The 144179-nt window shown below is 38.2% G+C and overlaps 4 protein-coding genes, 1 long non-coding RNA gene and 1 other non-coding gene across 10 annotated transcripts; 3 read left to right on the top strand and 3 right to left on the bottom strand.

Moving 5' to 3' along the window:
- Positions 1–87739: 87739 nt before the first annotated feature.
- On the bottom strand, positions 87740–93903 carry LOC122002282 (vacuolar protein sorting-associated protein 26C-like). The gene is made up of 12 exons (XM_042557403.1): positions 93861–93903; positions 93511–93710; positions 93341–93433; positions 93190–93254; positions 92864–92921; positions 91097–91186; positions 89827–89911; positions 89633–89728; positions 88592–88776; positions 88432–88520; positions 88075–88174; positions 87740–88001 (listed from the first exon to the last, which is right to left on the bottom strand). Exons 1-12 carry the CDS (start codon positions 93901–93903, stop codon positions 87960–87962), a joined length of 1146 nt encoding a protein of 381 aa, XP_042413337.1. The 3' UTR covers positions 87740–87959.
- A 2423-nt stretch (positions 93904–96326) lies between these two features.
- LOC122009591 (probable calcium-binding protein CML18) lies at positions 96327–98412 on the top strand. Its single transcript, XM_042565803.1, has 2 exons — positions 96327–96904; positions 98278–98412. Exon 1 carries the CDS (start codon positions 96356–96358, stop codon positions 96896–96898), a length of 543 nt encoding a protein of 180 aa, XP_042421737.1. The 5' UTR covers positions 96327–96355; the 3' UTR covers positions 96899–96904; positions 98278–98412.
- Positions 98413–114356: 15944 nt separating this feature from the next.
- LOC122002272 (probable NOT transcription complex subunit VIP2) lies at positions 114357–115945 on the bottom strand. Its single transcript, XM_042557392.1, has 4 exons — positions 115738–115945; positions 115470–115648; positions 115094–115375; positions 114357–114368 (listed from the first exon to the last, which is right to left on the bottom strand). The coding sequence occupies exons 2-4, from the start codon at positions 115563–115565 to the stop codon at positions 114357–114359; spliced, it is 390 nt and encodes a 129-aa protein (XP_042413326.1). The 5' UTR covers positions 115566–115648; positions 115738–115945.
- Positions 115738–115815, top strand: LOC122039386. Its single transcript, XR_006128215.1, has one exon. It is a non-coding gene; the product is annotated as a small nucleolar RNA snoR35 (small nucleolar RNA).
- A 498-nt stretch (positions 115946–116443) lies between the features above and the next one.
- On the top strand, positions 116444–119840 carry LOC122029568. Of its 5 annotated transcripts, XM_042588623.1 has the most exons (6): positions 116444–116612; positions 116699–116780; positions 116910–117145; positions 117589–117799; positions 118673–118736; positions 118901–119162. In XM_042588623.1, the coding sequence occupies exons 3-6, from the start codon at positions 117049–117051 to the stop codon at positions 119054–119056; spliced, it is 528 nt and encodes a 175-aa protein (XP_042444557.1). In that variant the 5' UTR covers positions 116444–116612; positions 116699–116780; positions 116910–117048; the 3' UTR covers positions 119057–119162. The 5 variants fall into 5 exon arrangements, 4 of the variants coding, with proteins under 4 accessions (XP_042444557.1, XP_042444548.1, XP_042444565.1 ...); XR_006125105.1 differs by adding exons at positions 118507–118550; positions 119463–119840 and having other exon boundaries at positions 116444–117799; positions 118901–119360; XM_042588614.1 differs by having other exon boundaries at positions 116444–116780.
- A 1033-nt stretch (positions 119841–120873) lies between these two features.
- LOC122009588 lies at positions 120874–127902 on the bottom strand. Its single transcript, XR_006119593.1, has 3 exons — positions 127676–127902; positions 126442–126443; positions 120874–120895 (listed from the first exon to the last, which is right to left on the bottom strand). It is a non-coding gene; the product is annotated as an uncharacterized LOC122009588 (long non-coding RNA).
- Between the last annotated feature and the right edge of the window lie 16277 nt (positions 127903–144179).

Here is a 144179-nt window from a genome sequence, read left to right as displayed (position 1 = left end):
TAAAGTATACCGAAAAAGAGTATAGATGAAGATCGTCGGTGCCTTGTCGGAGTAATAGCTTGCTTGAAGATGTATTGTAGAGCAGTAGAACGAACAAAGCCTTTGCACAGAGATGAATAGAAAACTTGATTCCTGCCTCGGACCTCAAGCTCCCCTTTTATAAGCATGATTCAATTGATTGAAAAGACGTTCGATCAATTGATCCTTTCGGTCAACTGATCCCTTTATCGATCGACTGAACCATAAGCTTTCCTTCTTTGTCCATATCTGATCACGACCTTATTAATAGCATTTATTGTTCGATGGACTGATCACCTTGTTCGGTCGACCGAATAGTGCAGTTTCCCTGTTCACTGAGATATGCCATTAAGTCTTCATTAATGCAGTAATCGTTCAATTGACCGATCCTTGGGTTTGGTCTACCGATCAACCAGACTTCCATCTTTGCTTTGGCTCGATCTGATCTCTACCATGTCATCTAGGTTCGGTCGACCGGTCTACCGGTTTGGTCGACCGATCAATCCAATTCTTGCAAAACAATGTTAAACAGAATATCCCTGCAAAACAAAGTTAACATAGTATAATATATAAGTAGTAATAGAGCTATTAGATGGGCCAACCCTCGGTGGGGCGGGTCGGTCTGTAGAGGGCTAACCATTTGGCAGGGCGGGGTGGGCCGACCCGTCAATTTGGCGGGTTGGGATTTTTCCAACCCAACCCAATCCAAGGTGGGTTGCGGGTTTGGCGAGTCAACTCGCGGACCCATTAAATTTTTTTAAAAAATTTAAAAAATATTTCATATTTTCAATATTTTACTTCGGAAAGGTTTCATTAATCAAATGTATGCATAAATATGTATTTTAAATATAAATGGACACAAACGAGTACTTATGTTGGATGAAAAGTATTATTTTTATTTTAAAATTAAAATTATAATAAAGAAAGATAATAAATTGACATAAAATTTAGTTTACATATATTTCTCAACTCGCTGACCAACCCAAGCCCGTCGCGGGTCGACCCATGCGTAGGCCTAGGTGGGTCGACCCGCTGCGAGCTTGGGTTGATAAAATTCTAACCCAACTCGCTTAAATTGTTTGGTGAGGTTGGCCAATCCGACGAGTCCAACCCAAATTGACGGCTTTAAGTAGTAAGATGCATGAGTAGTATTTGACAGCAAAACTGTCTTGATCTTAATTTAAAAACTTTCCCGATTTCTTCAGTTGCATTAGCGACCTAAAGTTTGTTCCTTTCTGGAACACGACCTCATTGTCGCTCTTCTCCAGTTGCTTACCTCAACTTACCTACCAAACATGGTCCTCCAGACCTGTTTGAACTTTTTCTGCTTAGTATCTGATCCCTGATCCACTAAGGTTTTTTCTGCAATACTACATTAGCCAACAACAATAATAGTAATACAAAACATTATGTAAAACTAAATTTAGATTTACCAAAATCTGCTGACATCCGAACAATCTTGCTTGGAGTTCACTCCTCCAAGACTTTCTGTTACCTAATGTTATCTTCCCCTAGGGTTTTCTCCACTCGGCTTCACTCACCAAGACTCGACATTGGATCAGTCCACTAGGGATTCGATATCGGGTCTTCCAGACCTATCAAATCCTTCTACCCTGCTTCCACGATCTACTGAGATTTTCCTTGCCTAGTCGCAACTAGAACTCCCTTGCCTAACTGCAGTTAAGATTAGTCACTCAGTTGACTTCTCACTCGGTTAACTTCTCACCCTTGCCTAGCCGTGACTAGGACTTCCCTTGGTCAAGCTCCATTAAACATATTTATCGGACATTAAAACCTTGGAGTTCGATTGCACCAACAAGTACTTAGTTGAAAAGATTTCAGACAAACTTAGCTAAATATAAAAAATATTTAAACTTACTTTTTTCAAAAATATTTAAGCTTGTCTTACAAAAATAGTTTAAACTTTTTTTTTTCAAAAATAGTTAAACCTTTATAAAAACTTAACTTCTTTTTTCAAAAACACTTTGACCTTTTTAAAGAACTTATTTTTTTTTAAAAATAACTTTAAAATTTTGAAAAAATACTTTAACTTAAAAGGATATTTAATTTTGAGATTTTGAAAAAATACTTTAATTTTGAGAAAATATTTAACTTAACTTAACTCCTTTCACTCCCCCTTGATTAATACCTTAACAATTTTTTACCTAAATTATTTATGTTTAAGGGTCCTAGAGTCCAAGCATGAGAAAACATAGAAAAAAAAATATAAAAGTTATTATCTATTTTTTTTTTATCTTCCATCTCACCCTTTCTAAGTTATCAAACATGCTCATCTTATGAGTTTGTGTGAGATGTAGTTAAGTTAATTTTGAAGTTGATTTTGAATTTTGAAAACTTGAAAATAATTAAGATTTTTAAATTAATTAACATTTGAAAATAATTAAGATTTTAAAAATAATTAACATTTGAAAGTCATTAAGATTTGAAAATTAATTTCTGATTTAAAAATTAATGAACATTTGAAAATAATTAAGTTTGAATAACTAAATTTAAAGAATAATTGAGTTTTGAAGATTAATTAAATTTTAAAATTAATTGAAATTAATTAAAGTTTTTAATTTAGTTATAATTTTAAAATTAATTTTGAATTTGATTGGTTTGAATTAGGTTAGACTAATTCTCAATTTAAACCTAAATCCATCTCACCCTTTCTAGATTTCCAATCAGGGAACCTTATGAGTTTTGTGAGATGGTTAATTTAATCTTCAATTTAAATTCAAATATAAGGATTGCTTAAATTTTAGTTAGACTAAGGTTTAATAGTTAGTCAATTAAACATTTTTTTTAAAAATTAGCTTCCAAGCTGTGGCGAGGCACTAGACCTTCTTAGATATTGGAACAACAATCACTTCTAGACAAAGACTTTTATAGAAATTAAATATTTAATTTTTTTTCTGAGAATCCTTGGTCTAACTAAAAAAGTGTCGATCAAGCCTAAGTCCTTATCTATCCTAATCTAAGCATACATAAGAAAAAAAAATAGTAAATCAAGCATCAATAAGGTTTATCTAATGAAAATGGTCTTTCTATTGTCTCCCCTTGGATCATAGCCTCGATAAGATCTATCAAGGTAGTGATTTGATCCTTGGGGATCCAATATTGATCAAGTCTAACTTGATTAGTCAGGTTAGACTTGGGGACCCATGCTTGGACTAGGTTCTTAGTTGATCGATTCACTAATGACAAGTAAAATTTGAATCGATGTCTAGCCTTGTACCCAAGTCTGGTTCAGTTGTATACGCCCCTTTGTTTTCCAAGAATCAAATCAAGATTCTTGGATCCTAAGGTGAATTGTCCCAACGTGTCCTTGCATTCTTTGACTTGAGTTTTTAAATCGGAATTCTCTTCCTCAAGTTGTTGGACTTGAGTTGAGGTTCCATATTAAGCTTGCTTAGGCAAAGAACTCGAGGTAATCACTTCCTTAAGGGTTGTTACCTCCTTTTGGAGTGACTTGACCTGGATATTGAATTTGATCAACTTTTTTTTAATAAAATGAAACTAAATTTTGTAGATCATCTACTTGATCACTAGCTGTCACACCCCAGAGGAGTCCTTGTCCGACAAACGGACAACATCTCCCCTGTAATAGTGACAAATGAATCGTATATATAATGCCACCATAAAACTACTCACAAGCTATAATCAACAACTCACATGGTTGAAACATACATAACCACGCAGTTGTATAATGAACAACCCACACGACTGTACTAACAACACAGCGAAAAATAAAAGGGAAACCCATAAACCAAAAATAAAAGACTGCTAGCCAGCTAGGCTTTACACAACCACAACACAACAAATACAAGACACCACATAGCAAAACTCAAACAAATTCGAGTTATACAATGCCAAGTCCATAAATCGTAATGGAAGAAAAATAGGAAACAAAACCAGAAACCATCCTCGGATGTGATGTGGGATTGGTAGACAGGATACTCCAAGCGACTCCACAATCATCTACCTACTTCCTAAGGAAAAAGATAATACACAAATGCGGTGGTGAGTGTGGGTCACTCAATGGGTAATAGACAAGATAGTGCATGGTCTAAATAAAATATAGAGATTAAAACATACAGTCTCAGTAGGGAAATAAGAACATGATCATACTGATATAATCAATGCATCTAAATATAATCGACATAATTAATATGCATACCCAATCTAGATCTAACACATAAGATCATGATCACTCATGACATAATAAACATACAATCCCAATCTGGACCTAACACATAAGGTCAAGATAAAAAATGACATAATAAATGCACATACCCATTCTAGAATCGACACATATGGTATAATGATCAGTAAACTCACCGAGGATCAACAATAGATCTACTTGTAACACTTGAGCAATATAACTAACAACATATGCATGTAAATGATCATGTATGAAGCATGGCAAATATATGCAACAATCATAACTTAAACAAGTGCAACATATCACAATCACATGTATCTAGTATCTACTAGACATGTATACAAATATATATATCTATAGATGCACTGCGCATCATATGCAAATGTGCATGCATGCCACATGGTCACCCCCGCCACCTCTCAAGACACTACGACCCCCTGTATGACCGAGAGGCTTGGATCCATGACAACTGTATTGCCCTCCAGATACCACAATAGAGTGGTCGAGGTGGATAATTCGCTAAGTAGCTATCTAGCTACATAGCATCAGAGTCCCTGACTACTCACATCTCTAGCCCCTTGACTACTGTACCATCCAGACCTACTACTCACGAGTGGCCGAGGCAGACAGAGTATAACACCGAGCGACCAAGTGAGCACAATAGGACTAGCTCCACTCCTAGCTACCACTCTCTTACAGTGGTCGAATGGGCATCTAACATGATTGACAACTTTCTCATATCGAAAGGGAGCAATGGTCGATGAACCAACTCATACCACATGAGAGCAATGATCGTCAGCATGCATATGTATATATGACTGTCAACTAGCTCATACCACAAGTGAGCAATGATCGTCAGCGTGCAGTGCAATGATGAACATGATGTAGTAATCATGATACCGACACAATCATCATCAAAGCAACCTCCCAATCACCATAAATACCTCTAGTACATTGATCCATCTAATGCTTATATCTATAGGTATGGGTAGATCCAATTGGTGTCTACTAAATAATAACATAATAAGTAGCAACACCAGATACGTATACAACATACATGTATGCACCCTACAACATAGGTATAATCAACATGATACCTCCAAATTACAACAGTCACACAAGATCGCCAACATAGGTACTATCAACATGATTCCCCAATAGTATACATCAGACACATGTACACACAATCACATAGGTATAATCAATAAGAAACCTCTAATAGTCATACCAGACATGTGACTCACCCAACATAAAAATGGATAGTCAACAAGGTAACTCCTATAACACATACTAAACATGTGTACACTCAATATATGTATAATCAGCATGTTAACTCAGTCAATAAGACATCCCTTACAATACATACTCTACATGTATATATACACAACAAAGTATAGATATCCAAAAGCTAAGACTATATATGAAATAAATAGATTATCTTAAAGGTCAAGCACAAGTATCAAGTAGGATAACAATACAGATAGAGTTTAGATAAAGCAACCTAATCCATCAAACAAAATAACCATGCACTAAGTTCAATAACTAAAGATGCCAAGGAAGAAATACCCGCCTTTATTTGTAGATCGTGTCAAAATAAACCCCACGTCTAAATGTTCATCTCAAAATCAGAGTCCTGCATCAATGTATTTTATTTAGCTAAATTCATATGAATAAGATAGCTAAATAAATTCCCTAAGATTAATTAGGAAAATCCCTAACCAAATGATCATTAATTAATCTGAATTAATGATTAACTTCAATTAATCTCCTTTTCCTTCACATAACATTTTTAACCATCTGTTAATTAATCTAATGATTCAATCGAATCCATCATGAATCAAATGGTACATCTTTTCTTAATCCACAAACAACTTCCTTTACATACTCTAAATATCCAATAAAGTTTAATTCTATCATCTACCAAGCATCATGAATTAAACATGTATAATTCATCCACATGATCAATTGCTTACCATCATATCTGATAACCAATCTCATACATTAATTAGACTAGATTTTACTAAATCATCCACCTTAATCACATATGCAAATCCAACCACTTACCCAAATTTGAAAACTTCTCTATCAAGTCATGGCTGGAGAAGTGCTTACTGCCGAAAATTATAACCGGAGCAAGGTGGAAGTTGCAAATGCCCGAACCAAACATCCTACATTACAATCATCACAGTAACATCTGAATATTAGACCCAATTCCACCATAAACACCCAATATCTGAAATCATCCCAATATGGAACAACAACATCCTTACTAAAGATCTTACCTTTGTTTGACCCTTGATCCAGATCTATAAATTACTCTTGGATGAATGCTAAATGCTGTTGTGATGATAAGCCGAGGTAGAGGGTAGGGTGACACCAGCCCTAGGGCACCGACCTGAAAGCGATCATAGAAATGGAGCATAGGGGCAATGCGACACCAACAACGATCAGGTGGCACCGATGAAATTAGGCATACGACGTTACACAAAAAATTCGACGCAAGTGGGTAGTGTCAGGAAGTGACGACCAAGGAAACAAGTATGGTCGAAAGATCCGTGTCGGTGATGAGAGGAGAAGAGACTCTCAGCCGACGGTGGAGTGAATGTCTCCAGCGTGATCAGGTGGCAGTGTGGCTGTGATATCTCCAATCAGGTCTTCGTGAAACAAGGAGGTGACAGAAGAATAGCTAGCACACCGGGCATCAATGATCAAGTGACAATGACCGATGATCGGGCGGTGCAGTGAGATTGAGAGATGGGAGAAGGCGGAGACGAGCGGAGATGGTAGGGGGAGAGGGGATCGGGAGAGAGCAAACATGCATAAGAAGAGGAATTAGGGCTTAATTAAATACTTAGGGTTAAATTATTAAATCCTAAATTAATTCCTCAATCAACTCTCACTAAATTGATATATCAAATAGGCTTTCTCTAAGTCTATTCGATTCATCCCCTTAAATGAGTCATACAGACTCCTTTTAAATCCTGAAAAAATTTATAAAAAATCTTTAAAAAATCCAATAAGGTTATTTCTCCAATAGCACTTATTATTTAGTATCTTAAACGAGTCATTTTAGAGTGACTTGACCCGGATATTGAATTTGACCAACTTTCTTAATAAATATGAAACTAAATTCTATAGGTCATCTACTTAAGCACTAGCAACTAGAGAACTTACAATATTATTTGGCCCTTTGAAAACAGATACAGATTCATGGCTTCTTTCGGACTCACTTTCTGATTCAACTTTAGTTTCAGACTTAGACTCGATTTTGGCAATGTAAGCTTGTACCGGGAGAGCAAGGAAGCTCGCTTGTTCATTTTCTTCGTCGGAGTCTTCCAAGGATTCAGACCATGTTGCTTTCAACGCCTTCCTTGTCCTTTGCTTCTTTAACAAATTTTGAACTGGTTGACTAGTTCGAAGGTGATCTCCTTGTTGTCTTCTAATTTGAATTTGGGTTCGAGTCAAAATTTGAGCTTTGATTTCTTAGTCTAGCTTGTGCCTGCAACCAAAGCAACACCTTTCTCGGCCGGGCATCCATTAGTCTGTTTGTGTAACTTAAAATCAAAAAATAATTCATCTAATCTAATAATTGAAAGATCCTTGGAAACCTTGTAGACATCTACCATGGATGCCCATAAGGTATTCCTAGGAAAGGCTTGTAGTGTATACCTTATAATATCACTATTCTCTACCTTCTGGCCTATCGCGTATAGTCTGTTAAGTAGGTCTTGGATCCGAGCATGTAGTTGACTTGCTGATTCTCCATTCTACAATTTGATGTTATATAATTTATTTAACAATGAATCTTTTTTACATATCTTAGCATCGGAGGTTCCTTCATGAAGTTTAATCAACTTTTGCTAGAGATCCTTTGCAATACTAAATGGTCCAACTCGATTCAGCTCATCTTTGGTTAAGCTGCACTGTAGGGTCTGAGTGGCCTTTACGTCCGCCTCGATCTTCCTTTTTGTTGGTTCATCCCATTTATGGTAGGCGAGTGGTTCTCCATTTTCGGTGGAGAGTGTGAATCCAATTTAGATTATGATCAACATCTTCACTTGTGTCTTGAGATAGTACTCCATCCTACCCTTCTAGTATCCGAAGTCCTCGCCGGAGAACAGTGGTGGGTGTGCGGTGTTGTAGCCTTCTTGATATGCCATTTGAAGGAATCTTGAATACAAAAATGAAAAAGCAAAGAGTATCAAGACTTGGTCTTAGATTAGTAGTGTGGTATGAAAAGAGATTGTACAACTCGAGTGGTGTTTGCATTGACTTCGAAAGACGAAAAACTCGATTGCGAAAAGAAATCTGATCGGAAAGGGTGGTGACACAAATTTCAAGGAAAAATAATAATAATAAATAATAAAAATTATAATGTCAAATTTTGTCAGACATGATAATTTTCCAATTCTGACTAATGGCGAAAAAAATAAGAATTTTTCAACAAAAAAATGGAGGGAAAAAATGATATATAATTTTCTTTTCCAAAAATGAACCTCTCACTCGATTGGTGGTTCCATCAATTCAAAGTGGTCTCACTCTGATATCAATTGTAAGATCGAGACGTGCTAGAGGGGGTGGGGGCGAATAACACTCATGGTTTTTTCACTCTTTTTAGAAAACATTCATTAAAAATAATTGAGTAAAACACAATGAAATATAAGTTAAGTAAAAACAATTGCTAACATAGTTTGTTTTTACTTGGTTTGAAGTCTGTGACGACTCCTACTTAGGGATGTAAACGAGCCGAATCGAGCCGAACAGTATTAGACTCGAGCTCGGCTCGTTTAAGTTATATTCGGGCTCGAGCTCGGCTCAAGTTCGAATCAAACTTTTATTACAAGGCTCGAGCTCGGCTTATTTTGAAATTATCAAGCTCGCGAACAGTTCGAGCTCGGCTTGTTATTAGCTCGATTGTCATAGTTAACGAGCCTAATTCGTTAAGCGAGCTCAGGCTCATTTTTGGGCTCATTTTTTTGGCTCGTTTTAAAGCTCATTTTAAGGTTCGTTTTAGAACTCGTTTTTAGCTCATTTTAGAGCTCATTTTTTGGCTCGATTTAAGGCTCATTTTAAGGCTCATTTTTTTGGCTCGTGAGCCTACAAACGAACATGTTCGTGAGCTCACGAGCCGAATATCCTTGAGCTCGAGCTCAACTCGATAAAACTGTCGAGCTCGAAATCGAGCTCGAGCTCGGCTCCACAAGATAAACGAACGAACTCAAACAAGCTTTTTATCGAATCGAGCTCCGAATAACTCGCGAACCTTTGGTTCATTTACATCCCTACTCCTACTCCAAGGCTCACACTAATTAAGTGTTTACTCTGAGTAATTCACTATCAATATGAAGAATTACAAGTGCAATAATTAATTACAATAATTGAATTATACCGACAACTTAGAATTCTGAAAGTAGAGATTTTGGTTATCGGAGCAGTGTTACAGTTTCGTTGAATCATCTTTGGAGCAGCGCACAAGAGAAGAATCTCAAATTCAAGTTGTGTCCTTACATCTGCTCAAGCCAACCTTTTATGGACTGCTAAAGGCACCTTCAACCCTATGGAAGGTGCCTCTAGCTGTGAAACTTATCCCCGCAGCTTTGCTCTCGATAACTTCCACTTTCTGCGAAGTTTGTCCCTTCTAAGGCACTTTCAAGCTCATGGAAGGTGTCTTCCATCGAGCATCCAAGGCGCCTTTAGGCGCATGGAAGGCACCTTCATGCCTCTCTACACGAGCCTTCGACCAAGACACCCGAGGTGCCTCCAACAACCCCAGAGGCACTTTGAACACTGTTCATCCGAGCTTATCTTGTGCTTTTCACTCCTTGTAAGATATATTAGTCCAAAATATCAAACATACCCTACAAAATAAAGTTAGCATAATAAAATATAATTAACAAAATTACTTGATAATTTCCAGATTGTCTGGTCATGACTTTCATATTTCTCAGAAACCCTAAGTCAGATCGATGCTTACTATTTCATCAGAGGGGAACACGTCCTCACTTACTCCTCTCAGGATAAATTACCTTTTGTCAGACCGGTTCTCCAGATCATCTAGACTTTTGCTCAGGGTCTGAAACTTCAAGACTTGACGCTGAACGCCCGATCCATGACCTGTCCAGTCTTCCAACTGGTGTCCGTGACCTCCAGGATTTTCACTTAGAGTATTCAACTCTAGGATTTCACCCAAGGTCCTCAACCCTCCAAATTCCTCAACCCTTGGACCAAAACTTCGTTACCTAACCGTAGCTAGGACTTTCTACTTGCCTAACTGCAGCTATGACTTTCCACTTATCTAGTATCAACTAAGATTTTCTTTTATCTAAGATCACCTAGGACTTTCCTGTAAACTTAGTCAACCTTGTTAGACAACAAGAAACCTTAACTTTGAACCCTTTTTCATAATCAAAACTTATATTCGATCTTCTGGTGCTCTCTGCACCATCACTTTAAAGATCAAGTCTTGTAAATGTTCAAGTCTTATAAATAAGAAGTTGAACTTATAAGTAACATCTCTATAAAAAGTCTAAGGACTGATAGAGGTGGGGAATATTATGATAAAGATTTCTTTGAGTCAACCGATTTCAAACATGAGTTGATTGCACCTTATACACCACAACAAAATGGTGTGACCGAAAGGAAAAAATAGGGTGTTAATGGAAATGCCCAATTCCATGATGACTAATGCAAGACTTAGTTAAGGATTTTGGGGTGAAGCTGTACTTACATCTTGTTATAGACTCAATAGAGTACCAAATAAAAGAAGCTCAATAACCTCTTATGAACTTTGACACAAAAGAAAGCTTAACCTCAAATACTTAAGAGTGTGGGGTTGTAGAGCCATTGTGAGTCTTCTTGAACCTAAAAAGAGAAAATTGGGAGAAAGAGGTGTAGAGTACTATAGGCTATGCACAAAATAGCAAAACCTATCGGTTCATAATAATTGAACACAATGATTCTATAGGAATCAACACAGTCATATAATCAAGAGATACAATCTTTGATGAACAAAGATTCAGTTCCATTTCCAAGAACATAAATAATGACTTAAGAAATGATGATGTTGCTAACTTAAATGACCAAAATGAGGTCATTGAACTAAGAAGAAGCAAAAGGGTAAAGAAGGACAAATCATTTGGTTCAGATTTTGTTACTTATCTTGTTGAAGGTATAAGAAATGAACTAAGTAACAAAATAGCCTTCTGTTTTAATATAGAAGATGATCTTAGAATATATGATGAAGCTGTGAAATCACAAGATGCATCATTTTGGAAAGAGGCAATCAATGATGAAATAGACTCAATATTGTCAAACAATATTTGGGTTCTAGTATATTTGACTCTGGGTTCCAAGCTAGTGGCTTGTAAATGGATTTTTAAAAAGAAACTGAAAATCGGTGAAACTATAGAAAAATACAAGACCAGATTGGTAGCTAAAGGCTATACCCAAAAATAGAGCCTTGATTATTTTGATATACCCAAATGGATGTTAAAATAATATTTTTGAATGGTGAGTTATGTGAAGAGGTGTATATGAAACAACCTGAAGGGTTTGTGGTACCTGGACAAGAGCACAAAGTGTGTAAACGTGTGAAGTCATTGTATGGACTTAAACAAGCTCCAAAGCAATGACATCAAAAATTTGATCAAGTAATACTTTCTAGCGGATTCAAAATCAATGAATCGGATAAATGCATATACAAGTATTCAAATGGCAAAGGTGTCACAATATGTTTGTATGTTGATGACATATTGATCTTCGGTTCAGACTTATAATAAGTCTTAGAAACCAAAAAGTTGTTATCAAGCAAGTTTGATATGAAAGATATGGGAGAAACCAATATCATCCTAGGTATAAAGATCAAAAGAGAATTGTTGGGAAATGCCCGATGCGGGTGCATGCTATAATACATTTTGTAAACATACGCAGTAGAAAATAAAATAATAATAATTATTAATTATTACATCACACACACCATATGCATACAAGGATATACCATGCCAAACATGATCGCATAATTAAAATTTATGAAAAGTAAATTTACGCTAGGTATACCTTACGGATGACCTGTAATGAGAAGAGCATCATCCGTAGCGATGCTGTCGAACCTCACCTCTATTCGTATTCATGTCGAGCTCCTCAAGACAACTCCTTGAGTATAAGTCTCTCCTTCGAAAGTTACTAGCCATGAGTGAAGAAGAGGGATCAAGAGGAAGAAGAAGAGAAGCACACAAGGGAGAGTTATTCTCCCTTGTGGTGGTCATGGCAACAAGAGGGAGCACCCTCTTGTTGGGGGAGGGAGAGAGAGGAGAGGGAGAGGAGGATTGAGTTTCCAAAAACTAATCAACCAAATAATGAAACTTGTATCTAATTCTCTCCCAATTACATCTATATATAATCCTCTTTAATGAGTTGGATTAGAAAGTCCAAATCTAATACATTATCCCTTAACCAAAAATTAGCCTATTAATCCCTTTATTTGGTTCACAACTAAACCAAGTTGGTTCATGACTAATTCATAATTAAGCCAATATGGTTCAACTCTACCATAAGAGATGTAGACTATCCGTGCTTCCATTATGACAAATATTTCTATATTTATCTTATGTATGATCCAACTAAATATTTATCTCTTGATCTAAGAATTCTATTCTTTAACTTGTTTTACGTCTTTTAGACGCTCGTTAGTACGTGTGGCCCAATAGGTTCTCAGTTTATCTTGGCCGCCCATAATTAACTACTTAATTATAGAACGATCATGAGTGACACCTAGTAGTACATCATGATCACCAATTAGTTGGAAAATCATAGTTGATGTTAGAACTAATTCTAAACCCTTCAGCGGCTACAGTGAGTCGTACCTTGTTCCTTTCACTCGTCCTATACCTACTTGGTTCAGGATATGGTTTATGTGTCTGCCCCCACTAGACTAACTACGTCACACCTAGTCCAAATAATATTGTCTCGTTCTATATATTTAAATTACTCATACATGTGTACAAGAGTCTCGTACTCTTAACATGTGAGGCTTTGGCCAAATACTTTGATTAATAATCCTAACAAGTGGCCATAGGATATACGTCTCCTCGCAAGGAGTGGTGAATCCTCTATGGACTATCTAAATATCTTTGAGCATTTTGACTTATATCCAATCATCCCGAGTCCACACCTCAATGAGGTGCTTGCTTAAGATGTCAAAGTATAAGTCTCCATGACTAAGATGACTTGTATACCTCAAGTCAAAGGAAATTTACACTTGAGCTACAGTAAGAGCTTCACAGATATATCCATATATATAGATAACCATATGAAATCTTACAACGAGTCACTCCAATAAACTAGTTACCATAACTAGCATCCATGTTTAACTCTTGACATCCTAATGTCTCCAGCCAGTGAGAAAATAGTTGCTTGGCAAATCAAGGAGTATAACCCGTGCTAGTCTTACAAAATTGATAATGTCCGAATACATTTATTTGACGACTAGGGGAATTCTAATACGTTCATAATTACAGACGTAGAGATAATCACTAGTTGTGATCCAATCACAATTTCTCTCATGCTATGAATTGTATTACGAACATTCAAAAAATAAGTTTAATACAACCAAATATATAATATACACTTAAATAGTGAATCTATATTTAGTAAAAATCATAAGGTGATTGCCTTAGGACATCCCTCAAAATCTAACACTCTTACTTGTCCTAATGCCAATCGCCATGGTGTTCTAAACCAGAAGCATGGGCGTGACTCTCAAACTTACTTTATGGTAGAGTCTTTGTCAAAGAATTCGCTAGATTCCTTTCAGTGGGATTTATCTCTAGTTGTATTTCTTTCCTACTAACAATCTCCCTTTAATATGAATACAAATCTAGATTGGGACTTAGAATCATCTTCGTTTGTCTGAAAACTGACATCTATATATCCGTGTATGATCATATCACCATCTTTATAAACCAAGAACATATCCTTAGTTCTTCTTAAATACTTAAGGATCATCTTGATAGCCGCCCAATGATCCAATCCTGGATCTAATTGGTATTTGCTAGTATCATTCAGAGCATACGATACATCGGGTCTTGTACATAATATAACATACATGATAGATCCTATTACGGACGCATAAGGTATCTTATCCATGAAACCCTCTAGTCTTTTGTGCGTGGGCACATAGACTTCGAAAGGTGAATTGCATGCCTCATAGGTATGAAACATTTCTTGGATTCAGATATACTAAATCATTTTAGCACTCTGTCTATATATGTCCACTGTGAAAAATCAAGCAACCTTTTTGATCTATCTCTATAGATTTTCATCCCGAGGATGTAAGTTGCTTCTCTCATATCTTTCATGGAGAATATTTTAGACAACCAAACTTTAACTGATTGTAGAACTGACATATCATTTTTTATAAGTAATATGTCATCAATATATAATATCAGGAATATGACCACACTTCCACTAACCTTTTGATACACACAAGAATCGTCTGAATTCTGTGAAAATTAAATTCTTTAATTGCCTCATCAAAATGGATATTCCAACTCCTAGATGCTTTCTTTAGTCTATAAATGGGCCGTTGAAGATTGATTACTTTACTTTTATCAACAGATGTAAAACCTTTAGGTTGTATCATATACATGTTCTCGAGCAGATTTCTATTAAGGAAAGCTATTTTCACATCCATTTACTATATCTCATAATCATGATGAGCTGATATGACCAGGAGTATCTGAATGGATTTAAGCATGACTACAGATGAGAAAGTTTCATCATAGTCAATGCCTTACCTTTGACGATAGTCTTTCGCTACCAACCTTGCCTTGTTGGTAATTACATTACCATCCATGTCGATTATTTTCTTGAAAACCCACTTGCACCCTATAGGTGTAATGCCCTTAGGCGGGTCCACTAAATTCCAAACTTGGTTTTCGTACATGAAAACCATTTCTGACTTCATGAATGTAAGTCACTTGTCTTTTTCTAAACTATTTAGAACCTCTTATAATCAACAGGTTTCTTATCCTCAATGAGTAACACATCATTCAATTTTCTTACAAAAGATCCATATCTCTTAGGAATATTACGTGTCCTACCTGATCTACGAGGAGATTGTGTCATAATTAATTGTGGTTCTTGACTAGACATCTGATTAGTATTTATTGGAGTCTCTTAAACTTCATCAAGTTTAACCATACTCCCACTTGCTTCCTATAAGAGAAATTCTTTCTCTAGGAAGGTAGCATACCTTGAAACAAACACCTTTTGTTCTAAGGGGTGATAGAATTGGTAGTACTTAGTTTTCTTAGGGTATCCAATAAACATTTATCAGAGTTATCATCAACTTGTCTGATATAATCCTCTTCACATAAGTAGGACATTCCCATATCTTTAAATAAGATATGAGGGGTTTCTTACTAGTCCATACCTCATATGGAGTAATTGAGATTGCTTTCGTTGGGACTCTGTTTAGCAAGTAAACAACTGTCATGAGTGCATAATCCCAAAAAATTTTGGGAATATTTATACGATCCATCATTGACCTAACCATGTCCAACAAGGTTCGGTTATACCTTTCCGATACACCATTATATTATGGCATATATGATGGAGTCCATTGAGACAATATACCATTGCTCCTTAGATAATCTTGAAACTCTTGGCTTAAATACTCACCACCTCGATCAGATCAAAGTATCTTGATATTTTTACCAAGTTATTTCTCTACTTCATTTCTGAATTCTCTAAACTTTTCAAAGGCTTCAAATTTGTGTTTCATTAGATACACATATCCATAACGAGAGTAATCATCAATGAAAGTAATGAAGTAGCTATAACCTCCTAGTGCATGAATTGGCATTGGTCCATAAACATCGGTATGTATGAGCCCAAGAAACTCATCAACTCATTCACCCTTTCTAGAAAAAAGGTAACTTTATCATCTTGCCTTTTAAACATGAATAGCATGTATCAAATGTATCTAATTTAAATGATTCGAGAACTATAATCTTTTATAATTCAGACATGCGTTTCTTACTTATATGACCAATTCAACAATATCATGAGTAAGAGGTTAATTGATTATCTAATTGGGAGCATTTATTGATTGAATCGATATTGAATGCGTTACTAAATGTATCTAACATGTAGATGTCATTGCATAAAGTTCCAATGCCATAAAAAATATCATTCAACGTTATATAACAATAATTGTTACTAAAAGTCAAATAAAAACCTTTTCTATTTAAGCAAGAAATAGAAACAATGTTCTTTATTAATGCGAGAATAAAATAAGAATTATCTAGTTCTAAGACAAGTCCACTAGGAAGTTGTAACAAGTATGTTCTGATGGTGACTACAACAACCTTTGCTCCATTCCCAACTCGCATGCTTGTTTCTCCCTTGACGAGTCTTCTGCTATTCCTTAGCCCCTGTATGTTATTACATATATGTGAGTCATACCTAGTATCCAATATCCAAGTGTCTGAGGAAATAGCATGACAATCAATAACAAAAATACCTAAAGAGGATGAGACATCGGATGCCTTATTCTTCTTCATAGACTTAAGATAGATCTTGCACTTTCTTCGCTAGTGCCCCATCCTGTAATAATGATAGCATGAGCCCTTTTGTGTTAGTTCTACTATCTTGGCCTTTTTGCTATTTCCTTTAGCCTAATGTTTTGGTTTCCTCTTAGAACCTTTCTTGGAGGAGTCTACTAACATCACAATTTTTTGTTTACCTTTAGCAGAAGGCTCTACAGTCTTAAACATATTAATCATCTATGTAATGGTCGATTCCAAATCGTTCATCCGATAGTTCATCACAAATTATGAATGACTTTTCGGTAAATTATGTAGAATTAAGTTAATACTTAACTCATGATCCATTGTAAAACCAAGTGATACTAAACGCTCTATGTAGCCATTCATCTTTAGTACATATTGTATTGCGGACGAACCCTCTTGCATCTTTGAGCAAAAGAGAAGCTTAGAGACGTTGAACCTTTCAGATCTAGCTTGCTCATCAAATAGCTCACGAAGATGATAGACAATATTATAAGCATCCAAATGCTCATATTGTTTCTATAGTTTAGGAGTTATAGTAGCTAGTATGATACAACTTGCAAGTGCAAAATCATCCTTATGTTTCTGAAGAGCCAACAATTGGTCTGCAGTTGCATCGGCATCAAGACTTGTGAGAAGAGGTTGATCAAGGACATACACTAGTTTCTCAGCTTTGAGAACAATTCTCAAATTTCGAAACCAATCCAAGAAGTTCAACCCAATCAGTTTATTCAAATCCAAAATTAAACGCAGATTAACATAAGTCATAATTAAATGATTAACCTAGAAATACAAAAATAAGAATGTATGAGAGACATGATATTATTTATTTAAATAATTTACATAAAACCCCACTTATTTATCAAATTCAAATACCCTTATTTTTGAATTTGGGAGATGGTAGGTTTTCTCCAAGTGGGTTAATATCTACTACAAATAAGAATAGCCTTGACTTTGGCTAACAAGTCATTCTTAGCTATAGCGATAGGTAACAAGTTTACCGATTGCATATCACCTATATACAACTATCACATTATGCTAGCAACTAACTGATCTTCGCATAAACATCATGTTGTTAACACATTGGCAAGTATACATCAAATGCATATCACCTAACTTCACCTTTATCCAGATTGATCATGACTTTGGTACAATAAATCAACGCTTCAAGTTTAAAACTGACCCGTTAATCATGAGATTGCATCTCTATGGTTTGAACATATTTAATTTCAAGTTTGAGCTTGACTTTGGCTAACAACTCAAACAAGAACTTAAACTCTGGTTCTTACCATATTAACGGAAGGTGTAAGTTTTAATATTGTGTAAGGGATTTGGTCTTATCTACATCATGCAAATATTCTATCTACATGACATTACACGCATGACATAAATGATGACATGACACATCGCACGTATAACATAAATGATGATATGACACATTGCACGCATGACATAACATGACACATTACACATATGGTAAGATCTAATCAGATCACACGCATGATAAAATCTAATCATGTCATAATTAATGCATCTATATGATATACAATATGGTATGAACATGGTATAAATTTATATATGTTATAATTCTATTTTGGAAATAAAAATATATTATAAATATGATTTTAATAAATCAAGATTTATCTAATCAAATTAGGAAACTAATTTCTAAATTTACTTAACATATTTTATCTAGAATCTTTCTATCAAGAATCTTTAATTATTTTGGAAACAAATTTTTAAATTAATTTCCTAACAATTTAGGAAATAAATAATTAATATTTCTTAATTTATTACAGAATAATTTAAATCTAGATTTTTTTTATGATTATCCAAATCTTTCTAAATTTGGCATTTCTTAACCATTTAGAAAACTTTTAAAAAATAGAATATTTTAATAAATCTAAAAATTCCAGAAAATATTAATTCTATAATTTAATTTAGAATATCTCAAATCTAGATTTTTAATAATTTTTTTAATCTTTCTAAATTTAGTATTTCCTAAAAATTTAGGAAATTTTATAAAAATAGAATATTTTAATAAATCTAAAAATTTCAGAAAAGATTAATTATATAATTTAATTTAGAGTATTTCAGATCTGGATTTTTTAAAATTTCAGAATCTTTCCATATTTGGTATTACCCAACAAATTAGGAAATTTTCTAAAAATAGAATATTTCTTAAAATTTCAAAAAATTCTAGAAATGATAATTTCTAAATTAATAAAATATTTATAAATGTAATTTTCTAAAATTATATCAAAAACTTTCCAAAAATAAAATTTTCTATCAATTTAGGAAACTTCCAAAAATAGAATAAGTCTTAATAATTTCAGAAAATTTTTAAAATTAATTACAACACTAATTATGAACCGTAAAATAATTTTACAATCATGTTGAAGCATGATTAGACTCTTATACCACTGTTAGGATATGCATGATGCGGGTGCGTGCTAGAATACATTTCATAAATATGCGTAGTGAAAAATAAAATAATAATAATTCTTAATTATTATATCACACATACTACACGCATACAAGGGTACAATATGCCAAACATGATCGCATAATTAAAATTTTATAGAAAGGAAATTTACGCTAGGTATACCTTATGGATGACCTATAACGAGAAGGGCATCAACCGTAGCGGCGTTGTTGAACCTCGCCTCTATTCGTATCCATGCCGAGCTCTTCAAGACAACTCCTTGAGTATAAGCCTCTCCTTCGGAAGTTACTAGCCACGAGCGAAGAAGAGAGATCAAGAGAAAGAAGAAGAGGATCACACAAGGGAGAGTGTTTCTCCCTTGTGGTAGTCACAGCAACAAGAGGGAGCACCCTCTTGTTGGCAGCGGGAGAGAGAGGAGTGGGAGAGGAGGATTGGGTTTCCAAAAGCCAATTAACCAAATAATGAAACTTATATCTAATTCACTTCCAATTGCATCTATATATAATCCTCTTTAATGAGTTGGATTAGAAAGTTCAAATCCAACTGATTTTTCCTTAACCAAAAATTAGCTCATTAACCCCTTGGTTTAGTTCACAACTAAATCAAGTTGGTTCATGACTAGTTCATGATTAAACCAAATATGTTTCAACTCTACCATAAAAGATGTAGTCCATCCGTGCTTCCATTATGACAAATATTTCTATATTTATTTTATGTATGGTCCAACCGAATATTTATCTTTTGATCTAAGAATCTTATTCTTTAACTTGTTTTGCATCTTTTAGAGATTCATTAATGCGTGTGACCCAATAGGTCTCGATTTATCTTGACCATCCATAATTAACTATTTAATTATAGAATGATCACGAGTGTCACCTAGTAGTACATCATGATCCCCAATTAGTCGAAAAATTATAGTTGATCTTAGAACTAATTCTAAATCCTTCAGCAGCTACAGTGAGTCGTGCCTTGTTCCTTTCACTCATCTTATATCTACTTGGTTTAGGACATGGTCTATGTATCTGCCCCCACTAGACTGTCTACGTCACACCAAGTCCAAGTAATAGTTCCTTGTTCTACGGATTCAAATTACTCGTACATGTGTACAAGAGTCTCGTACTCTTAATATGTGAGGCTTTGGCTAAAGACTTTGATTAATGATCCTAACGAGTGACAATAGCATTTACATTTCCTCGCAAGGAGTGATAAATCCTCTATGGGCTATCCAAACATCTTCGGACATTTTGACTTATACCCAATCATCCCGGGTCTACACCTCAATGAGGTGCTTGCTTAAGATGTCAAAGTATAAGTCTCCATGACCAAGATGACTTGTATACCTTAAGTCAAAGAATATTTGCACTCGAGCTGTAGTAAGAGGTTTACAGACATATCCATATATATAGATAACCGTATGAAGTCTTACAGCGAGTCACTCAAATGAACTAGTTATCATAACTAGCATCCACATTTAACTCTCAACATCTTGATGTCTCTAGCCAATTGGAAAACAACTGCTTGGAAAACTAAGAAGTATAACTCGTGCTAGTCTTATAGAATTGATGATGTCTGAATGCATTAATTCGACGACTAGGAAAATTTTAATATGTTCATAATTGCACAAGTAGAGATAATCACTAGTTGTTATCCAATCACAATTTCTATCATGTTATGAATTATATTATGGACATTGAGTAAATGAGTTTAAGACAATCAAATATATAATATGCACTCAAATAGTGAATGTATATTTAGTAAAAATTGTAAGGTGATTGTCTTAGGACGTCCCTCAAAATCTAACAAGAACAAGGATCAATACTACTCTCATAGTCTCATTATAGTGAGAAGGTTGTCAAAAGGTTCAATTACTATGATTGTAAGTTGGCTTTAACTCCCTTGGATCCTAAAATTATCCATGTTAAGAATGAGGGTTCGACAGTATCATAATTGGAATATTCACAAGTGATAGAAAGTTTGATGTATGCCATGATTTGTACATGTCCAAAAATTGCTTATGCGGTAGGGGTGTTAAGTAGGTATACAAGTAACCCTAGCAAACAACATTGGTTAGGTGTTACCAGAATTCTGAAATATCTCAAGAATACAATAAATTATAGTATAAGCTATAAGGGAGATCCTTCAATACTTGAAGAATACTCAGATGCTAGTTGGATAACGAATAAAGATGATCACTCTTCAACAAGTGGTTGGATTTTACTATAGGTAGTGAAGTTGTTTCTTGGGCATCCAAGAAACAAACATGCATAACTGACTCCACCATGACAGTTGAGTTTTTAGCTTGAGCTGCAGCTAGCAAGGAAGCCGAATGGATAAGAAACTTGTTGTATGAGATACCAATGTGGCCAAAGCCTATCTCTCCTATAACTATACATTATGATAGCACAAGTATAATTGTCAAGGCTTATAGTGAGATCTATAATGGCAAGCTAGTGAGATCCTTTCACTAAGGCCCTTCCAGCGAAAGCATTTGATCGGCATGTGGAGGGGATGGGAATTAGATGTATGGCAACAGATATGGCAGCTTAGTCTTTTAGTATAAGTGGGAGATTGTTAGAGTGTATACTAAAAGCCTAGCTTTTGTAAATATTTATTTGTTAAAATAAAAGAATCACATTGGTGAATATCTGCATTTATTTGTTAAATGTAATTGTTCAATTAATTTATATAGTAGACAACATGGAGTGTGGTGTCACACTCAGAAGATCATGTTATCGGTTCTCTATAAATTATAAACAAGTTGCTCACGACTAAGATGGAAATGAACAAACCATCAGAATAGTTGTAGTGTAATTAAGTATTAGTTTATCTTGACTAATAAATTACACTGATACACTTTAAGTGTATTGAGTAGGACCATTTAGGTAAGTTCTTTTTGTACTGACTTTATAAAAGAACTAGACATTAGTTATTATGGAAGTGTGTGCTCTTAATCCTAATATAATAACAAGCACATATATTTAGTATTTATTTCTTTAACTTATCAAAGGGTGAGATTTAGCTCGATAAATCAATAGGCCCGATAAGTTGGGAAATGATACTACTTATAGTGTGTGTTGTTGATTATAGAAGGAATCTGTGTCCTAGTTATCTAGGTTGAGAATGCCCCCAAGAGGAACTCATAAGGATTGTCATGTTAAACCCTGCAGGTGGATTTAGTTCGACATGACAATGAAGTTGAGTGGTACTACTCTCGGAGATAGATATTAATTAAGTGAGTTGTCAGTAACTTACTTAATTAGTGGACATTCGTAATCTTAAACACAGGGAGACTAACACACTCATGATAATAAGGAGCCCATAATGTAATTTGGGATTGGTGCGGTAGTGCGATAATAACTCTCTAGTGGAATGAGTTATTATCGATGAACTTGAGTTGTGTGTTCGGGGCGAGCACGGGATACTCAAGCTCATCGGAATGCCAAAACCAAGTTCTCCTCTAGGTCCCTGTCGTAGCCTCATTAAAAGCCTCAAGTCCATCCAAATGTAAGGCTCTTCTTGGTGTCCAAGAAGGGGGCCGGACCATTGCTTGGTGACCAAGCAATGACCGGCCTGTAACACACCACCCTCCTCACTGCTGGTCTGTGAGGGCGGAGCGCTACTGGATTACTAACTTTACTTAATTATTTTTGTTCACATGTAAAGATCAATACATAAACTCTCTAACATGCAATTAACTGGCAGCGGAAGACTAAATGACTCATCTATACATACTACTTAGACTTATGTTCACAACTAAAACTATACATCAATCTAATAATGCTGAAATATATGTATCAATCTAAACATGCATGCAACCATTATACAACTCAGATAATAGGTCTAATGTGCATAACAATAAAAAGAAAGAATTCTAAATACATGGCAATCTTAATAAAATCTTATGCTAAATCCCAAGGCTTATATAGTCCAGGCATCACACATCCATCCGCACTTCCTTGTCGCCTTCCTTTGCTATAGCTTTTCCTTTTCTTTATCTGCAGTAAGACGAAATGCAAACTATAAGCGAATGCTTAGTAAGCGCTGTCTAACTCACAAAAACTCGAATGTGCATATAAATACAGCAATGCTAAAAACTGAATATGTAAAAAGAAAACTACTCATGCTCATCTAATAGCAAAGCACTCAAATTTGCATACTCATGATATACAAGAATAAAACTGCCTACTGGAAGACAAGACTAATCATGCACAATAACTAATCAGGAAACAAATAAAACTAATACTGCATGCTTCGAATTAAAAGAAACTAACTTGCTGAATTTTAAACACTTTCTGAATCTTATTTCTTTTGTTTAAAAACTTATACTTTAATACTTCAAAATAATAATAAACTTTTTTCTTGGGCCCAGGCATAGTACCAAAGCGCGCTCCCTAATAGAAACTGGGGTAGCGCCCCACCATCCTACGAGGGTAAAGACCTCGGTCTTACCAGGGCCAAGACCTCGGAATTGGTCACCTGGATTTGTTTAACGACAACCTCGGAAGTCGGGTACTAGCCTCTTAAAAAGTAAAATACTTGTTATCTTTTATTACTTCTAATATATAATGTCTCGGCATTTTCTTCAAGCACCTTGTGTTCCAAAATCCCTAAAGTCTTGACTTTGGGATCTACTTAAGGCTTTGGCCTTTTTCTTTCTTTTCTTTATCTTTCTTATACTTTTCTTAAACTCAAAATACTGTAATACTTAACAAAATCTGCACTATGACACTTAACAAAATCTGCACTATTATACTTAACAAAAATCTGCACTGAAATGCTTAATAAAACTGCGCTGAGATGCTAAATGAAATTGCATGCTTATAAACAAACTGTTCATGCATATCGAGGTGGTGAGAAAACTTAAATCTGAATGCTTGAAATAAATAACATATATATAACTGCTCATGTTATTCTAATAGCAAAAGAAAAACTAGAAAGTATACCCGTGCATATCTAGTGGCAAAGGAAAATTACTCATGCTCAACTAATAGCGAGGAACTAGAAATAAAAATCCGTACTGCTCATGCTCAAATAACAACAATAGGGAAAGCTAGAAAAAATACTGCTTGTGCTCTACTAATAGCAACATGAAAAATCCGCTTATCTAATAGCAAGTGAAAACTAGAAAATCTGCTCATGTATGTCTAATAGCAAAGAAAACTACACATGCTTAACTAATAGCAAATGGGAAAGTCTAAACAACATGCTAGAATAAATCAAAAATCTGCAATGCTAAACTGCAATGCTAACAATTCAAAATCTGCTATGCTAAACAATCAAAAATCTGCAATGCAAGCTCTAAAGCTAGTATAGGATTAATGGGTTGTTCTTGTTCAACGTATAGCACAAGAGGAATGGGCTGTTCTAAGCTTCAAATAAGGCTGTGAAGTTTTACTACACAACTAAACTATAAGCTTACAAAATCTGCACTATGTTAAATTGCATGCTTTAAGAACTAAAACTAAAACTATTCGTTCATATCCAAATCTAATGAATTCTGAATTAAACTTCATGGCAGCAACTCCAAACAACCCGAAACCACAGTCTATTTCCCTGTTCAGTGCCACGGCAAAAGAAAACAAGAGTAACCAGATTGCCACACTTGAGTCTCCAACAACCCATTTTTGCATAGCATAATCTGAGAGCCCAAAATGCAACCATATTCCAAGCAAACCTCAATTCTTAACCGTAGGTTTTGAAACTAAGGATACCACAAATCTGAACCGAAAGGCCAAACATAAACCCATCTACAGCATGTCTAAATCTGATGTACTAAAGGTGAAAGGATTTAAATTACATGCCCAACTATACTAATCGTTCCTCTTTTTTTGTTCTTTCTTTGAATCTCACGGCAACAAGCCCTTAACCGAAATCTCCACAGCAAAACTCAAAAACAAGAATCCATAGCTACTCTACTGCAGGTGAGGAAGCACTTACCTTGCTTCTTGAACTCACAGCCGAACAAGAAAGCTCCTAGGGTTTCTGAGATGCTTGAGTTCCCGGCACTTCTTCATGCCCACGGGTCCTCTTCGGCAAGGAGGTCTCTTCTCCGCGAGGAACTCACAGGATTAGCCCTCCGCCGGTCGTGGGAGACGAAGCCTCAGCTTCGTTCTTTGTTTCCTCCCAACACCGTCGTCTCTCGCGAGGGGAAGAGGAGAGAAAGGGTTTTCGGTCACGGAAGAAATCAAGCCCTAATTTCCTCTCTTTATAACTCCCATATTCTGTTAACTTTTTAAATAAATTTCGCTACCTTTTCTAAACAGAACCGCCCGCTTGGGCACTTGGTCAGCCGGATTCGCTTAAGGCTGGGATCGGGTCGGAGGTCGCGGGTTCGAATCTCGGCCAAATCCCTTTTTATTCCTATTTATTTTCTGTTTATTAACCATTACTTAAATAAATTTCATTCTTCTTTTAATCAGCAACGCCCGCTTGGGCACTTGGTCAGCCGAGACAACTTAAGGCTCTGCTTAATCGGAGGTCTCCGGTTCGAACCTCGGCTTAATTTCTTTATTTTTTGCAACTTGTTTCTTTTGGTAAAAATACCAAACGAATTCTAAAAATTGCATAAAAATACTCTAAAAATTTCTAAAAATCTCTAGAATATTTCTATGGCATTTCTAAATATTTTTAAGTACTATTAGGACTCTTAATGAGGAATTTTAGGTCGTTACAATTCCCCATATCTTATAAAAAGTTCATCCTCGAACTTAGAATAATTCTGGACATTTCTGCCTCGTGCTGCCCTCACGCTTCCAAATAATATCCTCGTGCCTCTGGTTCTGTCATATGACCTTTACTAGTGGTACTTCTTTGTTCCTTAGTCTCTTAACTTCTCTGTCAACTATCACTCATAACGCATCGTACTCACTGGTGGCCCTTGGAAGACCTGTTATAAAGTCTTTGGAGACCGTAGGTGCATTAGTCGCACCAAATGGCATGACTACAAATTTGTAGTGTCCATATCTGGTCCTGGAAACTGTTCTGGGTATATCACTTTCTTTCACTTTCAGCTAATGGTACCCAGAGAGCAGGTCTATTTTAGAGAACACTATTGCCCTCTTTAGTTGATCAAATAGATCATCTATTCTGGGAAGAGGGTACTTGTCCTTAACTATTTCTCTGTTCAGCGTTTTAAAATCCATGTACATCCGCATAGATCTATCTTTCTCCTTAACGAACAACACTGGAGCTCCCCGGGGTGAATGACTAGGGCGGATGAAACCCTTGTCAAGCAGTTCCTGAAGTTGTTCTTGTAACTCTTTTAGCTTTGTTGGAGAAATTCGGTACGGAGCTTTTGAAATTGGACTGGTGCCAGGGACCAACTCAATTTCAAACTCTGCTTCTTTGTTGGGAGGTAGTCCAGGTAGCTCTTCTGGGAATACCTCTGGGTACTCATAACTACCCGAACATCCTCCTGCTTGAGTCCTTTTGTTCTCCTGTACTCGGTCCTCAGTACAAGCGGTACGGGGACACCCTCTTCTTGCCATCTAATCTTGTAGAGAGAGAAAACTTGAAATCCTCTATGTTCTTCCTAGACATATATATAAAAACATGGAGAAACTAAATAAGAACTTTTATCTCACCTTAGCACTTATAAACAAATATTTCTAAGGATCTCTCTATACTACAAATAATAAGGAAAAGCATACTAAATAAAAGAATTTTTAAATACTTTCTTACTTGAAGACGGCAAGGCTGGTGCTGATGTGTGATGCTGGAGAATAGGAATTGCTCTGATACCAACTTGTAACACCCCACCCTCCTCACTACTGGTCTGTGAGGGCGGAGCGCTACTGGACTACTAACTTTACTTAATTATTTTTGTTCACATGTAAAGATCAATACATAAACTCTCTAAACATGCAATTAACTGGCAACAGAAGACTAAATGACTCATCTATACATACTACTCAGACTTATGTTCACAACTAAAACTATACATCAATCTAATCATGCTGAAATATATGTATCAATTTGAACATGCATGCAACCATTATACAACTCAGATAATAGGTTTAATGTGCATAACAATAAAAAGAAAGAATTCTAAATACATGGCAATCTTAATAAAATCTTATGCTAAATCCCAAGGCTTCTATAGTCCAGGCATCACACATCCATCCGCACCTCCTTATCGCCTTCCTTTGTTATAGCTTTTCCTTTCCTTTATCTGCAGTAAGAGGAAATGCAAACTATAAGCGAATGCTTAGTAAGCGCTGTCTAACTCACAAAACTCGAATATGCATGTGAATAAAATAAATCTAAAACTGAATGCTTTAAAGGAAATATTAGACATGCTCATCTAATAGCAACAGAACAAGACATGCTGAAATGCTAAACATGTAAAGCTTATTTCATTTGTTCAAAACTTATACTTTTATACTTCAGAATAATAAGTGTAACTGAACTGATACATAAGCTGAGCTAAACTAATGCTAGGCTAATGCTGAATCTGAACTGTATTCACGTAACTGATTTGTGAAGTTTTGAAAACTATTTTCATAATAGATAAAAATAATAATCATGCTGCTGATGGGCCCGACAACTGTACTTGCTATGCGCGCATCCCTAACTAGACCCGAGGTAGCTAGTCCCGAATCTAGTAGGGTTTACTAAGTTATCTAAACCTAGGGACGACTATGGGAGCCTAACCCAAGGACTACTAAGAGTCCAGCACAGTGCCACTAATAAAAGTAAAATACTGATTCATAAGCTGATTTATCTTATCTCGCTCTTACTAGGTTATCTGAACCTAGAGCTAGGTTATCTGAACATAGGGGCGACTATGGGAGCTCACCCATTGGACCGTAGTCCCATATAAACTGAAGCAAGAATAAGCATGCTATTTATAAGAATTGTAGAATGAAATGCTAACTATAAGGACTGTTCTTTATGTTTAGTAACAAAGCATAATTCATTCTGCAGTAAGCTAAAAAAAAACAAATCTACAGGCTTTAGAAGAAAACTAAACTCTTTCTTGTTCCTTGCCCAGCAGTAGGAAATCCGAAATCCCCAAAGGTTGTTCATGCTTAGTTATTCAACACAAAACTGACTCTATTTGAGGTCACAAGCAATCTATGTAGGGTTCAGATTATAAATCTATGTGAAACCTATGCAAAGCTTATACCTTTAAAGAGCGATAGAGGTCTTTAAGCATGTTACAACATGATCTGAACTGGAATACTAAACCATAATCACAAACTGAAAACTAAATCTGCATACTATACTAATCAAGATTCTGCATTCTATGCTACACAATTTCTGTAATACTATGCAAACATAAATTCTGCACTATAATACTTAATCAAACTGCATTATAATCTTTTAAAAAAAACTGCACTATAAGTTCCACAAAAAATCTGCACTACAAATTCTACCAAAAATCTGCACTATAAATTCCACCAAAAATCTGCACTACAAGTTCCACCAAAAATCTGCACTATAAATTCCACCAAAAATCTTCACAGCAAACTTCACAAAAACTGTTCGTGCCCATATACATAGTATCAACCAGAATTGCACTACAAGCTCAAGAGGGTTGTTCATGTCCACTTCATAGCACAACCGAAACCAAGCAGTGGCAATGAACTAAACTACATGCTGAAAATTAATCTAACCCATTCTATGTTCATTGCCTTAGTAACAAAATCTGAGACTTTCCGTTCTCTGTATAAACCGAACATGCCAAATAAGGTAACAACCAGGAAATCCAAACCAAAAGTTGAATTACTAATTTTAAAGCTTGAAGGAAAACAACCGACATGCTTAACCTATACCAATCATTCTCTTCCTTTCTTTGAGGTTCATGGCAGCAAGCATAAAACAATCCTCCTTACAAACATGCTTCGAAAATCAAGAAGAAGAAGCTAAAATAAATCCGAAACTACTCTACTGTAGGTGAGGAAGCACTTACCTTGCTTCTTGAACTCATAGCCGAACAAGAAAGCTTCTAGGGTTTCTGAGATGCTTGAGTTCCCGGCTCTTCTTCATGCCCACGGGTCCTCTTCGGCAAGGAGGTCTCTTCTCCGCGAGGAACTCACAGGATTAGCCCTCCGCTGGCCACCGGAGACGAAGCCTCAACTTCGTTCTTTGTTTCCGCCCAACACCGCCGTCGCTCGCGAGGGGAAGAGGAGAGAAAGGGTTTTCAGTCACGGAAGAAATCAAGCCCTAATTTCCTCTCTTTATAACTCTCATATTCTGTTAACTTTTTAAATAAATTTTGCTACATTTTCTAAACAGAACCGCCCGCTTAGGCACTTGGTCAGCCGGATTCGCTTAAGGCTCGGGTCGGGTCAGAGGTCGCGAGTTCGAATCTCGGCCGAATCCCTTTTTATTCCTATTTATTTTCTGTTTATTAACCATTACTTAAATAAATTTCATTCTTCTTTAATCAGCAACGCCCGCTTGGGCACTTGGTCAGCCGAGACAACTTAAGGCTCTGCTTAACCGGAGGTCTCCGGTTTGAACCTCAGCTTAATTTCTTTATTTTTTGCAACTTGTTTCTTTTGGTAAAAATACCAAACGAAATCTAAAAATTGCATAAAAATACTCTAAAAATCTCTAGAATATTTCTATGGCATTTCTAAATATTTTTAAGTACTATTAGGACTCGAAATGAGGAATTTTGAGTGGTTACACGGCCACATCCTCTTATAGGGGCCGACCCTATTGCTTGGTGACCAAGCTTGTAGGGGCCGGCCAATATTAATTCAAATAGAAGGGTTGTTTTAAATTTTTAAAATCTTCTCTTTGTAGAAAACTATAAGTTTTAAAAGAGAGATTTTAATTTTTAAAACTTTCCTTATTTGAATTTAGGCCACATGTTTTAATAGAGAGTTTTAAAAGTTTTAAAACTTTCCTTTTTTAACCATCCTCCTGGTTTAAGAAAAAAAGGGAGATAAGTTTTAAAATTAAAATTTTCTATCATCATGTTTAAAAAGGAAATTTTATAAGAGAGTATTTTAAATTTTAAAACATGGTTTTAATTTTTAGAAACTTTCCTTTTTTAACTTCTACTTTAGGAAAGAGAGCTTGTAAAATTTTATAAGAGTTTTTCTTGTAAAATTTTATAAAAAGATAATTTCTTTTCCTCTTGATGAGGTGGCCGACCACCTTACTTGGTGCCCAAGCAAGGGGCCGACCATAATAAAAAATATAAAATCATCACAAAAATTAATTTTGGTGATTGATTCAATCAAGAGAAAAGAAAAGGAAAAATTAAAAGGGAAAAGGAAAAACTCTTGGATGATTTTATTTTTGTAAAAAGTTTTTCCTTATTTGCCTTGGGCAAGTAATATAAAAGAAGGGGTGAGGGGGCTTCATGAGATACAACTCTTATTCTCTTGCTTGGAGATCCCTTGGTGGCCGGCCCTCTCCCTTTCCCTTTGCTCTCTTCTCCTTGGTGGTGGTGGTGGCCGGATTTTAGAGGAAGAGGAGAAAGCTTTTGGGTGGTGTTCATCTTGGAGGATCGTCGCCCACACGACGTCCAAGGCGAGGCGAGGAATATGGCAGAAGATCTCGAGGTCATTAGCTTACAAAGAGAAGGTATAACTAGTAATTTCTTCCGCATCATACTAGTTATTTTCTTTGTAAAAATTCTAAATACAAGAGGCAATTAGATCTAGTTTTTCGAAATAGTTTTTCGAGTTTGTGTTTTCTTCTTTTTTGAATTTGTGATTCGATTGTTCCTTTTGGTTAACCTAGAGTTATTTAAGGAAATAAATATTAGCTTTCCTTAAAAGGCTTTGCCTAGGCGGTGGTGGTTGCTCCCATATCCAAGAAGGCCATGTGCCTCGCTATGCAGTCTTGGAAGCCAATTTTAGAAATTAATATTTATGGAATTAATAACTTAGGTAGATTTGAATCAATAGTGTTAAGTTCCGCTTGCGATTCAAATCTAAACCATTAAGAACAGATAAGTTAAATTTAGAATCAATGATGTTAAGTTCCGTCTGTGATTTCTAATTTAACTTCTAAAGAACACAATAGGTTATTTAAGGAAAGGTTCGACACTTATACAAAAATTTTTGTACAGTGAAACCGGTACGTTTTCCTAGGACTAACCAACATCAATTACTATGATTATAAGTTGGCTTTAACTCCCTTGGATCCTAAAATTATCCATGTTAAGAATGAGGGTTTGACAGTATCACAGTTGGAATATTCACAAGTGATAGAAAGTTTGATGTATGCCATGATTTGTACATGTCCAGAAATTGCTTATGCAGTAGGGGTGTTAAGTAGGTATACAAGTAACCCTAGCAAACAACATTGGTTAGGTGTTACCAGAATTCTGAAATATCTCAAGAATACAATAAATTATAGTATAAGCTATAAGGGAGATCCTTCAATACTTGAAGAATACTCAGATGCTAGTTGGATAACGAATAAAGATGATCACTCTTCAACAAGTGGTTGGATTTTACTATAGGTAGTGAAGTTGTTTCTTGGGCATCCAAGAAACAAACATGCATAACTGACTCCACCATGACAGTTGAGTTTTTAACTTGAGCTGCAGCTAGTAAGGAAGCCAAATGGATAAGAAACTTGTTGTATGAGATATCAATGTGGCCAAAGCCTATCTCTCCTATAACTATACATTATGATAGCACAAGTATAATTGTCAAGGCTTATAGTGAGATCTATAATGGCAAGTTAAGACATATTGGAGTGAGACATAGTATAGTTAAAGACTTGATAAAAAAGTGGAGGCATAACCATAGATTATGTTAAATCCAAAGAAAATTTATCTAATCCTTTAACAAAAGGATTAACTAGAGATATACTTGAAAGTATCTCCATTGAGATGGGGTTGAAGTCCATGATATAAACCTTCAACAATGGAAACCTCAATCCAACACTACCACATTGCGTAGTCTTAAATTCAATGTAGTGAAAAGTACGTTGGACAAAGGTTGAAACACTATATCAACGATAAGTGTTTAAATTCCCACTAGTAAAGTGAGGATGAACTTAATGATTCTTAATAAGTCTCAAAAAATGCCACAAATGGCGGAGGCATTTGAGAAGTTGCCTATATGAATGTAGGATTTAATTATCTATTAAAGTGTTGAACTTAAACTTTGACACATTCATAAAAGGATTGTAGCATTACATAAAATGTATGTTGTTTATAACAATTGGAAAGAAGTGAATCTGTGTGTGATGGTTCATGTGGTTTGTTACATAAACCTTTGGTTCAAAGCTTAACTACTAAAATGATTTATAAACTATAAGAAACCATCACTAAGATAGTTATTTAATCAAAAGAAACTATTATTAATGCACAAATTATCAAGATGTGTTTTGTAATCCATGAATAAAGTATTTTTCAATTATTGGAAATGACGGGGGATTGTTGGATATTTTAAATAAATGAAAAGACTTAAAGGAAAAGTCCCAACTTTTGGGAAAAGTCATAACTTTTGACCATTTCAATACCATGATGTACTTGATTAACTAAAGGACTAAGTTGGATGGAAAAGAAAACACATTCTTGCTCTCCTTTCCTTTATTTTCTGAATTGTCTTACTCAGTACAAAGTATAAGCAATTAGCTTTATCTAATCCTATAGGGTATTTGGTCTTTGTGGTGCACAATTTATAGACCAAATAAAGCCTTAAGGATAGTGTTTGAAACATGATTTGGAGTTTAATGTTGGTCTTATTTTTTTAGCACTAGCCTCGTAATACAACAACATGGAGTATGCATCTTCAATATTGTTTACTTGTTGGACGAATGGATTGTTAAATCCATCGGTGGATCAATTTTAGTGTCTTTTTCATCCGCCCAAATCTGACGAAAAGCCATAATCCGTCCTTACAAGTTAGCAACTGAGGGGCACTGCGCAAGAGGCCACACGTCGATCAACACCTTTCGAGGCCATCGGGCCTCGCACCGGTCAGCACCACATGAGTCTATGGGTCAGTGAGGTGGGTATCGAACCAATGAGGCCATTGGTAGAGGTGAACAAGTGAGAAAATCGACTGCGAGATTGAACTGTAGATCTTGTTGTCGGAGAGGAAGAGGAGTTTTAGGGCGGATAGCAAGGCGAGGTTGGGATGGGGAAGGCAAGACTGTTCAACTTCAAATTGAGGATGCAGAGCTGGTCGAGGTGAGAGACGTCAGTGAGGCATGCTAGGCCAATGAGAGAGAGGCCCTCATGAGTGAGGCGGGTGATGCAGCAAAAAGGTCATCACTATTAGGACACTTTGGCGAGCTAGAGGGTGGGGTTGATTAGCTCCAATCACTTTGTCAATGATTTGTTGCAGCGAAAAACTAGAAGCAAACATTAATACCCTTTGTTTTACTTGGTATTCACCTCTTTGAGGTGACTAATCCAAGGGTCCACTCTCCTCACTCATAGTACACTATGAAATCCTCCTTCCAGGAGCCAGAGAATCCTCATATAAATTCCAACATGAGAATATACGAGAAATATAATAAAAGATACAACAAGAATAAGGAAATGGATACTACAATGAGGAACCTTTGCTCTTGATCTCTTGTTGTCGTGGATTGCCTCTTGATGCTTGGTAATGCAGTAGTACTCTGCTCCATGAACCTTCAAGAACTGGCGGAAAGAATTAAAGAAGAAGTTTTGCATTTGAGTCTTCATCATCGCCTTTATATCCCACGGAGTAGGGCTCTCAATTGATTGACCTTACCCCTAATCGATTTTCATGTTAGATCTGAGCACATCCAGCCATCCAAACCTCGCAATGGCTCTTTTCTTTATCACTTAATCGATTAGACAATTGATTACAGGTCTTTTTAATCGATCACCCAATTGATTATGAATCCCACTGTTCGCTTGTAAGCTTCTCCCAATCTATTTCCCAATTGATCAAGTAGCTTCAATCAATCACTTGATCGATTCAGAAGTTCTCTGTTCGCTCGTGACTAAACTTAATCAATTAACCAATCAATTAAGCCTCTTGCGATATCCTCAATCGATTGGAATTCTTCCCAATTGATTTGGCATAGTACAATGCACTGTACTTCATAAAAAGCAGCTTCCAATCGATCACTTGATAGATTGGGTTCAAGGTGAATCGTGTTGGTTAGTCCTAAGAAAATAGTACCGGTTCCACTGTATAAAAATTTTTGTACAAGTGTCGAACCTTTCCTTAAATAACCTATTGTGTTCTTTAGAAGTTAAATTAGGAATTGCAGACGGAACTTAACATCATTGATTCCAAATTTAACTTATCTGTTCTTAATGGTTTAGATTTGAATCGCAAGCGGAACTTAACACTATTGATTTAAATCTACCTAAGTTATTAATTTCATAAATATTAATTTCCAAAATTAGCTTCTAGGACTGCATGGCGAGGCACATGGCCTTCTTGGATATGGGAGCAACCACCACCGCCTAGGCAAAGCCTTTTAAAAGCTAATATTTATTTCCTTAAATAACTCTAGGTTAACCAAAAAGAACAATCGAATCACAAATTTGAAAAAGAAGAGTGTTAGGATCGACGTACTCGGCTAGAGAGGGGGGGTGTGAATAGCCGACCCCAAATTGCTCGTTTCTTCCTACGATTAGGGTTAGCGCAGCGGAAATAACTAAATAGAAACGCAAAAAGGAAAGATCAAACCTCAAACTCGAATTAGACGATGTAACGAGGTTCGGAGATGAAACTCCTACTCCTCGGCATGTCCGTAAGGTGGACGAAGCCTATCAATCCGTCGGTGGATGAGTCCCCGGAAAACCGGCTAATAAGAACTCCTTCTGGGTGGAGAAACCTTGCCACAATAGCTTGCAACAGCAATATGGAAATACAAAGAAGAGCAAGAACAAAATCCACAATGAATGTACAAATACTCGCTTGCCTTCTCGTCGACTGAAGTCCCGGATGAAGCACCAACTTCACGGACGAATGCCAACAAGCAACTCAGTCGAAGAAGCTCACCCGAAGCTTCGGAGCTCAGCAAAGCTCAAGAGCACAGAACAGCAGCTCAGTGCAGAGGAGGAAGAAGAAGTCTCAGAGAGGTTCCGCCGTAGAAGCCCTCAGCCCTTTTATAGCCTTCATCCACCTGCGAAGAAGAAGCCAGAAGACAGAAGACCGTTGTGAGCCAACGGATAGTTCTGGACCGATCAGGCTAAAGCCTGATCGGTCCAGGCCACCTCTGATCGGTCCCCGGACCGATCCCACCTCTCTGCAAGAGAGGTGGCTGCGTCTCTGATCGATCGTGGAGACCGATCAGACTCCCTTCTGATCGGTCCCCAGACCGATCAGTTCACTCACAGAAAGTTGGCTTCAACTCCTCTGATCGGTCTCCAGACCGATCAGATGACTTACAGAACCCTTCTGTTTGTTATCTGATCGGTCACCAGACCGATCAGATACTCAGGCGTATCGCTGGATCGGTCACCAGACCGATCCAGGTTTAGAGCTCCAGCCCTAAACCCTAAATGGTCCTGAGAACGAGCTACCGAGCCCTCTCTTGACCTAGTCCGGAGAACGAGCTACCGAGCCCTCTCCGACTTTGTCCGGTTCAGAGAACGAGCTACCGAGCCCTCTCTGACCACAGTCCGAAGAGCAAGCTACCGAGTCCTCTCCGACTTTTCGTGCCAAGTCTCCAACTTGGTCTTCTCCGTGCCAAGTCTCCATACTTGGACTTTTCCCGTGCCAAGCTCCCTGCTTGGACTTTTCACCAGATGTCTGGTCAACCTTGACCCATCTGGATTTCCCTTGCCTGGCTTCACTCACCAGGACTTCCAAACTGCCTAGCTTCACTCACCAGGTCTTTCCCCTGCCTGGCTTCACTCACCAGGTCTTCCCAAACGCCTAGCTTCACTCACCAGGACTTTCTCCAACTGCCTGGCTTCACTCACCAGGACTTTCACTTTCACCTAACTTCACTCACTAGGATTTTCACCTGGCTTCACTCACCAGGAACTTTCACTTTCACCTAGCTTCACTCACTAGGATTTTCACCTGGCTTCACTCACCAGGATTTCCTGACTGCCTGGCTTCACTCACCAGGACTTTCCGAACTGCCTGGCTTCACTCACCAGGACTTTCCGAATTGTCTAGTTTCACTCACCAGGACTTTCCGAACTGCCTAACATCCCAGTTAGGACTTCCCAGTCAAGTATCCGGTCAACCTTGACCTACTTGACTCTTCTTCATCCAACCTGATCAGACCCTGATCAGTATCTCTCCGCATGGACAACTACACCTGCATTGTCCATGTCTACATGTCTTTCTGTATTGTCAAACATCGAAACCACGACCAAGGTTTACGCTTGGTCAACTAGGTCAACCTTGACCTACTGGAAATTGCACCAACAATCTCTCCCTTTTTGATGTTTGACAATACCTTTAACTTAGGCTAATCCAATAGCCTCAACTTTCTTCATGCCACTAGGTAATGAAACATAAGTTACAATTCCTTACATTCTCCTTCTAAGAAGGCAACCTCCTTCTTAGATAATGAAGGCCTAACTTAAACCCTTCATTCTCCCCCTATTGGCACACATCAACAAACTCTCCCCCTGAAGAGTAAGTTATCGTTGTTCACAACTTCACTCGTTGTGATCAACAAACTCTCCCACTAACTCCAATGTTCTTCCTTGAACATTCTCTAGACATTCTCCATTCTCCTCAAACTCCAATGAGACATTCTCCCCCTTTTTGACACACATCAAAAAGAGTGAATCAAGGTCAAGAGTTTCTTCCTAATGAAAGTCTCATACCTTTCATTGAAACCCTTAATTTCCCCCTTGACACTAGAGTCAACAATTAACTTAGTGATAATCCCATATCACTTAAGTCTTTTAGGAGTAAAAACTCCCCCTAAAATTCAACTCCCCTTGACTAATAGGTAAAATTCCCCCTAAAGGTCAACTCCCCCTTGACCATTGCACCAACAATGTCTTGGAGAGTTTCAAACCTTCAAAATACTAACTCCCGAGCTGAAATTTCAGACAACCAGTCGAATTTCAGCAATTTGGCACGCCCTGATCGGTCACCAGAACGATCAGGCTCCCTCTGGATCGGTCCAGTGACCGATCCACACAGACCTGGACCGATCAGGGAACCTCCTGATCGGTCCACGACCTCTGATTTCTGATTTCTGATTTCTTCTCTCCGAAATTCAGAAACCTCTAGAAAATCACAGAAAATTCTAAAAATTATAAAATTTTGAGGATATATTCCTCATAACATATATTATCACGGAAAAATAATTTTAGATGAAAATATCTTCCATTTTTCAATCTTGATACAAAGTTCAAAAGTCTTTGAAATAGCTCAAAGTTAACTCATCTTTATATCACGTTGCTCAATGATGAGAGCTATCACTAGAAAAGCTTCATCAAGGTTTTTCAAATCAATTTTAAAATGATTTTAAACCATTTAATTTAGGACCATAATCTCAGGACTATATGTACATGACTTGTACACAAGTTTTCCCTATGATCCCCAATTAGAATTAGGCTCATCTAGGTACAAGAACTATGCACCTTGATCCTAACTCACAATCCTAATATCTCACACACATCTAAGGTGTATCAAACACATCTAAGTCAATTTTGATGTGACATATGGGTTTAGGTTAGCTTAATCTAAGTTCTCATGCATTTTTCTAAATAACAATTTGATCTCCATATCAAATTGTGTTTTAGTCCTTAAATCAATTTCATTGATCATTAATGCACAAGATGATGACATGGCATATAATTGTATCATAAATGGAAACATGTGCCAATGTCATGATGTCATGGCATAAAGTATGAAACTTAAATAAAGCATGACATTTAACTAACCTAAGCATTATCATGACATTTTAAATGATCATAAAATAAATATGATGTCATGACATGGCATATGGCAAACAATATATGGCAAATAATACATAAAGGTATAGAAAATACCTAATTCTAGCCTTAGTTGCCATTTTTGATAATTTTGATCATTTTACCATAGGTTCTATATTCCTAAGTGTAATCGACCTAGCATCTTATACCAAAGATTTTTAGATCACTATGTGCCAATTAGATTGACTCTAGAAAACTCCTCAAATTTGATTGGCACATTCTAATCACCTTAGGAATAATTCTTAATTTTATTTTCAAGGCTTGATTATACCTTGAAAAATCCTAAAGTGCCACCTTTTGCCATGATTAGGTTAACTACCTATTCAAGTAAGGTTGGCACACCCTAACTCATCTAGCATGATGAAATCACGCTCCTAGGAACCCAATACATATTTGAGCTCATTGGGTTCACTAAATATTCACTAGGGATGACTTCCCTAGCAACCCTTCTAATGACCCTCCTAGGCTTTGAAGCCTTGGTCATTTGGGACTCATCAAGATCAACTCTAGAGGTGACTCCCCTTGTGACCTTGGTGATGGTCTTTCTAGTCCTAGGTTTTGTTCCATAATCGAATGGAACATCATGGTAAGTGGGCTTGACCACTTGGGACTTAGGTTTGTGACCCAAACCTTTCTTGTCCTTGGACTTGGGTTTTTGACCCCTAGACTCTAGAGTCAAATCCTCAAGAGCCTTTTCTAGAGAGTCTAGTCTTGACCTCAAGACTTGATTTTCTTTCTCTAATACCTCAAGCTTTAATTTATCATTTTTCTTTGAGGTATTCCTAGGCATATGTCTAGATGATTTTGGATTTCTACCTAGATTTTCCTTAGCCTTAGATGGGTTAATTCTAGGGTTGACATTTCTAGTATTATCCTTATCTAGGTTAACATGTTTGGCTCCTAAGCTCATGTATTGGTTTCTAAAGTTAACATGCTTATCATTCTTGACAATAGCAATAAGGCTACTAGCATGCATCCTACTAGAATTGCAAGAATGTGCCTTAGAGATTACCTTAGGGTTTGCCCTAGCTCCCCCTATACATGTGCTCGATCTCTTGTCCTTGTGAGGTTGCCTCCCCCTCGGACATTGGCTCCTATAGTGTCCCCTTCGCTTGCATTGGAAGCACACCACGTGCTCCTTGCTCTTGCGCGTCGGGACTCCGGCTTCCTTGACCTTTGGCGCCGGTGGAGTCTTCCTAACCCTCTTTGGACACTTACTCTTGTAATGCCCAAATTCCCTACACTCAAAGCACATTATGTGTAATTTATTTGAAATTAAATGGCTTGAGTTACCAAGGGTTGAGGATGGATGTGAGCTCTCTTCTTCATCCCTTCCGGAGATAGAAGCTTCTTCCTCTTGCTCCATTCTTGAAGAAGAACTCTCCTCCTCTTCTTCCTTAGATGTTGAGTAGCCCTCAACTTCTAATTCCTCTCCTCCATGATGTGAGCTACTTGGCTCACTTGACTCCTCTTCATGGCTTGAAGTGGAGTTCCCCTCATGGAACTTAGCCAAGTTGTTCCACAACTCCTTGGCATTGTTGTATCCACCTATCTTACATAGAATATCATTAGGTAATGAGAATTCAAATACTTTCATTACCTCATCGTTGATTGTGGAATGGTGGATTTGTTCCCTTGTCCACTTCTTCTTCTCGAGTGGTTTTCCTTCCTTATCCATTGGAGGCTTGAAACCTAATTGAACACAACTCCAATTTTCAAGGTTAGTCATAAGAAAGTACCTCATTCTTACCTTCCAATACGCGAAGTCGTCGTGGTCATAGACAGGTGGAATGGTGATGTCTTCTCCGAGTTGATCCATCTCTAGCTTATGCTCCCTCGGGTGTTAATCCGTCGAAGAGCAACCTTGCTCTGATACCACTTGTTAGGATCGACGTACTCGGCTAGAGAGGGGGGGTGTGAATAGCCGACCCCAAATTGCTCGTTTCTTCCTACGATTAGGGTTAGCGCAGTGGAAATAACTAAATAGAAACGCAAAAAGGAAAGATCAAACCTCAAACTCGAACTCGACGATGTAACGAGGTTCGGAGATGAAACTCCTACTCCTCGACGTGTCCGTAAGGTGGACGAAGCCTATCAATCCGTCGGTGGATGAGTCCCCGGAAAACCGGCTAATAAGAACTCCTTCTGGGTGGAGAAACCTCGCCACAATAGCTTGCAACAGCAATATGGAAATACAAAGAAGAGCAAGAACAAAATACACAATGAATGTACAAATACTCGCTTGCCTTCTCGTCGACTGAAGTCCCGGATGAAGCACCAACTTCATGGACGAATGCCAACAAGCAACTCAGTCGAAGAAGCTCACCCGAAGCTTTGGAGCTCAGCAAAGCTCAAGAGCACAGAACAGCAGCTCAGTGCAGAGGAGGAAGAAGAAGTCTCAGAGAGGCTCCACTGTAGAAGCCCTCAGCCCTTTTATAGCCTTCATCCACCTGCGAAGAAGAAGCCAGAAGACAGAAGACCGTTGTGAGCCAACGGATAGTTCTGGACCGATCAGGCTAAAGCCTGATCGGTCCAGGCCACCTCTGATCGGTCTTGGGGACCGATCAGGCCCCAGTCTGATCGGTCCCCGGACCGATCCCACCTCTCTGCAAGAGAGGTGGCTGCGTCTCTGATCGATCGTGGAGACCGATCAGACTCCCTTCTGATCGGTCCCCAGACCGATCAGTTCACTCACAGAAAGTTGGCTTCAACTCCTCTGATCGGTCTCCAGACCGATCAGATGACTTACAGAACCCTTCTGTTTGTTATCTGATCGGTCACCAGACCGATCAGATACTCAGGCGTATCGCTGGATCGGTCACCAGACCGATCCAGGTTTAGAGCTCCAGCCCTAAACCCTAAATGGTCCTGAGAACGAGCTACCGAGCCCTCTCTTGACCTAGTCCGGAGAACGAGCTACCGAGCCCTCTCCGACTTCGTCCGGTTCAGAGAACGAGCTACCGAGCCCTCTCTGACCACAGTCCGGAGAGCAAGCTACCGAGCCCTCTCCGACTTTCCGTGCCAAGTCTCCAACTTGGTCTTCTCCGTGCCAAGTCTCCATACTTGGACTTTTCCCGTGCCAAGCTCCCTGCTTGGACTTTTCACCAGATGTCTGGTCAACCTTGACCCATCTGGATTTCCCTTGCCTGGCTTCACTCACCAGGACTTCCAAACTGCCTAGCTTCACTCACCAGGTCTTTCCCCTGCCTGGCTTCACTCACCAGGTCTTCCCAAATGCCTAGCTTCACTCACCAGTACTTTCTCCAACTGCCTGGCTTCACTCACCAGGACTTTCACTTTCACCTAGCTTCACTCACTAGGATTTTCACCTGGCTTCACTCACCAGGAACTTTCACTTTCACCTAGCTTCACTCACTAGGATTTTCACCTGGCTTCACTCACCAGGATTTCCTGACTGCCTGGCTTCACTCACCAGGACTTTCCGAACTGCCTGGCTTCACTCACCAGGACTTTCCGAATTGTCTGGTTTCACTCACCAGGACTTTCCGAACTGTCTAACATCCCAGTTAGGACTTCCCAGTCAAGTATCCGGTCAACCTTGACCTACTTGACTCTTCTTCATCCAACCTGATCAGACCCTGATCAGTATCTCTCCGCATGGACAACTACACCTGCATTGTCCGTGTCTACATGTCTTTCTGTATTGTCAAACATCGAAACCACGACCAAGGTTTACGCTTGGTCAACTAGGTTAACCTTGACCTACTGGAAATTGCACCAACAAAGAGAACACAAACTCGAAAAAAAACTATTTCGAAAACTCTAGAATCATATGCCTCTTGTGTTTGGTATTTTCATAAATAACTATACAAAGAAAACTAGTATGATGCGGAAAACAATTACTAGTTATACCTTTCTTTGTAAGCAAAATAACCTCTTGATCTTCTACCGTATTCCTCTTTTAACCTCAGACGTTGTGTGGGCAACGATCTTCCGAGATGAGAACCACCAAGCACCTTCTTCTTCTTTGCAAGGTTCGGCCACCACAAGACTCCAAGAGAGGATGAGGTTCGGCCACCACCACCAAGCTCCAAGGGATGCGAGAACGAAGCCTCCTTTCTCTCCTTTTCTCCAAGCTAGATCCGGCCACCACAAGGACTCCAAGAGAACAAGATGGTTCGGCCACAAGAAGGAGAAGAGAGAAGAGGAAGAGGTCGGCCACCACACAAAGGTAGAGAGGGAGGAAAAGAATAATAGAGTTGTTCACCATGAAGGCACCTCTACCCTCTCTTTTATAATCCTTGGTCTTGGCAAATAAGGAAATTTAAATAAAAACTTCCTTAATTCTTTTTCCATGAAAAAGAAAATTTTAATTAATTAAAATTAAATTCCCTTTTCCAATTACAATGGTCGGCCACATTAAAATCTCCAAGCAAATAAAATTTTAAACACAAATTAAAACTTCCTTATTTGCTTCCGGAAATTTATAAAAATTTCTCCAATAATTTTTCCCTTCATGATGGATTATAAAAAGGAAATTTTATAAATTAAAATCTTTCTTTTAAACATGTGGATGATTTCCAAAAAGGAAAGTTATCTCTAAAAATTAAAATCTCCTTTCAATCTACAAATAAGGAAAGATATCAAATCTTTTCTTAATCTTTTGTAGAAACTTATAAAAGAGAATATATAATTTTTAAACTCTCTTTTAAATCATGAACATGGTTAAAAAAGGAAAGTTTTCTCAAAATTAAAATCTACCTTTCAATCTACAAATAAGGAAAGATTTCAAATCTTTTCTTAATCTTTTGTAAAAAACTATAAAAGGAAAGATTTAAATTTCAAACTCTCTTTTAAAACCATGATATCCACATAAGAAATAATTTTAATAAAAATCCCTTTTTAATATGATGTGGCCGACCACCTAAGCTTGGGCTCCAAGCTATTGGCCGGCCACCTTAAGGCTCAACCTTTAGGCTTGGTCGGCCCTAAGCTTGAGCTTCAAGCTTAGCTTGGCCAACCCCTATTGGTTGGGTAAGAAGGTGGGTATGTGGTGGGTATAAATCTCTATATACAAGAGACTACGATAGGGACCGAAAGGAGGAATTTGTTTTGGTCTCCCGATGAAATTAAGCTTCCCGTGTTCGCCCCGAACACACAACTTAATTCCATCAATAATAATTCATTCTACTAAAGAACTATTATTGAACTACCGCACCAATCCCAAATTATATTTTTGGGCTCCTTCTTATTATGAGTGTGTTAGTCTCCCTGTCTTTAAGATGTCGAATGTCCACTAATTAAGTGAGTTACTGACAACTCATTTAATTAATATCTTAGTCCAAGAGTAGTACCACTCAACCTTATCGTCATGTCGGACTAAGTCCACCTGCAGGGTTTAACATGACAATCCTTATGAGCTCCTCTTGGGGACATTATCAACCTAGATCACTAGGACACAGTTTCCTTCTATAATCAACAACACACACTATAAGTGATATCATTTCCTAACTTATCGGGCTTATTGATTTATCGAACTAAATCTCACCCATTGATAAATTAAAGAAATAAATATCAAATATATGTGCTTGTTATTATATTAGGATCAAGAGCACACACTTCTATAATAACTGAGGTCTTTGTTCCTTTATAAAGTCAGTATAAAAGAAACGACCCTTAAATGGTCCTGCTCAATACACTCTAAGTGTACTAGTGTAATTATATAGTTAAGATAAACTAATACCTAATTACACTACGACCTTCCAATGGTTTGTTCCTTTCCATCTTGGTCGTGAGCTACTGTTTTTAATTTATAAAGAACCGATAACACGATCTTCTGTGTGTGACACCACACACTATGTTATCTATAATATAAATTAATTAAACATCTACATTTGGTATATATAAATGTAGACACTTGACCAATGTGATTCTTATAAATGTTTATACAAAAGCTAGGCTTTTAGTGTACACTCCAACAATCTCCCACTTATACTAAAAGACTATGCTGCCATACATCTGATTCTCATCCATTCAATATGCCCATCAAAAGCTCTTGCCTTAAGGGCCTTAGTGAAAGGATCTATAGGTCATCATTTGATGCAATCTAGGCGGCAACAACTTCTCCTCGTTTATATAATTTCTCGTATTGGGTGGTACTTGCGCTCTATAGTGTTTACTTGCCTTATGGACTCATGGTTTCTTCGAGTTTGTTACTGCACCAATATTATTGTAATAATCTTTGGACAAACCAGAAATCATATCTAAGTCCATCTTGAGGTTATTGAGTCATTCAGCTTCTATGGCTGCCTCTAAGGCTGCCACATACTCAACTTCCATAGTGGAGTCTGAAAAGCACCTATGCTTAACACTCCTCCATAGTTATGGCTTTACCTCCTAAAGTAAACACAAAAACCCCGAGGTCGACTTACTATTGTCCCTATCTGATTGAATGTCAAAATCCGTGCAACCCACAGGGATCAAATTGTCTTCCTTGTAAGCTAGCATATAATCTTTAGTACCTCTAAGGTACTTTAATATATGTTTTACCGCAGTCCAATGTCCTCATCCAGGGTTACTTAGATATCTGCTAACCATGCCCACGGTAAAATAGATATCCAGTCTCGTACACAGCATTGCATATATTTAGGCTTCCCACAGCAGAAGCATAAGGAACTGCCTTCATGTCCTTTATCTCCTTTGATGTCTTCGGAGACATCTCTTTAGATAAAGTTACTCCATGCCTAAAAGGTAAGAAACCTTTCTTGGAGTTCTGCATGCTAAACGAGCAAGGATTCTATGAAGCTCGGGATAAACACAACATTCTTTTCTTGCGATCCCTTATGTCTTTGATCCCAAGAATGTGTGTACATTCTCCTAAGTTCTTCATATCGAATTGTTTGGACAATCATACCCTTACTTCTGACAACACTTTGATATTGTTTCCAACTACCAAAAATGTTATCTACGTATAGTACAAGAAATACTACCACGTTTCCATCACACTTCTTGTATACACAAGACTCATTCGGTTATTAAATAAATCCATAGGTCCGGATAACTTTATTAAACCGAATGTTCCAAGACCTAGAAGCTTTACTTCAGTCCATAGACTGATTGAGCTTACACACAAGATACCCTTTGCTCTTTGCAATGAACCCTTCTGGTTGCTATATATGAATGTTTTCTTCAAGACTTCCATTGAGGAAAGCTGTCTTGACATCCACTTGCCAAATAGATAAAAGAATCCAGATAGACTTAAGCATGGCTACCGGTGAAAATGTTTCCTTTTTCAACAAGCCTTGCTTTGAAAGTTTCCACCTTCCTGTCTATCCCTCTTTTCCTATTGTAGACCTATTTACACCAAATAGCTTTTACACCATTTGGTGGTTCTATAAACTCTCAGATTTTATTAGAATACATATATTCTAATTCTGTATTCATTGTTCTTTACAAAGATGTATCTTTATCTTGGAGCGCTTCGTCATATGTTCGGGAATTAGGTTCATGTTTACCAAGGATCTAGTCCAAGGCTTTCCTAAAACATGAATCTTTCAGGTTGCCTAACAACCCTCCCACTACGACGAGGCACTATCTTCAATTGTGTATCATTTGTGATACAAGTTGCAGTTTCTTGTGATATTTCATCTTGTACAATTGGTACTAGATTAGACGTGTCCTTTATTATTTTCTTAAGAACAAATTTACTTATGGGCTTGTGGTTCATTATATAGTCCTCTTCTAAAAATCGGTCATTGATGCTAATAATGACCTTCTGATTTTTAAGACTATAAACCTTCTTTCGTTTATCTAGGATAACCCACAAACAAGTGAACTCCTATCCAACTTATCATTGTCTCTCTTTAACATATGTGTTGGACTATCCGAATCCGAATATGCTTCAAAATAGGTTTACACCTATTCAGCAATTCTATATGAGTAGAGAGTTCTGACTTGGAAGGTACTATGTTCACTTTCATTTTCAGAGTATATCCTTAAAACGAATTTGGTAATTTTCTGAATAACTCATCATCTATCTAATTATTCTATAAGAGTCTTATACCTTCTTTCTACTACACCATTCTGTTGGGGTGTACCAGGTGCAGTTAGTTGGGATTGAATCCCTACTTTTGATAAGTGACTCCTAAATTGTCCCAAGAGGTACTTGCCACTACAATCTTACCATAGTGACTTGATACTTTTAATTTAACATTTTTCCGCATCAGCCTTGTACTCTTTGAACTAATCAAAGCACTTAGTCTTGCAGCACATCAAGTAAATGTATTTGTCTCTTGAATAGTTGTCTATAAAATAGACGAAATATTCAATACTACCTCTTGTTTGGATAGTCATAGGATCACACAAATCAGAATGAACCAATTCAAACATATTTTTGGCTCCATACCCCTTAGACTTAAAAGCTTCTTGGTTATTTTTCCTTCCAAGTAAGACTCGCAGGTTGGAAAGATTTCCACTACCAATGAACCCAAGAGTTCATTGGTTATTATCCTTTGAATCCTACTCAAGTTAATATAACCTAGCCTTAGATACCAAAAATATGATAGGTTCATTTCCGAAGGTTACTTTCTCTTAAAGTTAGAAGATGTGTTATTTATTGCATCGTGGGAGCTATTGGATTTATAAATTGTCAACCAATGTACCGGAACAGATAATTTTCCTATTTTTCTTGATAACAAGTTTGTTATCAAAATAGACAGAATATCTATTCTTTGAATAGTTTAGAAACTGAAATAAATTTCTTTCTAAACTTGGTACTTAAAAATAATTTCTTAAAATCCATGTTTTATTCCTATCAAAGGATAAACATCTCCCACTGCAACAGCTGCTACTTTTACAGCAATGCCCATGTGTCCGGTGATTTATATAGTTGTCGGATTTTCTGGAACCCCTGTAATGAATTGCAGACATAATCAGTGGTTCCTGTATCTACACACCAGATACCGGTAGATAACACCACTAAATATGTTTCAACAATACACCGTTATTGTTCTCAGTTTTGTGAGGATAGTCTACCTGAATGTCCAAGTTTTTCAATCATTATAATTGGGACTACTAAGTCTATTCTATAGTATAACAACTAGGGGATTGACTAACCTTTGAAATCCCAAGAATCACAAAAATATTTGGTCAAGACCAACATCTCAAAATCCCTGTGAATTTTGTATGCCACGTTAGTGTGGACGTATACAAATTCTAAAAGGAGATTTCATCCATTAATTTTATTATCTTGTCAACCTATGACAAATAAAATTAATAGTTGGTCTGTTTTTGATCAAATATTTGGTCAAGACTCTAGATTTAAAATAATATTGATTCCTCTAACAATACTATTTAAATTTACCAACACCTCAAAACACCGTGAATTTTGCATGCCACGTTAGTGTGGACGTATACAAAATCATCATTTGTAAGAGTAGGGTTTTACCCATTAACTATCTTGTCAACCTAACTATATGACAAATAAAATTATCTCAAACACCGTTAATTTTGTATGCCACGTTAGTGTGGACGTATACAAAATCAATCATTTGTAAGAGGGGTTTTAACCCATTAATTTTATTATCTTGTCGCCCTAGTTTTATGACAAATTAATAATTGGTTTCCCTTTGGTCACACAAGTGATAGTAGTGACTCCGTTGGGGAGGATACTATTAAATGTGTCTAAGTGTATACCATTACTTGATACTAAGTCCATTAAATAGAATTGTGCCCCTTCAGTTGGAGAAGATCACACACATCCTAAATAACTTCCTATAACCGTCCATTAAGGAAGTTTGATCTAGTGATCCGCAAACAAACTCATCCGTTGTGGAGGGAGGCACTCAGAGCCAACACGTAAGCTTGTTGCATCACTTACAAACCAGTAATGGAGACCGTGGGATTAATATACTAATCCCTCTCCCACTTAGTTATTTAAAGTGAGGAATTTTAAACTATCCTAGCATACATCACATGCATACACACACATCACAGTAAATAAAAGCAATAAATATGGAAATTATTTTCCAACTATTATGGCATTTTCATCACTGTCCTCTGTGTGCTCCAACCCTAGCTGCTGCCTTCTTTAGCCACCGCCATCGGGTCAAGTTGTCGCATCCATCTTGCTTCTTATTCCGCTGCGCCTCTGGTGCTCCATAAGTACCACGCCTCGCAAGAATCCGATTCGCGACAAATATAGAATTTTACATATATCGATCCTATATTCCATAAATGGAATGTACATGTATTCTAGATCGAACAAAAAATATAAAATCCTAATAACTAATACAGCTCCTGCTGTATTTAATTTTACAATCATGCACACACAATTAAATGCCCTTGACATGTCCAAGGGTCCAATCACACACAATAAAAATATGTCATAATAGTTGGAGCCTGCAACTACAAAGTTAGCACATCCTACTATTATCCTGCCTAAATTATGTATGACATGTGCATAACCTATTTGAAAACCAAACACACAGAGGCAAACCCTAGCTCTGATACCAATTGTTGGTTAGTCCTAAGAAAATCGTACCGGTTCCACTGTACAAAAATTTTTGTACAAGTGTCGAACCTTTCCTTAAATAACCTATTGTGTTCTTTAGAAGTTAAATTAGGAATCGCAGTCGGAACTTAACATCATTGATTCCAAATTTAACTTATCTGTTCTTAATGGTTTAGATTTGAATCGCAAGCGGAACTTAACACTATTGATTCAAATCTACCTAAGTTATTAATTCCATAAATATTAATTTCCAAAATTGGCTTCCAGGACTGCATGGCGAGGCACATGGCCTTCTTGGATATGGGAGCAACCACCACCGCCTAGGCAAAGCCTTTTAAGGAAAGCTAATATTTATTTCCTTAAATAACTCTAGGTTAACCAAAAAGAACAATCGAATCACAAATTTGAAAAAGAAGAAAGCACAAACTCGAAAAAAAACTATTTCGAAAACTCTAGAATCATATGCTTCTTGTGTTTGGTATTTCCATAAATAACTATACAAAGAAAACTAGTATGATGCGGAAAACAATTACTAGTTATACCTTTCTTTGTAAGCAAAATAACCTCTTGATTTTCTACCATATTCCTCTTTTAACCTCGGGCGTTGTTGTTGGATCGTGAAACGTCGATAGAGGGGGGGGTGAATATCAATTCGAAAAACAGCGTTAAAAAAAGTTAAGTGTAGCGGAATTTAAAAACAATAGACACAGTAATTTTTTACTTCGTTCGGAGCCTGTGACGACTCCTACTCGAAGGCCCATACTCCGTGAGTACTTTTGTTGGGCAATTCACTAGCAATTCGAAATAATGATTACAAAGACAGTACAAGAAATGCTAATAAAAATTAAAACAAAGCTATACCGACAGAAAGAAAATCACAAGGACAGGAGCACGTTGTCGGAGCTTCGTTAGCGTCGTTGGAGCACAGAGTAGCAGAGCAAGCAGTCTAAGAGTTCTGAGTTCTGAATTGATGTTGAAGCTCCACCCCTAGGGCTTCTTTTATATGCTGCTCCGGGCGCCTGGATCCCTTCCGGGCGCCCTGGTGCGACGTGGTAGGTCTAATCAGTGAACTCCATGTGACGATGACTTGGTTTGGATAAAATTCACCTCCAGGCGCCCGGATCCCTTCCGGGCGCCCGGACCTCCTATTTCCAGAAATTCCTTCTCCTGTAAAATAGAGTTAGTCCGAGGCAAATATATATCATGTAAAACAGATTGTTAGCACAATTAAAGTTCAACACAGTAATAGAAAAAGAGTATGACTTAGATTTCGTCTTTCCGACACCGGAATCTAGTCACGATCTCGACTTAGATATCCGAAATGGATCTAAGCCGGATCGACGCCTAATGTTCCCTTTCCGGGAACGCGTCCTCGCAGTCACTCCCCTCCAGTGAGTTACCTCACTTACCTGTCAGACGTCCGGTCAGCCCGTCGACTCGTCTGGACTTTGTGCTAGCTATCCGGTCAGCCCGTCGACCTAGCTGGACTTCGTGCCTAAGCGTCCGGTCATCCCGTCGACCCGCTTGGACTTCGTGCCAGCTATCCGGTCAACCCGTCGACCTAGCTGGGCTTCGTGCCAGACATCCGGTCAGCCCGTCGACCTGTCTGGACTTCTCCTGCACACTCGATCAAAGTGTCAGACAACAACAAACTAACTTAACCTGATTTGTCATTCATCAAAACCTGGGTTAAATCGTTAGTGCTAACCGCACCAACAATCTCCCCCTTTTTGATGGAATGACAACCTGGTTAAATTAGTGAAAACCTATGCAAGAAATAACATGCATTTATGTGGTTTTTAAGTTAGTTTGTATTTTCAGTTTGGTTTAGCTAACTTAACCACCTAACCCTCCCCCTTTGTCATTCATCAAAAGAACTAATGTTAAGTAATCATAGATACAGACAAGGTAAAAAAATGTCAAGTTAACCTAGGGGAGTTAAAAAGATAGTTTTACCGTTACTTCTTAAAAAAAACTAAGTCTTGAAAAATAGCTGATTATTAACTTAGTAACTTTGAAAAATAGCTAATTTTTCAAGTATAGTTTTAAGGTCAAAGTTAAAAATTCAAGTGTTTCAAACATAAGTTTTCAAGAAGAATTTCAAAACTAAGTTTGAAAAAAAATATATTTTTCAAAACTGATTGAAATTTATTTTTCAACACTAAGTTTGTAAGCTTAAGTAAAAAAAAAATTCACAATAACGCAATTTTAAACTAATTTTTGTAAAATTTAACTTTCAAATCAAATTGTTAAAATTAAGTAAAATCAAATTTTAAGAACTAGATTTTCAAAATCAATTTTCAATAAAAATTAACACCCAATTCTTAAAAACAACTTAGTTTTATAAGAATTAGTTTTCATAGACTAAGTAAAAAGGATAAAAAAGTTTGTGATTTTTTTTTATTTTTATTTTTTTTAAAAAAAATTTCACAATTTTAGACAAGTTGATTTTAAACTTTGATTTTCAAAATTAAGTTTAAAATTCAATTTGAAAAACTGAATTAGTTTTATTTCTCCCCCTGAACCTGACATTAAATCAAATGTCTAACCAGGTTGTTACTGACTGACTATCAAAAGATAGCAGCTTTCACTTGGTTAGTCAAGTTAAGTTCAACCTTAACTTGATTAATGTATATTTTGTATTTAACGCCCAGACTTTTATTGATGCACTGAAATAAGCATCTTAAGTCTTAGGCAAGTTGCCTATACATCTCACCCCTTTCTATGTTCGTCAAGCACAAGCAAGGTAAGCCTAGGGATTTGGTGAGATGCTCAAAAACTAGTCCTATGGGTACATGCTTTCTAAGGATTTTGAACTAGTCTAAGGCTAAAAAAATATTTTTTAAAAAAATCTAAAAATAGGAAAGTTTTGAAAATGATACATGTTTAACCTATAACTTGAGAATAATCATTTTGAAAACATTTTTGAAATTTGAAACTCCTAGTCTATTAAGATCGAACATAATCAATCCATATCAGAAAGAACACTAGATAGATCAAAAGTATTCTACAAGTGATGTAGATAACTGAAGTGTGTCATAACTAGAGCTACTGAGATGAGGAAGGGGGTGGTCCAGATCCCAAGGAGCGGAGTAGTGTCATCAGCTCAGTGTGTCGGGTCTGCCCGTCAGCTCGTAACTCGGAGACCTCTCGCCGCATGTCACGCTGAAAGTCAGAGTTCTCCTGCTGGAGACTTGCCATAGCTCTCTCTAGTCCGATCATACGGTCGGCTAGAGTGCGGGGAGCGTGACGTGGTGCTCGAGCTGGGGGTGGTGGTGGAGCTGGAGCGGCCTCCTCCGGAAACAGTGCAAGCATGAACTCATCCTGCTCGGCCTCCCCCTGTGCGTCTGGATCGTGTTGGTGTTGTGCCCCCCTCCGCCAAGACATAGTACCGTCGCCCTCATCTATGTGGATACTAGCTAGAGAGAAGTTCCTGTTGGTTGCTACTCGAAAAACCTAGAGGTTCCATTGTACAAAAATTTTATACAAAGGTCTGAACCTTTTCCTAGCTACCATGTGTTCTTTTAAATGAAATTTTGGATCGCCTGTGGAACTTAACACGTTTGATCCAAAACTTAATCTACTTGTTCTTTTAGGTTTTGACTTGGATCTCCTGCGGAACTTAACACGTTCGACCCAAGTCACCTTAAGTTATTAATTCCATTAAATATTAATTTCCATAATTGGTTCCCAGTACTAACGTGGCGAGGCACATGGCCTTCTTGGATATGGGAGCAACCACCACCGACTAGACAAAACCTTTTATAGAAATCTAATATTTAATTTCCTAAAATAACTTTAGGTTAACCAAAAAGAACAATCAAATCACAAGGGAAAAAAAACAAAAGAACACAACTTCGCAAAACATATTCGAAATACTAGAACGTAAGCCTCTTGTATTTGGTATTATTTCCATAAATAACTAGCATGATGCGGAAAAGAAAAATTACTAGTTATACCTTCTAGAAAGACCTCTTGATCTTCTACCATATTCCTCTTCTAACCTCGGACGTTGTGTGGGCAACGATCTTCCGAGATGAGAAACCACCAACCACCTTCTTCTCCTCCTAGCTAGGTTCGGCCAACAATAAGGAAGCTTCACCAAGGAAGAAGATCAAAACACCAACCAAGCTCCAAGAGATGCTAGCTTTCTCTCCTTATACTTCTTCTTCTCCAAGTAGTATCCGGCCACCACAAGAGCTCCAAGGGGAGAGAGAGGTTCGGCCACCACAAGAGGAAGAGAGGGAGAGGATGATGGCCGGCCACACCAAGGAACAAAAGAGGGAGAGAAATAATAGAGGTTGTGTCTCATGAAGGCACCCTCACCCCTTCTTTTATATTCCTTGGCCTAAGCAAATTAGGAAATTTAATTACAATAAAATTTCCTTAATTTCCTTGACATGATTTAATTGAGAAAAATAAAATAAAATTTCCTCAATTAAATTCTAATGGTCGGCCACATCATGAAATCAAATTAGACAAGTTTCAATCAACAATTAAAACTTCCTAATTTGTTTCCGGAAATTTTTAAAATTAAAATTTCTCTTCAAAATCTCTTCATGGTTGATAAAAAGAAATTTCCATAATTTTAATTTTACAACATGTGAATAGTTTTTAAAGAGAAAATAAAATATCTCACCAATCTACAAATAAGGAAAGAGATCTAATCTCTTTCTTTAATCTTTTGTATATCTTTTACAAGAGAGATAATTTAATTTTAATTCTCTTTAATAAATTATATCTTCCACATAATAAAAATTAAAATTAAAATTCTTTTTTAATTTAATTTGGCCGGCCCCTCTAGCTTGGATTCAAGCTAGGGCCGGCCACCCCAATTTATACCTAGGCCGGCCCTAGCTTGGTTCCCAAGCTAGCTTGGCCGGCCCCCTTTAGGTGGGTATAGAAGGTGGGTATAGGTGGGTATAGTACTCTATAAATAAGAGGCTACGATAGGGACCGAGAGGAGGAATTGGTTTTGGTCTCCCGATAAAATTAAGCATCCCGTGTTCGCCCCGAACACACAACTTAATTTTATCAATAATAATTCATTCCACTAGAGAACTATTATTGAACTACCGCACCAATCCCAAATTACATTTTTGGGCTCCTTCTTATTATGAGTGTGTTAGTCTCCCTGTGTTTAAGATATCGAATGCCCACTAATTAAGTGAGTTACTGACAACTCATTTAATTAATATCTTAGTCCAAGAGTAGTACCACTCAACCTTATCATCATGTCGGACTAGGTCCACCTGCAGGGTTTAACATGACAATCCTTATGAGCTCCTCTTGAGGACATTATCAACCTAGTATCTCTAGTACACAGTTTCCTTCTATAATCAACAACACACACTATAAGTGATGCCATTTCCCAACTTATCGGGCTTATTGATTCATCGAACTAAATCTCACCCATTGATAAATTAAAGAAATAAATATCAAATATATGTGCTTATTATTATATTAGGATTAAGAGCACACACTTCCATAATAACCGAGGTCTTTGTTTCTTTATAAAGTCAGTATAAAAGAAATGACCTCAAATGATCCTACTCAATACACTCTAAGTATACTAGTGTAATTATACAGTTAAGATAAACTGATACCTAATTACACTACGACCTTCTAATGGTTTGTTCCTTTCCATTTTGGTCGTGAGCTACTGTTTATAATTTATAAGGTACTGATAACATCATCTTCTGCATGTGGCACCACATACTATGTTATCTACAGTATAAATTAATTGAACAACTACATTTATCACAAATGTAGACATTTGACCAATGTGATTCTTATTTCTAGATAAATATTTTATACCAAAAGCTAGGCTTTTAGTATACATTCTAACAATCTCCCACTTATACTAAAAGACTAAGCTGTCATATCTGCGGCCATACATCTGATTCCCATGCCTTTCAAAAAGCTCTTGCCTTAAGGACCTTAGGTTATCATCTGATGCAATCTAGGCGGCAACAACTTCTCCTCGTTATACAATTTCTCATATTGGGTAGTACTTGCGCTCTATTATATTTACTTGCCTTATAGACTCATGGTTTCTTCGAGTTTGCTACTGCACCATTATTATTACAATAAATTGTAATAATCTTTGGACAAACTAGAAATCATATCTAAGTCTATCTTGAGGTTATTAAGTCATTCAACTTTTATGGCTACCTCAGAGGCTTGCCATATACTCAGCTTCTATGGTGGAGTCCAGAAAAACACCTATGCTTATCACTCTTCCATAGTTATGACTTTTCCTCCTAAAGTAAACACAAAACCCCGAGGTTGACTTATTATTGTTCCTATCCGATTGGAAGTCAAAATCCATGCAACCCACAAGAACCAAATTAACTGCCTTGTGAGCTAGCATATAATCTCTAGTACCTCTAAGGTACTTCAATATATGCTTTACTGCAGTCCACTGTCCTTGTCCAGGGTTACTTTGATATCTGCTAACTATGCCCTTGGCAAAACAGATTTCTGATCTCGTGCATAGCATACATTAGGCTTCCGACAGCCGAAGCATAAAGAACTGCCTTTATTTCCTTTATCTCCTTTGATGTCTACAGAGACATATCTTTAGATAAAGTTACTCCATCCTGAAAAGGTAAGAAACCTTTCTTGGAGTTTTGCATGCTTAAAACGAGCAAGGATTTTTCCGATGTATGAAACTTGGGATAAGTAAAATATTCTTTTCTTGCGATCCCTTATTACTTTGATCTCAAGAATATATACATTCTCCCAAGTCCTTTATATCGAATTATTTGGACAACCATACCCCTACTTCTGACAACATTTTGATATTGTTTCCAACTACCAAAAATGCTATCTACGTATAGTACAAGAAATACCACCACGTTTCCATCACACCTTTTGTATACACAAGACTTATCCGTTTACTCAATAAATCCATAGGTCTGGATTACTTTGATAAACCAGATATTCCAAGACCTTGAAGCTTTGCCTCAGTCCATAGACTAACTGAGCTTGCACACAAGATGCTCTTAGCCCTTTGCAATGAACCCTTCTGGTTGCTTTATATGGATGCTTTCATCAAGACTTCCATTAAGGAATGCTGTCTTAACATCCACTTGCCAAATAGATAAAAGAATCCGGATAGACTTAAGCATGGCTACCAGTGAAAAAGTTTCCTTTTTCATCAAGCCTTGCTTTGAAAGTTACTACCTTCCTTTCTATCCCTCTTTTCCTATTATAGACCTTTTAACACCCAAAGGCTTTTACACCATTTGGTGGTTCTACAAGCTTCCAGATTTTATTAGAATACATATATTCTAATTCTTTTATTCATTACTCTTTGCCAAGATGTTGCATCTTTATCTTGGAGTGTTTCGTCATATGTCCGGAGATCAGGTTCATGTCCTCCAGGGATCGAGTCCAAAAACTCTCCCAAAACATGAATCTTTTTAGGTTGCCTAACAACCCTCCCACTACGACAAGGCACTTTCTACAATTGTGTATCATTTGTGATATGTGTTGCAGTTTCCTTGTGGTATCTCATCTTGTACAGTTGGTACTAGATTAGACATGTCTTTTATTATTTCCTTAAGAACAAATTTTCTTATGGGCACATGGTTTAATACATAGTCCTTTTCTAAAAATCGGTCATTGATGCTAACAATGACCTTCTGATTTTTAAGACTATAAACCTACTTTCATTTCTCTAGGATAACCCACAAACAAGTGAATTCCTGTCCAACTTATCATTGTCTCTCTTCTACATATGTGCTGGACTACCCGAATCCGAATATGCTTCGAAATAGGCTTACGCCTATTCAGCAATTCTATATGAGTAGAGAGTTCTGTCTTTGGAAGATACTATATTCATTTCCGTTTCCAGAGTATATCCTTAAAATGATTTTGGTAATATTCTAAATAACTCATCAATCTACTTATTTCCATAAGAGTCCTATACCTTCCTTTTTCTACACCATTCTGTTGGGGTATACCAGGTGCAGTTAGTTGGGATTGAATCCCTACTTCTGATAAGTGACTCCTAAATTCTCCCAAGAGGTACTTGCCACTACGATCTTACCATAGTGACTTTTACTTTAACATTTCTCTGCATCAGCCTTGTACTCTTTGAACTAATCAAAGTACTTAGTCTTGCGGTACATTAAGTAAATTTATTTATATCTTGAATAGTTGTCTATAAAATAGACGAAATATTCAATACTACCTCTTGTCTGGATAGTCATAGGATCACACAAATCAGAATGAACCAATTTCAACATATCTTTGACTCCATACCCCTTAGACTTAAAAGCTTCTTGATTATTTTTCCTTCCAAGTAAGACTCGTAGGTTGGAAAGATTTCCACTACTAATGAACCCAAAAGTTCATCAGCTACCAATGAATCCTACTCAAGTTAATATAACCTAGCCTTAGAAGCCAAAGATATAATTGGTTCATTTTCAAAGGTTACTTTCTCTTAAAGTTAGAAGATGTGTTACTAATTTCCATTTGTTGCATCGTGAGAGTTATTGGATTTATAAATTGCCAACCAACGTACCAGAACAGATAACTTCCCTCTTTTTCTTAATAACAACTTTGTTATTAAAAGAGGCAGAATATCAAGTTCTTTGAATAGTTTAGAAACTAAAAACTAGTTCTTTCTAAACTTGGTACGTAAAGACAATTACTTAAAATCCATATTTTATTCTTATCAAAGGATAAACATCTCCCACTGCAACAGCTACCACTTTTACAGTAGTGCCCATGTAGACAGTGTTTTAATTTTCATTTAGTTGCCAGGTTTCCTGGAACCCTGCAACGAATTGCGGACATGATTAATGACATCTGTATCTACACTCCAGGTTCTGGCACCACTAAACATGTTTCAACTAATGAATTAAATACACCTATATTGTTCTTAGTTCTAAGAAGACAGTTTACCTTAATGTCCAAGTCCTATTTCCAATCATTACAATTGGGATTACTAAGTCTTTCTTATATTATGACTACTAGGGGATTGACAAACATTTTAAATCCTAAGAATCACAAAATTACTTGGTCAAGATCAACTCCTTAAAAATCCCCATGAATTTTGTATGCCACGATAGTGTGGACATATACAAAATCGAAGAGAAGATTTTATTCATTAATTTTATTATCTCGTAAACTTTATGACGAATAAAATTAATAGTTGATCTGTCTTTGATCAAATATTTGGTCAAAAACTTTTGAATTTAAAAAATATTGATTCCTCAAACAATATTATTTAAATTCACCAATACCTCAAACACCGTGAATTTTGTATGCCACGTTAGTGTGGACGTATACAAATTCAACATTTGTAAAAGGAGGGTTTTAACCCATTAATTTTATTATCTTGTCAACCTAACTTTTTGACAAATAAAATTAATAGTTGGTATCATTTGGTCACACAAATAATAGCAGTGACTCCGATGGGGAGGATACTATTAGATGTGTCTAAGTGTATACCATTACTTGACACTAAGTCCATTAATAAGATTATGCCCCTTCCGTTGGGGAAGATCACACGCTCTTAATTAACTTCCTATAGTCATCCAAAAATGGAAGTCTGTTCTAGTGATCCACAAACAAGCTCATCCGTTATGGAGGAAGGCACTCAGAGCCAACGCGCAAGCTTGTTTGCATCACTTACAAACCAGTAATGGAGACCATGGGATTTACTTAAAAATCCCTCTCCCACTTAGTTATTTATAAATGAGGAATTTTAACTATGCTAGCCTACTAAATATGTAAACTAACATGCACACACAGCACAATATAAAAGCAATAAATAGAAAATCTAATTTTCAACTATTATGGCTTTTATCTCTTGTTATCCTCCGTGTGTTGTCATCCCAAGCTGCTGCCATATTTGGCCACTGCCACCGGGTCTAGCTGTCGCATCCATCTTGCTCATAGTTCCGCTGCGCCTTAGAAGGTTCCACGCTTTGCAAGATTCGATCCGCGACATAAATAGAATTTTACATTTTGATCCTATATTCCTCGAAGGAATGTACATGTAAACTAGATCGAACATAAAATAAAATTTACATCCATCGATCCTATATTCCATAAAAGGAATGTACATATAACTAGATCAAAAATTAAATCCTAATAAAACTGAATACAGCTCCTGCTGTATTTTATAATACAATCATGCACACACAATAAAATGCCCTTGACATGTCCAAGGGTCCAATCACACACATAATAACTATAAGCCATAATAGTTGGATCCTGCATCCACAAAGTTAGCACATCCTACTATTAACCTGCCTAAATTATGTATGACATGTGCATAATTAAACTAATACCAAATACATAGAGGCAAAACCCTAGCTCTGATACCAATTGTTGGTTGCTACTCGGAAAACCTAGAGGTTCCACTGTACAAAAATTTTGTATAAAGGTCTGAACCTTTTCCTAGCTACCATGTGTTCTTTTAAATTAAATTTTTGATCGCCTGCGGAACTTAACACGTTTGATCTAAAACTTAATCTATTTGTTCTTTTAGGTTTTGACTTGGATCTCCTGCGGAACTTAACACGTTCGACCCAAGTCACCTTAAGTTATTAATTCCATTAAATATTAATTTCCATAATTGGTTCCCAGTACTGACATGGCGAGACACATGACCTTCTTGGATATGGGAGCAACCACCACCGACTAGACAAAACCTTTTATAGAAATCTAATATTTAATTTCCTAAAATAACTTTAGGTTAACCAAAAAGAACAATCAAATCACAAGGGAAAAAAAACAAAAGAACACAACTTCGAAAAACATATTCGAAATACTAGAACGTAAGCCTCTTGTATTTGGTATTATTTCCATAAATAACTAGCATGATGCGAAAAAGAAAAATTACTAGTTATACCTTCTAGAAAGACCTCTTGATCTTCTACCGTATTTCTCTTTTAACCTCGGACGTTGTGTGGGCAACGATCTTCCGAGATGAGAAACCACCAACCACCTTCTTCTCCTCCTAGCTAGGTTCGGCCAACAATAAGGAAGCTTCACCAAGGAAGAAGATCAAAACACCAACCAAGCTTCAAGAGATGCTAGCTTTCTCTCCTTCTTATTCTTCTTCTCCAAGAAGTATCCGGCCACCACAAGAGCTCCAAGGGGAGAGAGAGGTTCGGCCACCACAAGAGGAAGAGAGGGAGAGGATGATGGCCGGCCACACCAAGGAACAAAAGAGGGAGAGAAATAATAGAGGTTGTGTCTCATGAAGGCACCCTCACCCCTTCTTTTATATTCCTTGGCCTAAGCAAATTAGGAAATTTAATTACAATAAAATTTCCTTAATTTCCTTGACATGATTTAATTGATAAAAATAAAATAAAATTTCCCCAATTAAATTCTAATGGCCGACCACATCATGAAATCAAATTAGACAAGTTTCAATCAACAATTAAAACTTCCTAATTTGTTTCCGGAAATTTTAAAATTAAAATTTCTCTTCAAAATCTCTTCATGGTTGATAAAAAGAAATTTCCATAATTTTAATTTTACAACATGTGAATAATTTTTAAAGAGAAAATAAAATATCTCACCAATCTACAAATAAGGAAAGAGATCTAATCTCTTTCTTTAATCTTTTGTAGATCTTTTACAAGAGAGATAATTTAATTTTAATTCTCTTTAATAAATTATATCTTCCACATAATAAAAATTAAAATTAAAATTCTTTTAATTTAATTTGGCCGGCCCCTCTAGCTTGGATTCAAGCTAGGGCCGGCCACCCCAATTTATACCTAGGCCGGCCCTAGCTTGGTTCCCAAGCTAGCTTGGCCGGCCCCCTTTGGGTGGGTATAGAAGGTGGGTATAGGTGGGTATAGTACTCTATAAATAAGAGGCTACGATAGGGACCGAGAGGAGGAATTGGTTTTGGTCTCCCGATAAAATTAAGCATCCCGTGTTCGCCCCGAACACACAACTTAATTTTATCAATAATAATTCATTCCACTAGAGAACTATTATTGAACTACCGCACCAATCCCAAATTACATTTTGGGCTCCTTCTTATTATGAGTGTGTTAGTCTCCCTGTGTTTAAGATATCGAATGTCCACTAATTAAGTGAGTTACTGACAACTCATTTAATTAATATCTTAGTCCAAGAGTAGTACCACTCAACCTTATCATCATGTCGGACTAGGTCCACCTGCAGGGTTTAACATGACAATCCTTATGAGCTCCTCTTGAGGACATTATCAACCTAGTATCTCTAGGACACAGTTTCCTTCTATAATCAACAACACACACTATAAGTGATGTCATTTCCCAACTTATCGGGCTTATTGATTCATCGAACTAAATCTCACCCATTGATAAATTAAAGAAATAAATATCAAATATATGTGCTTGTTATTATATTAGGATTAAGAGCACACACTTCCATAATAACCGAGGTCTTTGTTTCTTTATAAAGTCAGTATAAAAGAAACGACCTCAAATGGTCATACTCAATACACTCTAAATGTACTAGTGTAATTATACAGTCAAGATAAACTGATACCTAATTACACTACGACCTTCTAATGGTTTGTTCCTTTCCATTTTGGTCGTGAGCTACTGTTTATAATTTATAAGGTACTGATAACATCATCTTCTGCATGTGGCACCACATATTATGTTATCTACAGTATAAATTAATTGAACAACTACATTTATCACAAATGTAGACATTTGACCAATGTGATTCTTATTTTTAGATAAATGTTTTATACCAAAAGCTAGGCTTTTAGTATACATTCTAACAGTTCCTAGCTGCTATAACGTCAAACTCAGTCATATAGCGAATGTCTCCTCTAGTGACATCAATGTCCAACGAGGACATATATGCTGTCAGAATGTGACAGTAAGGCATGTGGACTCGTCTATTAGTCACGTATCCAGCAGAGTAGATAATGGTGGAGAAGATATGTAGGGTGATGTCAATATCTAACCTATGACTTAGGGCATAAAGTAGAAATGAGTGGAATGGGCGCATCACGGCGATGTCACGTGTGGTCAGTGGTAGAATGCAGAAGACTAAGACCCTATAAAGAGTGTAGTCCTGGACTCGAAGTTCTACCGATCTAAACTGGGTCACAATGGGTACTCGCTCTCCCCAAAAAAAATACGAATAAATCGTATCAAGAGTGATATGTGAGTAGGGATCTCCGAATGGTAGATCCCCGGGAGGATAGCACAAAAAGGAACAAGTGGATGGACGTAACCCTAAAAACTCCCGGATCGTCGTAGGGGATAGCGTGATATCAGTACCCGCTGCCCTAGTAGTATAGGTAAGGTCGTCTACTTTCACTAAGTTGTTGTAAAATTCAGCACACAGACTTATGTTTACCGGACTAGTACATTCAACAAGGTTCCGTAAGTTATAGTGGTTTATAACCTCCATAACGGGAGCACACGAAACTAGGAAGAACGTTCTATATATACATTTAGTCCTAATGGCCATATAAATAGTTGACTCAAACTTGATTCTAAGTTCATCTGTGGGAAACCTAGGGTCAGTACTAGCATTAGAGAGCCCAGCACCAGTATTCTTTCGTTTCCTACTGTATATAAAAGAGATATTCTAAGTGAAAATATCAAGACAAATTTAAAGAATTCCAAGACAAGAAAACAAATTTACCGAGGAGCCATCGTAAACTATAGAACTGACGACCTCGGTTGAGTTGCAGTAGCGCCTTCACTGCTAAAAAATTTAATTTTAGATCACTCTCGCACTGAGATTCAGATAGAACCTTGGTGGAAGTGAAAATGTTTGTGGGGCAATTGTTGGGGGCGCCTGCTGCCCCCTATTTATAGGGAGCTCCGGGCGCCCGGAGCCATTCCGGGCGCCCGGGGTTGATTTTGGGCGGGGCGCCCGGATCCCTTTCCGGACGCCCAGGAAGGGAGTATCAAGGGCGCCCGCCCCTGGTTTTTGACCTTTTTTTTTTTAAAGTAATTTTTAAAGTTAAAATAATTTTTAAATTAATTTTTAAAGTTAATTTAAAATAATTTTTAAAGTTAATTTAATTTTAAAATAATTTTTAAAGGTAAAATAATTTTTTAAAAAAGTTAAAATAATTTTAAAAGTTAATTTAATTTTTAAAATTAATTTAATTTTAAATTAATTTTTAAAGTTAAAATAATTGTTTAAAAAAAAGTTAAAATAATTTTTAAAGTTAATTTAATTTTTAAAAAAAGTTAAAATAATTTTTTTAAGTTAATTTAATTTTAAAAAGTTTTAAAGTTAAAATAAGTTAATTTAAAATAATTTTTAAAGTTAATTTATTTTTAAAAAAGTTTTAAAGTTAAAATAATTTTTAAAATAATTTTCAAAGTTAAAATAATTTTCAAAGTTAAAATAATTTTTAAAGTTAAAATAATTTTTAAAGTTAATTTAATTTTAAAAAAGTTTTAAAGTTAAAATAATTTTTAAAGTTAAAATAAGTTAATTTAAAATAATTTTTAAAATAATCTTTAAAGTTAAAATAAATTTTTTTTAAAAAAAAGTTAAAATAATTTTTAAAGTTAATTTAATTTTAAAAATAATTTTTAAAGTTAAAATAATTTTTTTAAAAAGTTAAAATAATTTTTAAAGTTAAAATAATTTTTTTTTAAAAAAAAAAGTTAAAATAATTTTTAAAGTCAATTTAATTTTAAAAAAGTTTTTAAAGTTAAAATAATTTTTAAAGTTAAAATAATTTTTAAAATGATTTTTAAAGTTAAAATAATTTTTAAAGTTAATTTAATTTTTAAAGTTAATTTAATTTTTAAAATAATTTTTAAAGTTAAAATAATTTTTAAAATGATTTTTAAAGTTAAAATATAAAATTATTTTAAAAATTATTTTTAAAGTTAAAATAATTTTTAAAGTTAATTTAATTTTTAAAGTAATTTTTAAAGTTAAAATAATTTTTAAAGTTAATTTAATTTTTAAAAATGTTTAAATAATTTTTTAAAAAAGTTAAAATAATTTTTTAAAAATGTTAAAATAATTTTTAAAGTTAATTTTAAAATATATATTTTTTAAAAAAAAATATAATAATTTTTAAAGTTAATTTAATTTTAATTAATTTTAACTTAACTTGAAGTTTGAAATTTAATTTTAATTTGAATTTTGAAATTTAATTTTAATTAATTTTAATTTGATAATTAATTAACTTAATCCTTATTCATCTCACCCGATCTAGATTATCAATCAGGGTATCCTATAATTTTGTGAGATGAATTAGATTTAATTATAGAGTTTGGTTTAACTTGTGTTAGATTCAGGTTTAGCTTTGGTCTCAACAAATAGACATTCTTCGGATAAACTTCTAAGCTTGGTGAGTCACTTGGATGTCATTAAAAGTAACCAACCTTTCGAAGTTTTCTTAATAGTCCTATCCACGGAGCTTAGTACTAAACCTTGGTCTAACTAGTTAAGATCTGTTTAAGGGTAGCTTTGGTCAGTTCCACTTGGCCAAATGCATCAGATCGAAGTCATATCGTTCTAGACATGCGATGCCCAAGCTTCCCTAACGTACTATCATCCAAAAACTTCACCAGTACCGTGATTCAAGTTAAACTGGGTCCCTTTTTAACTAATCCTAATTACCCTGCCGGGTTAGTTTATTTGGGTTACCCTGTCGGGTAAGTTAGTTTTGGAGGTGCCAGCTATTCTGGAGCCTCCCCCTGAATTATTGGCCCTTTATTTAAATTTTAGTTTTAGGTTTGTGTCTATTTCTTTTATAGTTATAATTAACTTGGTGATAATTTATATTTTGTTGAGTAAAATATTTAAACTTTGAATTTTTTTATTTAGGTTTATATTTTAGTTTTTGATTTGGTTTATTCGAGTTTATATAATATATTTTTTCTTTGGGTATATAATATTGATTAAGTCCTACTTGCGTGGTCAAACATGCTTTCGGAACCCAAGCTTGATTAGTTGATTTGTATTGAGTTATTAATGATTTAAAAGTTTTATTTGAGTTCGTCTTGTATCCAAGTCCGGTTTTATTATAGCACGCCTTTTGATTATTCAGGATTAAGTCTAGATTTTTTGATCTTGTAGTGAATTTTTCTAGTATTTCTTTTAACTTATTAATTTCTGATTTTAATGATGAATTCTCTTCAAGTGTTAGATCTTGAATTGAATTTGAATTTTTGATTTGTTCCTTGAGGTCTTGATTTTCCTCAAGGAGTAATTTGTTTTGATTTTCTATTTTAACTAATTTACTATTTAAGCAGGAGATAATTTTAAAAAACTTTTTGTTTAAATTAAAATATACCTCATCCGGGCCTTCGGAAACGAGTACGGACTCGTGGCTTGATTCGGGTTCGGACCCGTCTTCCGATTCATCCTCCGTTTCAGCTTCGCGGGCCATCAGCGCGAGATGGCTCTGGTGCTTCTGCTCTTCTACCTCCGATTCATCCGAGGAGGAGTCGTCCCAAGTTACTTTGAGGGCCTTCTTTTTGGTTGACTTTGGTTTGTCGAATTTCAGTCTTGGGCATTCGTTCTTGTAGTGCCCCTTTTTGTTGCATCCGAAACAAGTCACATTCTTTTGTTCCGTGGGAGAACTGATCTTTTGAAGGTCCTTCTTGTTGAAGCTCCTTTTTCTCCTGGTGAACATTTTTCTTACCAAGTTCACCAGGTATTCTTCGTCTTCGGAATCTTGACCGGAATCTTCTTCAGATTCAGACTTACTCTTCTTTTCTTTGGATGAACCTACAAATAAAGCAATACCTTTCTCGGCTCCAGCATTAGTTTTTTCATGTAATTCTAACTCACAAAAAAGCTCGTCTAATTTTAACTTAGATAGATTTTTTGAAATTTTGTAGGCATCTACGATCGATGCCCACAAACTATTACGTGGAAAAGCATTTAGTGTGTACCTGATTAAATCTCTGTTTTTCATCTGGTGACCTATCGCATGGAGTCCGTTGAGGATGTCCTTGATCCTTGCGTGCAGTTGACTTGTCGTTTCCCCTTCCTGCATTTTTATATTAAATATTTTATTTAAAAGTAAATATCTTTTTGTTACCTTTGCGTCGCTCGTTCCTTCGTGCAGCTCAATCAATTTGTCCCATAATTCTTTAGCATTCTGATGCGGTCCGACCCGGTTCAGCTCTTCTCGTGTTAGGCCGCAGTGTAGCGTATTGATTGCTTTGTTTCCCGTCGACGCCTTTTTCCTCATGTCCGGAGTCCACTGTTCCGTGTCTAGTGGATTTCTGGAGTTGTCGGTTGGAGCTCGGTAGGCCTTTATAACGTTGAACCATTGATCGTAATTCGTCTTTAGGTACACCTCCATTCTTTTCTTCCAGTACGAGAAGTCATCCCGTTGAATAGGGGAGGACGTACTGTGCTAAATCCTTCTAGTTGAGACATCATGTACACAAGTAAACAACGAAAAAAAATATCCCAAGACTTGGTCTTGGATTAGTAGTGCGGGAAAAAATAATAGATGTATCTAAATTGGTGTTGCACCAATTTAGACTTAATTGCAACGAAAAAATTTCCAAATCAGGTAATAATACCATATTGGAATTAAGAGTAAAAAAAATGAAACAAAAAATAAAGGTTAATTTTTCACCCCCTGTCTGATTGGTGGTTGCACTAAATCAGAGCGGTACCTGCTCTGATACCACTTGTTGGATCGTGAAACGTCGATAGAGGGGGGGGTGAATATCGATTCGAAAAACAGCGTTAAAAAGAGTTAAGTGCAGCGAAATTTAAAAACAATAGACAGTAATTTTTTACTTCGTTCGGAGCCTGTGACAACTTCTACTCGAAGGCTCGTACTCCGTGAGTACTTTCGTTGGGCAATTCACTAGCAATTCGAAATAATGATTACAAAGACAGTACAAGAAATGCTAATAAAAATTAAAACAAAGCTATACCGACAGAAAGAAAACCACAAGGACAGGAGCACGTTGTCGAAGCTTCGTTAGCGTCATTGGAGCGCAGAGCAGCAGAGCAAGCAGTCTAAGAGTTCTGAGTTCTGAATTGATGTTGAAGCTCCACCCCTGGGGCTTCTTTTATATGCTGCTCCGGGCGCCTGGATCCCTTCCGGGCACCCTGGTGCGACGTGGCAGGTCTAATCAGTGAACTCCATGTGACGACGACTTGGTTTGGATAAAATTCACCTCCGGACGCTCGGACCTCCTATTTCCAGAAATTCCTTCTCCTGCAAAATAGAGTTAGTCCGAGGCAAATATATATCCTGTAAAACAGATTGTTAGCACAATTAAAGTTCAACAAAGTAATAGAAAAAGAGTATGACTTAGATTCCGTCTTTCCGAGATCAGAATCTAGTCACGATCTCGACTTAGATATCCGAAATGGATCTAAGTCGGATCGACGCCTAATGTTCCCTTCCCGGGAACGCGTCCTCGCAGTCACTCCCCTCCAGTGACTTACCTCACTTACCTGCCAGACGTCCGGTCAGCCCGTCGACTCGTCTGGACTTCGTGTTAGCTATCCGGTCAGCCCGTCGACCTAGCTGGACTTCGTGCCTAAGCATCCGGTCAGCTCGTCGACCCGCTTGGACTTCGTGCCAGCTATCCGGTCAGCCCGTCGACCTAGCTGGGTTTCGTGCCAGACATCCAGTCAGCCTGTCGACCTGTCTGGACTTCTCCTGCACACTTGATCAAAGTGTCAGACAACATCAAACTAACTTAACCTGATTTGTCATTCATCAAAACCTGGGTTAAATCGTTAGTGCTAACCGCACCAACAGTTGTGTGGGCAACGATCTTCCAAGATGAGAACCACCAAGTACCTTCTTCTTCTTTGCAACGTTCGGCCACCACAAGACTCCAAGAGAGGATGAGGTTCGGCCACCACCACCAAACTCCAAGGGATGCGAGAACGAAGTCTCCTTTCTCTCCTTTTCTCCAAGCTAGATCCGGCCACCACAAGGACTCCAAGAGAACAAGATGGTTCGGCCACAAGAAGGAGAAGAGAGAAGAGGAAGAGACCGGCCACCACACAAAGGTAGAGAGGGAGGAAAAGAATAATAGAGTTGTTCACCATGAAGGTACCTCTACCCTCTCTTTTATAATCCTTGGTCTTGGCAAATAAGGAAATTTAAATAAAAACTTCCTTAATTCTTTTGCCATGAAAAAGAAAATTTTAATTAATTAAAATTAAATTCCCTTTTCCAATTACATTGGCCGGCCACATTAAAATCTCCAAGCAAATAAAATTTTAAACACAAATTAAAACTTCCTTATTTGCTTTCGGAGATTTATAAAAATTTCTCCAATAATTTTTCCCTTCATGATGGATTATAAAAAGGAAATTTTATAAATTAAAATCTTTCTTTTAAACATGTGGATGATTTCCAAAAAGGAAAGTTATCTCTAAAAATTAAAATCTCCTTTCAATCTACAAATAAGGAAAGATATCAAATCTTTTCTTAATCTTTTGTAGAAACTTATAAAAGAGAATATATAATTTTTAAACTCTCTTTTAAATCATGAACATGGTTAAAAAAGGAAAGTTTTCTCAAAATTAAAATCTACCTTTCAATCTACAAATAAGGAAAGATTTCAAATCTTTTCTTAATCTTTTGTAGAAAACTACAAAAGGAAAGATTTAAATTTCAAACTCTCTTTTAAAACCATGATATCCACATAAGAAATAATTTTAATAAAAATCCCTTTTTAATATGATGTGGTCGGCCACCTAAGCTTGGGCTCCAAGCTATTGGCCGGCCACCTTAAGGCTCAACCTTTAGGCTTGGCCGGCCCTAAGCTTGAGCTTCAAGCTTAGCTTGGCCAGCCCCTATTGGTTGGGTAAGAAGGTGGGTATATGGTGGGTATAAATCTCTATATACAAGAGCCTACGATAGGGACCGAGAGGAGGAATTGGTTTTGGTCTCCCGATGAAATTAAGCTTCCTGTGTTCGCCCCGAACACACAACTTAATTCCATCAATAATAATTCATTCCACTAAAGAACTATTATTGAACTACCGCACCAATCCCAAATTACATTTTTGGGCTCCTTCTTATTATGAGTGTATTAGTCTCCCTGTGTTTAAGATGTCGAATGTCCACTAATTAAGTGAGTTACTGACAACTCATTTAATTAATATCTTAGTCTAAGAGTAGTACCACTTAACCTTATCGTCATATCGGACTAAGTCCACCTGCAGGGTTTAACATGACAATCCTTATAAGCTCATCTTGGGGACATTATCAACCTATATCACTAGGACACAATTTCCTTTTATAATCAACAACACACACTATAAGTGATATCATTTTCCAACTTATCGGGCTTATTGATTTATCGAACTAAATCTCACCCATTGATAAATTAAAGAAATAAATATCAAATATATGTGCTTGTTATTATATTAGGATTAAGAGCACACACTTCCATAATAACTGAGGTCTTTGTTCCTTTATAAAGTCAGTATAAAAGAAACGACCCCTAAACGGTCCTGCTCAATACACTCGTGTACTAGTGTAATTATATAGTTAAGATAAACTAATACCTAATTACACTACGACCTTCCAATGGTTTGTTCCTTTCCATCTTGGTCGTGAGCTACTGTTTTTAATTTATAAAGAACCGATAACATGATCTTCTGTGTGTGACACCACACACTATGTTATCTACAATATAAATTAATTGAACATCTACATTTGGTATATATAAATGTAGACACTTGACCAATGTGATTCTTATAAATGTTTATACAAAAGCTAGGCTTTTAGTATACACTCCAACAAATCGATCACCTGATCGATTCACCATGCACTTTATGAAGAGATGCCCTCAATCAATTAGCTGATTTATTGGCACAAGTCTCTATAGATCACCTGATTGATTACCCAATCCTAATTTTCTTAACTCAAGTCTAGGGTTTCCTTTCCCAATCTCTGGTTAATCGTAATATGTTGAAACTTCTCCACCAAATGTTCGGTCAACCTTTTGACTCACTTGGACTTTGTTAACTTTCTGTTGGACTTCCAATCATCAAGTGCGGTTCTCCTTGACCCACTTGAATTTTTCTCTTGCCTAACCATACTTAGGACTTTATCTTGCCAATGTATGATCCCCCTTGACTCACTTGGACTTCTCTTTGCCTAACCATAATTAGGGTTTTCCTTTACCAACATGTGATCCTCATTAATCTACTTGGACTTGTTAGAACCAAAAGAATTAAGATATCTCTACAATGGTATGATATTATCCACTTTGGGCCTAAATTCTCGTGATTTTATTTTTTGGATTCTACCCAAAAGGCTTTATACCAATGGAGAAATCTTTCCCTTATAAGTCCATGATCCTTTTCATATGTCTTTAATGTGGGATTTTGTTTGCAACTATTGCAATCCAACAGGATTTTGTTTGCTTAACTGCAGTTAGAACATTCCTTGCCAACGTGTGGTCCTCCTTGACCCACTTGCACTTTTCTTTACCTAATCACAGTTAGGACTTTCCTTACCAACGTGCGGTCCTCCTTGACCCACTTGGACTTCCCTTTGCCTACCGCAGTTAGGACTTTCCCTACCAACGTGTGGTCCTCCTTGACCCACTTAGACTTTCCTTTTCCTAACTGCAGTTAGAGCTTTCCTTGCAATGTGTGGTCCTCATTGACCCATTTGGACTTTCCTTAATGACATGCAATCCTCCCTAACTCACTTGAATTTTTCTTTTGCCTAACCCTCAAGTTATGACTTGCTTACCTAACCTCCAGTTAGGATTTTATCAGTCAAGTACCGACCCTCCTTACCTACTTGACCTTTCTCACATATTTTCCAACAACATATTGTCCAAATATATTATCCACAACATATTATCTAAACATCAAAACTCAAGTCAAGCTCGAATCCAATTGAGCTTAGTGAAATGAGTCAACCTTGGCCAGAGGAACGATTGCACCAACAATCTCTCAACAATCTTTCCTTTTGTGATATTTGACAATATGTTTAAGTTAGGCTAACTCATATTAACCCAACTCCAACTTCATCCCATACTCGAAGCATGAATGTGGATTTCTAACTTAAACTCTACATTTTCTCCTCCTTTAACACACATCAAAAACTCTTCCCCTTAAGAGTCAATTTTGTCAAAGGAATGCAATGAAAGTCTCATACCTTTCATTATATCATATGCTCACCCTTAAGCATATATCGCATAATCAACCTTGAGTCTATATCATATGCTCACCCTAGAGCACCCATACATTTACAATGAAGATTTTTAATGTTTTATTATTTCTAATGCTCATCCTCAGCACTCATAACATTGAAGGTTCCCAAGCTTCCATTATTTCCTTGTTCCAAAAATATTTTAAATAATTCCCTTTAAGGAGAAACTTCCTCTCAAAATATGTTCCAAGTTTCTATCATTGCACCAACAATAACTTGGAGTTTCTAAACTTTTAGGAAATCTAAAATTTAAAGTTTTGAGTTTTAAAATTTTAATTTGAAACTAAACTTCCTCATAAACTTCAAGTTAGTCTTCTTTAACCATTCCGTTCTTATTTTCATCAAAAAAACTTCCCTTAAATACTTATAAATGCATTTTAGAGAGTTAAGGATGGTTAACTTGACTAAACATGACTTAATGGACTGAAATTAGATAATTTAAGCCAAAATCAACCTTCCTAATCAATTGGTTTCAACTATCAATCAATTACAACCTCTCTGAATCGATTGAAGTTAGGATTCAATCGATTACATCCACCTTAATCGATCAGCTAATCGATCCAGGGGGTGCTTAATTGATCACTTGATCGATTATGTGAGCCTCTGTGCTCGCAAAAATGACCTTTAATCGATTGACCAATCGATTCATGTGGTTGATCAATTGACATTTCTGAATTTTTTTTATTTTTAGACTAAAATTTAGAAATCGTTAAATAATTCTATGATTTTCCAAAAATTACAAAATTTTACATAGACATTATTTATGCCATATATTATCAGGAAAAAATAGTTTTATATATAAATAACCTCTATTTTTAAATATTAACATACAATTAGAAACTATTGAAAAACTTTAATGTTTCACTTTATTTTGTGTCCAACTAATCAATGATGACTCCTATTAAAAGATATGCTTCATCAAAGTTTTCTAAAGTGATTTTGAAATAATTTTCAAAACATAATTTTTAATCATGTTCCTTGAACTAAATGCACATGATTTGTACACTAGCTTTCCCAATAATTGGACTTCTCATAATCTATTGTTAAGATGAAACTTAACCTCAAAAAGATGCATTAGATCAACACTTTGAGTTTTGTTCATTCTTCTAATATCTCACTTGTATCTAGTGTGTCTCAAAAATACATACAACCCAAGCCTATGGCTCTTGTGAGATGTACAATATGTTTTCTCTAAAATCAAGGGATCATGCATATCTAACTAGACATTTAAACTTTAATCATCTAACCTAGGATGCCAATTGATGTCATTATCCTTAATTACAAGAAATTTTAAAATAATACATGAAAATGATTATGACATATATCAAATGCATATTTTTCAAAAGAAAAACTATCATGAATAATGATGTATGTATGACATGACATATGATATTTTTTATAGACATATATGAATGTTAAATATGATATTATGGCATATAATAGGCACATATCATGGCAATTTTAGCATAAAAGAAATACCTATATTATCTATCTAAGTATTACTAACTAATCACTAAATTTAAAAATAATCCTTAGTTGTCCTATCTCCTAAAGAAATTATTAAAATCCCAATTTAACATTTCTTTGACTTCTAACCTAATTATGCTAATTTAATTAGGTCCAAATCTTTAAATTTTGGCACATTTTACTCTTCCAAAAAGTAAACATTAATCCTTCACTTTTAAGGTGTATCAATACCTTGAAAATGTCCCAAAGTGTCAACTTCACCAAGGTTGGGTTAACTACCCTTCTAATTAGAGTTGACACTCTCTAAACCTAGGGTGTAGAAAATACACTCTTAGGAATCCAAAATCTGTTGGTGCTCCTTGGATGCTCTAGGTACTCATTAGGGATAACTTTCCTTAATGCCTTCCTAATGACCTTCCTAGGCTTCTTAAAAGCCTTGGTCACACTAGACTCCTTACAGTCAACTCTAGTGATAACTTCCCTTGTGGACTTCTTAGTTACTTTCTTAGGTTTCTTAGAAGTCTTAGTAGCACTAGTCTTTTTAAGGTTACTTATAGGGATAACTTCCCTTGTTATCTTAACTTGATTCTTAGACCTAGGGTTAGTTCCATAGCTATATGGAACTCTATGGTATGAAGGCACATTCTCTTTGGCTTTTCATTTGTAACCTAAACCACTCTTGCCATTGATTGACTCTTGCCTATCTATTCCTAGATCTTGTTCATTTGACTCCTTAAAGACATTTTCTATTCTTTTAAGGGTCTTTTTCAATTTATCAAGTCTTGACCTCAAGACTTGATTTTCTCTCTTTAAGTCATTAAATTTGGATTTTTCTTGATTTTCTTAGGCATTTTTATTTTATGTATATCTAAAATTCTTAGAATTCTTACCCAAATTGTTATTTACCTTCCTAACCTTAGATAGGTAGTTCTAGCATGAAATAATTTATAATTTTCTCTAGATTTTTCATGCTTCCTATTTTCATAATAAATAGCATTAAAATGATATAAATTATTCCTAGCATGTTTTTTTATCATAATTTAAGCAAGTACCATTAACTAATGGTAGCTTAAGCTTACTCTTGGAAGCTCCCCCTTAACTTAAGCTTTCTTCTTTGTTAAGCCTTCCCTTTGGACATTGATTGTGATAATGCCCCTTTTGATTGCATATAAAGTACACAATGTGCTCTTTGTCTTTGTGTATCATGGATAAGGCCTCCTTTGACTTATTTTTGCCCTTAGGTGCCACTTGGATTTTCTTCTTCCCCAATTTAGGACTCTTCCTCTTGTAGTGTCCTTTTTCTCTACACTTAATACAAATAATATGATCTTTATTTTTAATGCACGAAATCGATATACCTTCACAATTTGTGCTTTCTTGACTTGTAGAGGTGACATCATCTTCTTTCTTATTGACTTCGGATGATGAAGCTTCTTCTTGCTCCAGTGTCAAAGATTGACGCTCCCCCTCAATCCTTGAGGTGGATGCCTCTTCTTCATCCTTGGATGTTGAGTACCTCTCAACTTTTGAATCCTCATGTATATCAAACAAAGAGTTTTTCTCTTTGCATGTTGCTTCACTTTGCTCCGAGGTTGGATTTTTATGAAGTTTTACCAATTTGCTCCAAAGTTCCTTGATATCTTAAAATTCTCTAACTTTGCACAATATGGTGCTTGACAATAGATTAACCAATAATTTAGTTACTTTATCATTTGTCTCACACCTCTTGACTTGCTCCTCGGTCCATTTATTCTTTGAGCCTCTTAGAGCTTCAAAGCTCTCTATTAGAGCAAACCATTGCTCTATCTCCATCATGAAATAGTTTTGACCCTTAATTTCTAAAGATCGAAGGTTTCCAATCCGAATGATGGAGGTGCTCAGATATTGTATCTGAATCCATCTCTAAACTCCATCTTTGAACTTGAGCTCCTTGACGATGAATCTTTGACTTTGAAATTAGGGCTTCAAGCTTCAATGTCTTCTTCTTCCTCTAGCTCGTTTCTCTCTCGGTGATTAGCCCAATGAAGAGTGACCTCATTCTGATACAACTTGTTAGGATACTCTAGCGAGCTAGAGTGGGTGATTAGCTCCAATTGCTTCATTGATGATTTGCTGCAGCAGAAAACTAGAAGCGAATACTAACACCCTTGGTTTTACTTGGTATTCACCTCCTTGAGGTGACTAATCTAAGGATCCACTCTCCTCACTCATAAGACACTATGAAATCCTCCTTCTAGGAGGCAGAGAAGTCTCGTACAAACTCTAACACAAGAATACACGAGAAATGCAACAAAAGCTACAATAAGAACAAGAAAATGAATACTAAAATTAGGAACCTTTGCTCTAGTTCTCTTGTAGATGTGGATTACCTTTTTATGCTGGGAAATGTAACAATACTCTGCTCTAAGAACCTTCAAGAACTGACAAAAAGAATCTGAGAAGAAGTTATGTGTTTGTATCTTGATTGACACCTTTATATCCCGTGGATTAGGGCTCTCAATCAATTGGTCTTATTCCCAATCGATTGTTACATCATATTTGAGTGCATCCAACCGTCCAAACCTAACAATAGCTCTTTTCATTATCACTTAATCGATTGTCCAATTAAGGGTCTTCTTAATCGATCACCCAATCGATTATGAAGTCCACTGTTTGCTTGCGAGCTTCTCCCAATCGATTAGCCAATCGATTGTAGGGAGATCTCATGGATAGCAGGCTAGAAGGGGGGTTGAATAGGCGTGCCCCCAAATCATTCGCTTCCTACATATTATTAGTTCGCGTAGCAAAATAATACAAATAAAAAATAGAAAGCTAATCTAAAAACAAGAAGGAAATGCAAACCACTAACACAACAATTTACGTGGTTCAGAGATAACTTGCTCCTACTCTACGGCTGCCCGTAAGGTGGGCGATCTCTCAATCCGTCGGTGGATTAGTCCCCGGAAACTCTGACTATCTCAAGTCGCTCCTTGTGGGTGGAGAAAGCTCACCACAACACTCACCATGACCTCTTGGATTACACAAGCACTTGAGAACTAGCTAGTAGACTACTAATTAGACTTTAACCAAGTCTAATTTCGTTAGCCTTAACCAAGCTTCCAAGCCTTGGTTATATAGGCCACGGGTTGGAAAACTCCGCCTACCAGTCGACTGCACTCTGTGAAGATTCGACCATTACATCCTAACAGCTCTATACCAGTCGACTGGTGAAAGTATCATTACATCTTAACAGAGACATTCTATCCGCTCCCCAATCGACCGCACCAGTCGACTGGTACTCAAGTACAATCTCTCAACACTCAGACCCTCACCCTTACGTCTCACTTGATATTTCCTTGCAACCTTGACCTCTTACTTTCAAGCCTACTTCCTTTGGCTCTCGTCCCTCGGATGCACCTAAGCCCGTGGCTCGTCCCAATGTCATCCTTCGCGTATGCTTCGAAGCCAGTTCCCTCGGCCTTTGTCCTTGCTGCCTTATCCACGGTCCCTCGGATGCTCCATCCTTCACCGGACCCGAAGCTATCAACCTAAGTCATATGTGTATCCTGCAAAACTGCACAACTCAAATACACATATTAAATACAAGGGTGAACCTAACTTAAACCCTTGGTCCAAACACCAAAACATATGGTCGCACGGACAATTGGGATTGCTCCAACATCGATCACCTGATTGATACAGAATTTCTCTATTCACTCGCGACCAAGCTTAATCGATTAACCAATTGATTAAGCCTCTCATGATATCCTCAATCAATTGGAATTCTTCCCAATCGATTAATCACAGTGCAATGCACTGTGCTTTGCCAAAACCAACTTCCAATGGATCACCTGATTGATTCACCATGCACTTCGCGAAGAGATGTGCTCAATCGATTGGCACAGGTCTCAATCGATCACCTACTCAATTACCCAACCCTAACTTGCTTAACCCAAATCTAGGGTTTTCTTGCCCAATCTCTGGTCAACCCTGACCTATTAAGACTTCTCCACCAAGTGTCTGGTCAACCTTTTGACTCACTTAGACTTTGCCTGTTGGTGCAACATCCCTCAGGTCAAGGTTGACCTGGGTGACCAAGCTGAGTCTTGGTTTGAGTTTAGATGTTTGACAATAAGAAATTGATTGAAGAAGAGTCAAGTAGGTCAAGGTTGACCGGATACTTGACAGGGAAGTCCTGGTGAGTGAAGCCAGGCAGAAGGAAAACCCTAGTGAGTGAAGCCAGGTGAAAACCCTAGTGAGTGAAGCTAGGTGAAAGTCCTGGTGAGTGAAGCCAGGCAGAAGGAAAACCCTAGTGAGTGAAGCTAGGTGAAAGTCCTGGTGAGTGAAGCCAGGTGAAAGCCCTAGTGAGTGAAGCTAGGCAGATGGAAAACCCTAGTGAGTGAAGCTAGGTGAAAGTCCTGGTGAGTGAAGCCAGGCAAGGGAAAATCCAGATGGATCAAGGATGATCGGACATCTGGTGTTGGGAAGTCCAAGTAGGTCAAAGGATTGACTGGATACTTGGCACGAGGAAATACAGATAGGTCAAAGGGATTGACCAGACATCTGATGGAAGTCCAAGTAGGTCAAGGGAGTGACCAGATACTTGGCATGAATAGAAAAGTCTAAGTGGGTCAAAGGGATTGACCAGACACTTGGTGGGAAGTCCTAGCAGGTCAAAGGAGTGACCAGATGCTAGGCATGATGTACCAACAGGTCAAGGTTGACCGGATGTTGGTTTGAGAGGCTTGGAACTTGGTTTTGGGCAAAAACCAAGTGTTGGATCGATCAGTGGATCGATCCAGGCGATCAGTGGATCGATCCGGGCCTGAATCGAGCAGAGTCGGATCGATCCGTGGATCGATCAGATGTTCAATCGATCGATGGATCGATTGGGACGCCGCGCGATAAGCGCTGGATCGATCCGTGGATCGATCCAGGCGTTTTTCCAGAGCACAGAGGCGCTCTGGATCGATCCGTGGATCGATCCAAAGCCTCCCCGATCGATTGGGAACATTCGAATCGATCGGGATCCGACCGTTGGCGTCGATAAAGGCCGCAGGCGTTCATTTCCTTCGGCATCTCTTCACCGTTTCATCTCAGATCTTCGCCAGCTCCTCCACATCACTCTCAAAGCTCGTGATCGCCAGTTCTTGAAGGTTCTTGGAAGCTCTCCGAGTCAAGAGGCGGATCAAAGGCAAGAAGAGAAGCTAGGGTTAGGGTTTATACTCATTGTAAGCTTGTATTTCTTGTATCCTTTCCCTCTCTTCTTGTATTGAGTCTTGTAGGGCTTCTCCGCCCTTGGTAGTTACCATAAAGGAGAGTTTTATTTAGTGGAGGGTGTGTGTGTTGGTGTGGATCCTTGGATTAGTCACCTCTTGTGAGGTGGATACCAAGTAAACCAACCGTGTTAGCGTTGTGTGATTGTTTCTTTGTATTTCCGCTGCATATTCTTGAAGAAACAAGCAACGCCAAGCACCGAGCGAACGCGACGAGCTATTCACCCCCCCTCTAGCTACTTTTGGTCCTAACAAGTGGTATCAGAGCGAGGCCGCTCTTCACCGGAATCATCGCCGGAAGGGTCAAGCATAACAAGAAGAGCTAGAGGGTGAAGAAGTTGAAGCAAAGTTGTCAAAGTCAAAGAAATTCAAAAGCTCAACTTCTACAATGGAATTCCGAGATGGGCTCGGATTCGACACGAGGGTGGCTCCTCCATACACTTCCACGAGCTTCGATTCTTGGAAATCAAGAATCGAAAATTTTCTTATGATGGAGATAGAGCAATGGTTTGCTCTTATGGAAGGCTTCAAGACTCCAACAAACTCAAAGGGCAAAGTTCTCAAGAGGAGCAAGTGGAGCCAAGAGCAAGTCCAAAGGTGCGAGGCCAATGACAAAGTGACCAAGCTTTTGGTCAATTTATTGCCAAGCACCATCCTTTGCAAAATTGGAGAATTTGAAGATGCAAAGGAACTATGGAGCAAATTGGCCAAGCTTCATGAAGAGATCCCCTCCACTGTACAAGATCATGAAGAATCAGGAGAGGGTGACTCTTTGGAGCAAGATCAAGAGGAGGACTCCAAGGTTGAGAGATGCTCAACCTCCGAAGAAGAAGAAATCCAAGAAGCTTCATCCTCAAGGGAATGCAACGAAGGGAACAAGGAGGGAGCATACTCCTTGTTTCATATTCAAGATGATGAAGCCTCCACCTCTAGGATTGAGGGGGAGCAATCCTTGGTGACGCCGGATCAAGAAGAAGGAGAAGCTTCTACATCCGGGTCAAGAGATGAAGAGATTGAAGAAGCTTCTACCTCCACGAGTCAAGAAAAATCAAATGGAGGAGAATCAAGATCGGATCAAGAGGAAGCTTCTACCTCCGGATCCAAAGGGAAAGATGTCACCCGTACAAGCAAAGGTATAAATATTTCAATTAAAAATAAAAATCATATTATATGCTTTGAGTGTAGGGAACATGGGCACTACAAGAGCAAGTGCTCTAAATTGGCCAAGAAGAAGGGCCAAGTGGCACAAAAGGGCAAGGCGAAGCCCAAGGAGACCATCCCCGGAATAAAAAGGAGCAAGGAGCACATTGTGTGCTTTTCTTGCAACCAAAAAGGGCATTACCGAAGTCAATGCCCCAGGGGGAAGAAGATGGTCAAGGCTCAAGGAGGCATTCGTCAAGGGGGAGCCTCCAAGGTAAAGAAGAAGGTAACATTTATTGAGCCTACCCCTTTACATTATGGTAAAAATCATGATAGTTCTAACTTATATCATTTTAATGCTATTTACCATGAAAATAGAAAGCATGATAGCGTTAAAGAAAAATATATAGCTTTTCATGCTAAAACTACTACACCTAAGGCTAGGAATGTAAGTAAAAGTCTAGGCAAGAACTCTAAGGATTGTATCTACAAGCCTAGGTACAAAAATGCTCATGAACTTAATGGAAAACCAAAAATTAAGGACTTAGTGATGGAAAATCAAGTCTTGAGGTCAAGACTTGATAAAATGGAAAAGACCCTAAAAAGGATGGAAAATATCCTATTAGGGCAAAATGAGCATAACTTAGGTTTAGGGGTACAAAAGTCATCCAATGGCCATAGAGGTTTGGGATACAAACCAAAGGCTAAGAAGGATGTGCCCTCTTACCATAGAGTTCCATATAGTTATGGAACAAACCCTAGGTCTAGTGGTCAAGCCAAGAATACTAGGGAAGTCATCCCTAAGAGTATTTTTGCAATAAATGTGACTAAGACTTCTAAGAAGTCTAAGAAAGTCACAAAGAAGGTTACAAGGGAAGCTATCCCTAGAGTTGACCTAGAAACTGTGACCAAGGCTTCTAAGAAGCCCAACAAGGTCACTAGGAAGGTATCTAGGGAAGTTATCCCTAGTGAGTACCTAGAGCATCCAAGGAGCACCAATAGGTGTTGGATTCCTAGGAGCATCTTCTCTACCCCATAGATGGGTTAGAGAGTGTCAACTCCGATTAGAAGGGTAGTTAACCTAACTTTGAGGAAATTGACACTCAAGGAGCATTTTCAAGGTTTTAGTTAACCTTTGAAAATGAAATGGACCTATTGATTACTTCTTGAAAGAGTAACATGTGTCTATTGGTGGAAAAATTGATTTTATCTTAAAAAGGCACAAATTAGAAAAATATAAGAAATACCAAGTTGGGATTTTGGTATTTTCTTAGTGCTACTCTTGTGGAAAAATGAAATATGCCAACATTTGAGGATATGTTTAATTATTAAGTGGCATAAATAAATCAAGGAAATTAGAAATGCCAATTTAGGCTTTGGCATTCTCTTGAAGCACTTTAGGGCAATCTAGGTTTAAGTTGTAAGTTTAGCTAAGACTTTAAGGATACTTAGATAGTTAATCTAGGTATATTTTATTTATGTTAAATCTTGCCATGATTGTTTGCCCATCATATGCCATGACATCATGTCTAGTTTTGCATTCATGTTTTATTATGAAAAATCCAAAAATACCATGTCATGACATTCATACATCATGTAGTTATAGAATATTTTTCTTTTGAAAATTATTTTATTTTGATGTATGTCATAACATTATCATGCATTAAGTTTAATTCCTTGTAATTAAGGACAAATGGCATTTAACAACACTTATTAACGAGTGACATCCTAGGTGGATGTCTAATATCTCTAGAATGCCTAGATAGATATGCATGATCCCTAGATGAGGGAAAAATCAAAATTCCACATCTCACAAGGACTATAAGGTGACTTGTCCGTGTTTTAGTGTACATTAGATACAAGTGAGATGTTAGGAAGATGAACAAAACTCAAGATGTTGATTTAGTGCATTCTTTTGAGTTTTAGGTTCATCAAAACACATAGTTATGTGTTTTCCCATCATTGGGAAAGCTAATGTACAAGTCATGTGCATTATGCCCAAGGAACATGATGGGATATTGGTTTTGAAAATGTTTTTAAAATGTTTTTGGAAAACCTTGGTGAAGGCTATCTTTTGATAGTAATCACCATTGAGTAGTTAGACACAAACTTGAAGAAAAACACTAAAGTTTTTGCAAGTTTTCAAGTTTGTGTCAATCTTTGAAAATATGATGTATTTTCATAGAAAACTATTTTTCTTTGATAGTATATGCCCTAAATAATGTCTACACGAAATTTCATGATTTTTGGATTTTTGTAGAATTTTCTAGGGGTTTCTGAAGTTGACTGAAATGGAATTTCAGCAACTATCAGAGCTCCGATCGATCCATGGATCGATTGGAGTGCCCGAATCGATCCGTGGATCGATTCAGAAGGCAAGTCTCCCGCGAGCAGAAGCTCGTTGGATCGATTAGCCGATCGATCCAGGTAGTCTGAATCGATCAGTGGATCGATTCAGAAAGGTTGAATCGATTGGAACCCAACTCCAATCGATCCAAGTTGTTGATTTTGGCTGGGAAGGCTTGATTTCAGCATCTTTGAACCTCTTTGAGTCTAGGTAACCATTCCAAACCCCTAAAATACATTTGTATACATACAAAGGGTGTTTTCATGTGAAAACAAGGATGGATTGGTTAAGGAAGGCTTCATTGAAGTTTAGGTTGAGGTTTGTTTCAAATTTTGAGTATTTGAACCTCAAAACTTCTAAATTTGGGTTTCCTAAAGGTTTAGGGATTCCAAGTCATTGTTGGTGCAATGACAGAAGTCACCACCATGTCTTTAGGGGGAGGGACTCTTTAAAGACATGAAAAATTACTTTTCATGAATCTTGGAAGGTGGTTAACCTTCTTTAAAGAAAATGCTCATGTATGAGCTTTTGAACTTGAAATGGGGAGTGGATATCCTCATTATTTCAAGTGGGAACTCAAGTGGTTAGATAATGCTCAAGGTTGGGTATTTGTCTACATTGAGGGAGAAGTTAAGGATAAATAAAGGGTATGGGACCTTCATTATCGTGTTGATCACAACGAGTGATGTTGTGAACAATGATGAGTAACTCTTCAGGGGGAGAGTCGTCAACAAATGGATTTGTTGATGTGTACCCAAAATTGGGGCATGGGTTGATGTGTGCCCAAAGATGGGTTGATGTGTGCCCAAAGATGGGTTGATGTGTGCCAATAGGGGGAGAATGAAAGGACCTATGAATGGGTGTAAGTTAGGCTTTCATTACCTAGAGGGAGTGTGCCCTCGTAGGGGGAGAATGAAGAGCTTAATTTATATGTTCATTATCTAGTGGCATGAAGATTGAGGCTATAGGATTAGCCTAACTTACATGTGGTATTGTAAATGTTATTGTGGTATTGTCAAACATCAAAAAGGGGGAGATTGTTGGTGCAACATCCCTCAGGTCAAGGTTGACCTGGGTGACCAAGCTGAGTCTTGGTTTGAGTTTAGATGTTTGACAATAAGAAATTGATTGAAGAAGAGTCAAGTAGGTCAAGGTTGACCGGATACTTGACAGGGAAGTCCTGGTGAGTGAAGCCAGGCAGAAGGAAAACCCTAGTGAGTGAAGCCAGGTGAAAACCCTAGTGAGTGAAGCTAGGTGAAAGTCCTGGTGAGTGAAGCCAGACAGAAGGAAAACCCTAGTGAGTGAAGCTAGGTGAAAGTCCTGGTGAGTGAAGCCAGGTGAAAGCCCTAGTGAGTGAAGCTAGGCAGATGGAAAACCCTAGTGAGTGAAGCTAGGTGAAAGTCCTGGTGAGTGAAGCCAGGCAAGGGAAAATCTAGATGGATCAAGGATGATCGGACATCTGGTGTTGGGAAGTCCAAGTAGGTCAAAGGATTGACTGGATACTTGGCACGAGGAAATACAGATAGGTCAAAGGGATTGACCAGACATCTGATGGAAGTCCAAGTAGGTCAAGGGAGTGACCAGATACTTGGCATGAATAGAAAAGTCTAAGTGGGTCAAAGGGATTGACCAGACACTTGGTGGGAAGTCCTAGCAGGTCAAAGGAGTGACCAGATGCTAGGCATGATGTACCAACAGGTCAAGGTTGACCGGATGTTGGTTTGAGAGGCTTGGAACTTGGTTTTGGGCAAAAACCAAGTGTTGGATCGATCAGTGGATTGATCCAGGAGATGGATCGATCAGTGGATCGATCCAGGCTTCTCCTAAGCGAACAGAGAGCCTCTGGATCGATCCGTGGATCGATCCAGATGTTCCAATCTATCAGTGGATCGATTGGGACGCGGCTGCTTCGCGCGATAAGCGCTGGATCGATCCGTGGATCGATCCAGGCGCTTTTCCAGAGCACAGAGGCGCTCTGGATCGATCCGTGGATCGATCCAAAGCCTCCCCGATCGATTGGGAACATTCGAATCGATCGGGATCCGACCGTTGGCGTCGATAAAGGCCGCAGGCGTTCATTTCCTTCGGCATCTCTTCACTGTTTCATCTCAGATCTTCGCCAGCTCCTCCACAGCACTCTCAAAGCTCGTGATCGCCAGTTCTTGAAGGTTCTTGGAAGCTCTCCGAGTCAAGAGGCGGACCAAAGGCAAGAAGAGAAGCTAGGGTTAGGGTTTATACTCATTGTAAGCTTGTATTTCTTGTATCCTTTCCCTCTCTTCTTGTATTGAGTCTTGTAGGGCTTCTCCGCCCTTGGTAGTTACCATAAAGGAGAGTTTTATTTAGTGGAGGGTGTGTGTGTTGGTGTGGATCCTTGGATTAGTCACCTCTTGTGAGGTGGATACCAAGTAAACCAACCGTGTTAGCGTTGTGTGATTGTTTCTTTGTATTTCCGCTGCATATTCTTGAAGAAACAAGCAACGCCAAGCACCGAGCGAACGCGACGAGCTATTCCCCCCCCCCCCCCCTCTAGCTACTTTTGGTCCTAACATTGCCAACTTTCTGTTGGACTTCATATCACCAAGTGCGGTCCTCCTTGACCTACTTGGATTTTTCTCTTGCCTAATCGCAGTTAGGACTTTACCTTGCCAACATACGACCCCCTTGACCCACTTGGACTTCCCTTTACCTAACCGTAATTAGGGATTTCCTTTGCCAACGTGCGATCCTCTTTGATCCACTTGGACTTTGCTTGCTTAACCACAGTTAGGACTTTCCTTGCCGACATGCGGTCCTCCTTGACCCACTTAGACTTTCTTGCCAACATGCAATCCTCCTTGATCCACTTGGACTTTGTTTTGCTTAATTGCAGTTAGAACTTACCAATGTGTGGTCCTCCTTAACTGACTTGGACTTCCCTTTGCCTAATCACAGTTAGGATTTTCCTTGCAAACGTACAATCCTCCTTGACTCACTTGGACTTTCCTTTGCCTAACCGCGGTTAGGACTTTCCTTGCTAACATGCCATCCTCCTTGACCAACTTAGATTTTCCTACACAATGTGTGGTTCTCCTTGATCTACTTGGACTTTTCTTTCCAACATATGATCCTCTCTAACCCACTTGGACGTTCCCTTTGCCTAACCCTTGAGTCCTTGAGTTAGGATTTGTCTTGCCTAACCTCCAGTTAGGACTTTACTAGTCAAATATCCTTGATTTACTTACCTTTCTCATATATTGTCCAACAACATATTGTCCAAATATGTTGTTCACAATATATTGTCTAAACATCAAAACTCAAGCTCAAATCCACCCGAACTTAGTCAAACTGGTTAACCTTGACCCGGAGAACAATTGCACCAACAATCTCTCAACAATCACATGCCACGACGCGCACAACGATGAGTCAGTGGAGTTCCAGCTCGTTAGCCTCTCGAAGGAGTCGCATGCTACCTTCAACTCAAATAGAGCGCTCCAGTCAGCACCTCATGAGGTGGTTATGCCTCACACTAATCAACACTAGGCGAGGTGGCCGAGCCCCATACTAGAAGACACCGTGCAAGGTTGTCGAGCCTCATTCCAAACGACATCGCACGAGGCGGTCGCAAGTCGCAACAGCTCAAGCAACGACAACTTCATATTTTTTTTCTCTCTTCCCCTCTTTTCCGCGTACATCCTTTTTCCCTCTTTCCCTTTCCCTCTTCTTTTCTTTTCCTCCACTATTTAGATAATGATTCTTTCCATTCCTCATCTACCCGTGAGGATAACAAAGTATACTTGCATAAAGCACGGATCCTTTGATCCACTTTTTACAAATCAGAAAAGAGTCACTTGCATGTATTGGTGGGGAGTAATGACTGATATCTATTTTACAAGTGGAGATCATTATTCTCCATCAATGTATATAAGTGACCCCTTCTCTAGTCCGCAAAAAGTGGATCAAAGAATCTGAGCTAAAATGAATATATAAGGGTGTTCAATTCATGAGGCTTTGTGTTTTATTTTTAGTTGACAGTGTATTTTCAATTTTCACCGACTAACCGACTAATCAATCATCAATCCAACCTCATAAAAAAAATTTCACCAATCAATGGATACATTAAAAAGTATTCACAGTGGATAATTCATTAAACTAATAGTATTTCATCCATTATTTATTATTTTTAGTTTAAGTTTGAGCTTCACCCGATTAAATCAGATAGAAAATCTTTTCATCATTTTTCAAAACCGCCCACCCAGTTTTTTGGATTTTCTAAAAGACTAATTTCTATCTTTTGAGTGCTAAATTAAAATAAAACATTAATTTTTTTATATTTAAACTAAGCTAAATTAAATTGAATTGAATCGGTAAAAAAATAAAAATTTAATTATCTTACTATTTTATTAAACATATGTATCCTTTAATTTACGAATTAATTTTGGTGAAGTTCAAATCAAAGTTCAAAATAAAATTATGTTAATGTCTTTTTTTTAATACTAAAAATAATTTTAAAATTTATTAGTAATTTTTTCTAATTATTTTTTATATAAAAAATATGTATTGTCATGTTTCTCTTTAGTCCCACATATTGTAAACATCATAAGTGGAAAAGTTTTTATAAATATCTTGAGCTAACGATATTAAAAAATATATCGTCTTTTAACTAAGATTAAGTATAAGTTTAATATATGATATAAAAAAATAAATTAATTTTTTATGCATGATTGCTAGTTATATTAAAGAATCTCATACAAAAATTGACATTACTTTTTTAAAAAAAAAAAATTATGTCATTAAATGATCTTCTAAATTTATTTTTAATTTTAAAGTTTTAAAAATAATTTAAAATACAAAGAAAATTAATAAAATAAATAAATAATAAAACTAATGATGATGTTCTCATTTTATTTTATTTTTATTTATTTTCTTATAGCTGGATATCAAAAAATAAAAAATTAAGATTTTTTTAGTTTTTTTATTGACCTTAAAGCTCCAAAAATAAAGTATAGGTAACTTTAAGAGATTATAATGGATTTAATTATATTTTTTAAAAAAAAAATAAGTTTTTTTATGTCATCCATTGTAGGGTTTTTATTATTTCTTTGAGTACTTTATTACTCACGAAATAGAATAGAACAGGATTGTGGTGGTGTAACTTCGCAATATTTAATTAGGCTAATAAAACTGAATCTAAGATGGTCAAATTACAATCCTAGCGGGGCCTACGCTCCTCCAAAATCCAAATGAAAGCCACTCACACACCCAGTGCTTCTTCCACAACTTAAATTGGCTTGACTAGCCGTCACTGTCTGAGATGTATCTCTAGTGCTCGCCCATTCACACTAAGCTCCAATATAATTAATTACTCGAACAAAAATAATAACAATAAAAATAATAAAAAAAACATACACAGACATTTAGATGATATACGCGCACATTAAACACTAAATCAGATCAAACTAATTCGTATTCTAAGTTTCTAAACCATGTTTATGTTTTGACCAATGAATATGACTAATTTCCATTTGAGTATTTCCAAAAGACTGACGACGTTTACTGAACCAGTAGGGCATGCATGCATATATATGTATTCTATAGCAGTGGCTTGGGTGGCCGGGCACATGCGCACGAGTTGGTCCCCCTTGTTGCCTTGCCTTGCCTGCCTTTGCCTTTGTCATCATCATCACTTATATCACTTTTGCCAATCAAACACCCATCTCAATCATGCTCTTCCACCACAGCCAAAATCAGAATCGATCAAAATGGATCGAATTAAAGAGTGCTGTCGACGGTGATGATGTCAGTAATAGCATTGGCTTGCGTAGATCATGCATGATATCTAAAGCATCTACTCGGGGAAGGAGGCGAAGAGATCGAGAAGATCAATTTGCACTCTCCGACTAGTTAGAGGGCATGAAGCAAGGAATACTTATGGGGGACTCCATTTCGTTGTGTGCCACTAGAGAGGTGAAAACAGCAGGCACTTGCCTAGCTAATGTTTGAACTTTATAGCCGCGTAGAGATAGTGAGGTTAACGAACTGGATGTCTCTGTTTCTTTGGGTAATATATATTTAGGGGGATGATGGAGCAGGGGAAAGTGCACTACGTACCTTTTCCCTTTCAAATGGCCCAAAATTCTCTTATATTTTTTATTCATGGAACACTGCTTGAGTCGTAGCTTTCAGGGTAGCTTTTCTCCTTTCAAATGGTGACTTGTGTCTGTGGAACTCTTTAAGAAGAGAGAGAATAAAAAAAACTCAAAAAGAGTTCACAGTTCCAGATGGAATACTTGAGAAAGAAGCGTTGGACCTTTTTACAGCGATGATGGCTCTATTCAATTTTATACGTCTTTATAAGAAATTTTAGTATATGATATTTATATTTACATGATTTTGTTTTGTATTGTCTCTAATATACACTCTGTAAATCGACACTTTACAGTATAAGATAACTGATGCCTTTTGCTTGCTTAATGTAATTAACATTGTAATTACATATTTACACTTAAGATTTTAGATTGATTTGAAGAAGCTTATACATATCATATTGTAACAAATACTTATACTTTGGCAGAGTCATAAGTAAGTTGTGCTAAGCTATCAAATTTCAAGATTTTCAATGCATTTTATCTCTATTTTGGCATAGAATTATTCTTTGCTAGAACACAATTTTTCTTGATAAATATGATTGCACTGTACAAGTTCTTTAAAGTAGCTAAAGATGTTACCAGATGATGGCAATTTTGAAACAGCCATGTAAAACTTGCGCAGAAGATTAATCTGGAATGATAACTAGCACTAAAGAATCAAAATTTCTAGTTGTCACATTTTACTATATCAACACGTCAAAAAAAAGTATATCAGCAAACTTTAAATTGATACACATAATCAATAATATGCGTGTAGCTTTTAGTATTGTTTTTAAGAAATTTATGCTTCATTAAAGAGCAAACGCCGTCAGAATTGTTACAACAAACCTGTGGATAAGCTGCAGAAAATAAGACGAGCAACTTCCTATAACATATAATATGGCATTACTCGTATGAAGTTCATCCAAGATCCCCTATGACACAACCAGTTACAATTTTGGACTAACAAAAAGAATCACTACACTTGCAGCAAGAAGAATACCGCAGCATCATGTTCGGAATACTCTGAAGGGTAAAGTCAGCATTGCCAACTGTATCAAAAACTTCATTCAATATTCAATAAACTGATACAACGTTGAACAAATAGCTATTTATAACGCTCACCCATGGCATTGGAGTTCTAAGGTCAGACTTGGGATATAGCTTGGATAGTTGAGACTGGAAGCTGATGATAATGGAGACCTGGAACTCAATTGAAAATGACCTGCACATAGTATTAAATATGTTCCTGCGTGAGCATTTGATATACTTGACTTTCCAGTAATTATTAAGAAAATAAAAAAGGCAACTAAACGACAAATCACACTTTTGATTCCCTTTATAGTTCAAGTAAAGGGGTGAATGATACAATAGTTGACCAAAAACACGAGCATTTGTTATCTTGACGTACAGGAGAATACAAGAGAACAAGTGTGCCATTCAAACGTAAGGAAGCAAAAATAATTGGAAAAAAAATCATACCCAACTGACAAACTAGGGCACACCAGCAAGCGAGGAATTAAGACATAGATTGGCAAAGTCACCAAGCGACAAATATCTCCATCTGCTATCTGACATACAGCAGATGTTTTCATCCTCAGAAGTTACCATACACATTTCACAACATAGTTGCAGACAATACCTGTGTAGTCTGGATAACTGATGTGTCAGTGATAATCTTCTCCCCTACAAGAATAGATTCAACTCGAAGTAACTGTACATCAATAGATTCTATAGGAACTGCAGATGTTTCCACAGTTAGGTCACCAGTTATTGGATCCTTCAAAGAACATTGGGTTAAAATTTGTCCTGTAATTTTAAAATGGCCTGTTCAAGAAAAATAGCATAGTGATCTATGTTACAATTGTCTTTGTTGGATGAAAATGGCATCTACTAGACTCAAGAATTTAAAAGGCGTAGCCAAGTGGTCACCTTGTGCATGTGAGTTTGCCATATTATATATATATATATGCAATCATTCTAAAGAAATCATTTGACAATAATTATAATCATAAAATTATTAGTAATTGTCAGCATATCCTAAATACTGTATGCCTGCCATAATACACAAAAAATACAAATGATCTTTATATTTGTAAGTTGCAACAATTACAAATAGTACGTACATAAAAAATTATAAACTCTGATGGGAAAGAATGCTACTATTATTAAAGGATCATAATTGAATTCCTTATGATTATTGCAATCATCCTCATTCTATGTCTGAACCAAGTTAAATTAATTGTCTACTACCAAGAGGTTGGAGCTCCGCAATTCAGATTGCACATTAATAGATCTGTTCAAGACCCAACCCACTTCAGGCCAAACTGCTCCTTCAAACCAGACAAACCCGGAAGAGTATCAATCCCTGAGACACAATCATCTTGACTGAGCCAAACTGTGCCACATTCAGCCTTGACTAAGCTTGACAACAGTGGTACTCATTTGGCTGTGTCCTAAATTGTGGTCCAAGACTCCGATTCATTTTGATACACAATTGGCAGAATTCTATAATTTGTTTCGAACTGACCATAACAAGATGTGACATAATAAATGAGTCTTAGAAACCCACTTGGAACAATATTAAGAATGCTTTTAGATAATAATAACATGGAACAATTCCATTTTAAAAAAACTAAAATATATACAACTACAGCATGAACAAAAAAAAAGGAAAATAGACCGGTAAGCAATTCAGGAAGCAGTTGGTGCTTTTGAGTATCCTGTGTCATGTAAAAGCGAGTAAATTCAGGCGGAGGAGGTGACGCCAACAGATTCACTGAAAAAGAAACAGTTTACTAAGCAATCATATGTTTTAACCAGATAAAAGGAAAGGTAATCAAATGCTAAATCTAGCATAAGATGTTGACTTTTTACCTTTATCATTTTCTACTATGAACTCCAATGTAGTGGACAATGATTTATGTAGGTAACCTCTCATTACATCTGCTGTTATAAGATACTATTTGGAAAAGAATCAGAAATTAACAATCCCATCGATTGAATGGATGTTCAGTGAGGCAACAAGTGCTTATTCTGAATTGAAAAAGAAGCTAGTAATTGAAAGTTAGAAAAATGTGTTATGATTGTGTACCAAACATGGTCATTATGTGCAAAATGCAAGCCCTGATAGTAAATATGTACCGCACAACTGGTAGTGTAAGTTCCATAGGCTTTTCTTTTAGATATAAATGTTCATAACGATACATCATCAAACAATTTTGTATATATATCATGCATCTTCCACTCTTGGCACACTAGATAGGGACAAAGAAGACATCAAGCAGGCAGTCCAAGGAAATGCTAACTATATAACAAATCTAGAAAGAAGAAAGCCTGTCATGCCACAAAGAAAAGGAAATTACAAGGGACAGAAAGACTAAAGTATCTTATTCTCCTAATCTACCAAAATAATCCCTTAGGAAGTTTAAAATATGATTCCTAATTTGCATCAACCATCTAACTTGCATAAATTACTTTTATTATCCTTTTTCCTTAAGACCTTTGCCTTTGGCAGAGCATGATGCAGGTTGTCACAAGGTGTTTCAGTTATGCAAAGACCTTTTAATAACATTACGTAGCTTTAAATCTTGGATGTTGAGCATAAGCATTCTGTTTCAAAAACTTTTACCCAACTCTGGTATGTCTATCCATACTAGCATGTAACTTTTTGTAGGCAAGCTAGCCCCTAGGGCTACGGTGCAATGGAAGAGCGCCAAGTTGTTACTCAGGCACCCGTAGTTCGATCCCAGCTACGACGCATTTGCAAGGATTTTTCCTCCAAATGGGACGCGCAACCACAGGATTCTGGGCTTCTGGGTTGGCAACCGCGAGCGCTTCCCGATTTACCCTAGCGGCTAGTAGGAAACTTCAATGGAACCGAACGGTTGCCTCAGGTTCGGTGTTGCCTGGGGTTCAACATTTTTTTATATTTTTATATGTTTATATTTTTATTTTTTATTTATTTTCTCTAGTAGACAAGCTACTTTTCCTAAATGGACAGAAAAGTAAAATTGAAGGTATCTCAGATTGTAATGTATTTAGCTTAGCTAGTGAACAAATCTTTGTTAAACATATGCAGCATGTTTAAACAGGTAACCTATTTGCAGGTTAAGCAAGCTCAGTTGAAGGATGAAAACTAGAGTACCTGGATGCTAATATTTCCTCCATGAAATGTCTCATAGAATGTTGCAACAGTTTCATTTTCTTGAGGACTCAATGTAAAGGAGAATGGCATCTTAAAACAAAACAAGACAACAGAAGCTTGATAAGAGAAATTAAAAAGCAATCACAGCATCTGAACATTTGAAAGCAATTTTGCATTCCATCAATAAGCTTAACAAGAATAAATATACTGAAAAGATATTGCTTCTATCTTGGCATAATTTCTATAGATTCTACAATAGAGCATTTCTTCTTTAATCGACGTGTGAAAACCTAAGAATTGCACATTTTGTCAACTTTTAACCATTTTAAATTAGGAAGAGAGAAGCTAATGAATAGACCTTGCCAAGGTTTTTATAAGTGGCCGTAGTTTCTCTTCCCCTGAAAATGCACTTGTCCATGGTAATTCCCTTCAAATTTAGTGTACAAACTGATTTGCATATCGTTGCATGCAAATTCAGAGAAAAAAATAACCTATTTTGAACTCCTACATGCCTAAAATGTTAAAAATTTTACCTCCCAAAATTGATTATTGTGAACATATGTGATGTTAAGACTACAAGCTGATTTGAAATCAGCTTGATTCTAAAAAATGCACAGAATAATATTTCATAACACATCAAATAAGCTTGCAACCAAAATTTACAACAAAAATGATTATGCAATCTGAATGTCTAAAACTCAACCTTTAAGTTTTACCTTCTCAAAGTTAAATATGGTGCAAATATTTCATTTTAGGCTTTTTTTGCAAATCAACTTTCACTCAAAAAAAAGATAAACTTGCATTTTCAGAGAGCAAGCCAATTAGTAATTGATTTGCGAATGAGTGCACCCAAATCTAGAGCAAAAATGACTTATCATGAGATTCTAGTTGCCCAAAATGTTGAATTTTGGCCTACTCAAAGTTAAATACAGTGAAAATATATAATTTTAGACTACAAGCTTTGCAAATAAGGTTATGGCCAAACTTAGAGCAAAAATGGCCTATTTTAGACTCTTGTATGCCTAAAATTTTGAATTTTTATATTATCAAAATTGAATATAGAACAAATATGTGATGCTCACACAGTAAGATGATTATCAAATCAGCTTGTGCTCTCAAAAATGGCAAAGAAATCAGCTTGCACCTAAATGAGTAAAATGATCTATTTTAGGAGTAATGGATACCTAAAATATTCAACTTTAGCTTCTAAAAGTTGATTAGGGGATGGGCATATATGTGACTTTTCAGAGCACAAGCTGAGTTGCAAAGACCAGAACAAGAGCATTTTCAGGAGAATTAACAAAGGGGCACTGTTTTGGTAATTTCACTGCAAAAAATAAAAAAGGCATTTTCAGGAGAAAACTAAAGGGGCACTTATTCGTAATTTTTTATTATACAAGCGCTTATTTGGTTATCACAAATAAGATTACACTTTATGCTTGATGTATTTATAGACTCTAAACTAACTACCAATCTAAAAATTGGGAAACTACGCGGTTCGATCCCAACTATGGTGCATTTGTAAGGATTTTTCCTCCAAATAGGGTGCGTAACTTTTGAGCCGTCGGCCGGGAAAGCACTTCCCAATTTACCCTAGCGGCCGGTGGATAACTTCTGTGGGACGGACCGGTCGCCCTAAATTCGGTGTTACCGGGTTCATCGTTTTTTAAAAAAAAATTGGGAAACTAGACCAAATAAATATAAGACTGGGTTGTGAATGCCTACTCTTTCTAACAAAATGAAATCATAAACCCAAAAGATTCTTACCTCTGTTGTACCTGGACCTAATTTTCCAGCAGAAGCTGCAACTTCAAAACACTTTTTCCTGTTCATCAAACAAAATTATTAGCAACTTAATCCAAGGATCAACTTAACATTAGCTAAGGGAAAAGTTGCATGCTGATATTGTTGTAGCAAAAAGTCCTTTTAAAGTCCTTTTTGTGTAGAAGTATACATTCTTAAGCTCAAAGTGAATATGCTAAATATAATTAAAACAATATACCAGATTTCTCATCGGCAACAAGAATGGCCATATTGATCCACAAACAAGAAGGATTATAAAAAGATGCATACGTAAATGAGAGGAGGCTCACAGGATGCGCATGGGCTTGACGACACCGTAGAGAGAGTCAATCACGCCCGTGACACCCTGACGAACCTTTTGCACAGGAAAAGGGTTAGTACAGCCCAATTCGACTCCGACTAGAGAACAAGGAACAAGAGAAGAGATCAAGTTCTTTCCACCTGAATATTGACGGTTCCAGTGGCAGTGACTAGGATCTTCTGATATGAGATGGGAGCAGAGAGCGCAGTAACGATCTTGCCCTGGATCAATTCCTGGATAGAAGCAAAGAGAAAGAATCTGTGATAACGATAATGAAAACCGAGGAGGTGAAGAAAGAGAGATTACTAACTCCGGGGTGGTAGACGCGGCTGGGACGGGAAAGCTTCAGCTCTATCTTCGACATCGAAGCCACCACAACACGGCCGCCGGCCAACGTCGCCGTCTCTCCTCCATGGGATGAAATAATAGCCCGAGAGCGGGTTGGAAATGCAGAGCCACGATCCGACCCGCGATCCGAAACGGTGCGGGTCGGACCAAAGTGAGTCGAATCTGACGAGATGAGACGAAAAATGAGTGAAAAAACCTTTTAATCCGTACGTTTTTAAAAACAATAGCATTATGACATTGACTAAAGGCATCATAGTGATAGAAGCTCCCTAAATGCTCTTTCAATCGCCGCAACGAAAATAAAATTTTTACATATCTCTTCAAAACTTTTAACCAACTCTTTTATAAGCTCCATCATTTTTTATTATATTTTATTTTATGTAAAATAAAATTTAAATTTAGAAATTATCATTAAATAATATTAATAATTAAAAAAATTACATTACATTAAATAAAGGATCTAAATAAAAAATGTATTGATTTTTAAATATGATTATAAATTTTGAATCAATGAAGTCATAGTAAAATTTAACAAATTATAATAAATAGGTGTGCAAATCCTTTCAGCATTGAAGTTTGATTTCCCTCAAGGTCTGGTAGCTTGGGTCTTAGTGAGAGCATCACACCAATGCACTCCATATATGGGGTGATATAGTAATATAAATCCTTACACCAATTATATATACCTAAATTTTCAAAGTCATCTACATAATCAAGTAGTGATTTTATTGATAATCTAGATATATTGCAAGTAGTAGTAAATAACACACATATAAAAAAAATATAAAATAATAAGTTGATAAAAAAACAAATTTAGGAGATAATTGTTTGCTGATATTGATTAGCTTATTCTCTACTTCATTCTTTGAACACTTCTGATCCATGAAATGTTGAATGTAGAGTGAGGTAGAGGCAATATCCTAATGCAAAAGAACATCATAACCATGGTCTGGAAGTCTTCAAATCAGTGCAATATCATTTCTTATTAATCTAATCTTTTGATTTTGAAAAATGAAATACTTATCATGATAGTCTCAATTGTCAAACATATTTTATACAAGGCCTTTGTTGTTTGCATTATGTAGGCCCCAGACAAATGAACTTCTACTTATCAACTCCATCTGTCAGTCATTTGGTTGTAATGATAACATGAACGGCTTAAATTGGGGGAATTACTTTTTCACTGTATTTTCTTACAATATGCACGAGAAGTAGACCTTCTATGGAGGTTGAAGCACTAGACGTCATTCAATTCTATAAACAAATACTTAATATCTTGGTGATACATTACAATGTTAGTTTGAACAATAAAATGGTATTTCAGCTAGTTTTGACCACCATGTTATAGTAGCTATGATTTCGTAGCTATTATAAATTTCCAATTTAACTACGTTGTAGAGCCATGTTGTAGTAGCTATTAAATTGTAGCTGTTACAATGTTCTAATTTAACCATATTGTAGTAGCTATAATTTGGTAGCTGCTACAATGTGATTAAACCAGAACATTGTAACAACTACAAAATTGTAGTTGCTACAACGTGCTAACCAGAATATTGTAGCAGTTATGATTCGGTAGCTGGTACAACGTGTTAAAACTAAAATATTGTAGTAGCTACGAAATTGTAACTACTATAAGGTGTTGACCAGAACGTTGAAATAGCTACCAAATCGTAACTACCATAACATGATTATACCATAACGTTGTAACAATTACAATTTCATAGCTGCTATAACATGATAGGACCACAAACAAAAACGTTGTAGCAGCTATGATTTCATAACTACTACAACGTTATATCTGATACAACAATGACATTTGGATGGAGGAGAAAGATGTTTAGGAACTCAAATGAAAATTAAACTGATACTAAAATATAAACCCTAAATAATAAGACGAGACAGTAATAGACAATTAAAAGACAGATAATAAAATATAAGTATATACATGGTGAAACACACTACAAATGAATAGCGATAGACAGGCGAGGTGAGATGGCAACGATGGAGTTCATCTATCAAGCCGGTGAAAATGGAACGATGGAGTGCGAAATATATTGGTTGTTACTTGAATCGGTACGAAAACAACTCAAATCCCAGATGAACCGTAAATTAGGGGGCAAAAGTATAAATTAACTAGGGGTGAAATGTCCTTTTATAATAAACTAAAAAACGAACTTCCTATGATAAAAGAAAAATAACTTTTTGATTTTTTTTATATTACATTAATTGTAAATTAATCCGTAAATACTTTCGGGGGAAAAAATCATCGGTAAGGAAAAAAAACTAATGGGCTAATTTAGAACGTGTTTCAGAGATTATAAAAAAGAAATTGTGTTTGGAAAATAATTTATAAAATTACTTTAGGAAAAAATAAATCTCTCCGTGAAATGTCCTTTTATAATAAACTAAAAAACGAATGCCCCTATGATAAAAGAAAAATGACCTTTTGATTTCTTTTTATATTACATTAATTGTAAATTAATCCGCAAATACTTTCGGGAAAAAAATCATCGATAAGGAAAAAAAAACTAATGGGCTAATTTAGAACGTGTTTCAGAAATTATAAAAAAAATTGCGTTCGGCAAATAATTTATAAAATTGGTTTAGGTAAAAATAAAACGCTCCGTGATATTTCTATATCTGCGGCATATTGATGGAAAAAAAATAATTTACATATTTATCTTATTTTATAATACCTTTCACTTTTTTTCGCAAATCGCAATCAATACTATGGGGACCACTTTCTATATATATAAATCGAAAGTGGGGATTCGGGCCTGGAATCCTTCGTCGCTCGCTTCTCTCCAATGGCGAAGACCCCGGCGTCGTTGTCGTCCCTGTCGCCGTCGCGCTCCCCCTCCGTTGGCTTGCATCGGATGGATGAGCTGGAGAAGGTGTTTGCCCGCTTCGACTCCGATTCTGACGGGCGGATCTCCGCCTCGGAGCTCGCTGCCGTCCTCCGCGCACTGGGCTCCGATCCCTCTCCGGACGAGATCCGCGACATGATTGCCGAGATGGACACGGACCGCGATGGATTCGTTGACTTCCAGGAGTTCGTCGCCTTCCACCTCAACGCCTCCCGCGACACCGCGGAGGCGGAGCTCAGGGATGCCTTCCGAATGTACGATCTCAACAATGACGGTCTTATATCGGTGGAGGAGCTCCATCGCGTGCTGAGGAGCCTGGGGGAGAAATGCTCGATGACGGACTGCACGCGGATGATCCGATCCGTCGACTCTGACGGCGACGGAAGCGTCAATTTCGAGGAGTTTAGAAAGATGATGGGCGGCGGTAGTTGCTGCGATGGAGAAGGAAAGCCCACTGGAGCATCAGGCCATCTGTTGCCATGAGATTAGGTAATAACTCGCTGATAACACTACTATATCTTCTCGACGAGAACTAGGGTTATATTACGGTTGTTTCACAAACATGATTAATTTTTCTAATCCAATTGAAGATTTCAAGTTTTCCTCCATGGATTTGGAGATCTCTTCAATCTCCTTTTTCCGTTTAAAATGTATTTGTTGATTTGGAAGGATGAATGCAGATTTGGATTTATGCTTCGTTTTTGGCCTGCCTAGATCTGGTGAAGGATGGATGAATGTCAATAATTTCACTTTTTATTCCTACTACAACTCTTGCATTCCATGTTTTCGATCTCTCCTCGTTCTTGCTTGTCTTTTCCTCACAAAAAAGGGGAAGAACCTTCTTTCCCTGTTCTTTGTTTTACGATTGTTTTATTGAACCCGCAGAACCCCCTTTTCTAGCCCTTCTTCTCTGAAAGAGCGGATGGAAACAATTCTCTTCTTCAACAGTTTCTCAATTAGTAGTGTTCATTGTTTCATTCTTGGTGTCAATAGGCTACAGTCTGAAATTTTAGTTTGTTCTATCGTAAAAGGCATCAATTCTATGTATAAATTGGTATATTTCTCTAGCTGCAAAATTGACAACAAACTAACATGATGATGAGTACACGAGAAAGCAATTATATAACTGAATGGTCTCAGTTTGGTATAACTGAATGCTACTTAATTTTGTCTACTGCACCTAAATGATTCCATCGATTGATATAATGACATTTTGCTTAATTGCTCAAATGGACTTATGTTGTTTCTATCCCCGATGTTTCAAGAAACAATGAATTTGAATTGTATTTCCATAGAAGTTGCCAACCTTATAGCGAATCTCTAAATTGAAGCTAGCCAACTTGATTGCATAAAACAGGACATACTTGTCCTCATGGGATGCTATTATAATGGAGACCCTATGATTTATTTCTCTTTATATAATTCAGGGATACTTGAAATGAGTATAATCATCTTTTATTACAATAAATAAAATATATTATATTAAAAGGTAAGATGATTACCATCTGTCCCTAAGATATATGAAGAGAGATAACCTACATATTTTACTTTACCTAAGATTAGCTTATATCCGACCCTTAAATAATTAAGGGTGGAAAAGTTTTCATCAAAAATATATGCCTCTGGGAAGATTAATCCTTCCCCGTGGTAACCGGTAGAGTGTCATTCAGCACGCACGGTCGGTAGTTGGTCATTAGCTTGCATGGTTTGATATTTTGGTAGTTGAAATTGAACGGTGTGAATAAAATAAATAACAACCCAAATAGATATAGAACATGCCCTCGGATTTAGTTGATTATACAGTATCAATTTTAATAAATTAAATGATGACCTCAACCTGGTAACTTCTCCTTTTTGTCCAGAGTGCTTTATTTTCTTGGAAGCATAACTATTGTCAAAAGGATGTTGGGGGAAAAAAATCAACTGAGCGACTCTCATTTACTAAATCATCAAGGGAAGGATGACTTCATTTGGTGCCCTCTGCTAAATGCGGTGATATCGTTAATTTCAACACTGTAAAATATACGGCGCGCATAGAAAAAGTAGACAATGTGTCTTCTAAAGCATGTTTAGTATTTTTATATCAATATTTAATATTTCTTGATACCTTAAATTGAGATAATATTTTTTTTAAATTTTTTTTTATATAAGATGATATTAAAATCATAATATTTCATATGGAAATTAAATATCAAACTTACTTAAAATTTAAAATACCGATATAAATTGTTAAGCTTTTACTCGTTCGTCCAAAAAGATTTGATTGTCAACCTAACCAGATGTGTTCCAGTTGCTCATTGGAGATCATTTGATGCTAACATTTAATATACTTTTGACGCCTTAAAATTGAGATAATATATATTTTTTTAATTTATCTTCGTATAAGATAATATTAAATTCCAAGCTGTTCAACTATCGAATTTAATTTGCCATTGGGCATCGGCATGATATTAAAATAATATTAATAATATTATTTTATACTGTTAATTCAAAAAGATTTAATTGGCAGCCCGACCGGTTGTGTTCCCGTTGTCCTTTAGGTTTCTCCCACCTTTGACATTGCAATCAATCTTCGTCTCCGCCGCAAGTATGCAAGGAGGTCGTCAGCTCACCGTTGAGCTCGAGGCAGACATTGCAGATGGCAAAGTTCGTGCTTGAAAGGGAAAGAGATGGTCTTTCGTCCAATTCTAGACAGATTAAAAGAAATACTTAAAATTGATTGGTTAATAGCATTTATTTATTTTTCTCTAATCCTATGCCTAATAAACTTTGAAAAATACTTCCATTCTCATACAAGTTAACCATTCAGCGATACGTCTTCACTCTTCACTATTCGTTTGCTATTTAAAAGACCCATTAAAAACTATGGAAGGACTCTATGAAGTGGACGACTCATTTTTATATCAATGAATTTTATTTTTTATTATATCATTATTTATATTAAAATATTTTTTTATTATTGTTATTTATCTTTGTCGTTTGATGTGCATATTTATTATAAGTTTATATTGTCTAATTGAGATATTTATTAATCGTTTAAGTACATATTTACATCATCTTAAATATATCTTTTGAAATTTTTCCTCAAGAGGTACAACCTTAACTTTCTCTTTAATATTTTTATTTATTTTTTATTTTATTTATTTTTGTATATCCGTGCATCCATCTTAATACCTTTATCTCTGTAACTCTCTATCTTCTGATGATATGTTTTAATCATAGATCAACATTCAACTTTATATAACATAATAGGTCTAATCATGATTTTAAAAAACTTTTTCTTTAAGCCATATAGATATTTTATAATTACAAAGAACACATGATGTTCTCCATTTCAACCCGTCTATTTATATTATATGTAAGATATATTTTCAATAATTTTGCAAAAATAATCTTTGATACAACATAATTTGGATGGTTGTAGCTAAGTACTCCTTGAACGTTGATGGTCAACAAACAATCATACGGTGTTGGTCTTGTCTCGGTAAAGCCCCTCTGATGCTTAAGTAAGATGTTAAGAGCAAAAAATAATGTAGAGAAATGAATGATAATATAAGAGTTAGCATATCTCCTCCTGAATTATGACCTTTCTTTTATATCTATTAACGACACATTTTATGGCATTAATATTTAACGATCGTTGGCCACCATTATTATCTTTTCATTTAACAATGGTCATCTGACATCTTTGTCCATAATAACTGATTCTATCAGGAAACAGTGAAGACAACTAGCTGGGGATGTAACTCCTCAGTTGATTGTGTGAAGACTCCGCTCCACTCTGCAATACAAAGAATGTCGGTGCCGAGCTAGGCAAGGGGTCCCCGGCATTGACCCTCCAATACTGAAGTCAGTCATCGGATTTGGAATAGTGGAAAAGACGACAAAGAACTATAGCAAAAGCAAAAGCTCTAGCACAGATAATGCATACCTCTTCCGGTGCATGGACCCCCATTATATAGTGCTCTAGTAGCAAACGTGCATGTTTCTCAAGGCATGTATATGTTTTCCCAACTGTCCTATCAAAAGATATGCTAGGAAAGTGTCTCTGACACCATTCCTTAACAAGGCACGCAAATCCCTGATATGACGGTAGAAGGTTCCGTCGTATGATTTTGCCTATTGATCATTCCCTGTTGTCAACGACACTAACTCCTAGAAGGATATGATGAGTTGTCCCACTGTTGGGCCGAGGGGGGAGTTTCTCAGCCAGTATTTCCGGTCATGTTGCTTAAGGTTGTTTTGCTCCATGGTTGCTCGGGCTCAGTAGGTCGTTCCTCGCCCGATCGGACAGACGATCCGGTCGGACTAGCCTTAGTTTAGTCATAGTTATGAACATCTGATGTCCTCTATATGGTCGTCCCGGTCGGATGAGCAATCTGCTCCGATAGACCTCCATGCCGATCGGGATCCTTCATGTTCAGTTGACACGTTGCCACCCTCTCGGTCAACTTTGGTCAGCCCGCTCTTTCCTTCCTTTAACCGTCTTGACTTTGACCTCCACGTCAGCTGCTGTCCCCATCTTTGACCCATGCTTGGTGGCTCCCTTTATCACCGCATCACAAGTCTTCCCCTCAAGTCTAGTCGAAGGAGGCGGTAAGTCCGGCTGACTAGACAAGCAATGTCTTCGGTGACCTTTACGACCGATCGAACATTCTAGGTTTTAGAGTCGTAGCTCAGCTATAACTTGCTCACATGGATTTAGAGCCATCGCTCGGTTATAGTGCCTGTGAAGTTTCATTCTGGGTTTAGAACCACCGCTCAACTATGGTGAATGTTGAAATTGCTCTCTGCGATGGGTTTAAAGTGTTGGTGCGGGAAGCATCCGACGATCGAACCTAAGTTTTGATAATGGCAAAGGGATTCAAAGTTAAGATTTCTTGTTATCTAATGTGCTTAAATGAGATTTCAGGAAAGTCCTAACTGCGGTTAGGTAGGTGGAAAAACCTAAGGGGTGGTAACCTTAGGTCCTAGGGGGTGGTAACCCTAGGTGAAGGAAAATCCTAAGGGGCGGTAACCTTAGGTCCTAGGGGATGGTAACCCTAGGTGAAGGAAAATCCTAAGGGGCAGTAACCTTAGGTCCTAGGGGGTGGTAACCCTAGGTGGAGTAAAACCCTAGGGTGCGGTAACCCTAGGTCCTAGGGGGCGGTAACCCTAGGTGAAGAAAAACCCTAGGGGGTGGTAACCCTAGGTCCTAGGGGGTGGTAACCCTACGCAGAAAGTCCAGTCAGTCTGAAGGACTGGACTGGCACTAGGTAATCTCTCCTGAGGGGAGTAGGTGAGGACGCGTTCCCCGTAGAGGGAACAGTAGGTGTCGGGTCAACCTAGGGTTTCCGGTCGAAAATCCGAAGTCAGTCCCGGGCAGTCCAATAACTGTTAACCACTTAATGTGTCATGTTTCTATCTGTTCTAACTTTGTCTTGCAGGGTACGGTGCTGTTTTGGGACTAACATATCTTGCAGGTACAAAAGGAACAAGTTAAGCCTCGGATGAACAGTGACCAAGGCGCCTCCATGGAGCTTGGAGGCGCCTCGGGTGCAAGCCGAAGCCAGCTATCCAGAGGAGCTGGAGGCGCCTTCATGGGGACTGAAGGCGCCTTGGACCACGGCTTGGAGGCGCCTTGGAGTGGCTTGAAGGCGCTTTCAAGTGGATGAGGTACGACTAGTTCGATGCTGATCCACGCGGCTGACTCGGGAAGCTTGGAGGCGCCTTGGATGGTGTTGGAGGCGCCTCCAACACTGTATAAAAGAGGAGTTTGAGTAGCTCCTTCAAGAATCAACTAACAAGTGATCCTTCTTCCGTGTGCTGCTCAAGAAACGTTCCAGAACTGTTGTAGCAACATCCTGACAACCCGGAGCTTCAGATTTAGCATTTCTTGTTGTCGGTATAATTTTTATTGCTTCTGATTGTACTTAGATTGTAATAATTTTGCGAGATATAGTTGTTGCCCACAGAAAGCGATCAACGATCATGGGCCTTGGAGTAGGAGTCGCTTAAGGCTTCGAACCAAGTAAATCACTTGTGTTCGCGTGTTGTTTGTTTTATTATTTCCGCTGCATTACTTGTCGTCTTTTCTAATCCGAAATGAGTGAAAGCCATGAGCACTATTCACCCCCCCTCTAACGCTTCTTGATCCAACAATTGATATCAGAGCGGGGTAACTTTGATCTGGTGCAACCACCAATCAAGCATATTTCGTGGTATTTTCTATTTTTAGGAGTCGATCAGAATCGGTACTCTTGCCGTTTTCCAATTCGTTTCTTATCGTAATCAGATTTCTTGCTCGAGATTGGTGCAACACCACCCGAGTTCGTTTTTCATTTTATATATACTTTCCGCACTACTAATCCAGGATCAAGTCCTGGAACTTTCTTGTTGTTTATCTTTCATACTAGATCTAAAATGACCCTTCAAGAAAGCTACAGTACAGCTCGCCCCCCGCTATTCATCGAAGACGACTTTGGTTGCTGGAAGGGTCGGATGGAGGCGTATCTCCATACTCATTTTGAAGTCTGGATGATTGTCAAAACTGGGCTCCAACTACCAACTGATGGTGCCGGCAAGCCACAACCATACGAGGACTGGGACGCATCACTGATTAAGAAGGTGGAAGCAAATGCCAAGGCGACCTACACCCTTTAATGTGGCCTATCAAAAGAAGAACTTAACCGCGTCGGCCCCTTCATCAGTGCCAAGGAGCTGTAGGAGAAGCTCATTGAACTTCACGAAGGAACGTCTGACACCAAAGTAAGTAAAAGAGACCTAACCTTCAATAAATTATTTAATATTAAATTACAGGAAGGTGAGACGGCTGCCCAACTCCACGCCAGGATACAAGATCTACTCAACGGGCTTCATGTAATTGGATAGAAGGTAGATAACTGGGACATCATCAGGTATTCTCTAAATGTCTTTCCGAGGAATACCTTGTGGGCATCAATGGTAGATGCTTACAAGGTATCCAAGGATCTATCTACCATCAAATTAGATGAACTTTTTGCAAAATTTGAACTTCATGAGCAGATTAATGCACGCCCTGCCGAGAAAGGGTTGACTTTGGTTGCAGGTACAGGCAGAGCGCGTGAATTAAGAACAAAATACAGAACCAAACCAGAGTCAGAAGAAGAACTAGATTCTGACGACGACGACGAGCTCACAATCGAAATAGTCAACCTGGTAAAGAAACTCTACAAAAAGAAGGGCTTCAACAAAAATGATGTCAGAAAGGTCATCTAGTCCAAAGAAGCCCAACCAAACTCAAAGGTCAAATTCGAGGTGACCTGCTACGGATGCAATCAGAAGGGGAACATCAAGGCGAACTGCCCGAACCAAAAGGATCCAAAGAAACCAAGGAGGAAAAAGGCCCTAAAGGCAACTTGGGACGAGTCCTCCTCCGAGGAATCCGACGACGAAGAAGTCGAGCAGGCAAACTTTCTCGCATTCCCGGCCCGGGACTACACCAATGAATCCGAAAGCGAGGCCAAATCGAAAGCAGAGTTTGAGAGAAGACACAGATCCACATCCATTTCCAAAGGGCCAAACTCCTCTGTAAGTAAATGTCGTTTATACAGTTTAATTAATTACTTAATGCATAAAGTAGCTAAATCCAAAATTCGGATCAAGTCACATCTAAAGGAAGTAACTTCCCTTAAAAAAGTGACTAACTCCATAACCTTGCCTGACCCAGTTCAGATTAGAAATTCAACTCAAGTCCAAAGACTTGAGGAAGAAAATTCTAGTCTGAAAACTCAGGTCAAGGATTTGGAGAAGATCCTAGAACGATTTTCTTTGGGGTCCAAGAACCTTAACCTAATTCTTAGGACTCAAAGAGCCATTTACAATAGAATAGGACTAGGTTTCAAAACCAAGAACAAATATCGATCCTATCTATCCTTAGTCAACAGACAAAATAGTAAACTAGTCGAAGCATGGTACCCAAGTCAAACTTGGTCAATCAAATTGGACTTGGTAAGTATTGGGTTCCCAAAGATCAAGTGCATTACCTTGATAGATCTTATCGAGGCTATGATCCAGGGGGAGCAAAAAAAAAAATTATCTTAACTAATAAAAAAAATTATAAAGAAAAATTATCTTAATCTAAATTATCTTAACAAATTAATAAATAAAAATTATCTTAAAAATTAAAAGGAATATAATTAAAAACAAGTTAAAGGAGGCTCCAGAATAGCTGGCACCTCCAAAAGGAACCTACCCGACAGGGTAACTAAACACAACCCACCCGGTAGGGTAATCCTGACTAAAATAAAAAGGGCTAAGTTTAACTTGACACACGGTACTGGTGAAGTATTGGATGATAGTACGTTAGGGAAGCTTAGTCTATGCATGTCTAGGAAGATATGGCTTCGACCTGGTGCATTTGGCTAAGTGGAACTTGTTGGTGCAATCGACCTAGGTTTTGATGTGTGTGTCAAAGAGTTTAAGTTAGGCTTTCATATGTATTTGATATGTGTTTGAGTCTTGCAGGACTTGGTGGAACACATGAGAACTTGGTGCGGCCAAGTATGGGAAACTCATCCAAGGGCTCGGATCCTTGAGTCGGTGAAGGATGGTGTGGAAGACATCCGAGGGATCGCCGGACGAGGAGCAATGGAGTGGAGCCGAGGGAAGTGGACTTCAAGGCAGCGTTAAGGATGGCACGGAGAGGAGCCGCGGGCTCAGGTGCATCTGAGGGACGAAGGCCGAGGAAGAGGACTTCAAAGGCGACTCCGGAAAGGATGAGAGGAGTGAATGTACTGGGACCAGTCAACTAGTAATGGGACCAGTCGACTGATCCCAATTCACAGAATGCACAGAATGGTTCTGTGCTTGTCGGCTACGAGCATCAGTCGACTGGTCCTGAGACCAGTCGACTGGTACATAGCCGTTGGCAGAATTTGGGGTTCTGCAAAGAGCCGTTGGCTGAGTCCAACGGCACACCAGTCGACTGGTGCTTGGACCAGTCGACTGGTGTCGGGGTTTGAGTTGATTTGTGATCAACTCTCTCCTCTTATTTAAGGGGAGCTTTGGGGCATTGAGGAGGTTACTGATACTCATTGTAAACCTTCTGAATCTTGCCCAAAGCTTCTAAGCCAACTCTCTTCCTTCTAGCCCTAAGTTTCATCTTGTAAAGAGGAAGAGAACTTTGTGAGAGGTTTGCTCCACCGAGAAGGAGAAGCTTTAGCCGGAGATTGCTGGGGACTGATCCACCAAAGGATCAAGGGCTCGTCCACCTCAAGGACACGTCGTGGAGTAGGAGCAAGCAATCTCCGAACCACGTTACATCGAGCGTGTTAGCGTTTGTATTCTCGTTTGTGTTTCATTGTTTTAGTTTCTATATTTCCGCTTGCGCAAACTAACGTATTCTAGAGAAGAAATCCATTTGGGGGTGGCCTAGCTATCCAACCCCCCTTCAAGTCGGCCACCGATCCTCCAACAATTGGTATCAGAGCAAGGTTGCTCTTCAACGGACTAATCGCCAAGAAGAACGAAATCATCAAATGGCCGGCTCAAACATTCATCCACCCAAATTCGAAGGAGACTTCTCTTGGTGGAAGAAGAAAATGGAGGTATTCTTCGAAACCGATTTTGATATTATGCTAATCATGGAAATTGGTTTCGAAGTACCTAGGGATCAAGACAACAAGATACTTGAGAAAACAAGGTGGAGCAAGAAACAAAGGGAAGAACATCTAGCAAATTCGAGAGCCATCCATCATCTACTACATGTTCTTCCCCAACAAGAAGTAACAAGAGTTGAAACCTACTCAAGTGCCAAGGAGTTGTGGGAGAAGCTAGTGGAGCTTCATGAAGGCACATCGGAGGCTAAATTGGCAAGAAGAGATCTCCTCCAAACTCAACTCAACAATGTAAAGCTTGAGAAGGGAGATAAGGTATCTACACTTCATGCTAAATTTAAAGAAATCTTAAGTGGACTAACAAGTGTAGGTGAGAAACTCTCCAACCGGGACATCATAATGAAAGCTATCAATGCTTTCCCAAGATCCTCGACATGCAGCTCCATTGTAGATTCATTCTACATTTCAAAGGATCTAGAGAAGAGCTCTCTAGATGAATTCTTCTCAACCATGGAGCTTCACGAAACAAGGGTTGAAGGATTAGAGGGAGAAGCAAATAGATCAAGAGGAGTAGCCCTTGTGGCAAACAAGGGAAAGGGTAAGAAGAAGAAGTGTTCATCCCCACTATCCTCCGACTCCGAAGAATCGAGCGCCTCAATGAATAGTGATCAAGAGGCGTATATGGTAAGGAAAATGAGAAGAGTTTTTAGAAAATTTTCATCTAACAAATCTCATGATAGGAAAAGCTCAAGAAGCAAAAGTAGGACAAGGAAGATAATTTGCTACAATTGCCAAGGAGAAGGACACATAAGAGATGATTGTCCTCTCTTGAAAAAGAAGGAAGGGAAGAAGAAGAAGGAGAAGACAAAAGAAAAGGGGAAGAAGGCTCAAAACCTAAAAGCAACATGGGATGATCCTTCATCTTCATCGGAGGAAGAAGAGCATCACATAGTCAATTTTGCTCTCATGGGGATTGATGATTTTGCCTCCACCTCATCCGAGCAAGAAGAAGGAAGGAGCTCAAGTGAAGATGAAGAGGGGAGCTTAAGTGAAGGGGGAGGTCAAACTTCGGATTCGGACTTCTCGGTAAGTGAGGTACAAAATCTTCCTCCCCATATTTTAATTAAAATTATTTCAAGCACAAATGATGATTTGTTTAAGGCAAAAAGAAAGAACAAATCTTTGAAAAATGACATTTACATGCTTAAAGAAAAATTAGAATCCTTGCCTATTAGGGATGATGATTTGCATGCTTCCTCTACAAGTTCAAATGATTCATGTTTAGAAGAGGAAAATAGGAAATTAAGGGAAAAAGTAGAATACCTCACCATATCCCTTAGAAAATTTGAAATTGGCTCAAAAACCCTAAATATGATCATTGGGAGCCAAAGGGCAAGTTTTAAGAAAAATGGGATAGGATACAATGAACAAAATAATGAAAAGACCTATCATTGTCTACTTGCTAGGGGGCAATCCAAGACAAAGACCATAGATAGGAAATGGATCCCCAAAGAGTACTTGGTCAACCCAATTAGAAAGAATTTCTATTGGGTGCCAAAATCAATCCTCAAGGGTTAGAAGATTTTATGGCAAGCCAACCATGGAAGTCAATAATTCAAAATTTTCCTATATGGTTGACTTGAGACCTTAAGGGGGAGGACTTAGCCTTGATAGAAATTTATGATCAAGAGGGCTAAGTAGAGGTTACCTTTATCTCACAATGATTTGTATTATTTTCTAACCATGAATGTGAGATATTAGGATGATACAAGTAATTCACTTATGCTTATGGCATTTTGATGAGTTATGAAGTGTATCAATGTTTAGTGATCATAGGCCAACTATGGGGAAAGTAAATGTTTAATTAATGGACATCTTGCCCATAGATCATAGTTGGACATTTCAAATGTTTTGAAAACAATTCTATTTTTTATTTACTGTGGTCTAGCTATTTTAAAACATATGAGTGCAAAACTGAGCTTGAAATTGATACAAACTTGCATATTTTTGATATTTTTGAAACTTGGTCAAAATTTTTGAAAATAGGTTGACTTTTCATGAAAACATATTTTTATTAGTTAAAGAACATTATAAGAGATATGTGTTCAAAATTTCCTGATTTTTCGAATTTTCTAGAATTTTTTATGGATTTCTGAAGTTGGCTGCCGTAGGCTGAAATTGATGTTCAATTTGTGCCAGTCGACTGGTGCAGATACCAGTCGACTGGTACCAGCCTTTCAGCATTCTATTGGTCTTTAAAATAAAATTGTTGGTTCAAATTTGGTTGGAACTGATACCATAGTATGTGCACGTATCTGGTACAATATTTTTGATGGTGTCAAAGGGGGAGAAATGGGTAGGTTTAAGTTAGAAATCTACTTGGGTGCAAATCTTTGAAAATTAAGATTAAGAGCATGTGTTAAGGGGGAGCTTGGGTTTTATGCTTCATATTTACATATTGCTTGTACTTTTCAAAGTTGTTATTGGTGCCTAACTTAAACATATTGTCACACATCAAAAAGGGGGAGATTGTTGGTGCAATCAACCTAGGTTTTGATGTGTGTGTCAAAGAGTTTAAGTTAGACTTTCATATGTATTTGATATGTGTTTGAGTCTTGCAGGACTTGGTGGAACACATGAGAACTTGGTGCGGCCAAGTATGGGAAACTCATCCAAGGGCTCGGATCCTTGAGTCGGTAAAGGATGGTGTGGAAGACATCCGAGGGACCGCCGGACGAGGAGCAATGGAGTGGAGCCGAGGGAAGTGGACTTCAAGGCAGCGTGAAGGATGGCACGGAGAGGAGCCGCGGGCTCAGGTGCATCTGAGGGACGAAGGCCGAGGAAGAGGACTTCAAAGGCGACTCCGGAAAGGATGAGAGGAGTGAATGTACTGGGACCAGTCGACTGGTAATGGGACCAGTCGACTGATCCCAATTCACAGAATGCACAGAATGGTTCTGTGCTTGTCGGCTACGAGCATCAGTCGACTGGTCCTGAGACCAGTCGACTGGTACATAGCCGTTGGCAGAATTTGGGGTTCTGCAAAGAGCCGTTAGCTGAGTCCAACGGCACACCAGTCGACTGGTGCTTGGACCAGTCGACTGGTGTCGGGGTTTGAGTTGATTTGTGATCAACTCTCTCCTCTTATTTAAGGGGAGCTTTGGGGCATTGAGGAGGTTACTGATACTCATTGTAAACCTTCTGAATCTTGCCCAAAGCTTCTAAGCCAACTCTCTTCCTTCTAGCCCTAAGTTTCATCTTGTAAAGAGGAAGAGAACTTTGTGAGAGGTTTGCTCCACCGAGAAGGAGAAGCTTTAGCCGGAGATTGCCGGGGACTGATCCACCAAAGGATCAAGGGCTCGTCCACCTCAAGGACACGTCGTGGAGTAGGAGCAAGCAATCTCCGAACCATGTTACATCGAGCGTGTTAGCGTTTGTATTCTCGTTTGTGTTTCATTGTTTTAGTTTCTATATTTCCGCTTGCGCAAACTAACGTATTCTGGAGAAGAAATCCATTTGGGGGTGGCCTAGCTATCCAACCCCCCTTCAAGCCGGCCACCGATCCTCCAACAGAACTGACCGAAGCTACCCTTTATGGATCCTAATTAGTTAGACCAAGGTTTTGTACTAAGTTCAGTGGATAGGACTATTTGGAAAACCTCGAAAGCATGGTTACTTTAATGATGTCCAAGTGACTCACCATAGCCTAGAAGTTTATCCAAAGAATGCCTATTTGCTGAACCTAAAGTTAAATCTGAATCTAACACAAAGTTAAACCAAACCCTATAATAAAACTAATTCATCTCACAAAATTATAGGATCTCCTGATTGAAAAATATAGATTGGGTGAGATGACTAAGGACAAAAATTAAATTAAATCTAACTAAAAAAATTAAATTAAATTAAGTTGAATTAAAGTCAATTAACTTAATTCTTTTCATAATGTAACTTAATATTTTTTTTCAAAATTTAATTAACTTAACATTTTTTCAAAAATTAATTAACTTAATATTTTTTTTTCAAAATTTAATTAACTTAATATTTTTTTCAAAATTTAATTAACTTAATATTTTTTCAAAATTTAATTAACTTAATATTTTTCAAAATGTAATTAACTTAACATTTTTTTCAAAATTTAATTCAACTTAATACATTTCAAATTTAATTAACTTAACCAAAGCTTATCTAAATCCAACTAAAATTAAATCACTAAACCATCTCACACTCACTCATACTTGATTGAAAACCTAGATTGAGTGAGATGGAAAATTAGGGAGCTAACTTCAATCAAACTATCTTTTCATCAAATAGAATCTAATTCATATACTTTATGTGTAGGAACATAAAGAATTGGATCAATGGATGTTGGATAGTGAATGTTCCAGACATATGACTGGAAATAGATTGAAGTTCACAAAGCTCAAATTAAAGAATTTAGGGTCAGTTGCATTCGGTAACGACGATAAACTTAAGGTAATCGGAAAAGGTAACATCGAACTCAGCTCCGATTTTATTATTCGAAAAGTATTATTAGTTGACAATTTTAATTTTAACCTACTCAGCATCAGCCAATTATGTGATACTGGTTACTTAGTTAACTTTACCAAATCAGGCTGTATAGTTAAAAATATTGATAACCCTGAAACCACACTCAAGGGCATTAGGAGAGATAATGTTTACATGATTAACCTACCAATATCCTCAACAAAGTGTCTCCTGACACAATAAGAGGAAACTGAGTTGTGGCATAGGAGACTGGGTTACACTCATACCAGACTCATTTCAAAAATGAGTCAAAATGGTCTAATTAAAGGTCTGCCCAAACTAAAAGTTGTTGAAAATTCAATTTGTAATGCTTGTCAACAGGGTAAACAAATCAAATCAACCCATAAATTAACCAACTTAAATAGAACAACGTCTATACTTGAGCTTCTTCACCTAGACCTGTTCGATTCGCATGGAGTCAAGTCACTAAGCAAAAACCAATATTACTTAGTAATAATCGATGACTACTCAAGATTTACTTCGGTAAAATTCATAAAAACTAAAGATGAAACTTTTAAAGTATTTAAAATCTTTTATAAATTAATAAAAAATGAAAAAGATACTCAAATAAAAAGAATTAGAAGTGACCATGGGGGAGAATTTGAAAATCATAATTTTACTGAATTTTGTGAAATTAATGGATATAAACATGAATACTCCTGCCCTAGGGCTCCTCAACAAAATGGGCTAGTAGAACGTAAAAATAGAACTCTACAAGAAGCCGCTAGGGCCATGTTAAACAAATATAAATTATCTAATTAATTCTGGGCTGAAGCAATTAATACAACTTGTTATTTACAAAATAGAATTTTAATTAACAAATTTTATAATAAAACACCCAATGAAATATACTACCACAAAATTCCTAATTTAAACTATTTAAAAGTATTTGGATGCAAAGTACACATTTTAAACACTAAAGACTACTTAGGAAAATTTTCATCAAAAACAACTCCAGGAATATTTTTAGGGTACTCAACAACCAGTAGAGCATATAGAGTTTATAACAAAAATACCCTAAAAGTTGAAGAAACAATAAATGTAACATTTGATGAAGAAAATAAAACATCCACTATAAATGAAAAAGATAATATAGAAAACGTTAACCCAATAAATACAGAAGATGATGAAACTCAATGAATTTGAAGAACCAATTACCAACCCAAACTTAAGACCAAACTTAAGAACAAACATGAATCACCCATCAGACCAAATTTTGGGTGATCCAACTCTTGGAGTTAGAACTAGGTCATCCTACAGAAATCTAAGTCAAATAGCCCTAGTTTCCAAAATTAAACCCAAAACTGTAGACGAGGCTCTACCCGAGCCAGACTGGACAATATCAATGCAAGAAGAACTAGCCCGATTTAAAAGAAACTAAGTCTAGGAATTAGTACATAAACCCATTAATAAAACTATAATTGGTACTAAATGGGTGTTTAAAAACAAATTAAATGACCAAGGCGAAATAGTTAAAAACAAAGCAAGGCTAGTAGCTAAAGGGTTTAATCAAGTAGAAGGGTTAGACTATGATGAGACCTATGCTCCTGTAGCTAGACTTGAATTCATCAGGATGCTGCTGGCCTACACAGCACATAAAGGATTCAAGCTCTATCAAATGGACGTAAAATCCGCCTTTTTAAATGGATTTATAAAAGAAGAAGTGTACATTAGTCAACCCCCAGGATTTGAAGACTTAGACCATCCAAATCATGTCCTTAGATTAAAAAGGCTCTATACGGACTAAAACAAGCACCCAGGGCATGATATGAACGGTTATCTAATTACTTAATACAAAAAGGGTTTCACTAAGGTCAAGTTGATTCAACCCTTTTTGTAAAAACCCTAGAAAATGATATTTTCATAGCCCAAATCTACGTCGATGATATCATATTTAGCTCAACTAACTCTAACTTCTTAAAAGAATTTACAAAATTAATGAAAAATGAATTTGAAATGAGTTTAGTAGGGGAACTTAACTTTTTCCTAGGACTACAAATTAGGTAAACAAAAGATGGAATTTACATTTACCAAACCAAATATGCTAAGGAGTTAATTAACAAATTTGGAATGGAAAACTCAAAAAACATTAATACACCAATGGCCACCAACATTAAGATTGACTCAGACTCAGAAGGAAAATCAGTAGACTTGAAATACTATCGAAGTGCGATAGGAAGTCTACAGTACCTAACTGCAAGTCGACCGGACATTCTTTTTGCAGTAGGTATGCGCGCAAGATATCAATCTTGCGCAAAAGAATCCCACTTAACTTATGTTAAAAGAATACTTAGATATATTAAGGGAACCCTCAATGTAGGATTATGGTACCCTAGGACTTGCACTTTTGATCTATCTGGCTATTCTGACTCAGACTATGCCGGATGTAAGCTAGATAGAAAAAGTACAAGTGGTAGCTGTCAATTTCTAAGTCAGTGCCTAGTAAGTTGGTCTAGCAGAAAGCAACACTGTGTTGCCCTGTCAACCACTGAAGCTGAATACATAGCCCTAGGAAAATGTGCATCTCAACTATTATAGATGATGCATACCCTAAAAGACTACCAGTTAGAATATCACAATACTAAAATTTCAATTACAACATAAGCTCAATTAATCTAACCAAGAACCCAATTTACCACTCAAGAACTAAACACATAGAAGTAAAACATCATTTTATAAGGGATCACATAGCTAGGGGTGATATTATACTTAACTATGTTGAGTCCAAATCAAACCTAGCTGATATATTCACAAAACCCTTACCTGAACTTGAGTTCAGTGCACTTAGAAGGTAAATTGGAATGTGTTTGGTAGAATAGAACTTAGTTGATTATTTCTACTTACCAGTTTTATGCACAAGTAGGAATGTATTGGGTAGAATAGATCTTGATTTTCAAACATATCTCCTACATCTAATTTTAAAACTTTTTTGTTGATATTCAAAATTTCTTAATCTTAAAATTATCTTTTAAAATTCCAGGAAAAATAATGTTTTCAAAATCCTAATCTTCTTAGTCTTTCAAATTTTGGATTTAGCCTAGTGTCTTCCCCTTAGATATCATGCTCCCCTAGCTTTAGCTAGAGCATCTCACAAACACACTAGGCATAACTTGTTTGTGTTTGAAAGAAACTTAGATCGGCGTGAGATGCATAGGGTACAACCTGGACTCCAGAATGCTTATCTCTGTGCATCATAGTGAGTCTGGGCGTTAAAAACTAATTTTACATTAATCAAGTTAAATGATCCAGCCCTAGTCAAATCTAACTGGATTACTAACTTAACTTGACTGATCAAGTAAAAATTGTTGCCCTCTAGGTATTCAGCCAGTAGCTAAAGGTTAGACAGTTGGTTAAGGATATTAAAATTTCAAATTGACTCAACTTACACTTTAGGGCTCTGATACCTTGCTAAAGGAAATTGATTAATTTATAATCTATTTAACTCAACTCATGCTTGGACATTAGGGTTTTAAGCTTATTGCTCCTCTGTTGCCTTTAAGGATTTTCAGAGTTCTTAAAAATTTCTTTTTTGACTTCTATAGCCTTGATCAAAATTAACTAAGTCATATCAAAAGACTTTTTGAACTTTATTTCAAAAATTAAGGTCTCCAGTTAACTCAACTTTTTAGAAGCTTTTAAACTAATTAAAAAAGGTTATTCGAAATTAATGGTTTTTAAAAGGCTTTAAGAATTTAACGAAATGTTTTTTCAACAAAGCCTTTTCAAAATCTCTCTTTTACAAAACTTAGCCTACTATTTTCGAAACCTGCCTTTCACAAATTCTGGCTAAGTAAAAAGAGTTCTTCAACACTAAAGTAATTTTAAAGTAAAACCTACAAGAAATGTTGTTTTAAAGCTTTTTTGGTTGAAAACGTAATTTATTGGTTTTAAAAACTTAGACCTTTCATCTTGTCTCTTTCTTCTTACAAAGGTTTTTGATATATGACAAAGGGCACTACAACAAAAACCCTCATAGACATTGATTTTCCACCGATGTCTATTACATTTTCGACCGATGTCTATGAAGGCGATGTAAAAGGTCTTCCATTTTAGACATCGGGTTAAAACCGGTGTAGTATCACTTAACGACATCGGGTGTAAAACCGATGTAATATTATATGTTAATAACACCAGTTTTGGCAGCGGTATACGACTGATGTAATATTAATTAATGACACCGGTTTTGCAACGGTGGAAAACTGATGTAATATCAATATTGTTTAACGACACAAATCCGATTTTCGAAATAGTGAAAAACTAATATTATCACCAAGCAAATCATAAAATTAAGTTAATATTATTAATTCACTAACAAAATCACAAATAAAAATGCACCGATGTATCTAAACACACCAACTTAATATCCATATAACCAACACATAAATATTCTTCTTACAACATAAAAAGATAATAGATATTGTGCACATCAAGTCGGTATCCACAAATTACACATAACTATTCTTCTTACAACATCAAAAGGTAATAGATAGTACACAAATATGTTTCTTACTGGTGCCAACATTATCCTTCTTGCTCTGTGCATAGTAGCTAAGTTTACCCGTGAAGCTAAACCGGGCACAAATAATCCTCCAGAACTGATGCTTCTTCCGATGTTACCACTGCCAACAATGTTGCCTACAAAGCTTGTAAGTCTTGGCCCTACATTACTCAATACTGGAGAAACTCCCCAACCAAGAACAGAACTACGATTCCCATAAGCTGAACTTGAGGAAATACCAGTTATTGACCTAGTGACTCCATTAATATTACTACTACTAAAAGCATGATTTCCAACAACATTAATACCCCCTCTATTTGTGACACCAGAGCCATGAGGCATCTGCATGAAAAAAAATCCAGAATCAATACTATAAAACACATTCAAAGGATCATATGATGCAGTGAAGTAATGTGGAAATAAACTCATGCCCGACCTGAGATAATGCAACCAAAATATTGTTTGATGAGAACCGTCCACTAGGAATGCTTCCTCCTGGTTGCTGAACACCACCTGATGGTACAACACCCATTGCGGCCTCTCTGGATGCAAGCGAACCAGGCACAGTTGGCAAGTTGAAGCTTCCATGAATATTATGCAATCCTTGAAGACCACCTATTTTTTTACAAACCATAATCAAAATTCCACATACAAGCAAAATTTCACATGAGTATGTTAATAAAGTTTATGTAGGAATGTCTAACCAGAAGGATGGAACCAAGGCACTGCCGCAGACTGGCCAGAAAACAATGTGGTATAGGGTCGGCCTGAGGAGTCCGCAAGATTAGATGTTGAACCATTAATAGTTGACTGTACCAAGAGACCCAGTAATTTGATCAGCAAAAGCAAGACTAGTAAAAGCACAGGGCATGGGCTAGGTGCTAACAAACTTGGTATGCTAACCAACAAGAAAGAAACAATCGCGTCAAGTTAGTATTTACATAAACTGTATTGAACATCTGCACCAAACAACAAAAGCTACTCATCTCTAACAATTGAAACTCAGCTAAGAATAAGGAATTATATTATTAATACCAAGAGTAAAATTACATCAGATACAAATCTCATACATAAAATAACAGATAGGCAATTTGCACTATAAGAAAATTGGATTTTTACAACACTTAAAAGACAACGCTTTTTTTAAAAAGCGTTGTCGTTTTTTTTAACAATGCTTTTAGTGAAAAGCGTTGTCTATTTCTTTATTTTCTTACTAATAGACAACACTTTTTTAAAAATCGTTGTCTATTAGTGATTTTTGTGAGTCAACAACAACGCTTCTTGAAAAGCGTTGTCTATTACCATTTTTTTAGTGTTGTCTATTGTCAAGTTCTCATCTAAATTAAATCTAGAATGATACAAACCGTTGGATCAAGGAGTAGAAATACCCCTAGGTTTCACTCGCACCCACACCTATCTTCTAAAAACCTCCCGAACCCCTCTCACAACTTCTCATCTCTCGCCTTCTCCATCCAACTCCTCCTCTCACTCCCTCTCCGTCCAACTTCTCTCCGGCAAACCCCTCTCCGACGAACCCCTCTCTCTGAACCTCCCCTCTGAACTCCTCTCCGTCAAGACCGTGGGCAAAATTTCCTCACCTTATTCCTTCACCTCTTCGTCAAATAGAAAATTCCCTAATCGTCCCATTTTCTTTCTTAAACCCAGACACATTAAAACCGCGACGGGCGATGACAGCAGCAGAGAGATGATTCCCATCCTCTCCTCTCTCTTCTGATTGCATTCTCTGGTTTAATTTGTCTCTCTTGTTCCACAAATCGATTGCCAGATTTTTGTTTTATTTTTTTCCTTTGGGTCTTTGATTCTGAGTTAGGGTTTCCTACTCCTGCTAAGATTTGTTGTCTATGGTGGCTTCCAGTGGCGTTCCGACAACCCTTGCAGGGACGGGGCCTTTCCTTTGAAGCAGCTCTTCCACCAGGTCATTCTCCTTTCTGAGGAGTTCCAGTGCCTTTTATCGCGTTGGCACGAGAGGACCTTGGCGGAAGCTAGCTCTCCGGATGAGCCTGTGTTCCGATGCCTTGGTGGATCTCGTGGAGAAGCAATCCGCGGAAGCTAGCGCCTCGGCGCTCGAGCAGTTCAAGATCTCCGCCGATCGTAAGTAGCAATTCACTTCCCTTTGTCCTTTTTTATTCCCCCCATTTTTCACGTTAGAAATCTATGACTTAATTCTTCGAATGAAGATCTATCTGTCAAAGCTAGAAGTTTACTGGTAGGAAAACATTCTTTTGCCCCTTTTGCTGTGGGTTGAACTTTATGCTGCTAGATGTGTGTAAACGATCTGGGTTTATCAGTTTTGGTAGTTGAGGAGTTTAGTCTGTTTGGATTTGTGAGATTAACAAATTTGTTTAAAAACGAAAGTAATACTTCCGAAGTTCCTAGTTTAGTCGCGATTCCTATCTACATTAACCCTATTCAGGAGTTAAAATAAGGATTTTGATGTTGATCTATTTTCAGTTCTTTGTCTTCCTTTCTTAAGTTTAGTCTTCCCTACTTTCTAGAAATGTTGTCTGTTCCAATAGCCATGTCTAGGGTTTTAGGAAATTGCAGGGTGCTCATGGCGGTGGCCAAGGGTGGGTCCAAGGAAGCATCAGCGAAGGCAGTGACCAAGGGGGCGATGAAGCCCAAGGGGGCCTTTCATCGGAAGCTGCCTTTGTCTCCAGCGATGAGCAAATTCCTCGGCGTCCCAGAAATCACACGGGTGGATGCCGTCAAAAAATCTGGGAGCACATCAAAGCAAACTAGCTCCAGGTTCGAACCCCGTTTTCTCCTTTGCTAATACTTTCATCAATATATCTAGGGTTATGGGAAATCATACTCATGCATTTGTGCTTTTTTCACTTTTTATGAATCTTATCGTTCCAGGATTGTTAGGGTTATATCTCACTGTTGTGGCTAAAGTCCTTGGTAAAACTAATTATGGTTTGGTATGCTAAATGTTGTTGCCATCAAGTGATCACTCTGGTTTTGGTAATTTCTGCTTTGTGCTTTTAGTTCTACATTACGAATTTTGTCATTGGTTGATTTCTACTCGATTGATGGTCTATGGTGAAGTGATTGAATTTGTATAATTTTATTATCTAGTTCTTATTGTTTTTGGAGGTTTAGGGCTAGTTCACAATATCATTAGTTTTTTCCTGCACTCTCATAGTTAAAGACATGTTATGAGATTCACTACAATCATAGTCCATCTTATTATCCTTTTTCAGCCAATGCTACTTTCACTCTGCAATACGTTGGGTTATACATTGTGTTGTTTTAGTTGAGCCTAGCTTTAAGTGATTACAAAGAAATGTTATGAGATTCTCTCGAATTGATGGAGAAAATAAATAAAATCTCACTCAAACACTAGGCAAGAACCATTGTCAAACACAATGTTGATTTTCAGTGTAAAAAAAATTATAATATACTTTATAGTCATCCAAGGTATAAACTTTAGATCTCATTGTGTTTTCTAGGCTTCATCAGATGACAATGCTGGATTCATGATTGATATGTTAAAGTAAGTACAGGTTTCCACCAACCTGTATTTTTCATGTTCAAACTTGAAAGTCTGAGAAGTTTCTCCTTGGCATTCTAAACTTCTGATTGAATTTTCATCTATTTGTATTTTGCCATGGACAGGGAGTGTGGATTATCTCACAAATCAATAATTTTTGTCTTGGATGAGTTTGATCTTTTTGCTCAGGTACGTGTAGTAACTTTTAGCCACTAACAGAATTCTGTGCAAGTACTTCTTTACTTGCTTGTGTTCCCTTGTCAATCCTCCTTTGTTGTTCCATTTTTATCTCATTATGCAATGACCTTTGACTTATTCTAAATCTTTGATCTTTTTGATACATGTGTATGCAGGGGAAACAACGTTTACTTTATAGTTTGCTTGATGCAATGCAAACAATGACTTCATGCCTAGTAGAAGTTCTGATTCTTAGTGCCCCTCTTGTTAGTTCATGGGCATTGGAATTACCAGAGGATGGCCTACATGATCTTGTACAACTTTTATCGTAATGTTGTTTTTGTCTTCATTCTATTCTGGTATGTGTTTATGAACAATGTTGCATGGAATTATCAAACTTTCAATTTACCTTTCTTATGGTTGCATGGAATTTACAAATCTACTATCTTTAAGAATGGATATGCATTATCTCACTAATTTTCTCTTTAACATGTTAATCTAACCTTCCCTGCTTATCAATATGGGGCTGCATTGCTGCAACACTATTATGTGAGATTATCATCGACTCTGTGTGGTTTCTACCGGGTTACTGGTACATCTGTTTTCCACAAACTCATCGCAAGATTATATTATAAAGTAATTAAGAACTTAAACTTGTTTGACAAAGTGAAATATTTTTATCGATGCGTTGATTTCTATGATTGCTCTAACGTTATTGCACCTTGCATTTGCATACAGGGTCGTCTTTAACGTAATGAGGATTGGACTATTTTGGCTATGCTTACTAGGTGTCCTTGTGGCCGGGATGCTTCCCCGTTTCATAATGAAGGCACTGATCCATCATTTCGTGCATAATGACATACAGATTGCTAAAGAGTTGGAGAATGCTTACTAGGTGTTCTTTCTTCCAAGCATTGCTGGTTATACTTGATAAAGCCTCATGTCTTTCATGATGCAGACTAACTTCTTGAAAAAAGAGTTCAGTGTAGGTTTTGTCCCAGTCTCAAGCCGACAATCCTTTTTGATCAGTATATCTAGTAGAAGTAAGCATACAGATCGTTGTCTTCGAGGCCGACTAATTATTTTGTGTTTTTTTTTTGTTTTAAATTCGAATGTCACTATCTACTTTGAAACAGAACTATTTAGTCTTTGTGTATAGTTAAATTCTCCTGTAAATACTAATACTTTGTAATTGAATTCTATTATTTTGGTACGAGTTTGAAATCATTAGCCGAGCTAATTAATGTTATTTTATATGTCAAATTCGAATCTAGACATGGTAAAAGAAAATTAATAATTTTGTAAATATAAAAAAATAATTTTGTAAATAGATTTTTTTTATTTTTATTTTAAAAAGACAACGCTTTTAAAGCGTTGCACAAGTGTTGTCTTTGCCAAAAACAACAACGCTTTTAAAGCGTTGCAAAAGTATTGTCTTTGCTACAAACGACAACGCTTTTAAAGCATTGTCTTTGAGCAGACTTTTAACAACAATGCTTTTAACAACGCTTTTTCAGTCACATAGACAACGCTTTAAAAGCGTTGTCTATTAGCTTTTTTCTTGTAGTGTTGGGATGAATATTGAAGTCTATAACTATTTATTCTACTTCTCTCCATCAAGCTAGAACATAATGGAGCATAGACATTGATGGTGCTTAGTTTATCAAGTTGTACTCAATAAAGATTTGATTATCAATTTAGTAACCTTGTGATTTCTTAAACCATGCTCTAAAAATTTGTTTGACAACATAGATAACTTTCTTAAACATTCTAAAAAATTTCAAGTTTACAATGGAAATAACGCTCTAACAATTCACAGAACCTAAACATTCTAAAAACACTGAATCTAAGAATTTATTTGTAGTAAAGAATCTAAGCTTGCTGCACATGAAATGTAATGAATCTGGAATGCAAATGCTAAACACACTAGGAGTTTAAGTCTTATGAAAGGTCATATGCAAGAAAAGGTGAGGAGGGCCTCCTGAGGTTTAATCTTAACAACTTAGGATCTAATATTTGGACGCTAAATTTAATGTAGGCTGATGACTTTGACTCTGAAATCTACAATATCCACAGTTTACACATGATTACAGTACACTCTTCTTCATAGCAAACAACACAGAGTAGGAATCTACTACTCTGAAGGATAAAATGAGTTGTTGCTCAAGTCCCTGTAAATGAAATCAGGTATACATAATCTCCCATTTCACCAAATGGAAAATCAAGCTAGTCCTGAAATGGCTTATTCTCATAGATTGTATGTTGGATATTGGGGCCTAAATGGACCAATACGATTTTGAGGAGGAAAAATCGGAAGCCATCAATTGTTGAAAGTCGTAATTGACTTCAAAATTGAAATCTACGTTTCGCGTAGATAGATTTAGACTATTAATTTGCTCAAAACCGATTAAGGGTGAATGAGAAATTAATGTTCAAAGTCGGCCCAAAATAACGTTGGTTATTCATTAAGGAAATGCAAGGGAGAATAGTCCCACATCGGAAATTTCCGATGTGCATTCCTTACTTATTAATGATGTTGAGTTGTTGGAGTTAACTCAGAAAAGTACCAGGTACTCTCTGCTCAGGGGCGAGCAGGTGCTCGCACCTGTGAGCCCGCCACCCGCCACGTGCGCACGTGCGCAATGGGCGCTTTGTAGGCGCACTTTGCACTTGGAGCTTAAATTTATGCTCCAGGTGACATTGCAGTGCCTACATGGCACTCGGGTGACGTGTCAGGCTAGTACCTGACATGGCAGTGCCTGTGTGGCATCCTCGTGGGCAAAGGGAGATGACTGGACAGTTGGTTGGGCGAACGGATGGCAGCCGTTGATCAACGTTGATCAAAGAAGTATGGTGGATCGCTTGTGATGCGATCTAGAGCGTTGGATCACAATGAGTCACGATCTGACGGCTTGGGATGAGACATGATCTGAAGCATCGGATCAATGGATCCAGATCCGATGACTGATAGATCTGAGGGTCACAACTCTTAGATCTGATGGATGAGATTAAAGGGGCTATGTGAAGGGTTATAACTCTTCAGTCCGGACGGCCCAGATTAATCCACCCAAAGGTCACACCCCTCCCTAAAGCCTCTTCCTTCTGTATAAATAAAACCCTCCAGATTGGAATCAAATCACTCAACTTAATCTTCTCTTCCTCAAGTATTCACTCACTCATCTTGTGCATTCAAGAGTCCAAGAAGCCTACGAGAAGGTTCGCTGGTCTCGGAAGTCGGAGTGCTACGATTCCGAGACGATTGTCGTCGTTGTATCTTGGGAACGAATTGCAACAATCCGTTAAGCACCGTAGCGGAGCAATATCGTTTACGGAGATAGTGTCGAACACTAGCCTCGACGATCAGTTTGCATACTCCGGAATTTACTGGAACCAACAGTCGTAAACGATACTCCGTACAAACTGATATGGCTACCAACGACGTTCCAACCGCCATTCCGACCGCTGTTCCGACGGCCGTTCCGACCGCCGTTCCGACATCCATTCCGCACGGAGAAAAGCCGGAGAAATTCACCGGAGCCGACTTCAAAAGATGGCAGCAGAAGATGCTGTTTTACTTAACAACGCTAAACCTTGTACGGTTTTTGCGTGAAGACCCGCCAGTCGCTACGGACGGTAGCAAGGCTGCTTGCGATACGTGGACGCACGGAGATTTTCTGTGTCGCAACTACATTCTCAACGCCTTGGACAACACGTTGTATAACGTGTATTGTTCATTGGAGACAGCGAAATCTTTGTGGGAATCGCTTGAGAAGAAATACAAGACCGAAAATGCCGGACTGAAGAAATTCATCGTCGGCCGGTTTCTGGATTTCAAGATGGTGGACTCAAAGAGCGTCTCATCTCAAGTCCAAGATATGCAATTAATACTGCATGATCTGGACGCCGAAGGAATGAAGCTGAACGAGTCATTCGCAGTTGCTGCGGTAATTGAGAAGCTCCCTCCGTCATGGAAGGATTTCAAGAATTACCTAAAGCACAAGCAAAAGGAGATAGGGCTGCAAGACCTGATCCTGAGGCTACGAATAGAGGAGGATAATCGAAAGTTATCCGACTGCAGAGGAACCAAGCGGACTATAGACGATATGTCCAACCTGGTCGAGCCGAACGCTAAAAAGTCGAAACAGTTCAAGAAGAAGGCACAAGCGAAGAAGTTCAAGGGATCCTGCTACAACTGTGGAAAGGCAGGACACCTGTCCAAGGACTGCAGACGCCCGAAGAAGCCAACCAAGGGGCCAAAGGATGCTGCGAACCACGTCGCAACCTCTCTTGAGGACTTGGATCTCACTGCGGTTGTATTTGAAGCCAACTTGGTGGATACCAACCCGAAGCAGTGGTTCATTGATACTGGAGCAACTCGTCATATCTGTTCCGATAAGGCGATGTTCTCCAAGTATACTCCGATAAATGGCAGGAAGCTCTATATGGGTAATTCCACGACGTCGCCAATTGTCGGACTCGGAAAAGTTGTTCTGAAGATGACGTCCGGAAAGGAGCTAACACTCATTGATGTACTCCATGTTCCCGACATCAGTAAGAACCTAGTTTCTGGAGCGGCACTAGTTAAGGCCGGATTTAGGCTAGTGTTCCAGTCAGACAACTTTGTACTTACGAAGAATAATATCTTCGTAGGAAAAGGGTACCTAGAAAAGGGTCTATTCAAAATGGTTGTAATGCCTGTACTCCGAAATATTGATGGTAATAAAATAAATGCTTCCAGCTATGTTGTTGAGTGTTTTAATTTGTGGCATGATCGACTCGGACATGTGCATAATAATACTCTTAAACGTCTCGTCAAATTAAATTTATTACCAAACGTCAATGTTGACGGAACACACAAATGTGAAGTGTGCGTGGAAGCAAAATGACGAAACTACCTTTTCATTCGGTGGAAAGGTCAACGACTCCTCTAGAGTTAATACATAGTGATCTATGCGACTTGAAATTTGTGCAAACTAGAGGAGGTAAAAAGTATTTTATTACTTTTATCGATGACTGCACAAAGTTCTGTTATGTCTTTCTTTTAAGAAGTAAAGACGAAGCCCTAGAGGCATTTAGTGCTTATAATACATGAGTTGAAGATCAACTTGACAAACGAATTAAAATAATTCGTAGCGATAGAGGTGGAGAATATGGTGCACCGTTTAATGAATTTTGTTCAGAATCTGGCATTATTCATCAAACAACGGCACCTTACTCACCTCAATCGAACGGTGTTGCCGAACGTAAAAATCGGACACTAAAAGAGATGATGAATGCCTTGTTGATAAATTCAGGCTTACCTCAAAACTTGTGGGGGGAAGCAATATTATCGGCAAATCACATTCTCAACAAAATCCCTCATAAGAAAAGTGATAAAACTCCTTATGAACTATGGAAAGGACGCGAGCCATCGTACAAATACCTGAAAGTGTGGGGGTGCTTGGCAAAGGTCGAAGTACCTAAACCAAAGCAAGTAAAGATCGGACCTAAAACGTTCGATGCGGTATTTGTCGGATATGCCCATAATAGTAGTGCATATCGTTTCCTAGTTCACAAATCAGACATTCCTGATATACATGTGGGAACAACCATAGAATCTCGGAATGCAATATTCTTTGAAAACGTATTCCCAAATAAAAAGGGAAACGTTGAAAGTGATAACAACGGAAGTTCAAACAAAAATGACGTTACCGAACTTAGCTGTTATAAAAGAACTATTGACGATCAAAGTGAAGAGCCACGTCGTAGCAAACGGGCTAGAGTTGAGAAATCGTTCGGGCCAGATTTCATGACTTTCATGTCAGAAATGGAACCAAGAACATTAAGTGAAGCTCTCTCTAGTCCCGATGCTCCAATGTGGAAAGAAGCTGTCAATAGTGAGATTGAGTCTATCATGAATAATCATACTTGGGAATTAGTAGACCTTCCTTCTGGTAATAAACCATTAGGATGTAAGTGGATACTAAAACGCAAGTATAAAGCTGATGGATCAATTGACAAGTATAAGGCCAGACTTGTAGCCAAAGGGTACAAGCAAGAGGAAGGCCTTAATTACTTCGACACCTACTCACCGATGACAAGGATTACGTCCATACGAGTGCTAATAGCCATTGCAGCACTGTATGACCTTGAAATACATCAAATGGATGTTAAGACTGCGTTCTTAAATGGTGAGTTGGAAGAAGAAATTTATATGGAGCAACCCGAAGGGTTCATAGCTCCAAGAAATGAGAAAAAGGTGTGTCGACTTGTTAAGTCGTTATACGGACTTAAGCAAGCGCCTAAACAATGGCACGAAAAATTTGACAAAGTAATGTGTCAAACGAATTCAGAATAAATGAATGTGACAAATGCATTTATGTCAAAGACACACCCAAAGGCTATATAATCGTCTGTCATGCGTAGACGACATGCTAATAATGGGCGTAATCATGATGTAATCATGACTACAAAGAAAATGTTGACCAAAAATTTCGATATGAAAGATATGGGTCAAGCAGATGTTATATTGGGAATTAAAATTCTCGGGACATCGAAGGGATAGTTCTAACACAATCCCATTATGTAGAATCGATATTGAAAAGATTCAATGCGCACGATCTTTCTACAGTAAAAACACCTATGGATCTAAGTCAACACTTAGCGAAAAACCATGGTGAGACCATATCGCAGTTGGAATACTCTCGGATAATAGGCGGTTTGATGTATCTTACAAACTGCACACGTCCGGATATTGCTGTCGGTCAACAAGCTGAGTCGTTTCACCATAATCCAAACGACACCCATTGGAAGGCATTGATGCGAGTTCTTAGATATTTTAAATATACTATGAACTATGGATTACATTATGGAAAATATCCCATGTGTTGGAGGGATATTGTGATGCTAATTGGATATCAGATACAAAAGACTCCAAATCCACTAGTGGATATGTATTCACGATCGGTGGGAGAGCAGTATCTTGGAAATCCACTAAGCAGACGTGCATTGCTCGGTCAACTATGGAATCCGAGTTTATAGCACTAGACAAAGCAGCTGAGGAAGTGAATGGTGCGGAACTTCTTGGAAGATATTCCGAGTTGGAAAAACCTGTGCCTGCCGTATTGATCCATCGTGATAGTCGGCGATTGGAAGGGCACAGAGTAGTATGTATAATGGGAAGTCAAGACATATACGTCGTAGACATAATACCATTAGGCAGTTGATCTCGAATGGAGTGATTGCAATCGACTATGTTAAGTCCAAAGATAATTTGGCAGATCCTCTTACGAAAGGGTTGAGTCGAGATCAAGTATACTGCTCATCAAGAGGAATGGGATTAAAAATCTACAACTGAAAACGACTGAAGTGGAAAACCCAACCTTGTTGACTGGAGATCCCAAGATCTTGGTTCAATGGGACAACAAAGTTTCAGAAGTTGTGGTTCAGCACAGGAGATAGTTTATCTCTATCCCAATCCTAGGATGAATTTGTGCTGTCCTACCTCATGTAGTGAGGTTAAGCTTATGCTTTTAGTGACTTCTATACCTTATAAGGTGGAGTATGGTAGGATACTCTTGATAGAAGTGTCACCTATGTGAGTGTGAAGACAGGTCGCTTCAATGAAACACTCATGAATCCAAGATGGTGTCCATGGCCAAAACGGAACCAACCATGAGAACCTAAAGTAGGTGAGATAGGTCTCTGTGTGGGTGTTATTGTCTTAGTATACACAAACAGCTGAGCAGTTCAAGACATCACGTTCACTGCGCAGCCTAGTATACTCGATAGCATTCCACTACGGAAGGTTCAAAGCCACAAGCTACCTCTCCCGATGCAGTGACTTATCGATTGGACTCTTGTAAAGTGTCAGTATGCATACACGCATTACATTAATTTCCATTCATGTGGGGGATTGTTGGATATTGGAGCCTAAATGGACCAATACGATTTTGAGGAGGAAAAATCGGAAGCCATCAATTGTTGAAAGTCGTAATTGACTTCAAAATTGAAATATACGTTTCGCGTAGATAGATTTAGACTATTAATTTGCTCAAAACCGATTAAGGGTGAATGAGAAATTAATGTTCAAAGTCGGCCCAAAATAACGTTGGTTATTCATTAAGGAAATGCAAGGGAGAATAGTCCCACATCGGAAATTTCCGATGTGCATTCCTTACTTATTAATGATGTTGAGTTATTGGAGTTAACTCAGAAAAGTACCAGGTACTCTCTGCTCAGGGGCGAGCAGGTGCTCGCACCTGTGAGCCCGCCACCCGCCACCCGCCACGTGCGCACGTGCGCAATGGGCGCTTTGTAGGCGCACTTTGCACTTCGCATCGTCGCGAGGAGCTTAAATTTATGCTCCAGGTGACATTGCAGTGCCTACATGGCACTCGGGTGACGTGTCACGTTGATCAAAGAAGTATGGTGGATCGCTTGTGATGCGATCTAGAGCGTTGGATCACAATGAGTCACGATCTGACGGCTTGGGATGAGACATGATCTGAAGCATCGGATCAATGGATCCAGATCCGATGGCTGATAGATCTGAGGGTCACAACTCTTAGATCTGATGGATGAGATTAAAGGGGCTATGTGAAGGGTTATAACTCTTCAGTCCGGACGGCCCAGATTAATCCACCCAAAGGTCACACCCCTCCCTAAAGCCTCTTCCTTCTGTATAAATAAAACCCTCCAGATTGGAATCAAATCACTCAACTTAATCTTCTCTTCCTCAAGTATTCACTCACTCATCTTGTGCATTCAAGAGTCCAAGAAGCCTACGAGAAGGTTCGCTGGTCTCGGAAGTCGGAGTGCTACGATTCCGAGACGATTGTCGTCGTTGTATCTTGGGAACGAATTGCAACAATCCGTTAAGCACCGTAGCGGAGCAATATCGTTTACGGAGATAGTGTCGAACACTAGCCTCGACGATCAGTTTGCATACTCCGGAATTTACCGGAACCAACATTGTAGAGGGCATGCATTCCAGTCATATTTGGTATCAGACAACATGATTCTATATTCTTTAATTTGATTCCTTACTATACCTTGATGCCTCTTCTTTCTACATGTTTGTGGAGTTCTACTAGCATGCGAATCCCATCACTGTCAATGGAAGTCACTCCTGTGCTCAAAAGTGCAAAAACTGGTTATTTTTATTTTACTATTTTCCTTAATTTGATATCATCTGAACCTGATAATAATTATTTTCAACAAGAAAGAAGACTTACTGTTCATGTCCAGAATCAGATATTGCAGTGTTTCTTCCTCCTCTATCCACCTCATGATTCTGTCCAGAATAAGATATTGCATTACAATAGAATAATCAAGTTTATCCCGTACTGCATATAATACAAATAATCATTTAAGTAATCTTCATCATGAAACCTTTGTAAACATGAATTGCTTATAAGTAACATCATAATAGAAAAAGTTTGTTTGATAGGCTATCAAGCTTAAAGTATAAAGAAACCTGGACTCGCATGCACGTCTTGTATAAACAAGCATAACATAAATATTTATTTAGTACTAACATTATGCCTGATAGAAATTGATTACAGATAAGAAATTGAAACAGTTATTGCTAGTACGGACATGAAAAGCAAAGGAGAGGTGCCACTTACAATTAAAAGAAGAGGCAATAGTTATATGTATACATGGGACACGGCTATTCCTTGCATTTGAGGAGTCACGACTGCCAGATTTAAACTAGCATATGAAGAATCATAGCCACTGAAAAGAGCATCACTATTTAAAAGAGTATCTAATAATACAAAGTGTGTTAGAAATGTAAAGGGGATAGACATCCTGCCAATTTCGAGTGGATTGACTGAACCCAAATTTATTAGGACTATCTGTTTAATTTGAACATTTTCAGCTAACATATTTACAAAAACACACAAACATCTTCAGAAGTAGATAATTCTCATTCTATGAGAAGAGATCTCCATTCAATCATATTATCTTAGATGTTGCACAGAACTAAAAGCATAATTAAATAAACAAGAGCCTTATTACTGAACTACAAATAACCTCTCTTTTTTTAAAGAAAAATTTATTTTGCAGACTACAAAGAAAGATCAACAGCAGAACGTTGTAAGACTGGCAACTTGTAGCAGGAAGCTAAACATTGCATCGCAATAACTTCCAATTTTCAGCAGAACTAAGCTTTGGAGAACCTGATACTACAGATTAAGAGGTCTATGTCCCTTAACCGCTAACCAACATGAAACAGTCGGATGCATGAGATTTGAGAAGCCATACCTCGAATGGGTTTTATCTTCACTGCTCCCTCAGCAGCTGGTCCTTCCGTGCAGCTCACGGTAGAGGCGCCAGGGCCCAAAACACTTGCTTCTCCTGCTCCTTCCCTTGGCTCTTGGACGCCCCCTTGCTCTTCGACTCTTTGTCCGACTTCTTCTTCTTCTTGAGAGTCTCAAGCACCGCGAAGATGTTAGTGCTATTGATCTTCAGCGGCCCATCGCCCCTCCTGCTTCCGCCTCCGACCATCTCTCCCAATCGATGCACCAAGACAAATCCAGCCTACACTTGTGATATCGGCCTCAAACCTAACCCAGCGCTCTGGAAAAGAGCCAAAACACACAAATCGATGCATAAAACAAATGCGAACAAGCTAGAGACATTAAAAAGGATATGTTTACAGAGCAATAGTCTTTCCAACGGAACTCCGGTGACTGGTGAGGAGGAGTTATCTTCGTTCCTTTAGAGGTCTTCAGAGTTTAAGAGGTCGAGAAGGTGGAGCACGAATAAGTGGTTGAGAGCATCTCCAACCGGTGCCCTTTTACACCATTTTGGTGTAAAAAGGGCACCATATCCTCTCCAATGGTAACCCTAAAAATTGCACCAAAATGGTGCAAGTGAACAGTGCAGCACCATCTTGGTGCTGCACTGTTCACTTGCACCATTTTGGCGCAAGTAGAGATTTTTTTAATATAATATATCATAATAGGTAAGTTATATTTAAAATATTTTTAAATATTATAAATTAATATGATTTAATTTAATTGAATTTATTATATAAATTTTATATATTATAAATTTAATATATAAATTTCAATTAAATATATATTATAAATTTTAATATTTGTTATGTTGCTAAGATTATAAATATATTAAAATTTATAATATTGGTAAATAATGATGTATTATTAATGAAGTGTTAGTTGTCTAGTGAAAATATTTTAAAAAAATTATCTAAATTGTTTATGATTGTGTATTATCTTTAAATATTAAATATTAGTATGCTTATTAAATTATTTCTAACAAAATTATAAAAATACTAATTTTAATTTTCTGGTAACTAAAAACATAATATCATAAAAATTAATAGTAATTATTATCGTAATAAAAATATTTAACAAATTAATATATATGTTGAATAATAAATTATAAGAAGGAAAAATAGAATATTCTAAAGAATATTCCTTTTAGGGTAGGAAATGGTGTCTCATGGTTGGAGTTGGAAAAAAATTTGGTGCTCAAATGACACCAAATTGGTGTTGAAAGTGCACCAAAATAGAGTTTGTGGTTGGAGATGGTCTGATGTAGCGCTTGGCGACCTTGGTATCGGTGTCGGACGACACGACGTAGCGGAGAAGGAGCTCATAGACGAGCTGGAGATGAGGCCAGGCGGGGTCGAGGTAGGGGTCCTCCTCCTCCGGGTCGGTGGGCTCGACGCCGGTGTTTTCATGGGAAGCCGGAGGGAGACTGCGGAAGATATTGATGTCTACAGTACGGACGAGCTCTTCCTATACCTGCTCGTTGAGCCGGCCGGAGCTGGATTGCACGAAGCCGACGAGCTCCAACAGCGTCTGCCACTTCACCTCCTTCTCGCGGGCCGACTTGAGCGTGTCGGAGAAGTCGAAGAGCACAGAGCAAATCCGAAGTTTGCGGAGAAAGAGCGCCTGGCGCTCGAGTATGGGCACATCGCAGAAGAGTGGGAGGGACTCGATTTGCGGGACGGCACCGGGGGCTGGGGAGGAGTGCAGTTGACGGGGGGAGCCGGGATTGACGTCTGAGGAGCAGGAGGCAAAAGAAAGCACCTGAGGAGCGGGATCGGCGCCAGGATTAGGGTTTGGTGGGCGAGGAGAAGCCCAAAAGAAAGCGTGCTAAGAAAGTCTGCCAGAATTTTGATTCATAGACACCGGATTTTAAAAACCACTGTTAAAATCGGTGTCTATTAATGAAAAAAAGACACTCATAGACATCGCCTAAAAACCTGATGTCTATGAGCGAAAATCTGCACTCATAGACACCCGTTTTTGGAAAAATCAGTGTAAAATACTCAAAGACATCGGTTTTTGCTTATAACCATTGTTGTTCCACCGATGTCTATGAGGGGTTTTCTTGTAGTGGGGGGAGAGTAGGACAAATTCAATACTAATTAAAGTGATGAGAAAAATAGAGCTCTCATTAAGGGGGAGCCTTACATACTATGTTTTAGCTTAAATCATGCCTGCACTATTTATAGCAGGCTCATCTTTATTTTGTGCATCTTGTTTTACTTAACTTTAAATTTTTTTTGTTGTCATAATCAAAAAGGGGGAGATTGTTGGTGCGGGAAGCATCTGACGATCGAACCTAAGTTTTGATAATGACAAAGAGATTTAAAGTTAAGATTTCTTGTTATCTAATGCGCTTAAATGAGATTTCAGGAAAGTCCTAACTGCGGTTAGGCAGGTGGAAAAACCTAAGGGGCTGTAACCTTAGGTCCTAGAGGGTGGTAACCCTAGGTGAAGGAAAATCCTAAGGGGTGGTAACCTTAGGTCCTAGGGGATGGTAACCTTAGATGAAGGAAAATCCTAAGGGGCGGTAACCTTAGGTCCTAGGGAGTGGTAACCTTAGGTGGAGGAAAACCCTAGGGCGCGGTAACCCTAGGTCCTAGGGGGTGGTAACCCTAGGTGGAGAAAAACCCTAGGGGGCGGTAACCCTAGGTCCTAGGGGGTGGTAACCCTAGGCAGAAAGTCCAGTCGATCTGGAGGACCGGAGTGACACCAGGTAATCTCTCCTGAGGGGAGTAGGTGAGGACGCGTTCCTCGTAGAGGGAATAGTAGGCGTCGGGTCGACCTAGGGTTTCCGTTCCAAAATTCGAAATCAGACCCGGACAGTCCAATAACTATCAACCACTTAATGTGTCATGTTTCTATCTATTCTAACTTTTTCTTGTAGGATACGGTGCTGTTTTGGGACTAACATATCTTGCAGGTACAAAAGGAACAAGTTAAGCCTCGGATGAACAGTGACCGAGGCGCCTCCATGGAGCTTGGAGGCGCCTCGGGTGCAAGTCGAAGCCAGTTATCCAAAGGAGCTGGAGGCACCTTCATGGGGACTGAAGGCGCCTTGGACCACGGCTTGGAGGCGCGTTGGAGTGGCTTGAAGGCGCCTTCAAGTGGATGAGGTGTGACCAGTTCGATGCTGATCCACGCGGCTGACTCGGGAAGCTTGGAGGCACCTTGGATGGTGTTGGAGGCGCCTCCAACACTGTATAAAAGAGGAGTTCGAGCATCTCCTTCAAGAATCAACTAACAAGCGATCCTTCTTCCGTGTGCTGCTCAAGAAACGTTCCAGAACTGCTGAGCAACATCCCGACAACCCGGAGCTTCAGATTTAGTATTTCTTGTTGTCGGTATAATTTTTATTGCTTTTGATTGTAATTAGATTGTAATAATTTTGCGAGATATAGTTGTTGCCCACAAAAAGCGATCAATGATCGCGGGCCTTGGAGTAGGAGTCGCTCAAGGCTCCGAACCAAGTAAATCACTTGTGTTCGCGTGTTGTTTGTTTTATTATTTCCGCTGCATTACTTGTCGTCTTTTCGAATCCGAAACGAGTGAAAGCCACGAGCGCTATTTACCCCCCCTCTAGCGCTTCTTGATCCAACATAAAGTCGCCGCTCAGCTTTGCGTTCCATATATCAAGAGTTTATAGTCGTCGCTCGATTTTACTTGGATTTAAAGTCGTTGCTTGGCTATAGGGAGTACTGCATTCGCTTACTTCCTGAGTTTATAGACATCGCTCGGTAATCACTTACTGACCTGGGTTTAGAGCCACCGTTCAGCTTTAGTTTTCGTCGACTCTCGGGTTTATAGTCACCGCCCGGCTTTAATTGTCATCGACTCCCAGGTTTATAGCCGCCGCTTGGCTTTAGTTGGTGTAGAATCTCGAGTGTATAGCTGCTGCTTGGCTTTAGTTTTCATCGACTCCCAGGTCTATAGTCGTCATTTGGCTTTAGTTTCATCGACTCCCAGTGATCCTATCCGAAAATCATGGAGACGAAAAACTGGGGATGTGGTTGCTGTGTTGACTGGAGGTGGACCTCGCTCCGCTATGTAAACATAAGAAATGTCAGTGTCAAGCCCCCATGTTGGCCCTCCGACGCTCAAGTCAGTCACCAGCAGGAAGAAGAAGATGGAATAACAGTAGCATAAGCGTAAACAGTGAATAACGTGTACCTCCACCGGTGCATGGACCCCCTTTATATAGTGCCCTGGTGGGCGACATGAATGCTCTTTGAGGTATGGACACATTCTCTAATTTGTTCTATGAAAGGACCAGCCAGGAAAGTGCCTCTAACACCATACCTTAACAGGACATGCATATCTCTGATAAGACAGTAGAAGCTTCCGCCCACTGCGATCGGGACAAGCTGATCGAGTTGTTGCCCGATGTTATGCTGGATTATCTTGAGTGACCCCCGTCCACAGAGAAGCTCGCCTCCTTTTGTACTATCTCTTGCTATCGTGTAGAAAATTTTCTAAGTGTTAATGCATGATCTTCCATTCGGTGCTTCTTCCCTTTGTTGAGTTTTCCACTTGTTAATGAATGCATCGTCGCTCGGCTCGAGTAGGACTATGAACCATTTATCATTTTTTGAAAAAATTCTAAGTATGGTTCCCTGCCCTCTTGATCATCAATGTAACTAGCTGCTATGTTGTCGGAGTAATCACTTCAGCCTAGTCGAACGACCTTATTTTAACGGAAAACTATTTCTTCTAGGAGCAACATGTTTCCTTGTCAGCTTTATTCTCATCTTATATATTCGTTGATTGACTCTATTTTTCATAGAATTGGTTTTAGAGCTATCGCTCAGCCGATATTCGTCGTAGACTCAGGTTTATAGCCGCCTCTTGATTGTTGATAAAGACTAGAGTTTATAGTTGCCGCTCGACTGTTGATGAAGACTAAGGTTTATTGTCGCCGCTCAACTGTTGATGAAAACTAGGGTTTATAGTCGCCGCTCGACTTTTGACGAAGACTAGGCTTTATAGTCGCCACTCAACTTTTAACTTAGCCAATCGACACAAGAGTTTAGGATACTTGTGAATTTTATTCATCGTTCATCTACGTTTACAGGATATACTCTGATACAACATTATTTGGATTTAACCATGCACCTCTCACCCGACCCTATAGGGTTAGAGATGGTTCCCACTCTAAGGCTGATCGAGCTTTCTTCCATCCTCATCCTACATGTAGTAGGCTCCCGAGCAGAGCTTCTAAATGACTTTATAGGGACCTCCCCATGGGGCTTCGAGCTTGGCGACGTCACTGACCTGCTTTATTCTTTTCCACACCAGATTGTCAACTTAGAAGGACCTTGGGATCACCCTCCGATTATAATTTTGCTTCATTCGTTGCCTATATGCCATGAGCTGGATGACAACCTTATTTCGGGCTTCATCCACCAAGTTGAGTTCCATGAGTCTCCTCTCAGTGTTACCCTCGTCGTAGAGCTGCACCCGGTCAGATTCTACTTCCACTTCCACGAGGACCACCGCTTCACCTCCGTACACTAGATGAAATAGTGTGATGCTAGTCGCCTTTCTTGGTGTGGTGCGATGGGCCCACAAGACACTAGGGAGTTAAATTACCCAACTGCCTCCAGCGTGGTCAAGCCGAGCCCGTAAACCTCTGAGGATCTCTCCGTTGGTGACTTCCATCTGGTTGTTGCTCTGGGGGTAGGCCACTGAGGTGAAGGCCTGCTCAATGTTATAGTCTTCACATCACTTCCTTAGCCTCCATCCAGCAAACCGTCTCCCATTGTTCAAGATAAGCCGGCGAGGGATGCCGAATCAACACAAGATATTCTATCATATAAACTTGATGATCATCTGTTAGGTTATCTTTGCTAGTGGCTCGACCTCTACCCACTTTGAGAAATAATCTACCGTGATAAATAGAGATTTGTGCTAATCAATCGCCATTGGAAATGGTCCAACAATATCCATGCTCCATTGGTCGAACGGGCATGACACCGTGGATGCCTTCATCTCCTCAGTCGGTCAGTGTGAGATGTGTTGGTGCAACCTTAGGTCAAGGTTGACCTAGGTGACCCGACTCGAGTTGACCTGACTCGAGGTATATTTTGATGTTTGACAAGAATGGAGAAGTTATATTTTGATGTTTGACAAGAATAGGAACTTGGGGGATTGTGGGTGCAACCTTTGGTCAAGGTTGACCTGGTTGACCCGACTTGAGTTGACCTGATTCGGGAAAGTCCAAGTATGGAGACTTGGCACGGAAAAGTCCAAGCAGGGAGCTTGGCATGGGAAAAGTCCAAGTATGGAGACTTGGCACGGAAAAGTCCAAGCAGGGAGCTTGGCACGGGAAAAGTCCAAGTATAGAGACTTGGCACGGAAAAGTTCAAGCAGGGAGCTTGGCACGGGAAAAGTCCAAGTATGGAGACTTGGCACGGAAAAGTCCAAGTATGGAGACTTGGCACGGAAAAGTCCAAGCAGGGAGCTGGGCATAGGGAAAAGTCCAAGTATGGAAGCTTGGCATGGGAGGTCAGAGAGGGCTCGGTAGCTCGTTCTCTGGACTGGATGGAGTCGGAGAGGGCTCGGTAGCTCGTTCTCCGGACTAGGTCAGAGAGGGCTCGGTAGCTCGTTCTCCGGACTAGGTAAGAGAGGGCTTGGTAGCTCGTTCTCTAGATCAGGAAGGCTTTAGGGTTTAAGGCTGGGAAATTGGATCGGTCTGCTGACCGATCCAGTGATACTATGGGTATCTGGATCGGTCTGCTGACCGATCCAGTGATACACTAATTCTCACTATGGTCATCTGATCGGTCTGGTGACCGATCAGTAAACAAACAGATTGGGAGAAGGAATAGGAGGGATCGGTCTGTGGACCGATCCACCTATGGCCTGATCGGTCCACAGACCGATCAGGGATCGGCAACAACTCTCTGTGAGAGTTGGGATCGGTCTGGGGACCGATCAGCCTAGGCCCTGATCGGTCCCATGACCGATCAGACCCATCCTGGACCGTCAAGGTGGAGCCTGATCGGTCCAGACCTAGCCGTTGAGACACAACGGCTAGATTTCTGTCTTCTTCGCAGGTTCAAGTTATATAACGAGGTGGAGGGCCTCTACAGGGATAGGCTTCTTCTTGCTCCTGCGATCTGAGCTTTGCTGAGCTCTCCATTACTGAAGCTTCGTGTGAGCTTCCCTCGGCTGGACTCCAACTGATCAGTTGCTGCTGTTGTTGGCATCCGTGAAGTTGCTGCTTCATCAACAGTCGACGAGAAGGCAAGCAAAATAGTGTTTTTACATTCATATTGTTCTTGGCTTCTTGCTGTATTTCTTGTACTATGATCTTGCTGTTGCAAGAGAGATTGTGGCGAGGTTTCTCCACCCAGAAGGAGTTTTTATTAGCCGGTTTTCCGGGATCTCATCCACCGACGGATTGATAGGATTCGTCCACCTTACGGACACGCCGAGGAGTAGGAGTATCATCTCTGAACCTCGTTATATCATCGCGTTTGAGGTTTGATATTCTCCCGTTTTGTTTCTATCTTTTACTTCCGCTGCGCTAACTCAAATTGTAGGAAGAAACGAGAATTTGGGGTCGGCTATTCACACCCCCCCTCTCTAGCCGCGTCCGAAGGTCCTAACAAGTGGTATCAGAGCAAGGTCGCTCTTCGTCGGATTAACACCCGGGGGAGCACGAGCTAGAGAATTGATCAACTTGGAGAAGACATCACGATTCCACCCTTCTACGATCGCGACGACTTCGCGTATTGGAAGGTAAGAATGAAGTATTTTCTTATGACTAACCTAGTAAATTGGAATTGTGTACAAGTAGGTTTTATTTCTCCGGTGGATAAAGAAGGAGAACCTCTCGAGAAGAAGAAGTGGACGAAGGAACAAATCCACTAATCCATAATCAACGACGAGGTAACGAAAATCTTTGAATTTTCATTACCTAATGATATTTTGTGTAAGATAAGTAGATACAACAATGCCAAGGAGTTGTGGAACAACTTGGCTACGTTCCATGAGGAGAGCTCCAATTCAAGTCATGAAGAGGAGTCAAGTGAGCCAAGTAGCTCACATCATGGAGGTATGGAATTAGAAGTTGAGGGCTACTGAACATCTAAGGAAGAAGAGGAGGAGAGTTCTTCTTCAAGACTGGAGCAAGAAGAAGAAGTCTCTACCTCTGGAAGGGATGAAGGAGAGAGCTTATATCCATCCTCAACCCTAGGTAACTCAAGCAACCTAATTTCAAGTAAATTACATATAATGTGCTTTGAGTGTAGGGAATATGGGCATTACAAAAGTAAATGTCCAAAGAGGATTAGAAAGACTCCACCGGCACCAAAAGTCAAGGAAGCCAGAGTCTCGATACGCAAGGGCAAGGAGCACGTGGTGTGCTTCCAATGCAAGCAAAGGGGACATTGTAGGAGTCAATGTCCAAGGGGGAGGCAACCTCACAAGGACAAGAGACCAAGCACATCTATGGGGGGAGCTAAGGCAAACCCTAAGGTATCCTTTAAGGCACATTCTTGCAATTCTAATAAGACACATGCTAGTAGTTTTATTGCAATTGTCAATAGTGATAAGCATGATAACTATAGAAACCGATACATGTCCTTAGGTGCCAAACATGTTAGCCTAGATAAGGACAATGCTAGAAATGCCAACCCTAGAGTTAACTCATCTAATGTTAAGGAAAACCTAGATAGGGATCCCAGAACAACTAGACATATGCCTAGGAATACCTCAAAGAAAAATGGAAAATTAAAGCTTGAGGTATTAAAGAAGGAAAATCAAGTCTTGAGGTCAAGACTTGACACTTTAGAAAAGGCTTTTAAGAATTTGGAGAAGTCAACTCTAGGGTCTAAGGGTCAAAAACCAAAGCCCAAGGACATGAGAGGTTTGGGTCACAAACCTAAGTCTCAAGTGGTCAAGCCCACTTATCATAATGTTCCATTCGATTATGGAACAAGACCTAGGGCTAAGAAGACCATCACCAAGGTCACAAGGGGAGTCACCCATAGAGTTGATCTTGATGAGTCCCAAATGACCAAGGCCTTAAAGCCTAGGAGGGTCATTAGGAGGGTTGCTAGGGAAGTCATCCCTAGTGAATATTTAGTGAACCCAATGAGCTCAAATAGGTATTGGGTTCCTAGGAGCGTGATCCCTTCACGCTAGATGGTTTAGGGTGTGCCAACCTTAATTGGATAGGTAGTTAACCTACTCATGGCAAAAGGTGGCATTTTAGGAATTTTCAAGGTGTAATCAAGCCTTGAAAATGAAATTAAAAATATTCCTAAGGTGATTAGGATGTGCCAACCACATTTGAGGAGTTTTCTAGGATCAATCTAATTGGCACATAGCGATCTAAAATTCTTTAGTATATGATTTTAGGTCTATTATACTTAGGAATATAGAATTTATGGTAAAATGATCAAAATTATCAAAAATGACAACTAAGACTAGAATTAGGTATTTTCTATACCTTGATATGTTATTTGCCATACATTGTTTGTCATATGCCATGTCATGACATCATATTTATTATCATTTGAAATGTCATGATAATGCTTAGGTTAGTTATATGTCATGCCTTATTTAAGTTTCATACTTTATGTCATGCCATCATGACATTGGCACATATTTCCACTTATGATATTATTTTATGCCATGCCATCATCTCTTGCAGTTATGATCAATTAATTTGATTTAAGGATAGAAACACAATTTGATATGGAGATCAAATTGTTGTTTAGAAAATGCATGAGAACTTAGCTTAAGATGACCTAAACCTATATCTCACATCAAAATTGACTTGGATGTGTTTGATACACCTTAGATGTGTGCGAGATATTAGGATTATGAGTTAGGATCAAGGTGCATAGTTCTTGTACCTAGATGAGCCTAATTCGAATTTGAGGATCATAGGGAAAACTTGTGTACAAGTCATGTACATTTAGCCCTAAGATTGTGGTCCTAAATTGAATGGTTTAAGATCATTTCAAAATTGATTTGAAAAACCTTGATGAAGCTTTTCTAGTGATAGCATTCATCATTGAGCAAGTTGATACAAAGATGGATTAACCTTGAGCTATTTCAAAGTATTTCGAACTTTGTATCAAGATTAAAAAATTGGAGTTATTTTCATAGAAAACTATTTTTCCATGATAATATATGTTATGAGGAATATGTCCTCAAAATTTTACAATTTTTGAAATTTTCTGTAATTTTTTAGGGGTTTCTGAATTTTGGGAGAAAAATCAGAAATTCTTATCAGAGAATTGTGGACCGATCAGAGAAGATTCTGATCGGTCCAAGGAGGTCTGGATCGATCACTGGACCGATCCAGGGCAGTGTGGATCGGTTTGGTGACCGATCCAGTGGAGTCCTGATCGGTCTGGTGATCGATCAGAGCGTGCCAAAATGCTGATTTTCGACTGTTGTCTGAAATTTCAGCTGTGGAAGTTGGTGTTTTAGATTTCTAAAGGGTTGAAACTCTCCAAGACATTGTTGGTGCAATGATCAAGGAGGAGTTGATCTTTAGGGGGAGTTTTACCTAATGGTCAAGGGGGAGTTGACTTTTAGGGGGAGTTTTTACTCGTCAAGATTTCTGAGGATAAGTGATATGGGATTATCACTAAGTTGATTGTTGATTTTAGAATCAAGGGGGAAATTAAGGGTTTCAATGAAAGGTATGAGACTTTCATTAGGAAGAAACTCTTGACCTTGATTCACTCCTTTTTGATGTGTGTCAAAAAGGGGGAGAATGCCCAGAGAATGTTTAAGAAAGAACATTGGAGTCTGGGGAGAATGTTCAGAGAATGTTCAAGGAAGAACATTGGAGAACTATTGGAAAACCTAAGTTACGTTATCGGGTTAACCTAACTTGATTATGGTTTTTGTCAAACATCAAAAAGGGGGAGATTGTTGGTGCAACCTTAGGTCAAAGTTGACTTGGGTGACCCGACTCGAGTTGACTTGACTCGAGGTATATTTTGATGTTTGACAGAATGGAGAAGTTATATTTTGATGTTTGACAAGAATAGAAACTTGGGGGATTGTGGGTGCAACCTTTGGTCAAGGTTGACCTGGTTGACCCGACTTGAGTTGACCTGATTCGGGAAAGTCCAAGTATGGAGACTTGGCACGGAAAAGTCCAAGCAGGGAGCTTGGCACGGGAAAAGTCCAAGTATGGAGACTTGGCACGGAAAAGTCCAAGTATGGAGACTTGGCACGGAAAAGTCCAAGCAGGGAGCTGGGCACGGGGAAAAGTCCAAGTATGGAAGCTTGGCATGGGAGGTCAGAGAGGGCTCGGTAGCTCGTTCTCTGGACTGGATGGAGTCGGAGAGGGCTCGGTAGCTCGTTCTCCGGACTAGGTCAGAGAGGGCTCGGTAGCTCGTTCTCTGGACCGAACGTGGAAGTCGGAGAGGGCTCGGTAGCTCGTTCTCCGGACTAGGTAAGAGAGGGCTCGGTAGCTCGTTCTCTAGATCAGGAAGGCTTTAGGGTTTAAGGCTGGGAAATTGGATCGGTCTGCTGACCGATCCAGGATGACTCTATGGGTATACGGATCGGTCTGACCGATCCAGACCGATCAGAGATTACAAGTATCACTCGATCGGTTTGGTGACCGATCAAGAACAAACAGATTGGGAGAAGGAATAGGAGGATCGGTCCATGGACCGATCCACTGCCTTTGTCCGTCCACGACATCATCGGCAACAACTCTCTGTGAGAGTTGGGATCGTCTGGGGCCGATCAGCCTAGGCCCCGATCGGTCCCATGACCGTCGGACCCATCTGGACCGATCGGTGGAGCTGATCGGTCAGCCTAGCTGAGACACAACGGCTAGATTTCTGTCTTCTTCGCAGGTTCAAGTTATATAACGAGGTGGAGGGCCTCTACAGGGATAGACTTCTTCTTGCTCCTGCGATCTGAGCTTTGCTGAGCTCTCCATTACTGAAGCTTCGTGTGAGCTTCCCTCGGCTGGACTCTAACTGATCAGTTGCTGCTGTTGTTGGCATCCGTGAAGTTGCTGCTTCATCAACAGTCGACGAGAAGGCAAGCAAACTAGTGTTTTTACATTCATATTGTTCTTGGCTTCTTGCTGTATTTCTTGTACTCTGATCTTGCTGTTGCAAGAGAGATTATGGCGAGGTTTCTCCACCCAGAAGGAGTTTTTATTAGCTGGTTTTCCGGGGTCTCATCCACCGACGGATTGATAGGATTCGTCCACCTTACGGGCACGCCGAGGAGTAGGAGTATCATCTCCGAACCTCGTTATATCATCGCGTTTGAGGTTTGATATTCTCCCGTTTCGTTTCTATCTTTTACTTTCACTGTGCTAACTCAAATTGTAGGAAGAAACAAGAATTTGGGGTCGGCTATTCACACCCCCCCTCTCTAGCCGCGTCTGAAGGTCCTAACAAGATGTTGTGATATTTTTCACACGGCAGACAGGTGACTACTATCCGAGCAACATCATCTTAAAGCGTGAGCCAAAAATATCTTTCCAGCAGGATCTTTCGAGCCAGCGATCAGTCGCCCGGATGACTTCCGTAGGAACCCTGATGTACTTCTTGGAGGATGTACTCCACGCTCTCCGGTCTAATACACTTGAGCAGCAACCTTGAAAAAGCTCTTTTATATAACTGGTCTCTAATCAAAGTGAACCGTCTGACCCTCTTTTTCAATAGGCGAGCTTCTTCCCGATCGGCTGGAGTACTACCCGATCGGAGGAACTCTATCAATGGAGTTCTCCATTCGCTTGGAAAGGTTATTCCATCTATCCTGTCAATGTGTGCCACCAGTGAGACTTGCTTGATCGGCTACTCTATCACGATCGGCAACAATGAACTGACTAATTTAACCAACTCATCCACGGCCAAGTTGTCCGCTAGGGGGATCTTCTGTATAATGACTTCTTGGATGTTTGCCTTCAACTTCTCGAAAGCTTCTGCATATAGCTTGAGTCGAGAGCTGCTTATTTCAAACATCCCTAATAGCTGCTAAATAGCCAGCTAAGAATCTGAGTGGATGAGGACTTTTGTAGCTCCGACATGCCGAGCTGCCTGCAAACCAGCTATCAAGGCTTCATATTTGGCTTCATTATTTGTAGCCCGATAATCCAGCCGAACGGACAACTGCATCCTGCCCTCCCATGGTGAAATCAACAGAATGTTGATCCCGCTACCTTGCTGAGTGGACAAACCGTCTACATATATTTTTCAAGTTGCCTCTGGCTCAATGTACTGGGCGTTAGTGACAAAATCAGCTAAGGCCTGAGCCTTAATCGTCGTTCAGGGTTGATACTATATGTCAAATTCGCTCAGCTCCGTTGTCCATTTGATTAGCCATCCAGATGCCTCTGGGTTAAGAAGGACCATTCGCAAGGGTATTGGTCATCATGACGATTGGATGCGAAAGGAAGTACGGACGGAGTCTTTGAGCGGCAAGCACTAGTGCGTAAGTCAATTTTTTGAGATAAGTGTAGCAGAACTCTGCATCTTTTAATATATGATTCAAAAAATATACAGGCTATTCCTTACAACCGTTCTGCCTTACCAACGCCAAGCCAACTGCATACTCGGTGGACAACAAGTAGATCCAGAGCGGCTCGCCAACTCTTGGCTTGGTCAATACAGGTAAGGAGTTAAGGTACTCCTTGAGCTCCTCTAGCGCCCTGTCGCACTCTGTGTCCCATTGAAATTTTGTCGCTTGGCACAACACCTTGAAGAACGGGTGACTCCAGTCGGATGACTTAGAGATGAACCTTGATAGTGCGGTAATCAGTTCGATCAGTTGTTGGGCTTCCTTCAAGTTGTGAGGTGGGGACATGTCTTGTAACGCCTCCACCTTGCTCAAATTCACCTCAATCCCCCATTTGGTAGCAATGTATAAGAGGAAGCAACCACTCTTTGCACCAAACAAGCACTTGTTTGGGTTTAAATTTATTCCATATGCCCTCAAGATTTGGCAAGTTTCTTCGATGTCTGCATAAAGATCAACAGCTCGAAGGGATTTTATTAATATGTCATCGATATATACCTCCATGTTGCGGCCGATTTGCCGTAGGAACACCTTGTTCATCAGCTTATGGTAGGTGGCACCAGCATTCTTCAATACAAACGACATGACATTGTAGCAATAAGTTTTGTCGGCCGTGATAAAGCTGACCTCTTGATCCTCTCGGGCGAGCAACACTTGGTGGTATTCTTGGCACGCATCGAGCATGTAGATCAGCTCGCAACCCGCCGTGGAATCCACCATTTGATCTATCCTGGGCAACGATTAGAAGTCCTTTGGGCATGCTTTATTTAGATCACGGAAGTTGATGCGGACCGCCACTTATTGCTTGGCATAGAGACCAGCACGATGTTGGCCTACAAGCTCGAGAATTGAACTTCATGGATGTGATCGGCCTCTAGTAATTTTTCTATCTCTGCCCAGATGATCTGATTCTGCTCCGCGTTGAAGTCCCTCTTCCTCTACTTCACAAGCCAAGCACCCAGTCGGACATGAAGCTCGCGCTGAGCCACACTCGGCGAGATGCCTGGGAGCTCGTGCGTCGACCAGGTGAACACATCATGGTTTCGCCTAAGGCAAGTGACCAGGTCTGCCTTCTACTAGCTTTCTAGGTCGGCGACTACAAACGTAGTTGCCTCCAATAGGTTTGGGTGGATTTAAACCTCCACTTTTTTTTCATAAACCAGCGCAAGAGGTTCTTCCATGATAGCATTCACCTCCAAGTGCGGGTTCTTCTGCACGGCCCTTGCTTTGGATTTGACCATCTCGACGTAGCATCGTCGAGTGGCCAACTGGTCGCCTTTGACCTTGCCTACCTCATCGTCTACTGGAAACTTAATCTTCTGGCAGAAGGTGGACACCACCACTCAGAACTCATTGAAGGCCAGCCGACCCAATATGAAGTTGTAGGCGGACGGCGCGCCCACCAACACTTGGTTGTGAATCCAAAGAGTAGGGTCGTCATTGGTTGCAACTCACTCCGGTCAATTTGTAGCTAGTTGAACGCCTTCTTGAATATGATATTTACCAAGCTTCTTGTGTCAACAAAGGTTCAGTGAATAGTATAATTTGCTATTACCACTCAGATGATCAAGGCGTTGTCATGAGGGATCTCCACTCCTTCTAAGTCTCTGGGGCCGAAACTGATCTCAGGTCCTGCGACCCTCTACTTGCTTCA

The sequence above is a fragment of the Zingiber officinale genome, chromosome 1A (genome assembly GCF_018446385.1).
Source record: "Zingiber officinale cultivar Zhangliang chromosome 1A, Zo_v1.1, whole genome shotgun sequence".
Lineage (NCBI taxonomy): Eukaryota > Viridiplantae > Streptophyta > Magnoliopsida > Zingiberales > Zingiberaceae > Zingiber > Zingiber officinale.
Note: the sequence above shows the minus strand (reverse complement) of the source record. Positions and strands in the feature narration are given on the sequence as shown.

What these genes read in the sequence shown, in the direction of transcription:
- LOC122002282 (XM_042557403.1), bottom strand. Translation starts at nt 93,903, where the DNA reads ATGGAGCTTATAAAAGAGTTGGTTAAAAGTTTTGAAGAGATAT. An exon ending in GCCGCGTCTACCACCCCGGA is followed by an intron (nt 93,434 to 93,510) that starts GTTAGTAATCTC and finishes GCTTCTATCCAG; the next exon opens with GAATTGATCCAGGGCAAGAT. An exon ending in CAGTTATCCAGACTACACAG is followed by an intron (nt 88,521 to 88,591) that starts GTATTGTCTGCA and finishes GCTGTATGTCAG; the next exon opens with ATAGCAGATGGAGATATTTG.
- LOC122009591 (XM_042565803.1), top strand. Translation starts at nt 96,356, where the DNA reads ATGGCGAAGACCCCGGCGTCGTTGTCGTCCCTGTCGCCGTCGCGCTCC.
- LOC122002272 (XM_042557392.1), bottom strand. Translation starts at nt 115,565, where the DNA reads ATGGGTGTTGTACCATCAGGTGGTGTTCAGCAACCAGGAGGAAGCATT. An exon ending in TTTTGGTTGCATTATCTCAG is followed by an intron (nt 115,376 to 115,469) that starts GTCGGGCATGAG and finishes TTTTTCATGCAG; the next exon opens with ATGCCTCATGGCTCTGGTGT.
- LOC122029568 (XM_042588623.1), top strand. Translation starts at nt 117,049, where the DNA reads ATGAGCCTGTGTTCCGATGCCTTGGTGGATCTCGTGGAGAAGCAATCC. An exon ending in GTTCAAGATCTCCGCCGATC is followed by an intron (nt 117,146 to 117,588) that starts GTAAGTAGCAAT and finishes CTAGGGTTTTAG; the next exon opens with GAAATTGCAGGGTGCTCATG. An exon ending in TCAAAGCAAACTAGCTCCAG is followed by an intron (nt 117,800 to 118,672) that starts GTTCGAACCCCG and finishes TGCCATGGACAG; the next exon opens with GGAGTGTGGATTATCTCACA.